Source organism: Tiliqua scincoides, chromosome 4, assembly GCF_035046505.1.
Source record: "Tiliqua scincoides isolate rTilSci1 chromosome 4, rTilSci1.hap2, whole genome shotgun sequence".
Classification (NCBI taxonomy): domain Eukaryota; kingdom Metazoa; phylum Chordata; class Lepidosauria; order Squamata; family Scincidae; genus Tiliqua; species Tiliqua scincoides.
In genome coordinates, this window is record NC_089824.1 from 125,374,729 (window position 1) to 125,518,907 (window position 144,179).

At 41.6% G+C, this 144,179-nt stretch overlaps 1 protein-coding gene across 3 annotated transcripts; it reads left to right on the forward strand.

The window, feature by feature from the left end:
* The first annotated feature begins 13,055 nt into the window (after positions 1-13,055).
* NEK7 (NIMA related kinase 7) lies at positions 13,056-95,110 on the forward strand. Of its 3 annotated transcripts, XM_066624135.1 has the most exons (11): positions 13,056-13,197; positions 14,445-14,555; positions 25,709-25,794; positions 32,017-32,157; positions 47,074-47,136; positions 58,731-58,841; positions 66,839-66,947; positions 68,701-68,808; positions 72,801-72,895; positions 78,490-78,603; positions 91,414-95,110. In XM_066624135.1, exons 3-11 carry the CDS (start codon positions 25,738-25,740, stop codon positions 91,522-91,524), a joined length of 909 nt encoding a protein of 302 aa, XP_066480232.1. In that variant the 5' UTR covers positions 13,056-13,197; positions 14,445-14,555; positions 25,709-25,737; the 3' UTR covers positions 91,525-95,110. The 3 variants fall into 3 exon arrangements, with proteins under 3 accessions (XP_066480232.1, XP_066480233.1, XP_066480234.1); XM_066624136.1 differs by lacking the exon at positions 14,445-14,555; XM_066624137.1 differs by lacking the exons at positions 13,056-13,197; positions 14,445-14,555 and adding an exon at positions 24,060-24,177.
* The last annotated feature ends 49,069 nt before the right edge of the window (positions 95,111-144,179 follow it).

The following is a 144,179-nucleotide window of genomic DNA, read 5'->3' on the forward strand; positions in this document are numbered from 1 at the left end:
AGGCTAAAGTTAAAAAGTAGTGAGAACTTGTACCGAATGCACTTACAGCCTGATCATATTTAACTATGTAAACTGCTTTGTGGACTTTTTCTGGTTGAAAAACATTATATAAGTATTCTTATTAATAATAAATATTAATGTACAGGTTTACTTCAGATATGTAAAATCCTACAAAGCTCTGGATTTACTCTTTATGCAAGCGCTTAGTATTGCAGCCAGGCTCGATGGGACTTACTTCTTGGTAAACATGCATAGAATGAGGATTGTGCTGTTTCAGTATTTCCTAATTTAGATGCAACAACAAACCATCATTTGTGGTTGCATGCATGAGCTGTTGCATGCTTTTTTGTCCTCTCTCTTTCATGTGCAAGAGGAAGAACATTAGAACTTCAGGTCACAGTTTTTGCCAACTATTTCTTTGTCATTATATCTCAATACAATTACAAACTGTGAGCAGAGGGCTTTCAGTCTCATCCCCTTGCCCATGGAAGCAGGAACTCAGAAGCATGAAGCTGGGCATGACTTGGGCACATAATGAAAAGCTACGGTTTGTAATTATCTCCGAACCGCTATGTTTAACCACTGGGAAAAGAGATGACATTTCATTCAACTTGCAGAGTTTTTGGAATCACATCTGTAAGAATTTTGGAATCCACGCTTAAATGCTGTAACCAAAAACAAACAAAAATGAACAGTAGTTATGTGCAGGTCCTTTTAACGCCAGATAAATTGTCTTTCACCTAGTCTCAGTACCTGGGATCCTATGAAGAGTTAGGTGTGCCTAAGGCTGTTTAAATCAATTTTTCTTTTTTGGCCACACCTGACTGCAATGCTCACAACATGAATTGTACCATCTTAGAGATACCAGCATATGTGTGCACTTAAAAATATGGCATTCATTTATTTGGGAGTTTCTTTGAATGCACAACGGAAAGGGGGGGAAAGGGAACCCTTCAAAACAAGAGACTAATGGAAGGCTAAGCTTTGCAGTGCAGTCCCAGGATTCGCCTAATATCCTTAAGACGCTGAATTCCTTATCATGATTTATGTGTTGCCAGCTTTCTATGTGTGACAATAGTGGGATTTTTCATCCAATTAGAACATTCTCATAGTGAAGAAATTTGGTTTTTGACACGATAAATATTTCTCTGTGTGGTTGCTTGAAAAAAGAAGCAAAGAATATTGAAGCACAAGCCCATTAATCATCCTTAATCAGCCCATCATTTATTGCCTCTTCAGAAACCAAAACACTTTTCTTACTAGGGTGGTTTCATTATACTGAGGCTTCTGTTGTCTTAGAAGGTGGTAATGATGGAACGGTAGATACAAATGTGTCTGTTTTTCAGTTTACTTAGTACTGGGGGAATAGGCTGTGTGTGAATTTAACAAATATGTTTATTTGATACGTTCACCGTAGTATGCCTTAATGTCTTCAACGCTTATTTCTTCTAGAAATGGTAGCCATTTATTTAGAGTCATAACTTTCTCACAGTTGAACATATTACCAGATTTTTACTGGTGCTGCAAGGCACCTGAGCCTATTGGTCTGATTGCCATTTAGATGTGGAAGATTTTTCTCAGTCTTCCAAGAGGCTCTTCAGTGTGTTGCATGTTCCAGCTGTATGCTCCAGAAAGTTTTGATGCATGGCAGGAATACAGTTCAATGTGCTTTTAGTTCCATTAATGAGTTTCCTACCTACTGTTACTCCTGTTGTTTATTTTCCACCCCAAGGTCATTTATTCTCTTTAATATCTGTATGGTAACCGAGAAAATGAAAGGTATTTTCTTCTTCTCTGCATTAAGGGCTTTCTTTGCTTACTGTCAGTAACCGCAGCTAGCAGAAAGTTTTTATTTTCAGTTGAAGTTAGGAGATAAACACCAGCATTTCTGTTCTATTAACATGAAAACATTTAAGAACAGAAGCAATTAAACAAGGCACACATGCTTTGTGACCTGCCAACCTGAACATTGCTCATGTACTGCGGTCTACTAGATTTTGTTTTGTTGTCCCAGGCAGATTGCAAAATAAAAAATAAAAAAATTATCAGATCCTTAATGATTCACTTCATATAGCAAGGGGGCCACATTTCTTCATTGTTAGAACATCATCATACTATTATATAACTAAAACAAAAACTACACCAAAATAACATAGATACAGACTTTTAAAAATAAATCCTATTCAACTAATCAAATGCTCAAAGATTAAATAAATCATAAATGATTGTCCAAGATTACACACACTAACACACAGGGAGCAAACCTAACCCCCTTATGTCAGTGCTTTCCAGCTCTAACTTAAGGGCAGTGCAGCTCCGAGGTAAGGCAACAAAACATTCCCTTACTTTGAGGAGGCCTCCATGTGTGACACCCAACTGCAGGATGCAGCACACGTCCCATTGGTGCTGCTATGCCAGTGCTGGAAAGCACTGACCTAAGGGGTTAGGATTGTGCCCACCCGCGCACACACAGAGAGAGAGAGAGAGAGCGCTCATAAGACTGCATTTAGCTCTGTACACATAAATTGTGTGGCCTTGACTTAAAACAATCACCAGGACTGTGAAGATGTTACATATTTGTATTATTTATTTATGCTTTTACTCCATTGAAATGACTGCATGCTAAAACAATAAGCTACATCAAACCAGTATAAAACAAAGAACAAACTGGTATTGCTCCTGTCTGAAAATAAAGCAGTTCCAGAGGAGAAAATAAATTAATAACCGAAGTTCGCCAATGATTACTGCAGTTTTGACATTTCAGCAGCCTTTTAACTACAGATCCCCCCCTCCTACTCTTTCCTGTTCCTTGGGGTAGCTGGGAAACAAGAATTCAAGGGTCTTAAATGCATAACAGTTTTGTGATTCCTGTCCTACATGGAACCAGCATTATTTGAAGCAGGAACTCCTTTTGTGTTATGTCATCCTAGAAAGCATTGTGTATATAACTGAATAATCATTCCCTGAAGCACCTTCAGCTATAAGTATAGGTATAAGTAAATTATTTGACACAGTGAGCATGTTTCGTTCTCACAGGGGCTGAAACTGGCAAACTAAGTTTAAGTACAGTAAACTAAGGGTACAATCCTAACCCCTTATGTTAGTGCTTTCCAGCACTGGCATAGTGGTGCCAATGGGACACGTGCTGCATCCTGCAGTTGGGTGTCACTCATGGAGGCCTCCTCAAAGTAAGGGAATGTTTGTTCCCTTACCTCAGATTTGCATTGCCCTTATGTCAGTGCTGGAAAGCACTGACATAAGGGGTTAGGATTGCGCCCTAAGTAAGTTACAGTAAAGTAGAAGTGGTTCTCACACATTCAGCACTGGGACCCACTTTTTAGAATGAGAATCTTTCAGGACCCACCGGAAGTGATGTCACGACCGGAAGTGACATTATCAAGCAGGAACATTTTTAATAATCCTAGGGTGCAATCCTACCCACACTTACCCAGGAGTAAGTTCCATTTACTATCATTGTCAAAAGAATATACATAGTAGCTTGTTAAAAGTACAGGTCTGTAACATTTTCCCAAATGCAGTCAGATACCATGGTAGCATCAAGTCTAATATATTAAAAATAAAATATTGAAATGAATGGGGACCCACCTGAAATTGACTTGCGACCCACCTAGTGGGTCCCAACCCACAGTTTGAGAAACACTGAAGTAGAGTAAAGCTCCAATAGCCCAGCATTCCCAATAGCTTGGCATCAACATAACAAGAGCCTAGAGCTGGCAAACAATTAGTCACAAAGTAGCCCCTTCATCAGATCAACTAAGCAATACTGGAGTGAGGCCCTCTGCCACTGGAGTTACCAATGACTTTACTTATCAAAATATTAACAGTATCTCCCAACTCCATCTTCGTTCCATGGCTGATGACTCTGAGAATCAACCAGGACTTTATCCTGAATTGGGTGAGGCATGGCTCCCTCTAACCAAGATCATGCCAGTAAAGGGCCATTGATCAGAAGTCAAAGCTGTAGCACTGTGGGGCATCTAGGTGTCCCCTTCTTCTAAGGCAGTGGTTCCCAAACTGGTGAACAAGTGGTTCCCTAAGGCACCACTGGGTTGCTGTGGGATGTGGCCCTTCTTCCCGGCTTGCCAGGCCAAGATAGCATGAAATCTTGAAAGATCTTGTGCTGCTGTGACAGGGCACCATACAAGAATACCATAACTGCAATAAGTTTGGGGACGGCTGCTCTAAGGTCTTTCAAATTCAGGCTCTCCATATGCTTACTTGCAAACATAAGTCTTCCTGCATAATGAATTAAACCTAACTGTTCAGTGGCCAGGCCATCAGGACAGTCTTTCTAGCCCCTTTCTCCAAAATGCCTCTTCCACCAATGGGTGCTGCCCATATCCTGCTATACCTTTTGTTCCTTCAGGAAACCTCTTAGCCTGGGGTGTAATTAAGTCTTTGTGCCCTCCTAGAAGGACACATCTGAACCCAAATCAAACCCAGGAAACTCTTGGCTGCACACTCAGGAGTTCCAAGTACGTACCATTATTTACCCAGGAATGTTTTTTATAGTCTTTGTCCAAAGTCCTGTCACAACCCCTGCTCCGGGAGCAGAATTTTAGCAAGTATCCACTCTGTTTGTGGTCAGGTTTCTCCTATTTGGAGGCTTCCTGCTGTGGTAGCCACACTCAGCTCCAGAAAAGCTCCAGTACTTTTACAGTACAGTACCAAGGGGCATCCTTTTCGCTGAGCTTTTTCTCCCTCCAGATCCAAAGCTGTGTAGCTTGGCCTCACTTTGTAGTCTATCCCATAGATTAAAGATAGATAATTTATCTTCTCTCTCTCTTATCCTCATAACTACTCCACACCTTTTCCCCCAGTGCCTGTTTTAAATCTGCTAAACCTCTTCTTCTCTCCTGTTGGGTCATCCCTGGTGGAGGTAACTCAACTCAAGGTAACTCAACTCTCTCTCCTCTCTTACTTTCATTTTAACTTCTCCCTGTCCAAACAGAGCTAGCTACAATTACTTAAACCTCTGTGTTAAGCGGTCTTGCATACAGTGCCTTTTTTCTTGTTTTTCTACAACTCTTAATAAAATCTACTTCTTTTGGAAATGTCTCATGCTTACTATTAGCCTAATTAGAGGAACTTTGAGGTTGTTTGCTCTGCTAGCCAGTCAACAGTCCTCAAAACAACCGTTCCTGCATTCTGGCCTCTATTATAAAAATAACTTGAAATTGTTTTTCAAAAATTTTGAGAATGCATCATAGAATTGTCAGACCACATCCTCTACCTGGAAGCTAACATTCACCCCATTAAAGCAACCCTGCAGCTTATGTTAATTATATGTATATAGCAGCAATGTGGCTCTGGTTTTATGGTATTCTTTCATTGCTGCCTTTGGGTACAAAAGAACTTGTTCTGAGTTTGTTTACATCGGAGCTGGACAAGTGGAAAACCACTTCCTTTGCAACAAAAGGCAACAAAATCTTCTGTGCTGAGGGCCACATATACAAATATCAAGAGCTAAGGAGCAACTTCAGCTAATTTGTATTCCTTATTTGAGGATAATTAACCTCATTTGCACAACAACGTTCAAGTACTGTACAGGCCAACCTACAATTAGTGGACAAAATTTATTTTACCACATATGTAAAAGCTTCAGCCAGTCCTTGAAAAGTTTGCTATACTAATAAAGAAATCACTTGCGGATCAGTGCTTTTTTCATCTCAATACTTTTTGTCATCACATTTTTCCAAGTTAACATTCATGAGGGCTAGAAACTTGTGCCACATGCCAATATTTCATAACTTGGGTCTTGTGGAATTTCAACAGAGTTGAGTTACAGCTTCAGATTAAAGTACTGCTGAACTGGTTATTTGACTGCCACAGGTTCTGGTGCAGCTAAATGACTGAGTTAATTAAGGGTTAACTGAGTTAACTGAGTTAACCCTTCTAGAAATGGGTTAACTGAGTTAATTAGAATTCTAATTAACTAGAATTAATTAGGAATTAACTGAGAATTAGAATTCTAGAAAAGGGTTAACTGAGTTAATTAAGGGTGCTGACTTAATTAAGGGTGCCGATTAAGGTTATGAATACATTCAGAGTCATGTGCATCATCAACAGAGGCATCAGAGTTTAAAAAGCTTTGAGAGAGCTTGGCATGAGAACTGCTTAAAAGGAAACCTTCATACTGTTTTGCTTTGTGTGTATAAGTAAAAATAAATAGCTGCTGAAAGTGTCAGAGAAAATCAGATGGGTATACAGATGTACATTCTCACAGCTCTGGATCACAGTCTATGTTAGGAGTTCTTCAGTAAAATAAACTTACTGCTATCATGTGCAGCACACAGTGTATGTGCTGTCCAAATACTGACAAGATCAATCTGCCTGGAATCACAGACATGACTAGTACACACCATAGAAAATGTTAAACACATCTTCATTTGCTCCTTTTGCTGCCTTAAGCCAAAAAAATAACTTGTCTCTTCAGCACCAGGAACTGCTGCAGTGAAAACAGTCAACAAGACTCTCATTCAGAGGGAGCACTTCTCCCCCCAAATTTGATAACTTTTGTCAAATTTCAGCAGCATTTAAGCACACAGGATTGTTTGCTGGGTTACAATGTCTGAGGATCTATAGTCAAAACTGGTGATTTGACAGCCACTGGCTTTTACCTTCGTTGTGTAGGCACAGCACTGCTAGAGCAAATAGTGCACACCATGGTTCATAGTGTTATCTATTAAAAACTTTGCTTTTAGAAATGAAATAGTACGGGTACAATAATTTGGCTACATAGTATATTGCCAATGTGGGGAAAAAAATCACTGACATTTTCTAACCGACCTGCCCAATGCCAAGGAACCTTCTCTGTTAGGAAAATAGCTGATGCGAAACAAAGTGTGTAGTTCATAGCTTTGACGCTTGTGAGCGACATAAAATCATTGTTTGTTTACCTCATGAACCAAAGGGAATGTTTTCTCTTGAGATGTACCTGACAGGAAAGAGCAGAACATGAGATACATGTAGGAGGAATGGTTGAATCTTGAAATACTATCTCCGACTTCCGTTTGTAAACTTTTGTTTTGAGAATGGAAAAGTTATCCTTTTGCTTACACCCGTGCAGGTGTCTTGAAGCAAATGGTATTACACCACTCTAATATGCATGCCTAGATTTTTGTTAGTAGTAGAAAAAAGTCAGAGAGAGGCTGATGATGGCCAGTTCTGCTAAGAATAGACCTTCATAACAAATAAAAGAGGCTGCTTTGCTACTACCCTAAAAAAGGGTGGAATTATTGCCACTGATATAAATGTACATACCAGATAGATGATATATAGAAAGAAACCTTTATTGGCATACAAACAGTCATATTAAAGAGACACAGTTAATTAAAATTATCATAATAATGCAGACACTGTGACCCTGTAGATATAAATGTAATCAAAACATCTCCTTTAAAAGGCTCAGTTACACATTTTCTTAGGGTATTGGTTGTATGAAGGACCTAGTTTACTGAAGTTAAGGAGATCTGGGGCTAGTTGGTGCTTGGGTGGAAGGCCACATGGGCTTCTTATGTATACCAGCTGAAGTTCTACAATGAAAAAAAGGCAGGAAAAAGAATTTAATAAGTGCCAAATGTTACTGCAGTTAGCACTGCTTAATGAATATACAGCAATGTAGTAACAGAAAATGGCCTCAAAGAAGGAGCAAGTCAGGAGGTGTTCTCTTTTTATATGCTGTTCCAAAGGGCCGCCAGATCTGTTTATTTCAGCTCCTGTTTGGCTGATTAAGGTTGAATAGATGCATTTTTATTTATTTTTTAAAATGGTCTTGGTTTTATTCTGAATTGGTGTTGATTGAGTTTTGAAAATTCTGTTTGGTAGTTTATACGCTGTTTTGAGCTGTTAGAAATGCTTTCAACTACATTTGGAAGGCAGCTTTTCTGCCATTTCATGTCCTGTAAAGTCTTTTATTGTTTTAATATTATATTCTGGGGTGGCTGAGTTAGTTTCACTTTTAAATGTTTACCATCTTAAAACAAGATTTTAAATATGGATATAAATGTAAACATTACTGAACACATTTGATACATTCATTTCCTTCTTCTCCAGAGAAGGGAATTGTCATATTTTCCTTACTGAACATCCTTGTGTTTGGTTTATGAGCTTGCCCCCATTGTCAAACCAGTTTATAATTACTGACCTGATGGGCAAGCAAAACAAGTTGTTTTAGCCTTCAGTACTAGGATGAACCTTTTCATCAGAAAGGAAGCAACATCCAGTTAGTTAATTGCTGTTTACAAGAAACTTTTTTTTGCTGAGAAATTTGTAAGATCTATGTGACATATTCATTTATATTTATGTGCATGTGAATGAAATTCAACTTTCATAAATCTTTATATAACCAAAACACATTGATGGTTAAGATGTAAACGTGAAAAATGAGTCGGTTTGTACCCAGGAGAGTTGTATTCACTCTTTATCTTAGTTCGCTGTCAGGCCTTGGTCAAATAATAACTTCACCTCAGTTTTCCCATCTGCAAAATTAGAATTATACGGTCTACTACCTCACAATAACTCAGGGACAAACTGTAACTGCTGTAAATCACCTGGCATTTAAAGTACTCTATAAAAGAAAAGAAAACCCACACACACTTGCTGCTGTTCTTATTCCACTTTTGCATAGCAACATCAATAATTCTTCTAGCCAGGTGGAAACTGTTGAAGGAGACTGATTTCCAATCTGATAATTCAATATCCACTCAGAAGCACTGGCTGGCTTCTGGAAATAACTGCTCATGAGAACTACCCCCATGAGCTGTGTAACTTTAGAGACAAAAACACATCTGAGATAGTAGCTACATTTTGTGACATGAAAAACACAAGCAGATTTTTTTTTTTTCCATTTTGCAGGAGTTGCAGTTCTGCCTGTACCTGCAATTCTAGCACTACTCTGGCTATGCAGACAGCCAGGAGGTTGGATTAAGTCTTTGCTCACACTGATAGTCAGAATCAATTCAGAGTGAACCAAATCTATTCCAGTTTAAATTATAACTAGAGGTGTTATTTTTCAGTGATAACAAAATAAAAACACATAACACCACTTTTAGCACTTCTCATTTTTTTTGAAAAATTTTTAAAAAACCCAAAATCTACAAAAAACCCCACAATTTTCTAACACCTAATTGACTACGTAATGACTGTGACTGCATCTGCTGACACTATATCACCTACCTAGTGCACTTTTAAAGTGATTATAATTTATCAAAATTCACCCTTGGAATAAAAATACATAACACTGCTTTCTGTGCTTTTCCTTGGGAGGTGAGTGGGAACTAAACCTTGAAAGAAAAGGTTTAAGAACATCTCTCACTATATTAAAACAAACAAGCCTATACCATGACTTGGTAGATGCTTCCTCTTAAAAAAAAAGAAAAGATGCTTCCTCTTTTATATAACTTTTTAGTCTCATGGCACACTGACAAGATACTAAAATTGTCAAGGCACATCATCCGTTTTTTGACAATTGACAAGGCAATTGACAATTAACCATATTGTTTGTCAACCCAGCTGTCAAATATCCTTCTCTCTCATGCACGTACACATGAGCCAAATGCATCATCTGCCTCCTTCCACTGTAGGAAGCGGGTACATCACGCTGTACAAGAACAAAGGTGACAGGGGTGACTGCAACAACTACCGCGGCATCTCTCTCCTTAGCGTTGTAGGAAAGCTGTTTGCCCGAGTTGTACTAAAGAGGCTCCAGGTACTTGCAGAGAGCGTCTATCCAGAATCGCAGTGTGGATTCCGAGCCAACAGGTCCACCACTGATATGGTATTCTCCCTTAGACAACTGCAGGAGAAATGCAGGGAACAACGACAGCCACTCTTTATAGCCTTCATAGATCTCACAAAGGCTTTCGACCTGGTCAGCAGAGACGGCCTCTTCAAGATTCTCCCCAAGATTGGATGTCCACCCAGGCTCCTCAGCATCATCAGATCCTTCCACAAGGACATGAAGGGCACTGTTGTCTTCGATGGCTCCACATCAGACCCTTTTGACATCCGAAGCGGAGTGAAGCAGGGCTGTGTTCTTGCACCAACCTTGTTTGGGATTTTCTTCGCTGTCCTGCTGAAGCAGGCCTTTGGAACTGCAACAGAAGGCATCTATCTCCGGACCAGATCAGACGGAAAGCTCTTCAACCTCTCCAGACTGAGAGCAAAATCCAAAGTCCAGCTGAAATGTCTGCGTGACTTCCTCTTTGCCGACGATGCAGCTGTCACTACCCACTCTGCCAAAGATCTCCAGCAGCTCATGGATCGTTTTAGCAAGGCCTGCCAAGATTTTGGACTGACAATCAGCCTGAAGAAAACACAGGTCATGGTTCAGGATGTGGACTCACCTCCCTGCATTACAATCTCTGAGCATGAACTGGAGGTTGTCCATGACTTTGTGTACCTTGGCTCAACGATCTCCGACACTCATTCTCTCGATGCCGAGCTAAACAGGCGCATCGGTAAAGCAGCTACCACGTTTTCCAGACTCACAAAGAGAGTCTGGTCCAACAAGAAGCTGACGGAACATACCAAGATCCAGGTCTACAGAGCTTGCGTCCTGAGTACACTTCTGTACTGCAGCGAGTCATGGACTCTTCGCCCACAACAGGAGAGGAAACTGAGCGCTTTCCACATGCGCTGCCTCCGACGCATCCTCGGCATCACCTGGCAGGACAAAGTTCCAAACAACACAGTCCTGGAACGTGCTGGAATCCCTAGCATGTATTCACTGCTGAAACAGAGACGCCTGCGTTGGCTTGGTCATGTCGTGAGAATGGATGATGGCCGGATCCCAAAGGATCTCCTCTATGGAGAACTCGTGCAAGGAAAGCGCCCTACAGGTAGACCACAGCTGCGATACAAGGACATCTGCAAGAGGGATCTGAAGGCCTTAGGGATGGACCTCAACAAGTGGGAAACCCTGGCCTCTGAGCGGCCCGCTTGGAGGCAGGCTGTGCAGCATGGCCTTTCCCAGTTTGAAGAGACACTTGGCCAACAGTCTGAGGCTAAGAGGCAAAGAAGGAAGGCCCATAGCCAGGGAGACAGACCAGGGACAGACTACACTTGCTCCCAGTGTAGAAGGGATTGTCACTCCCGAACTGGCCTTTTCAGCCACACTAGACGCTGTTCCAGAACCACCTTTCAGAGCGCAATACCATAGTCTTTCGAGACTGAAGGTTGCCAATAAAAAAAAAATATTGTTTGTGGGGGGCTCACATTCCTCCAATGGCTCTACTAATAAATGACCCTCCCCCAAACTCTGGCAGCACACCTGCAGACTATTCATGGCACACCGGTGTGCCACAGCACAGTGGTTGAAATGGCCCAAATAAAGGAACTAACAAAAAAGCAGATCCGTTAGGGCCAAATCCTATCCAATTTTCCAGCACTGGTGCAGCCATACCAACAGGGCATATGCTGCATCCTCTGGGGGGCGGGAGTCACAGTGGCCTCCTCAAGGTAAGGGAATGTTAGTTCCTTTCCTCGGGGCTGCGTTGTGGCTGTACAACGCTGTACAACTGGGCTATATTGGATTTCTATCCAATTTTCCAGCTCCTGAGTAGCCACAATGTAGTCCCATGGTAAGGGAACAAATGTTCCCATACCTTAAGAAGGCCTCAGTGACTTCCCTTCCACCACAGGTTGCGGCACACACCCCACTGGCACAACTGCACCAGTGCTGGAAAACTGGATAGGATGGGACCCTGAATCTGTTACTATTTAGTTCCATAGGAAACATAAGAACAGCCCCACTGGATCAGGCCATAGGCCCATCTAGTCCAGCTTTCTGTAACTCACAGCAGCCCCACCAAATGCCCCAGGGAGCACACCTGATAACAAGAGTACTGCATCCTGGTGCCCTCCCTTGCATCTGACATAGCCCATTTCTAAAATCAGGCGGTTGCACATACACATCATGGCTTGTAACCCATAATGGATTTTTCTTCCAGAAACCTGTCCAATCCCCTTTTAAAGGCATCCAGGCCAGATGCCGTCACCACATCCTCTGACAAGGAATTCCACAGACCAACCACACGATGAGTAAAGAAATATTTTCTTTTGTCTGTCCTAACCTTCCCAACACTCAATTTTATTGGATGTCCCCTGGTTCTGGTGTTATGTGAGAGTGTAAAGAGCATCTCTCTATCCACTTTATCCTTCCCATTACTTCCCATTACTAGTTACTGTGGCTGCAATCCTATCCACACTTTATTTATATTTATTTCTACAGGTAAAGTCAGATTTCTTCTCAGACTTTAATCCAAGGCGGTTTACATAGGCAGGCTGTTCTAAACCCCAGTAGGGATTTTTACAATTGAGTAGTTCTAGTCTTTCATAGAACTCCTCATTCCAGTCTGGCCTCCCACGCTCCACTTGGTGGCAACTCCTCTCTGCCACCAAGGGTCAGCTCATCAGTATATCAGCATGTTGGGTACTTCCGGTTGTTTCGAACTGGCAGCCTCAGATCTTCAGGCATATTTGGTGGCAGCTCTAACAACTGAGCCAGACCTCCTGCTCTCCTAAACTTTCCTGGGAGTAAGCCCCATTGACTATCATGGGACTTACTTCTGAGTAGACCTGCATAGGTTTGGGCTCTCTGGCTGCAATCCTATGCACTTTCCTGGGAGTAAGCCCCATTGACTATCATGGGACTTACTTCTGAGTAAGCATGCATAGGATTGGGCTCCCTGGCTGCAATCCTGTCCACACTTTCCTGGGAGTAAGCCCCATTGACTCCAACTTCTTACTTCTGAGTAGACCTGCCTAGGACTTTTACTGTCAGTTTACTGACTCTCAGCGCAATCTACTCAGAGGGAAGTCCCATTGTGTTCAATGGGGCTTACTCCCAGGAAAACGTGCATGGGATGGTGGCCTCTGCCCCCCGTCGGCCAGTGCTCCATGCCGGACGTGCGGGGGCGCTGCTGACCCCCGGGACACCTGCCCCTCCTGCAGAGCTCGCAGCGGGACGCCGCCAGGGCACTGCCTCGCCCGCAGCACGTGACCAGCAGCTGGCCGGCCTGGCGCTCGCGAGAGTACCCACTCAGGAGCGGGCGGGCGGCTGCCTCCCGGCGTCAGGGCCTCGCAGGGCGGGGAGGAAGCTCCTCGCTGCGGCGGCGCTGCAGCCGGAGGAGCCCCGCCGACAAGCCCAGGAGGAGCCCCGCCGCGCGTGGCCGGGTGAGGCTCCGACGCTCCCCCGACCCCCGCCGTTGCCTCAGGGAGAAGCCGCCCCTGGAGGGGAGGAGGCTGCGCTCCGGGGTAGAGCCCCAGAGGAGGCGCAGCAGCCCGGCGTCCGGCCGCTCCCTCACACGCAGGCCGGGGGGGGGACAGGGGTGGTCCGCTCCTGGGCTCTCCTGGCGCTCGTAGAGCCCAAGCCCAGGCTAGTCTACTCAGAAGTAAGCCCCATTAGAGTCAGTGGGGCTTGCTCCCAGGAAAGTGTGCATAGGAGTATAGCCTTAGAGGCCAATCCTGTGCATGTCTACTCAGAGGTAAGTCCCACATCAGCCAATGGGGCTTGCTCCCAGGAAAGTGTGCTTAGGATTGCAGCCTTAGAGGCCAATCCTGTGCATGTCTACTCAGAAGTAAGTCCCACTGTAGTCAACGGGGCTTACTCCTAGGTAAGTGTGGATCGGATTGCATCCTTAGAGCCCAAGCCTCTGCATGTCTACTCGGAAGTAAGTCCCATTAGAGTCAGTGGGGCTTACTCCCAGCAAAGTGTGGATAGGATTGCAGCCAGAGAGCCCAATCCTAGGCATGCCTTCTCAGAAGTAAGTCCCATGAGAGTCAATTGGGCTTACTCCCAGGAAAGTGAGGATAGCACACTTCCTTTGGGAGCAAGCCCCAATGAACATAATGGGATTTATTTCTGAGAAGACCCATTTAGGATTGGGCTGTTCACACACTTGTGTGCAGTGGAAACCCAGCAGAGCTGGGAAAGTGCCAGTTCGTTCTCTTGTTTATATAATTACATGCACATGGAAATAGTCCAGGCTGCAACTCTGGTATGGGAGCTCTGTGGTGTGCACAGTGTAATAGCTAAAGAGTTGAGCTAGGATTAGGGCAGTGGTCCCTGTCTGAGCCATCGCCAAGAACTCACCAGGCAGCCTTAGGCAAGCATTGGACATGCCCTGCCCTTGTCTGCAAGGTGGAGGTGATGATGATGCCAGTCTAGTTTACATGAGTCTTGTAAGGATGACAGCATCCGCCCCATCAGCAAGAAGAAAATGATGATGCTGGCCCACCTTACAAGAATCTTGTGACAGCATCTGCCCCTCTCTGCAATATGGAGTTGATGCTGGCCTACCTTACAAGAGTCTTGTCAGAATGACAGTACTGAAGCAGTTTTACTCCCCCCCCCCCAAAAAAATCTTACTGCCATGAAACATAATGGGTATGACCTAGCTTTTATTTCTCATTTATTGCAGTGACAGGATCAAGCACATAGCAAAATCTCTCCCATTGCAATTTGCAGCACTTCAAGGGACTTATCTTACGCTGGATCGTGGACAATCTTTATTACAATATAAAAATATCTGGTAATGTTACCTAGCATTGTTTGCTTTTAATCATGATAAGGTTATGTCTGTTTGATTTTCACATAAGTTTAGAGGAGGTAAATGCAGTCTCTTTACAGCACAATCCTATGCATTTATTTTCAGAAGTCAGTTTCATTATTCAGTGTGGTTTACACCCAGAAAAGCATGTTTAGGATTGGAGCATGAGTCTTTCATACAGTATTCATTTAGTAGTAATTTGTCATATTAATAAAAGGATGACTTTGCTTTGTGCTGACTATATTAATTTTTTTTGCCATTTGTATTTAACATTTCTGGGGATCTCTTTCAATAATGGAGACCATTTAGAACAGAGGGATGGTATTTGAAAATACTTAATTTGTCTGGAGTATTAATCCAGGCATGCACATGGATTTGAATGATCTGTCTGTGTGCTTGTGTGTTTGTCCTGAAGGTCCCTTCATGCAGTTGTGTAGATAAGTAGATCTCATTTCTTTTTGGAAAAGAAGCTCTTGAAGCACTTCCAAGTGCAGTGAAGTGACTGATTAGTGCTCTTAATCAGAATTTGGACACAGTTTGACACATGCCTACATGTCACTGCCTACAAGAGAAAGTACCTTGCACTGAGAGAGATTCCTCCCATTGCAATACCAAGTTTTGTGTTGCTATTGCAAATAGCTTATAGAAGCATGTACTGGTGGTGGGGAATCTAGGTGGAAAGATACCGGAATACTCTTCTAGTGGAATTGTTAAGGGTGGTGACTCCTTAATTTTGTTGACCTTGTGGAACCTGAGGATAAGAAAGCAATCTTTAAGTGATACAGGTAGTGAGCAGAGTGTAACAAAGCAAAGCAGGAGAACAATCTGTAAGGCAGAGTACTGTTCCTTTTTCTTTTTCCTTAAACTATTTTTGTTTTAGTTGCTTTGGGATAAGAATGAGCTTAGCAAAATGAATTCAAGTTTCTTTAGCTTCAGTTATACAGGAAGAAGCTTGAGTATTTGTTGAAGATTCACTTTGAGAACTAAAAGTTGGATGTAAACATAATAAAGTATTCTAATCTTGGATGGTAGTCTTACATTTAAAAAAACTGAAAAAAGGACAAGCATAAGTTATGGCTATTGCATAACAGTTTTTGTTTTGCTAATGCCTCCAGGACATTCATGTTCTATGTGTGTTTAACACAGCACAGATTTAAAGAAAATGACACTCCCTGCTCCAAGGCGTTTGTAATATAAGATATAAACCCCCCTCCCCAAAATGGGTTAGCACAGTGGTTCCCAAACTGGGTTGGTACCCACCAGTGGGTCGTGATCTGAATTTTGGTGGATCACAGAACTGACAAACTGATAGCTGACAAGAAAAATATATTGAGCCCTATGGAAACCAAAATGGAGCAGCATATTCATATTTACCTGTGAACAGGCAAATGTGCCTCAGTCCAATTTGAAAAGCAGGCAGAGCAAGTGGTCCAAATCCAATGAACACAGGCCCCAACAAACTCTTGAGAAGGAAGTCCTCTCCCCAACGTAAAAGGAAACTATATTGAGCCCAATGGAAAGCAAAACTGAGCTATATATGCACTTTTCCTCATGAGTAGGCCACTGTGCCTTGGCTCTTATTGACAGCCAGGTGATGGGGTATGCAAGGCCACCAGAACGATCCCATTCTGATGAATGTGGAGCTCAAACTTTTCAGGAGGCTCTCTCCTGTCTCATCAGATTGGGACCATTTTCATGGTGTTGCGTTCCTGTCAGCCTGCCCTTTGAAATGTACTGAGGCATGTTCACCTAACTATGAGTGAACATGCAGTATAGCTCAGTTTCACTTTGCATAGGGCTCCATGCATTTTCCTTCTCAGCAATCAGCTTGTCAGTTTCATGACCTATTAACAAGCAGGTTGTGATTTGGGGTGGGTCCTGATCCACAGTTTGGGAAACACTGCTTTAGGGGATTTGGTACATATTCTAAGGCTACAATCCTGTACGTGCTTTCCTAGGAGTAAGTTCCAGGTCATACAATGGTACATACTTCTGAATAGGCATGCATGGAATGCATGTAAAATGTAAAATGCTGTAAAATGGTGATGATCTGTACAATCTCTTTTTTAAAAATTACACCTACATTTCCTAGCCCTGGCTGTATATGGCTTGTTCTGGTTTTGACCTGTTATCCACAGCCTGAGAGTGTGTGAATTATATCAGTTATTTTCAAACTATATTCTTGAAGCCCTGCGGTTCTTTAAAAGCTTAGTATGGTCTTTAAAGATTATACCTGCAAGTATCCCTAAAGACCACTTGTCCCACCACAATGTACAACTTCAGGAGAGTACTGAATATGCTTTAGTTTACCCTCCCAGTTCATGATGGTTGGGGGAGGGGTTGCTCCATAAGTGCACATTCTAGTATGTACCCAGAGTCCTTTGTAATTATGAATGCGTAGGGTGTTTTGGCAGACAAGCTAGAATGGGGAGAGTTCCTGGGAAGGAGGAAGTTTGAGAAACTAATGTGTTAGATAAACAATGAGTAATAGAAATATGTAATAAATATGTGCTGTTATTAAGCAGTGGCAAGCGTAAATGCAAAATGTAGTCCTTCTCACACCTGTTAAAATGACAAAGGAGTTAACAACATGTATCCCTTATTTGCTGTATTAATGTTGCTAAAATGTAACTCTGCAGCATCACAAGGGCATAACTTATTTGTGCAGGTGTTAGTTTAATATGGAAGATAATGGGAAGATATGGTAGTTAAGATGTGCACTTCTGTTAGTTTCAATATAAGTCTTCTTTCACTGAAAATGAAAATCAGCCCCATCTGGTAAATGCTAACAAAACAACTAAATGGGGAGATTGCATTTATTGGCTACTGTATCTGTACAAGGTTTTTTTTGGTTGTGCCTGATCAGAGGTTAAAAAAAGAACTTCGTACACCAGATTTTTTTGGACTGCATTCATGATACTAAGACATATAAACCCTTAGCTATATTGTGTTTGAGGTATAATATTGAAATAATTGAATATTTGTCTTTTTTTTTTTGTTTCATCCTCTCTCCTTGGAGTTTGTATGGAATTTCCTTAGTTTGACCTTATTTTACCCTTGCAACAATTTTGTGAGGTAGGTCAGACTGACTTGTTCAAAGGCCACCCAGTTGGCATTACAGCTAAACAGAAATTTGAACCTATCTAACTACATTTCTGCTTTTAAGGTACAAGATCCAGTTAGAGAAACCTAGATTGTCTTCAAAGACAATCATGACCTTAAATTCCTCTGCGGGCTTATGTGGGCATTTAAAACTGAACCATTTCAAAAATGATTTTTTTCTTTATGGAAGTATTTTTGCAGTGAGACGTCTTTGTATTTGTGAACATTTTATGCAAGACCAGGTTGGGATCTTGCAAGGAATTTCTGCCATTGTGACCTCATCATGCATCCTAAATAACAGGGTGTGTTTTCCAAGTATTGTGGAAAAAGACACTTGCCAGTAATTTTCCAGTATTATCACCACTTTTGTTTTTGTGCTTTATAGCTTTAACTGCATTCTCAGTGTCCCTGTTGATTGGGGATTAAGGGATATTGTGGCACTTCTGAGTTTGTTGATAAACAGTCACAGCTGCTTATATAATTAATCAAAGGATAAGTACCATATTTCTTTCAGGGCACCATTCCTGCCACTCACTCAGGGCATTTTCAGGCAGATTCAAATGATTGCATTGTTCATAGCATGGCAGCAGTTTTGTGGAAGGTGGTGAACTGTGCCTGGGCTGCTCTACTACTGCAGTTGAAGCACTGTGTAATAGTCTGCTCTCCATAGAAAAATTTTTTTGCATGTAGAACACTAGATGTCAGGGAGAAATGTGCTAACCTAGCCCTCTTCCAAACATGCTGGTTTTCTGTGTGGAAGTAATGTTTTGCATGAAGAAGCATTCCATGTTGTAAGTCCCCCACCCTGATCTGAAATGGGACAACCCAATCACATCAATTACCACCTTAGTGAGAACTAAACTCGTCTCTTGATGTTTTCATCACATGATAATTGGCTCATTTTTAACAGTGTTCATTACTGTTAAGCAGCAAGTTACTTCATGATAAAACTATTGATTAAAAATACTCCAATTTTTGGCTCATACCAGGCTGTAATAATATTTTGTATTGGTATAGAGAATGTGCTAAGTGTTGAATGCTCTTATAATGAATCGTTGAGAACACTTTCAGCAACCTGTAAATTAGGCTAATGTTATGCTATACTTCAGCATAGCACTTGTTGAATTGGAAAGTTATTTGTCCCCAAGTTCTTAACTGAGTTGAGATTTAAACCAAGGGCTTCTAGTTCATAACTCAAGTTATTAGGCTGAAGTCCTGTATGTGTCTGCTGGGAAGCAAGTCTACTTAATTCTGTTAATTCAGGTAAGGGAGCCCTAATCTCAGTCCTAATTACTATAGCATGCTGAGCGCCAAACTTCACTGTTAGGTTTACTACTTGATGTGTGGTTAAAATCTTAACTTGCAAGTAGGAGCTGTAGCTTGCATTGAATCTGTGGCATGGAGGGAAAGCGTATTTAAACCTCTTATCTTCACACCATTTTCCTGTTGGAAATTGCACACACAGAGTGATTAAATAACTCTTAAAATGTCATTGTAACAAGTGATACTTTAAGAGTTAAGTAGCTGCCCTGGCCATGTGGGTTTCTTTGCAGGAAAACAGTATTGAGATAAAAAGTTAAGTACACTCTATCTCCATCTCACATGAAAGGGGTTGTTAACAGGCTGCATCAGCCTCCTGAGGCAAAACAATGATGCATCAGCCCTTGTAAGGCAGAGCAATGTTCCTCCCTGTAGTTTGGCAGTTGTCTGTGGATTAAGACATGACAATAAATCATAGGTTTGAAAAGTTTATAAAGTTGCTTCAAACCTTGATTCTAGATCCTACAGACAGACAATGATTTGTGGAGAGGGTTGGGTTCAGACATTAAAATGAAAATGTATCATGTTGCAGCTTATGTTTGAACCTGGCAGAAGAGGTGGGCAAACATACCTAAGTGAGAGAAAATGAAGGATGGAGTCAAAGTGGGCTGTTGTCTTCTTGTTTATCTGCCTTCCTCTTCCTTACCCTTGGTTAGTAACTGAGGGAATTGGGCGGCACAGGACAGATTTGGTGTCTGAAACTTGCATTTCTTGTTGCATTTCCATCCAGATAGATATTATGCAACCAAAAAATAAAATTATTAATCTTGTTTCCATATGTTGACTCCACAAGTGCAGTGTTTTCAGTAATTATTTTGTTGTAGTGTGCCTTCATTTATTAGAGCAATTAATTACTGTTTAGAAGATTCAAAGCAAATGAGGCAGTATAGGTGGCTAGTAACAGCTGAAATGTGTCTAGAAGAGAGTGTTGAAATTACCAGAATTCTGTGCCAGAATTCTTTCAGGCATAGGTGGTCAAAGCAGATCTGAAAAATGCTGTTACTTGTCTATGCCAGTAGTTTGAAAACTTTCTAACTTCCAAGACCTATTTCCACCATTATCTTTGTGTGTGTGTGTGTGCATGTGTGTGGGATTGAAATCAAGCCCCTATATGCCATGGAACCCTGGAAGACTCTGTGGACCCATTGAGCTCTGAGGGATAGGAAAGGGTGCTTGTTTTCTGGAAACACTTACTGGGGTGGGAAAGATTGGCCATATCTTCCAAATGTCTTCCAGACTATTTGTCTACATCTACTTACAGAAATACCTTGACTTTAGTCACTTTCACTGCTTTGTTCTTTCAACCATTTTCAATTATAATCACATTTCAAACTTTGTCTACGACTACTTGCTTTCCTCTTTCATCCAATTTCATCTACTCTTCCATGATGTTCATTTGTGTTCTGATGTTTTTCATTTGTTTATTTACCATGGGTTTCACATGCAATCATGTGAGTTATATAATTATTTATGATTTTTTCCAGTAAAAATAAATTTGCAAGCTAATTAAGGCTATGTTTTGACATTCATCCATTTTTAATTTTCATCCATGCTCTAATCCCTAACCAGATGAACGTGCAAAGTATTGCTGTACTGCTCTTTGAAACACTTCATGAGTTTCCAAGGAATTTCTTTTCCTCAACACTCAGTTTGAAACTAGGATAAAAGTTGAGTGCTTTAAACAAAAAGGAGCAACAAGTTCTAAACACAGCTGAAACAAGATTAAAAATAAAAAAGGATATATAGTATAATGAAACTGGAGTGTGTGTTAAGTTTGGTTTCTGTAAAAACGATTGCCTTAGATTTGCACTATTCATTTTAGCAGTCACTTCCTAACCCCAGTGATAACTGGTTTTAGATGCAAAGTAAAGGGTAATACTTTACTAGAAATAGTATCTGTTATGAAGCAGTTTATTACTATTATTGAAGCGAGGTGCAAAGACCTTAAGAACAGCTCTGTAGAAAAGCTTTGTTTCTGGTTTAAGAATTAAGCAGTAAAAATATCGATGTTGCCATTACTTCTGAATGATTTTAACCACTTAAAAATTCCAGGGAAGGGAGAAAGCATAAAACTGACATTTGAAGAAGTAAGATGATTTACATTTCCCCCCAAAACTTTAGGTTGGAGACAGGTTTAAAAAAAACACAAAAAACTGAGGCCAGGCTATTAGAATTGCTTTCCTTTTGATGACATTTCCCAGTTGGATGGATTCCTACACTGTTTCTAGGTTAGATATATTTGCATTTCTGGCTTGGTTTTAATAAGGAACTGTAGAAAAGCCTTTTTGTTCTTGGGAACTTTTTTTATAATATTGATCAGCATGCATTTGTATTTGATTCTATCTCAGACCTACATGAACTGAAGCAACATTATTGATTGCTGTAATTTTCTCCCAACAATGTGTTGCTTTTTACATGAATCCTGATCTTCACTTGTGTTACATTTGTTTTCTGGGAAATGTAAATCTGACTAAAGGGATTATCAAGGATGTTCTGTATTTAAAAATAAAATACTGTAAATCCTTGTTATCTGCTAATTCTGATCCTGCAGACTTGTTTTCAGCTTCTATAGACGTCTAACCCATTTTGCCATGCACATGATGTCTTTGAACCCATTTGTAGCCATGCATAGTAGCAAAAAAATTCTGAAAGGCTTATCACGCAGCATCAACATGATTTCAACCAAGGGAAACTGCTGTATTCATAAATCTGTGTGAATTTGCTCCAGAAAGTGCTGCACGTATAGGAAAGTGCTGCACGTATAGTATAGGAAGTGTTCTTAATAAGAACAGCACACAAAATGATATGTTTATGGTAATGGGTAGTGAGTGTCAGGTGAAGATGATCCACAAGAACCTAGCCCCATTTTTCCCATAGGATTATTGTTCCAGTAACTGTGGTTTCCATTACTGTGTAGTATTCCAGGAACGGAACCTCCACTGTTAACAAGAATTGACTGTATATAGTGGGGGTCTCCAAAGTGGAGACCACTGCACTCTGGGAATGCCTTCCCTGATGCTGTTGGCACTTACTGTTCCAGCACACCATGGCTATACATGTCCCCTGATTGGGACCATGCAATGGTCTGGGCAGTCACATCTATGATGCAGTGCCCCAGTGGTCATTGTGCCCGGATTTCTGGGCAGACGTGAGTGCCCAGAAAGTCATGTTGCCCTGATCGGAGGACATGGAGAGCCACAGTGCACTGTAACATTAAGCCTCTCATGGGGTGGATGTCTTCTCGTGGGCTAGAGTTTGGAGGGAGCTGGTATATAGTAAACTAGGCCAGTGATTCCCAGACTGGTGGGTCATGACCCACCAGCCAGGAAAGCACTTATCCCTGCCCCTTGTAGGGGTGAGGAGGGGGGAAGGCAGCAACGTGATCCCAGGATCGCCCTGCTGCTAGGGAGGGGAGAGGGGGTATTTACTTACCTTCAACCAGTGTCGGAGTCCTGGGGGGGGTCCAGTGGGAGGTCTGGGGAGACCTCCCAGAGCTCCCAAGCCTCTGTAAGTGTGAAAAAGAAAAAACCGGCACTTCTGGTTTCATGACAAAAACTGGAAGTTTTTTTTTGTTTTTTTTTTTGCACTTACAGAGGCTTGGGGAGCCCTGTGGAGGGGTCCCCAACCTCCCTGGACCACCTAGGACTCTGGTGCAAGCTGAAGACAAGTAAAAAAACTCCCTTCTCATCCCCAGCAGCAGCACAATCCTGGGGATTGTGTCATTGCCATAGCCTGTCTGCCGCACGTACTTACAGTACTCCCAACTCCCTTGTAGGAGTTTGGGAAGCACTGAACTAGACTATTGTTTGGGATATTTGTCACCTTATGCAACACTTGTTTTAAGTGCAACACTTAAATGGAATGCAACACTTCCATTAAGGCCCAAATCCTAACCACCTTTCCTGCACTGACCCATCTGTTGCAAGTGAGGCATGCGTTGCATTCTTCGGTGGGGGTGACAGTCACAGAGGCCTCCTCAGGATAAGGCAGGGGTGCTCAGTAGGTGGATCGCAATCTACCGGTAGATCGCGAGGCAAAATGAGTAGATCGTGGAGCCCTGTCTCTCCAAACTGTTAATATGTCAGTTTCGTCTAGTGACTAGACGAAACTGACATATTTAGCTGACACTAAACTGAAACTGACACTTTAGCTGCTCTTCAGGCATGCAGCAACAAAACTGACGAAACTGACTAGACTCCAGCAGGGACTCCATACATTAAAGGGGGTGTCTGTCAGATGCTTCCTTCCCCCCGGTAGATCGCCGGGCCTTGTTGGGTTTCAAAGTAGCTCTCGAGCCAAAAAAGTGTGAGCACCCCTGGGATAAGGGAATGTTTATTCCCTTGCCTTGAACCTGCATTGTCCTTACCCCAGTGCTGGAAGGTTGATTAGGATTGTGCCTAAGTTTCTTAGACTGCAGCCCTTTGTGTACTAATTTGGTGGGAAGGCCCATTGAATTTAGATTTATCTCTAGGTAAACTTTAATAAACTCAGGTTTCATGGAACTTAATTCAGTGTTGTGGTGAATGGGACCCCTTCACTTTAATTTGAAAGTCTTTGTTTGTATGCAGCATGCACTGACTTGCTTTGGCCCATAACAATCTATTATTAGCTAATACAGTCTGTGACTTGCACGCCCACAAAAGAGGCTTACCCATGGATGTATATTGATAGCGCCAGTGTAGTATATGTCTGGGCAGGAGGAAAACACCAGCACCTGCTATGTTGTGCACATAGTTGTCAATTGTTGAAGTTCATCCACTGAGTCATGTTCAAGAAGAGATCCTGGGTCTGACCTATGGTTTCCTACAGTTAGAGGAGTCAATAAAGAGTAACTCAGCCCCCTGAACCCTATAAAAGGGGGTGGTTGTATTGTGAAGATATGCATTTTGTTCCAGCACTTGCAGACTTAACTGCGCACTGCTTCCAGACTTAGGAGACAAACAGGAATTGCAACTCAGTATGTTAGTCTAACTAGGGAAATTTATAGATTGCTTATGTCAAAATTATTTAAATTCCTCTGATTTCAAATGTCTGCTTTTGCCTAGTTCAGTGTTCTTCAACCTTGTGGTCCCAAGGTTCCAATCTTCTGTGCCCCAGTGGGGTCATGAAGCCTCAATTGTGGGGTCATGACAACTTATGGAACTGAAAAAGTTTGAAGACCACTGGACTAGAGCACCACCAGGTAAAAGGGGAGGCATCTGGTGTACCTCTTCAGGCCCCCAAAGATTGTGTTCCAGTCCTGTGCAGTTTCTTAGCAATTGTGCTAAAATAGCTTTCACTAGTGCCAGGCTTCATGGTAACTTTTTCTGCTCTGTCTAATAAGATTTGTTTATAGTGAACAGTGCTGGGAGGTAAATATGGAGGTGGTGAATGGGCAGTGACAATGATAGTGGTGGACAGAAAGGGTTTTTGAAGGGGGTGGGATTGACAGTGGGGTCCCCAGTCTCATATTTTATTTATGTATGTATATTGAGGTCATGCATGAAGAAGGTTAAAGACCACTGCCGTATTTGAACCTTGCCTGTTTCCCCTTTTTCTCTTTCTACATTATTTATATGTCTGTAAACTCTCTGACCTGTTTCCTTCAGACCAGAGTGGACAGTAACTGTGTAATAGGTAACTTATGGCTAAAGCTACAAAGTCTAGTGTGCCTAGTTGCAGAGGGGTGGCGAGGGCAGTTGTCTCCCTTTATCAGGGAGACACTTAACTGGCAACTGCTTTCCGTGCTGAGGGAACCTTGGTAATTAAGCTTGCTTCCCATAGGAAGAAGGGAATGGTTACATGGTTTCCTTTAAAAAAAATTGTTTTTCCTTCTCTGGTGGCAGCAGCTGTATCACAGAAGCATGTTGGGACATAATATCTGTTCTGCTTCAGTCTCCCCATAAGAAACCTAGGAATTTTAGGAAAGTTAGAGTGCAAGCAATTATGTTCTTCCCCAACACTAAATATTCATGCATAATTGGGAGTAAATGTTGCATAGCATTGAGTACTAAATCTATAATCCTATAGACCAGTGTTTCTCAAACTGTGGGTCAGGAGGATCCACTAGGTTAGTCATGAACCAATTTCAGGTGGATCCCCATTCATTTCAATGTTTTATTTTTAATATATTAGACTTGATGTTACCATGGTACTTGACTATCTGGGAAATGTTACAGCTCTGTACTTTTAACAGGCTACTATGTATATGTTTTTACCAATGGTAGTAAATGGGACTTGCTCCTAGGTAAGTAAATACCTAGGTAAATACCGAGGAGATAGTAAATGCTCCTTGCTCCTGTGGGTAGGATTGCAACCTAGAATTGTTGAAAATTTTCCTGCTTGATGATGTCACTCTGGTCATGAGATTGCATCCTGTGGGTCCTGACAGATTCTCATTCAAAAAAGTGGGTCCCGGTGCTAAAAGTTTGAGAACCACTGCTGAATTGACTAAAGGGTCAATTATTTAATTCTTTAATCATCAGCGACTCCTCACTAAGCCAAAGTATGTATAATGTGTATATGTATAACTGTATAAAAATGTATAATTGAATTTGCTCATTTTTCTTCCTCTTTACCCTGAATACCTTAGTCTCCCTCCTGTGTCAAAAGTTCCTTGCTGCAGGGACCTGTCTTTTGTTTGTTAGGCTGTAAAGCACTGTGTATATTGGTATTTGAGATAAAAATAACTACTGTATACAAAAAAAAATCTTCAATTATATCTTTTTATACAGGTCATTTGAAAGTATTGTAATTTGAAACAATGGATGAGCAATCTCAAGGTGTTCCAGGCCCTCCTGTTCCTCCATTTCAACCACAGGTAGGACATTCCAATAATTGAAATAGGAGAGCAGGGAGTAATTGATGCATTAAGAGCACAATTCAGACTGCATGCTTGATCAGTGCAAGTCACTTGCACTGGCTTAGGTGTGTGACAAACATGCTGTAAAGCATGTTTGTGACTACTCCAGAGGAGGCTGAACCAGGATGTGTCCAGGATGTGTGCCAGCCCACAGAAGCCACATCCAATCTCTGGTGCACCAAAATCAGGTAAGGTTGTGCTGGCCAAGGGCAGCCAGTGCGGGTGGTTGGAGAGGATGGCGGGAGGGTGCAACAGGGATATTTTTGGGTGGGTGGAGGGCAGTCTGGGCCTGGGAGGGAGGTGGGACCAACCTGGGGAACTTAGGCCAGATCTTAACCCACCTCTTGACCAGTCCGGCATTATACATGGCTGCTCAAATTTGTGCAAGCGATTTTGCTGGTGCAGATCCAAGTACCCTGTAGGGGTGGGTGGCACACGACATGGGGTAAGGGGATAAATACCTGTCTGTTCCACTGCAGTTTAGAATTGGGTTGTAAGACACTGTTGAGAAACTAGAAAATATGTATAGTTTTATCTCCATTAGACCCCACTGCAACATTTTCCAAACTTACCAGGCTGGCAACGCCCTGCTCCTGCAGCTGTCAGTTGGTGAACCCAGAAGTAAGTGCCGCTGATGCAGCAACATGCAGTGTGCTGATGTCATCGGCACTTACTTCCAAGTTTGTGCTTGGAAAAAGAGCCTAACATTGCTGTTTGTGAAATCCAGGGAGAGCAAGTGGGCCCAGGCTAAGTGCGTGCAGCCCTTATCTCACGGATGCTCTGCTGTCTGATCTGCAGTGCTCACACTGCTGATCAGTTTGGCCAGTCAGCAGTTTGCGACACCCTGGGAGACTCATCGCAATGCATAGTTCAGGAACCTCTGTCCTACTGGCTCAAAACAATTCTGTGAATTTTATTTCTTCTAATTTTCTTTTGGAACTGGAGTTTCTATCAATTTTGTACTGATCATCAAATGATTCTACAGTATTCTCAAACTAGAGAAAACATGGGACCTGCTGCATGGTATTATGAAGCATGTATGATTCTGCCGCTGGGGGAAAAGGCTAGCAAATACATCATTGCAAGAGTAGAGTGTTGAAGTTTTTTGGTATGGTGTGAAAATGAAAAAGTGTTAAATAGGTCAAACAAAACATTTCCCTGAAATGTAGGGGCTTTGGGATTGGCTTTGCTCAGGTAATTACTTTATTATTTAAGTAGTTTCTTCTGGATATGAATCCTGTGCATAGTCAAAGCCAGTTTGAAAATGGGAAATTGTGTACAGCTCTTCCTGTGTCTCTGGTGGAACTGGCCATGATGAACTGCTTAGTAGAATGGCTTAGTAGATCTTGCTACAGAGCAAAACCTTGTGATGGAGTCAGAGCCAAACTGATGTTGAATGTCATTTTTGGGATAATGTTGTGTAAAGGCACCTCAAATTGTGGAGCATGTAACTTTTTCTCCCTATAATTATATAGGAATGTTGCAACTTTTTTTCTCTTTGTTGACATATTGTGTGCAATGAGTGTGCTTTATTGTCTGGATTGAGCAAGTTCAAAATGATGCAGATATAAACAAATGAAAGAAATGGTTAGCGGGACAAAGTTGTTTCTTGAAGTTCAGCGATTATAACAAGAACGTGCTTCTGATTTTTATGTCTGTGAAGTCTCCAAGGAGCTATGAAGCAGTCATGTACTGACTTTTGAATAGAAAAAAGATCTAATTTTTAAAAGTGGTTTTGTGTCAGTTTGACTGAAGCAAGGGGGTGGAAAGATTAACATGCACAGATCTCTACACAGGTGTTCTTTTGGATTTGGAGCTGATTGGCACTTTATGCAGTAGTTATGTTTTGCTGCCCATTCTTATGAATAGGGTGAATGCCTCCAAACATACCATGGACGTTTGCTGTTTAGCCAGTTGTAGCTCTTGGGTCTACTACATCTTCTGCAGATTTTGGAGATATGTATTGGTGGGGAAGTGCTAAGAAACCTTTAACCTTTGCAAGCCCACTTCAAAGTCTGCTTAAAATAACAGCTTGGGTTAGCATAAGCATTGATGCAGGTTTGTTTAGGCTGACTAGGGAAAATAAGGGGGTGCTTTCATACTGGAAGATGAAGGGAGATGAAGCTGCCTTCTGATCTGCAAACTAGTCTGTGAGGAGCTAGTATTGCATTTGCACTGAATGTGGGAGAGAATTAGGGAGGGTGTTACTTATTTAGATCAGTGTATGGATTATAGAGTAGTAGTTACAAATTGAGATGTATAGGGCCTTCCTATTTTGTTTTAATGTGTTTAAAATGTAGTCTTATCCACACAGGTAATGTGTTTTTTGACCAACTGACACCTCTATTATGTGGAAGCTTATTCCTTTTTCAAATTGCATTGGGGCTGGAAGGGAGACCTGGGTGATCGTTGGAGATGTGCAGCTATGTTGCTTCTCATGTCAGGTCTCCAGGTCTAAATTGTATGACAAGACAAGGGAACAGATGAGACAAGCTGTCAGTCAGCCACACTACCCTTTGAAGAAAGGCCATTGGGGGTGGGGGGAAGGTGCTGCAAATGGGCTGTGAAGTTTACATATACTGCCCACTGTTAAACAGATTACCTCTAATGAAGTGTCTAATGCTCAGGCCATATCAGCCTAATCCTCAGTGGCAGTTCATCCCTCAACTGCCAAAAAAACACCGCCCTCTGGCCCTCTCTCGCCACTCTGGACGCCAAACACAGGGAGGTGCCCAGTCTTAATAAAGCCAGACAGTGTGTGATCTGACATGCAAATGTAGGTCATTGCATATGTAAATGTGTGATTACAAACCTGCATGCCAAAACACATTAGTGAGACTTTGCTCTCAGCATGCGGTTGTCACACTGCCTTAGTAGTTCACGCTAATGTTTGTCAAGTTTCTGCACAGACAGAGGATGCAATTCCCAATTCAAATTTTGAAATATATGCTGTTTTTTTTAATAAAAAACCTTCATAACCCCCTTAGCTTAATGAAGCCACGCTCTGTGTCTCTGTAACATGAGCTTTCTGAATAATAAGAAAAAATTCCCCAAGTTTCTGCGTTTTTACTCCAAATGCTGCCAATAGCCTCATTAATCCTACATAGGCTCCTTTTGAATACACATCCCTGAATTGTTGCAATGCCTTCTCTATCAAAGCAGTTACATATTTGAATGCGAGTACTGCTAATGAATATTCATGTATTTTTATTGTGACCAAGCCTTAAAGCTACCAAAGCCTAGATTCAGTTCAAGTTTCTGTTTCCTTTCAAAGGCAACTAGTTGTATGCTTAAAGTGTTCTGGAATCTTTACTCTTTGTGCTTTTTAAAAATTCTAATGTAAAGCCATTAAATGACAAAGCAGCTACAGTTCTGCAGATCTTTCTTTTGTTATTGGCTATTGGGGAAGTTGCATATAGCAAAGTAAAAAAAGCAACATAAAATGTTCAGGCTGTGAGCAATCTGAATGTATTTAATGAATGTTGGTTATGCCATCTTAAAATGTCTCCAAAATGATGAAGACTGCTGTATATTTTATGTGAGTCAGAGAGTGTAATATATTTAATAATATGAATACAGAAAATGAAGGAAAAAAGGAGAAATTTTTTTCTTACCACTGGGCTTTTCTCCTTTCTGATATGTTGATAAATCCATTAATGGTTGCTTGCTTCTGGTCTGTGTTTGCTCCCTGAAAACATTGCAATTTGCATTTCTTTGTGACTTTGGTGCCAAAAGGACTTGTTCAGATTTTAGTTCACCAATTAGCCTGTGCACCAATTCACTTCAGTGCTGTTCTTCAACTACTGTTGATTGCAGAAGTAATTTTTCCTCCCTCCTCCCAACTCCATGTGTGCACAGGAAAGTATCTTTTAATTCCTGCATGAAAAGTCCTTTTTTATACCATAGTCTTTTGAGACTGAAGGTTGCCAACAACCACATGGTTAAATCAGTCACAGTAAATGCACACACAAGTTTCATATGCACTTCCACAAAAGTGCATGTATGCCTGTCACAGGTAGACCACTGTTAGGGCTAGCAATCTGTCCTTCTCTAGAAAGTTGGTTGCATCAGACCTGAATCCTTAGCAGGAATGCCCTGAGGTATCAGACCAGAGGGGTGCCAGCAAGATGACAAGTTACCACCCTACCAGAAGGTTATTCTACCACAGGCATGGGCAAACCCCAGCCTGGGGTCCCTCAATCTGGCCTGCAAGAAGCCCCCAGTCTCCAATGAATCTCTGGCTCATCAGAGACTATTGGAGCCTGTGCTAGTCCACAACTGCTGGTGTCCATTGCCAGACAAAAGCTACGGGACTGAGTTAGAGCAAGGCTCCATGTATTTTCTGCTTTTTATCCGGGCATTATTTTAACCTCCCCCCCCCCCCAATTGTCTCTGAACAACTTATGTCTCCATGTGCTTCTGGCTTGGTCTATATGTTTTCGCTGTGCAAGAGGTGTGTGGCAAACAGTTCATAGTTCTCATGTGTTTCTACATACCTGTGTTATAGTTCTCATGTGTACTATAAACAAGCGCAGTAAAATTCATTCATATGTTCCATCTAATGTATTCATTTATGTAAATTTATGTATATTTTTTCACATTTGAAATGTAAATTAATTCTTTTTTCCCCACCCCCCAACTCAGTGATAGAGAGATGTGACCCTCCTGCCAAAATGTTTGCACACCCCTGATCTACAGGATGGAAGCCTGTAGGCAGTAAGCTAGGGAATTCATGGCTGTGAGGAGCTTTAGCTCAGAACTCTCTAGAATTAGCAGATAGTGACTACTCAGAACGTGTGAATACAGTAATTCTTGAAGCCTCCCTTACTACTGGTGTGAGGGTTCCTTATTGCTCTGGTTGACTCTGCAGGATAGGCTGTGGGAATAGAGTCAGAATTTGAGAACCAGTTCTCCTGAGACTCCAGAGTTCATGACTTTTTGGTTTACCTTTCTGTTTACATTAACTTGTGTGTTTTGAAGGTACAACTCCCTAGGAATTCATGTCCAATCAAGTGGAAGTGCCCTGAAAGAGATGCCCTGTAGCTGCCCTTCTGCAATGCCCAGTCTTAATAGGAATGTATTTAACAGCTGCTGAGGTGGCTCCTTCTTCTGTGTTCCTGAGGCACTCCAGTCATGAGTTTATGCCCTAGTTAGCTGGAACTAATTAGTCTGTGTTGTGGAAGTATTCACACAGAAATCCACTGCCACATACAAACAAGATCACACCCTCTTACTTTAGAATCATCGTGGGTCCTTGTATTTGCAGTCATTAACACCGTATGGAACAATGCTTGCTACTTCACCTATAACCGTTCATTCAAGGAATGGGAAAAAATTTCACCCTTGTATCTCTCTTTAATGGTTCAGAGGAGCTTGAATTTGTTTGCAGCATGGTGCGGGAGCCTTGTACTTCAGTGGCATTCCTGGGGGTTCCCCGCGCCTGGGGCAACCTCCCTTTTTGTACCCCCACACCCTTTTTTCACCCCCTGCCCTCTTCTCCACCCCCCACACCTAACCCAGAAGTAATTGTGGTGACGTCAGCCGAGGCCCCGATGGAGCCTTCCACGCCGCTTGTAAGCAACACGGAGGTCTCCATTGGAGCGGTTTAGGGCAGCTAGAAGCAACCCCAGACCGCTGCGGTGAAGACCTCCACACTGCTTGTAAGTGGTGCGGAAGGCTCTGTGGGGGCGCTGGGCTTGCACGGCGGTGACAGTGCACAGTGGCATGAAGCCACTGTGCCGAGCCCAGGATTGGGCTCCTAGATATGCTTTGGTGGAACAAACACTTGGTCCAGTGATGGAACCAAGGGGGGGTTAGTTCTGGGTTTTTGGATAGTAGTTAATCATAATTCAGAGTTTGTTTAAAAACTGGACATGTTCAGTTCAGGCTCTCTAGCATAAGGAGAATATTCAGTTCTAAAATAAGCATTTTTAAGCTCAGAAGGATTGCACTTGTACTGTTTTCAAACTCAATGACTGGGCACTGATAGGAACAAAGATTACAAATAATGTTTTCCCTATTCTTACATAGACAAACATGCCTAACTTTGTATGCTTTGTGTGTATCTGTGTTCTGGATTTTAATAGTGTGAACAACTGGTTGCTGGGGGGAAAGGTGGCTGTGCATATGTAATATACACCTTCTTCTGTAACATTGTGTGTTTTGTATCTTTAACTGCAGAAAGCCTTGCGACCTGACATGGGCTACAATACCTTAGCCAACTTTCGTATAGAAAAGAAGATTGGTCGTGGACAGTTCAGTGAAGTTTACAGAGCTACCTGCTTATTGGACGGTGTGCCAGTAGCTTTAAAAAAAGTGCAGGTAAGGACATTTGCACAATATCTCAGATTCAGCTATTTGACTCAGTTGCTTTAATTGTCATTTCTATGTCTTGGATAATAGATAATGGTACCATAAAGCCAATGTTACTGAAGTATCCTTTAGTAAAAATAATGGCACTATTGGTTGATGTTGATTGGTTGATAGTACAGGATAGATTGGTTGATAGTACAGGAACCTGCTATGTTATGGGAAAACAGAAGGAAGCAGCACCAAATCTTACAATGCAGAGATTTTTCAAACCCCTATGTGCTATTTTTCAATCGCGTAAGCAACTGAGAACTTGAAATATTTTTTTTCAAATCTATTTTGGATTAGTATCTAGAAAATCTGACTGGCACATAGTTGGTTCTGCAGTTGGTATCTGGAGCTGGAAACACTCTTTTGACTCTGGATTCAGTGACATTAAGTCTAGGTTTGCCAGGAAGCAACTATTCTGGACCCCAGATTTCAAGGAGGGTGTGTGTGCTAGAGCAGGGGCATCCAAAGTTTTTGGCAGGAGGGCCACTTCATGTCTCTGACACTGTGTTGGGGGCTGGGGGGAAAAAGAATTAATTTACATTTAAAATGTGAATAAATTTACAGAAGTTTACATAAATGAATATATTAAAGATGAACTTATATGAATGAATGAAGGTCTTGCAATAGCTCAAGACTTATAAAAAACCTTGCACAAAGCAAGGCTGGCCTTTCCTTTGCTGCCGCTACTGCATCACAGATGTGAAACAAGAAGCAGTGGAGGGAGCCCTCATCCCACAGCTCACATGAGAGGTCAAACAGTCACACTCATGTTGAAAGCAGTTGCATTGGGCCAGTGTGGGCTCCAACAAATCTCCAGAGGGCCAGAGGCTCATTGGGCTCCCTGAGGGCTGTATATACTTGAGGCTTCGAGGGCTGCAAGTGGCCCCAGGGCCGGCGTTTGGGCACCCCTGTGCTAGAGTAAGGAGAGTAGTTCAGATATCAGTTATTTTTATTACCATGCTGAGCCATGATTTGGCACAACAAGAATAAGCTTCAAGGAAGCTTGCACTCTTGTGTTTTCTCTTCCATGCTCTTCCCTTCTTGCTCAGCATTTGCCTCTCATGTTTGAGGTGAATAATAGTTTGTTGTTTTAGCTGAACTGCCAAGCTCTGGTTTGTAGTAGCTCTGCAAACCACAGTTGGAAGTTGGAAACCAGGCTTAGACCATAGCTGTCAGTTCAGGTTTGCATGGCAAACACAAATCATAGTTTGTTAATTGAAATAAAACGGTAAACTGATTTATCTCAAGCTAGGAAAGTATGGTGGAAGTGCGTCATGTAAATGCAACAGAGAGGGAGAGGAAGGAGAATGTGAACCCAAAGTTTGTTCAAGCTAGGTCTTGTAGCACCAGACCAGGGTTTGCCGTTATGACTGAACCAGATGATTGAGCCTAGAGGCAGAATGCTGTAATCTCTGTATCATTTTTAGAAGAATGAACTTCGATTCAAAGTAAAAATTGTCTAAGGCTGACAATGAATTTCACTACCTGCTAGCACTATAGAAATTGATTAAAAAGAGAACCAAAATAGTTCCTGTTTCCATAGGAATATGTTCTTCTATGATATTGCCCAAATTCCTGCAGGTGGCAACTGCATTTTTCTCTGAATAGGCCTGTGATTCAAAAGAGACACAAGGCAATGGTAGTCAAAGTTTCTTTCTGTAAAGTAAGTGCACTAGCAGGCTGCAGAGAGCAAATTAGACAAGGCTGCCCTGCTGTTCACTGTGTCAAACTGAAGGCTGTCTATAACTGGTCCTCTGTGGCCTCTAGATCCTTAAATAGGGAAGTAGCACTCTAGTCCCTTTCCTTGGATACGTAGTGTTTCCCTTGAGTTCATGCTTCAAGTGTGGACAAGCTCTTTTCTGAACAGCAACAAGGGGACTTTCTCTGTATTTTGTCTCTTTCTGAGACTTCCCTATTCTTTATTGTTAGCAAGAAAAGGAAATAAAAACTATTCAATTTTGGCTGTTATTTACCTAAACTTTTACCTCATATACCTCAACTTCTATATACCTATAGAATATAGGTACCTATATTTCTCAACTTCTTTTCTTTCCAAGTCCCATGTGCTCTGGTGCAATGAGTAATTTTTGAGAAATGCCTCCACTATAGTACAAAAGTCTTTGCAATGTTTGTTAATGAATAATCCTGCCATCCAGTAATGGTGCTGATCCATCTTGCTGCTTGGCAAGGCATCCAAGCTGGCTTGTGATGCTAACAGACAGTGCAGCATCTCATGATGTTCGGGCAGGGCAGCTTTTTCACCCCATTCTAATCATTTTTATAGAACCAGGTGTGATTAGTTGAGGAAAAATCTAGGATTAAATGCTGTCTCTTATTGTAAAGGTTGTTCAGTGGAGTATAATGTGTAACTCTATGTCTATCAGCATGCTCACCTTTCAAAGTGTCCTCCTTTTTAAGTCTGCCAAACAGATTTAAGTACAAGCTCTCTCACTGCAGTATAAATGAGAGGGAGGAGAAAGCAGATTAGCATTAAATCCCAACCTGAAATGTCAAAGGGTACAATTAAATCAAGCCATTCTTTTCTTGATTAAACTAGTTTTTAACTTAAGTATGTACCGTGATTTTGAATTGCCCAGCAAATGTAACTTTCTTTCTTCCTGTGGAAGAATATGTTGAATTCCACATATAGTTCACGATTTCCATCTTCATCTACTCGAGAATTATGTGGGCCGCAAGGAGAAACATTTTGTGCTTTAAGTAGTTCCATGTTTTTTCCCTTTCTTTTTAACACTTAATACCTTGTGTTAGAAGATCTTAAAAGGATTCCTTTTATCTGGCATGAGAATTAATTATTCATTATGCGTTGTCAGTGAATTGCCTCTTGAGGATTAAATTAGAACTAATTAATCTTAAGGAAAAGAGGTCTAGTTTCACACTATATAAAACTATGACTAGTCATTTTGTTGTCTTGGATGTTTGATTGCTTATGTATTGGTAAGTCATTCTGCAGACTGTTCAGTTGTAGATTTATCGTTCTACAGGTTGTGCTATATTGCTTAAATATACTTTGTTAAAAATACTCAATTTTAAGCTGAAAATATAATATTTTTTCAAAGTCACATTGCTCTTCATAGATTCTGAATAAGATGACCTTTGCTCTCTAAGATCAAACATTTGTGATCTTAGAGAAGTGTTAAATTTTGGAAAAGGAACTGAATCGCTTGTAGTTGGTGTGTTCAAAAAGAAATATCCTTTCAAGTTAACTGACTTATTTTACAACACTTCTAAAGCTGAAACTTAAATTAGTTGTTGGATTAGAAGAAATGAATGGTGAATTTGAAAACTATCATTTAATGGGTGTTTCTTTGGTTCTTAAGAGGACTGGTCCCACTTTATATTCCCTCTAGCTTGACTCTGCATCTCAGTCCCTTCTATCTAGAGCACTACCTCTAAGAACCATTTTCCCCATCTCCCTTATGAAAGTTGCTTCTTTCCCATGCTGATTTTTCCATCCCATTTAACTCTTAGAACTGTAAAGTATCAAGAGTTCCTCTTTCATCTTCTTACTCTTTGAGCATCGTTGTTTGTTCCTTCCCTTGTGTGGCTTCTTACTGCTCCCTTTGGCAGGGATGGCAAACTTGAGTCAGGTGACTCGAGTCTGAGTCGCAAAAATGTGTTTCTTTCTGACTTGGGTATGCTCAAGTTGGGTGTATCAGTGATTCCGGCACTGACTCGAGTCTGAGGCCACTGACTCAACATTGATTCCCCATGCATGCAGACCTGAGTCTGTCTGCGCCTGGGTGTGCTGGCTTGCTTTTTTCACAGCATGAAAGACCTTGTGAGGCCATCATTCAGACTGAACGAGCAGCAGGAAAGTTCCAGCAGGAGGCAGGAAAGGGTTAATGTTTTGCTTTTGCATCGAGTTGGGGGAGGCTGGAGCGGGCTCTCTTGTCCATCTCTGAAGGAACCAATGATCATTGTAAGAAAGATGAGTGGTCTGATTTTGTTTCTTTGGATGAGGTAGGGCAGAAGGAGAAACCCAAGGAGGCTCTTGCTTTAGAATTAGCTGGAAAAGTCCAGGGAGGAGAGGAAAGAAGGCGGGGAAGTGGGGGGGAGGCAGTTTGTAGCGATTATGCTTTCTAAACTCAATGGCTTTTGTGAACTCCATTGTTACTTGGGAGGAGAAAGCCTCATTGAAAAACCAGCGCAAATGGAACTACAGGTTGAGTCTCATTATTCGAGAGGGTTCAGTTCCAAGAACTCAGGTGGATGGCAAAAAACGCACTATAGCAAAGTCCCTTCCCTCTGGTGATTTAAAAACAGCCTTGCTAACCTTTTGAAATGCACACAGAGGCCATCAGTCTCTCTCCAGATGCTGAGGCTTCTGTAGTAGGCAGCAATCCCTCCCATCACCAGGAGCCCCATCATCCAGAAGGAGGTGATAATCGCTGCCGTTTAGCCTTCTTTCATGTGCTCAGGGGGAAGAGAGGAGTGAAGCCTGCAGAGAATGATTGATGGATTGTCAGCCAGCTGCCCTCTCTGGCATTATTATACAACTGTTTTCCTTTAATTTAAAACAGGGGTCTCCAAACCCTAGCCTGGGGGGCCAGATGCAGCCCGTTGCCAGCCTCTGTCCAGCCCATGGCCAACCTCTTGTCCCCTGAAAGCCACTGGCCCGCTCAGCCGAACATGATCAGAGCTGTGCTCCAGTTGTGTCTGGAGGGCATTCTGAGGGCCAGAGAGATTGAATGAATGACCCCATTCATTCAATTATTCACTCATCTAACTTCCATCTCTAATTTATTTATTTAAATTTTATATTTAAATTTTTTTTCTGGCCCTCAACACTGTGCCAGATATTTGATGCGTCCCTTTGACCAAAAAGTTTGGAGACCCCTGATTTAAAGGGCCCTTCTTATCAGCTTTGAGACAGAAAAATCTGTGGATAATTAGGTTATACCTGTAATCACTTGCATGACTGTCTCTCTGCAACAGGAAAAAGCAGTTTTTAAAACTGTGATTTTAAAGGGGTGTATTTTTTCCCTTCTCCAGGGATCAGCACATTCCTTCTCATTCGTAGGGGCCATTTGTGTTGAGTCAAATCCGTGTATAACAAGGCTGGACCTGTACTCCTGAGTAGAGTTGCAAAGGATAGGGTCATACTGGTAAGCCTCCCACCTGCTGCACGTGACCCTCCTCTGTCTTGTCCCTTCTGTCTCCATTCTCACACGGTCTGTCTCACCCCCTCATGCCTTGTTTACAGATGGGGTGGGGATAGCAGGGGAGTGTTTAAAGAGAACTCCAACACACATACCTAGCCCTGCAGCAGCTCTTTTTTTTCCACAGAGCAATGCTGGCTTTTTAAAGGAAAAGTGACTAATCTTTTCAAATAGCCAAAACATTCTGGGCAACTTGGAAAGTCTGCCCATTAGCACTTGTTTTCATGTTGAGTTTCGGGGGAGGGCGGAGACTCGTGACTCATCTCAAGTCAAACTGTGCTGGTCTCGCCCATCCCTGCTCTTTGATAACTATTTGCCTTGTCTTTGGGATAGATCTCCTTCACCCTCATGCTATTACCACCAACTCCTTGCCTTTTATTTCTACAGGCAGCAGTGGTAGGATTACCAGTTAATAACTGGTGCTGGCAACAGCATCCACTTGTTGGATAAACCTAATAGATCGTCAATCCTATGTAATGGGCAAGTTGTGAAATGTCCTGAAATGTGGACTCCTGTAGAAGTTCCTGAACTCATTAAGAATATATTGGTGCAATGATTTGCAAAAAATGTGCTTCTGGGTTTGTCAGAAGGTCTGATCTGATCCTTTTCTAGGAGCTCTGTGTGCGTATGGGAGGTGGAGGGTTGAAACGTTCATCAGCCCCTCTCTATGCTGGGCTGTAGCCTTAAGAATCTTCAGCCTTTTCTCACAATAATAAGGAAATGCATTTATTCTGTCACCACTCTGCAGCTGCAATTCAGCATAAGAAAAGTTGGGTTGGACTTTGTACATAGACTGACTTTCTTTATACTGGACTGTTGCTGAGGACTTCAGGTGTTGAGAGCTATGCTTCCTGCCCCACCTCCTATGCACTACCAGTATGTACACTTGTTCTTATTTATTTAGATTTTTTTGCTCAAACACTCATTGTTTCCAAGAAACAAAAAAAGAAGCCAAACCCAATGGTTAATATCAAACTGTTTAGAACCTTTTAGGTTAATACATTAGAAAAGGTTTAAGACTGGAATCAAAATTCCCAGATTCGTCAAACTTGTTTCTGCTCCTCATAGCTACCCTCTCAAATTACCAACATATTTTTCCCCCAGGGACCCATTTTCTCCATGAAATGACTTTTTGTCCAAATAAAACCATCCCTAAGCCTGTCTCTTTCCCCAAAGGAAATACTTAGCCTCCCAACTCCTACTTCATTATTCCACATTTCTACCCGTACTGTATAGCTGTTATGGTTCCCAAACCTTTTAGTGTCATGACCCACCTCTTCCTCCATGGTGAGTCGTGATGCTTCTCCAGAGGACTCCCAAGAGGAATTGTGGCACTACAGGTAGCACAGTGTCGTGGCCCAACACATGGGTTCATGACCCACAGTTTTGAGAAACACTGGCCTAGACTCTATGCGATACTAATATAATTTTCCTCCGTGTTTTGAATGTTCCATGTGCATGTGAAATAATTTTGAAATCTCTTTTAAACATTTTTGAAATACGCTGAGTCTACTTTGCTTTGCAGAGGGGATGGGAGGTTGGTTTCTGGGCTGTTTTGCAAGGTAAGCAGGTAAAGCCCAACGTTTCATACGGCATATGTACCTATATGACCCTCTGCTGTTTAGACTAAATTGTTGCATGTATTTTATTTTCAATTGCTCAGTTTATTTGGGAGTTCACGATTGTTTTCCCTTCAGACTTTACAGCTGAAAGGTCTTGGTATTTTTTTAAACAGTGCAATCCTAGGCATGTGTGTTGAGAAGCAAGTTTCACTGAATTCCGTGGGACTTACTCTCAAGTCTTATGCTGAAGGTTGACACGAACTCGAACTCAGAAAGCAGTTCAGAGGTATTTTCAGCAAACCAGAACCTTAACCTAACTGAATTTTAACCTAAAATCTCCTGATTGCCTTGAACCTGAACTGGCACTGAACCCTAAGTACATGCTAAAAAGAAAGGGGGGCAGTAACTGGTACAAAACTGATCCAATAATAAATAAAATAAAGTACTCAGAAAATTCTTATGAAGAATGGCGAGTGCTCCTTTTTCCAGCTGTATTTGGAGAACAGTCAGTAAAGAAGAGCAGGAAAGATTGGTAGAGAAGACCATGGACTAGTAGTCTCCCTGGTGCTCAGATAAGGCTTTCCAGCAACAAGGCATTGGTGTGTAGGATTCTTGAACCAAGCTGCTGGAAGCATCTTCTGTTTCCGTTTTCATTTCTATTGTTCCCTGCTATCGTTCTTTCACTCATCCTAAGCATTCCAAGTTAGTAGAACTTTTTGAAAGAAAATATAGAACCCTGAGGATCTGAGTCTAGCAGATGGCTAAAAATGGAAGGAAGCATGAAGTGAAATTGCATAGGAAAGGATGCTCAGTTTGAAAGTATATCTGTGTTCTCCTGATTAATAAAATAATTTGTTATTTGCCTGAGGCCTCCCTAGGTAGTTGTGCCTAAAGCTTTTCTCCTCTAGCCACTATTTGGGAGACTTTCCTCCCAGAATGGGATAATTGCATCTTGCTCTTATTATTTTGCTTTCAAAGCAAAAAGTTCACAAAGTAAAAGGAATGAGGACAGGGGGTCTTAGCATTTGCCTGTGGGTGCCATGTGCTATGCATGTTGGCCTTGAGTGTAGGGTAAGGGGAGCATAAAAACAGCAACCTAAATTTTAGGGTTTTATTTTATGGATTTAAAATCAATTCTGAGATTAATACAGTGGTGCTTGAAATGTTCTTAAACTGGATGAAGGTATCTGAAACAGTTAACTGAACCAGTTTTTAAAATTAGTGTCTGAACTGAAGAGCTTAAAAAAATACTGATGATGATGAATTGGAGCTGAATCCAAATTTTTAATGTTTCAACTCTCTGGTCTTGTGGTACCTCAAAGGCTAACACATTTAGGGTGCAATCCTAACCCCTTATGTCAGTGCTTTCCAGCACTGACATAAGGGCAATGCAGCTCTGAGGTAAGGGAACAAACATTCCCTTACTTTGAGGAGGCCTCCGTGAGTGAGGCCTCAGTGACCCAACTGCAGGATGCAGCACATGTCCCATTGGCACTGCTATGCCAATTCTGGAAGGCACTGACAAGGGGTTAGGAGTGCGCCCTTATTGTAGCATAAGCTTTCATGGACAATAGCCCACTTCACAAGAAGTTTATGCCACAATAAGTATGTTCATTGTTCAGATACCATACTGCAGTCTCATTTTCACGGCAGCAGGCTTGGCTTGCAGTCCTGTACCTATTTATCTGGGAGTAAACCCGATTGAAATTGGTGGAGCTTCCAACTAAATATGCATACGATTGCACTGTAACAGCTTACTGCCTCAGGAAGAATTTCTTAAGAGTCTCAGACTTGGAAGTCATTATATTTATGGTTTTTCTGCAATGCACAGATAATGAAAGAAACATTGCTGACTTGTGCATCCGTAGCTTATATCCTGGTAACAAATTGGCTTATGCATAAGAAAATTTTTAAAATCTTCTTGACTTCCTCTCTAAGTACCTGACTCATTGTTTTCAGGAGATGTACATGAGGGTACTGAGTAGAATATGCAAGTTTATTTTAAGGGCGTTTTATTACAAAAGTTATTTTTCAATAAAACAGTATTAGTATTATTTGCTGCTTATGTCTGGTTAATGTCACTTTCAAGTATTGTGTTCTTTGTGGGAAGAGTGATGATTCCTTATAAAATCTCAAATGAACCTTGTAGATGTCAACTAGAAACAACAGTCAAAGTCTTCCTTTAGCATCTCAGCTGATAGCCAAAGAGAATGAATGTATTTTTCACAAAGTTGCTAGGCTGTAGTAGTTAAGAGAAATGTGATTGTTAAGAGACATGGTAACACAACCTTATTATTAGTGTGTTAATGGGTCCTTCATAATAAACCGCAAGCAAAGAGCAACTTCTCCTAAATAGTAATGTGGCCTTTTGGAATTTTTCTAAGGCACTCTGCTTAATCAGTACCAGGTGTTGTGTGCTGTTTGGACAAACTTGAAAGGATGGCCTTTTGAAATTTTTTAAGCGTGTTCTCTTCCCTCCCTTTCCAGTGTGATCGTTTTAATGCAATGCTTTCTCCTGTTGATAGAATATATATCTATATCTTACATGGAAGAGGTTTGATATAGATCACATCTACAACTGAACAGAAATTGGGCCAGACTGTATGAACTTTGATAGGATAAGTCACACATAGTACACTTTAAAGTCAGGGGTGGACTAATTTCAGTCTTTCCTAGTCTATTTCTTTTAAAAACTAGATTCCCATTGTCCACTAATTTGAGCTACATGTACAAAACAAGAGGCCTTATTAGAATCCCTAAATAGTTAAGGCTTACTAACTCTGTGTTGAGCAATCCTGAGCGTGTGTTCTTGCTTAAGAACATAAATATTACCTTGCTGCGTAATACCAAGATTAACCTAATTCTGTACTACTTGCAAGAATCCAGCAACTATCATAGTCATCTACCAGAAATTGGCCAGTGATCCATTGGTGAACTGCAGAGAACCTTCTGCCCACTCTGTAGGCTGTTTCGTACCAGCACTCTGAAAGAGGGAACAAGATTGCTGCAGCTTTGTGAGAGAGTTCCCTTGTCTGCTGAAGCAAGTAGAGAACTTTCAGGTGTGTGGTACTAGAGTCCTTGTCGGGGGCTGGTGACCTGAAGCAGGTGAGGAAGGCAGGAGTGGAGTTGTAGTCCAGATGGGGATCTGATTGAAGGCAAAGCCAGATACAGCTGGCTTGGGTGGTCAGGGGAAAAAAATAGGTGCCAGGTATGTGAGGCATACAGAAAACATTGGAAATGGGGGAAGGAACAATCTGATAATGTTCAAAGCAGTTGATAGCTTATCTTAGTGACACATAGCCAAGTGGACCACAGAATCCATGGGTTAGGAAAAACTTTATTCTGCTCAGTTGAATTCAGGAAGTTTCTGGCAAGTAGCATTGGTGCCTGGTCCTGCAGTGTTTGCAGTTTTTCTTCTGACCAGTGGCCCTATTGGCATATGTAGTGAGGAATTGGCATCTGGCTTAGATCAAGCCATGAAGCACCTGACAAGAAAACAAAGATAATCCAATCCATGAGTTGGCTTGTTGGGTTGCATCCTGGAAATGCCTTTAAAAGTGCTGAGAGAGTGGGACGTTGTGTTTATTCACATTTTCTTCACTGTGGGGCAAAATTGGAGTCACTGCAGGCTGGGGAAGGAGGGAAAATGGCATCTAGACCAGAAGAAAGTATATGCAGCATCTCTGATGTGACCTGGGAACCCTGAATGAAAGGGAGAACTGGAATTTTGTGAATGAATAATTTAATGTTATTTTTTTTTAAATATTTGTAGGCTGCTACTCAATGTTGATAACATTCTCAGTGACAGAACATCATAATACATTAAATATTACGAAACCGTAACAGGAGAATAAAACAGCAAAAAGACCAAATCTTGCAAGGATAGCATTAAAAGCTAACGTTAGATTAAAAGCAGCAGTTTGAAACCATTCAGTATAAAAGGCAACCAGTCACTGTTCAATAAAAACTAGTACTAAAATATCTGGGCAAATGAAAGCATTTTAACTGGCTGCCTAGTATCAGTATAAGCTGTGGCTGCGTTTAGTGTGCTTTGCTTGTCTTTTTTGTGTGATCTTTTAAGGTTTATTCCTTGCTGTAGAATTCCCTTGCTTTAAAAAAAGATATTCTCAGTACCACTGGAGAACATACGTAGTTGCTGATTTTGCTACTAGTGAATTGATTGGAATTGGAACATTAAAGTTGTTGTACTGTGGTTGCAGTTCATTGAAGCATGGAGCAGCTTGTGCACACCTATTGAGAGAGTTTCATTTTTTTTTCTTTAACAGCTGCTCTATGTTATGAACTGCTTTTGAGGCTACCCTGAAGGCACTTTGTGATGTGTCATGAAGGAGCTACTGTGGGGGTGAGGGGAAAGATGGTTTAAAGTCCTGTTCAGTGTGTGGAATTAGCTGTGCTCCTCTCGATTGCAGCCATAGTCTCTTTGAGACAGCTGCCAAGAGGTAGCTTTCTTATGGCATTATGACATTATCAAGGGCACTATTTTATAAATACTAATATCTAGCACTTGTTTAGTATCCATATGTTAGTGGTGAATCATAGAGGGGGCCTAGATGGTCCTGCTGACTTCAGTAAGATTGTGTGTAAGAACTGGAGCTTCCATGCTGAAGGATGCTATCTATGAGAATCTTGCCATAATGGGCTGTGGATTGCACTTTCAGGTCTATGGTGGATACTCTAGTAGATAGGAATGCTCAGGTTAAAAAATGGTGTCCCAGGCACTTCTCCTATTTCAGTAGCAATTGTGTTATGAATTGTTTGTGCACAGTTTAAAAGCTATTGTCATAAATTCTGAAATGACTTGAAGTTACTACTTTTGAACTTTGCAAAGAGAAACTTTAAAATTTGATTCATCTGTCATTCTTATGAAAATGTCAGTGCTGCATAGTATGTAACATATAACATCTATGTATCAAACCAGGAAGTCAAAGGTGATAACCAGTTAGCCAGAATGTCTGTAGTATGAGCATATTGCTTATAATGAATTATGCTTGGGGGGGGGGGGAAATGCTGCTGTATGAAATGCAACGAATTAAAAATTAGTTGGTGACAATACTTAATAGCGAGCATTTTAATGGTACCTCTCAATAGCTTTTTAATTGTGGGTGGTTCTGTTTAGTGATAGTGTGTTTTGTCTCCATACTAGCATTACACTATTTGTGCATTATAGGTCAGGTTACCATTTCTTAGTCACTTTAAGTACTTATAAGATCAATCAGTATTCTTTCCCTATAAGGCTCTTTCCTGCCCTTTTCATTCCTCAACTATCTAAGATACTTTGTCATGCATTTCAGAGGCTATCTTATTTGCTGGAGAAAAATCTCAAGCTGATGTCTTGTGATGGGAGGATCTTGCAGGCCTATCACAGAAAGAGTGACTTCTGATTCAAGCTTCACCACATCTGTTTGAGCATTGTCATTCTCAGATTCCCCCTTCTTCCCAAGAATAGATCAGGGGATTAAGGAAAGAACCTTCAAACAGCTGCAATCAAATGTTAGTTCTCTCATTAGTGGGGGAGGGGGGAGGCAGAGTGCATTGAGACAGGGTTGAGATTTTTCCCTGGTATGTAACTTTTGGTCATGTCCGTTGTGGTTTTTCTCCAAAGGTAATTGGATCCTTGGAAGCTGACTATATGTCCCAAGTCTTGTTATTGTCATGCGAAGGTGACCTAAGCATGAATGGTTTCTTTATTCAGGCTCTGAGACTTGTAACAAGTGTGGCCACATTGTTTCTCTTTTGCCAGGCTTGTTCTAAACCAGGGGTGTCAAACATAAGGCCTGGGGGCCGGATGCGGCCCCTGGAAACTTTTTATCTGACCCTCAGGCTCTCAGTTGCTGAGTAGTGCTGAGGTGTTACTGCTGAATAGCAGCCTACATGAAAATTGGGGACCCCCATATCTTGAAATATGATCAAGATTTGGTATTTTCTCTTCTGTCATTTGCAGTTAATGAGTCTTTTTGTGAGAACAAAGTGCTGATTTCTGGCCATCAGCTGCTTAATGATGTCACTTCCAGCCTTCAGCAGGTGCCCTGAATGCTAACTTCGGCCTTCTGTATAAAATGAGTTTGACACCCCTGTTTCTAAATTGTGAAGTCTTGCTTCTTTGTGCTTTTTCAGCACTGACTAGCTTTTCAGTATTTAGTCACAACTGACTAAAGAGTGTTAGACCTTCCTTTTCCTCTCTGTTAGTCAGATGTTGTTCTTCTTAGTGTTAATGTTCCATTCATGTGACTTGTCTTGCTTTCTTTCTGCTCTGCCACTTGGCCTCCTTCCTGAATCTTTACTTGTAGCTCAGAATATTTGGTTTCTGTCAGTATTTATAATGCATGAAGGTGAGAATTATGGTGTGTGTTCATGTTAAAGTTCTTCTTTTTGCTTTCCTTAACAGATTAAGTGGTTAAAACTTATATCTGGTAATATCTTTCCTATGGGATGTTTCCAAAGCATCCTAATTTTTTCAGTTAACATCTGTTTGCAATGCTGTTTACTTTCTTCTCTGGCTGGTTGTGTTTGTGGGTATCAGTACATGACCAGTATTGAAGGAGTATGAAACAAGGTTTAGTGATGTTTGATTCTATATAAATGGTGCCCTATGCAAAACACCCTTGTCACAATTAAAACTGTCCTGTTTCTGTAGGACAATTTGCTCAGAAGGCCATATAAGATTTCGATGAATAATGGTAGGAAGAATTATTGTCCGTGTCACCTTATGGTTAAAGGGGTCTTCTTTAACAGAGGTGAAAAAATGGAACATTGGACATATATGGCAGGCTGGAATTCTTAGTGCTCTTATTTGCACCTCCAAAAAAGCTTTCTTAAATGCATGTACTGAAATACAGCTTTGATCTTGAATAACTACTGATTACTATTTAAAGATCATAAAGGCTGCATTTGGAAAATCACCAGCATAGTTTTTTATGCTTTTGTTTCTTAAACTTCTATGGCTTCTTAGAAAATAAATAAATAAATAAAAACTGGTATTTATATACTGCCTTTCTGGCCATTGGATTATGGCTTTGGCTTTATTCAAGGTAGTTTACACAGGCAGGCTTTTTCTAAACTCCCGAAGGGATTTTTACAATCACAAATAAGTTCTGTCTTTCAAGAATGATCTGCATTCCAGGTGGATCTCATCATGGTCTGGTAAACGTTCTGGTCGCACACTACCTCCTGCAGCAACAGACAGCTTTCTTTCCCTCTCACAGAAAGAGCTAGAGTTGGCTTCTTTTGGCTCTCACCCAAAAGGGCTCGACTTGTCAGTTCTCCAGATCTCGCAGGCTCACGGAAGCTTCTGGTGGCCTTGCACTGGCAACCTTCAGATATTAAACTTTCAGCCTTAACAGCAGCTCAGCTCTACTCTCTAGACCAGACCTCCTGTTCAAAGTTACAACATACTTATTCTTGAATTAATATTTAGGGTATGCTTCATTCTTATATCCCAAAAAGCTTACTTTATGGAAGTATCTGCCCATGATAGTCTCCCTCCTATGTTTGTTGGTTGAATAGACTATTGCACTAGACTGACCTACTTTGAGAGGTAAAGTAGAAAGATTTGCAATCCAATCCTAACTAGTTTTCCAGCAACAATGCAGCCCTGCAATGTTCCCTTACCTTGAGGAGGCCTCTATGACTGCTTCCCTCCCTCCGAATGCAGTGTGCACCTCATTCGCACAGCTGCATCAATGCTGGAATGTTGGTTAGGATTGGGCTGTTGGGGTTTGTAATGCTGCTACCTCTCTGCATTGGAAGAGGTTAAATGAGCTAATCCCATCCATAGTGGGGAAGTTGCTGAATTATTTGCTGTTCCATGGTGGGTTGTTTGGAAGAAGACTGGATCAATATATCATGCAGAAATGTAACAGGTTGTCTATACTATGGATCAGTATCTTGGGCTCACAGGGGCATTTAATTTAGTTTTTAGTTATATGTTTAATTTAGTTTTTAGTTATGATCATAATATAGAGCTATTAGGAATGTTTCTTAGGACACGCAGTTTAGAAATTATTTCTCCTTTGTTTATTATATCTTTAGGCATACTCAAATAAGAACAAAGACAAAATTTACCCTGTAAACTTATTTCCAGTTTGTAAATACTTTTTTTCCTTCTTTTAAAAAAGATATTTGACTTAATGGATGCCAAGGCTCGTGCTGATTGCATCAAAGAAATAGATCTGCTGAAGGTAAATATTTTGTTGAAGTTTTATGTGAATTAAAATGCAGTTCAGCATTTTCATGTTGATGACAAGTAATGAAATTGATAATAAACTGATAATAAAACTTTTGCATACAGCATTTTAGAATGCAAAATGTTTGTGGTATTTATTTATATCCTTGCCCGCCCTAGTCCTAAAAATATAGGGGAATAGGTAGAGGTAAAATGTGTTCATTGTGGATATGGAACGTGGTATATTATAAGTCTGTACACCTATTTTAAATGCAACCAAAACAAAAAAAAATGTATACGTTAAACTGACTTTTGTAGCAGAAGATACTGCATTTCAAGCCCAGTAGGTATGTAAGTAATTGAAACTGTGGTTTATATTTATATGTATATATCTTTGTGATCCGTATCCTTCTGTATGACTCTGTAGAGTAGTTAGGGCACTTTACAAACAAAAATTACAGAAACTTGGTACAGCTGTAAAATAAATCACAAAAACCGAAATAACAAGAACTGTTTGACTTTAGCCACATTCATTTCACTAAAATAGCAGTAACATTCATCAAAGTAAAACTTTTATCAAATAGCTAGAACAGTGATTTTCAACCTTTTTCATCTCGCGGCACACAGACAAGGCACTAAAATGGTCAAGGCACACCACCAGGTTTTTGACAGTTGACAAGGTACACCATGCTGCCAGTGGGGGCTCACATCTCCCATTGGCCCTGTTAATAAATGACCTTCCCCCAAATTCTTGTGGCATACTTGTGGACCACTCGCAGCACACCAGTGTGCGAAGGCACAGTGGTTGAAAATGGCTGAGCTAGAAGGTCGGTTTCCCTGGTGGAGATGGGGGCATCCCTGACAGATGGGAATGTCCCTCGTCGCATCCTGTAGGCAGGTCAAAACCCAAAAGGTGGAGCTCCCTGTGTGTGGGGACCAGGACCCAGATCGTTCCTACCTCACACACAGGCTGGTTGCCCTTTGGCGCTCTCCTGCGCAGCACACCTTTTTTCTCCTCTCCCGCACCACCTCCTCCCCCTGTTCTCGGGCTCGTTGGCTGGGGTGGCGGGAGGCTTCTCCGGAGGAGGCAGGCACGCTCCACTCAGCAGTGCTTCCAGCCTGTTTCTGTGCCTTGCTGCTCTGAGGTCCCTGAAGCGCGGCAGCGCCATGCCCACCTCCGGGGATGCAACAGCAGCAACCGTTTTGGCGCGCCTGGTCCGTGCCTCTCAGAGGTGGCGGCAGGAAAGGGGGGCTGTGGATTCCCCCCCCCCAGGTCTCACCAGTGCAAACGCAGCATCCTGGGTGAGACCAGGCAGACCCCTTCCACAAATCTTGAGCGCCCAGGTCTGCCCCACGAACCCCAGCTTCAGACGCCTCCATGGAGGCGCGGGCGCCATTTTGTGCTGCCTGCTGGTGCCTGCTGGTGCCTGGTCCTGCCTTTCCCACCAAAACTGTAAGTTTTAACTGTAACCAGCAGGGGCTGGGAAGCCATTTTAGGGACCTTGTTTGTGTCTTGGCTCTGGCTGGTACAATTGTTGTGAGAACTGGGCTGGGTGAATTTTGAAGTGCCCCCTTTTGTGTCTTGGCTTAGGCTGTTAAATTGTTGGGTGTTTTTTGGCCCCTGCCCCCCCCCAATAAATTACTCCCCCCCCCCCAAAAAAAAATTTTTACTATTTTTTTCTGCTGAACTCACCATGTCTTCTGATGCGAGTTCAGAGTCCAGCCTGCCTGACCTGGGCACTTCATGTATACCCAGATTAGCCAAATCTCTGGCATCCACTCACAAGGCACCCAAGACTCCTGCAGCCCCTTCTTCCATAGGGAGCACAGACAGAGAACACATTATGCAATGGCTGGAGGGACTTATAGATGCCAGGTTGGCTGCACACAGCTCTGCCGCTCAACCATCGCAGTCCTCCAATGACAGGGGCAAGGGCAAGGCTAAACATCTCAGAACCCCTCCCTGCCCACCCTTAGCCCCGCAGGGGTCTGATTCTTCCGCTGCCTCAGACTTTGATGCCCTCAGGTGTAAGCAAAGTCTTAAAAGCTCTAAGCCATGGGGAGCCACACATGCTACCAAGTCCAAGAGCTCACCAGTTGCTGCCATGGGACATGGGGGCCTTCCTCAGTTCTTCTGAGGAACACTCCTCTAGAGAAGAAGGAGAATTGTCTGGGGAGGACCAGGGAGGTGCTGACTCTAACGTGAATCGCCTTTTTCCAGCAGAATTCCTACCCAGGGTGTTGGAGAAGGTAATCAGAGCCTTGAACCTCAATGCATCCACAAATGTTGAATCTGGCTTGGCTGCACTGTTCTCCACTTCAGGTCAGCCTCTCTTTCCCCAAGGGCCCCTCCACCAGGCGGAAATCCCTTTCCCTGAGGCCTTCCTTAAAGCGATGGAATCTGCGTGGAAAACACCTTTTGCATGGCAGGAGGGATGCTAGATTAGTCAACAAATTCTACTTCTTCCCCAAAGAGATTCTTGAGAAAATTAGGACACCTTCCGTGGATGCCCCCAGTGGCAGCTTTGGCCACCAATGGTATCACTCCATCCGCAGGGGAGGGAGGACCTCGAGATGAGAGGATCGAGGCCGCTCTTAAAAGAGCCTTCGAAGCTTCCTCCTTTGCCCTGAGAGTGGCAGCGGCCAATTCTATCTTTGCAAGGGCCACTTTTCTTTGAATTGATGAGCTCTCTAACTCCAACCCTTCTCTTCCTAAGTCTGTCAAGGACTCTCTCATAAAGATCTCCCTAGCAGAGCGTAGTGGCTCGACGCAACCTGTGGCTTCGCTCTTGGGACGCAGATCCTGGTTTGCAAAGCAGGCTGGTAGGTACCCCCTTTGTCAGGGGTAAGCTATTCGGTGAGTCTCTTGAACCTGTTCTGGTGGAAAGTAGGGACAAGTGAAAGGTCTTGCCTTCTGCACCCAAAAGTCAGGTAAAATTCAGACCCATCCTGCCTTTTCGCTCCTTTCGTGTCTCAGGCAAATCCAGAGAACAAGCTCGATTCAAACCTAGGTGGCACAAGAGCAGGTTTCCCCAGAAACAGGGAAAATTTCTCCCTTTTCAGGGGGCCAGTTCACATCCCAGGTCCTCCAAGGACAAATCTGCATGACGCCAGACCTCATTCCCCCTCAGTTCCAGTTGGTGCCCGGCTTCTGCAGTTTGCCCCTCTTTGGCATCAAATCACTTCGGATGCCTTGGTTCTGGAAACCATCTCCAGAAGTTACTCTCTAGAATTTCTCAGGAAACCTCAAGATAGGTTCTGGCAGGTCCCCCCTTCCAGGGTTCCTGCAAAGCACTCTGCCATGCTAGAAGCCATCAACCACCTCCTCACCATAGGGGCAATAGAGGAGGTTCCCACACTGGAAAGGATCTCGGGGGTCTATTCAGTCTTTTTTCTAGCGCCAAAATGAAATTGTGGGGGATCCTAGTTCTGAAATGGCTGAATTTGTTTCTTTGAATTTTCTGTTGAATTTGTTGCCAGGCTTCAGGGGATGCTGATCTCATGCCTCCAACTAGTCAGCTGGGCATGCTTTCACACCTGGAAACTGCAGCAGTTCTGTCCCCTTATGCAAAGCTAATAGAGAGACGGTCCCAGATCAGGCTTCAGGTCCCCTTGCCTCTGAAGAGGGACCTGCAACAGTGGATGACCGACAACCGGTTAACCCGAGGGGTCAGTCTCCACATCCATCCCAAACTAGTTCTTACCACAGATGCCAGTCTATTAGGATGGGGAGCCCATCTGAATGGAAGACTGGTTCAGGGGTGCTGGTCCTCTCAGGAAGCATCCCTCAGCATCAATCTAATTGAGAGCGATCTGGCTAGCTCTTGCCCATTTCGAGCCTCTTGTTCTTCAGGAACACGTCATGGTCAGAACTGACAATGTGTTGGCCAAAGCCTTACTTATGAGGCTTACTTACAAGGCAACTTATGAGGGAGGCAAGACTGATTCTTCAGTGGGCAGAAAGAAATCTTCTATCTCTAAGCACCCAACACCTGGCAGGAAAATCAAATGTAGAGGCGGATTGGCTAAGTTGGAGAAGGCTTGCGGAGGCAGAATGAGGTCTGCATCCTCAGACCTTCTCAGAAATCACAACCTGCTTCAGCCTCCCAGTCCTGGACCTGTTTGCCACAAGCGAAAACGCCCAACTGGAAAGATTCTTTTCCAGGACAGAGGATCCGAGGGCGGAGGCAATCACCGCACTGTCAACCCCTTGGCCCAAGGGTGGTCTTTACGCTTTCCCCCCGGTTCCTCTTCTGGCACAGGTGCTCAGACTAATAAGGCTATGCAGGGCATCACTGGTCCTAGTCACCCCAAACTGGCCAAGGCGACCCTGGTTTCGTTCACGGTGCAGAGAAAAGGATCTTGATCCCATTTCCCCATCAGTTTCTGTTATTCTTGACTTCCTACAGGATGGGTTGGAGAAGGGCCTCAAGACTTCCACCTTGCAGCGCCAGGTGGCAGCAGTTCAAGGCACTCTGGGAGCAGGAGGCTATCTGTCTCTACTGATGCATCCCCATGTTAAGCGTTTTTTAAAGGGGGTGGCTCTTCTTAACCCTCCCCCCATTCACAGGGTACCAACCTGGGACCTTTTCAAAGTTCTTACAGCTCTGTCTAGTGCCCCCTTTGAGCCTCTGGCTTCAATTCCTTTAAAAATGATCTCCATAAAGACTGCCTTCCTTGTGGCTATCACCTCTGCATGTAAATTCTCAGAACTGGGAGCCCTGTCTATTCGACCCAAACTCTGTGTCTTTCATAAGGACAGCGTGGTTCTCCAGACCGACCCATCCTTCTTACCCAAAGTCAATTCGATTTTCCACTGGCAACAAGAGCTTGTCCTACCGTCTTTTTGTCTGAATCCCAATCATCCAAGAGAGATGTCCTGGCACATGCTAGATGTACGTAGGGCTATCAGATTCTACACAAAGCACAGTAAATCTTTTAGAAAGACTGATGCTCTATTCATAGCCCACAAGGGTAGGACACTAGGGAGGAAAGTCTCTCCCGTGACTCTGGCTAGGTGGTTGAGAACATGCATTTCTGTGGCCTATGAAGCCTTGGGACTCCAACCTCCTAAAGGGATCCTAGCCCATTCGCTGAGGGAGGCAGCCACTTCGGCCGCCTTCGATGGCATTGCCGCCTTGTCTGAGATCTGTAGAGCAGCCACTTGGTCATTGCCTCATACCTTTCTGAAGCACTATAAAGTTAGCTCTCATGCCTCTGTGGATACTGCCTTTGGACGTAAAGTCCTCCAAAAGGTGCTTAAGGTTTAAGGTGTTCTGTTTCTGACCCAACTCAGGGATTACTGCTCAGGGAGATCTCATTTGTCAGGAATGCCCCCGTCTCCACCAGGGAAATCAGGAGTTTATGGCTTACCTTGGTAAGTCCTGTTCCTGGTGGAGACAGGGGGCATTCTGCCCTCCTGTTTTTCTATTCTCGTTGGACTCAACACCTTTCTGGTTCAGTTTGAGGTTTGAACACACAATGAGGGGTTAGTTTTTTGCTTGTTTGGGGTCTAATACACTCTTCTATCCTGGGTGTCTCCTCACCTTTTTTCTATGAAGTTAACCTTTTTCACGTTATAAAGTATTTTTTCTGAGGACTGTGGCTTGGCTATTAGTCTGGGTCCTGGTCCCCACACACAGGGAGCTCCACCCTATGGGTTTTGACCTGCCTACAAGATGCGACGAGGGACATTCCCATCTGTCAGGAATGCCCCCTGTCTCCTCCAGGAACAGGACTTACCAAGGTAAGCCATAAACTCCTGATTTTTGCAACATTAAAAACTCTCTTAATCATAAACCCCTGCTGAAATAAGTAACAGTTACACACACAAGACTTGAGGATAGACTTGGTCTGACAAACTTCTCTGCAGAGTGCGTTCCAAAATTCGAATTTGGAATATGCGAAACAAAAAGTGTATTGCCAACAAGAAGTGTACTATCCTTTCTTGCTGATTTTAGTACTCTATATGGGGAGGCTTCTGTGGAAGAAGGCTCTCCTGAAAGTGTATGTATTGATATGCAGATATCTAGGAAGGATATCGTTTATATCACTGGGCACCTGCCTTTTCTGAATTTTAGAACACCAGACTGCATTTTTTTTAAGTTAAACTGAGCCTAAGGTTGAATGAGGTTTGCAGTGTAGCAAACGTAGCAAAGTTGCTGCTCTTGGAACACAAAGCAAAAGTCTATTGAGAGGTGTGGTAACTAGTTGCATGTTTCTTTGAATCTTGGCCAAATGTTTTAAAGAGAGTTTGCAGTGAACAAGAGCAGAAGCCTGTGTTTTCACAAACCTTCACACACCTAAAATGTCACACTGAATACCAGCCATAAAAGCACATATATACACAGATATTTATTTGAGTATGTACAAGTAACTTGAAATGTAAACACTAAGGCTTTCACGGCCAGCGTCTGTAGCAAAATTAACACTATTCAGGCTGAAAGGCCATGATCAGAGATTCAATTCTATTTTCCCTTCATGTTTATAGATGAGCATATGGTGAACTCCAGTCTGAAATCTGCCCTGTCAGATTCAAACCCAGGAACCCATAGTCCACAGTACCTGATTGGGCAGGGTGAACCTGTTATGAGAGTGGTTAGCAAAACAAAATTGGATAAGAGGGCAGAGGCTAGGGAGAAACCTGTGCACCACATCATAGCTTGAATAAGTAAGCATTTCCTTGTCTTGTGGTCAATGTCGGAGTGCTGAAGAAATAATGATCAAATATATGCTCTTAAGGAAAACTATAGTTTTAAAAACATTGGTGAAATTAAGTTATTGTAAGAAGTTTTTTTTGTTGCTCAAGCTGAGTGAACTCCAGGTGGTTTTTATAGTGATTCATTCTAGGATGTTTAGCTTGCAAAGTGATATTTTTACATGCTCGTAGGTCTGCCAAAAATTGATTGCTCAGTTTTTCCATACTACTTGTTTGTCTCACATGAATTTTGGAGACTTAGCTTTTCTTAAAAAATAAAAATAAAAAATGATTATTTGAGAGAGATGTTAATGGTGTCTTAGTATATAAAGTTCTCAAGTTATCAAGATAACAGGAAGAGAGAAATGATCCTGGTTTGAAAGAAGTGCCCTTTATGCAAATCCTCTCACTACCCGGAGAAGCATTAAAGTATGTGTACTCGTCATTAGAAAGTATTTGAAAATTAGACTGTAGACTAGTTTCCTGTGAGTAAAGAACTGGGTGCAGTGCAGCTCATGAAGTTCCAGTTACTTTTATGATAACCCATGGTTTTAAATATATGAATGAAACCGAACTGAACAGGAAGTTCCAATTTAATTTTTTCTGTACTACCTGGCTATCTTGCACTGGGAGCATTGCCATGTTGCTGACATGTCTTCATTCGTTGTTGGTTTTGAACCAAAATCATCTTGCACCTCATATTAAACTGTTGAGGAACTGTCTTCTCTTCCAGATCTTTGTGCTGTCACCAGGAGCAGAATTGTACATGAGAGATGGGCAAGACCTGGTGACTGAATAGTTTGCTATGATACATAGAGAGTCAAGGCATTGTACTTGAAATGTGCTTGCCAAGTCAGAGGTAGACAAAGTGAAGTTATAAACTGAAGCCTTTTGAACGACTGCTCAGCAAGACAAAAGCCAGACATTCACAATTGCACTACAAAAAGCATGTTTTACTATGGTAATTAGGGCAGTGAACCAAAGTCTTAAAAAAATTCTTGAATTAATCATTGGTATGTTAACAGTTTGGTTAGATTTTATGTGTTTCTGTGTATTCCCAAAATCTAAGCACAATTTATTCTTTGAGATGGCTTGTGATTTAAGGAGTTAAATTCAACTCTCATGGTTACATGAAAAGGCCATTTTTAATATTTTTCATTCATTATGGTAGTCTACCAGAACCAAAATACTCTTGGAAATAAAACAATTGTGGCATTAACTTTTTGCCTTACTGTTTAAAATGGTGCCTCATTGATTAATCAACTGAAACTTTAGTTGGTTAATCTAAATTGGTTAAAGGTTGCAGCCACCCCCCCATAAAATGAAAAATCAAATATTGCACTAAGTGCCCAGGTCCTTAAATTCAAATTTGAATAAAGTTGCAGTAGTTGGATTGCATAAACAATGCAACAACTAGTTTAAATATTTGACCTTTGGATTGCAGTTGTAATTACCCATATTACAAACCTGATTTGTACATGCTGAAGGAAACTAGATTATACTCTTTGTCTGATAGATGGAGTCAGACCTGTGATTGGTCTATTCAAGCACTGTCAACCTTGTGCAAATCAGTTCTTCAGGTTGTCAGGAAAAGTGTGTGCGTGTGGTGTGTTCAAGCCTTGCTATATGACTGATATTTTCTGGGTTTGAATCTGAGGCTTGTGCTGCTCTTCTTCTAAGCCAGTGTTTTTCAACCACTTTGCCATGTCACACTAGTGTGCCCCGAGGCTGCCTCAGGTGTGCCGTGAGATCAGAGCAGACAGGCAGCAGCCACGCACGCGGCGGAAGCGGCTACTTTGAGCCTTACGTGCAGCAGAAGAAAAAGGAGCAGGCAGCCAGCCAGCGAAGGGGCTGGTCGGGGCTGCTTTGCACCTCCTGCTGTTGCTCCTGAGCTAGACGAAGGCTGCAACCCGATCCTGATTTACCTGGGAGTAAGCCCCATTGACTATTATGGGGCTTACTTCTGAGTAGACACACCTAGAATTGGGCATTAAGTCCTTGCCTCCTCTGCGTGCTGATTGAGTGACCAGAGAAGCTTGGAGGAGGTCCCAGCGGGTGGAGTGAGTGAGAATGTGGGAGTCAGGAGCAGGCAAGCAGGTATGAAGCGAGTGAGTCTTCTGAGGCCACCAGCCTAAGAACTGGCTGGCTAAAAGGGTCCTGGAAAGTCCCTTTTCCTTGCCACAGTTTGCCTGCAACTCCCCAAAGCGACCCTTCCTGCATTGCCTTTTGCCTTTTAGGGGAAGGGCATTGGGCCCCAATCCTCTCCATACTTACCTGGGAGTAAGCCCCATTGACTATAATGGGGCTTACTTCTGAGTAGACATGCCTAGGATTGGGCTTTTGGTCACACTTTTTTTTTCTTAAATACAGGAGCAGGCAATTGGTACTTCTCCCCACCCCACTCCCTCCCACAGGCACATTGCCCCCCAAATCTCATAATTGCAGTCAGCACCTTTCTTACTGTCCCTTCTTTCACTCCTCCGCACCTTCCAAAGGTTCAGAATACTTGCTTCAAGTTCTCTCTTCCCCCCACTCCAGCTGAATCCTGTAGTTGTTTCACTCATGTCTCTTCATTGCCCCTCACCCCACAGCTCCCCTATGTGCTCAATCTGACCCCTTTTTGCCAGCACTTTCTCACATAACACTTTAATAACATTTTTCATCCTTTTCACAATCACATATCCTTTCCTCTCCGAGCTTCTTGTGAGTATCTTTGTTATGTAATAATATAATTGTATTAATTATATTAACAATTAATTGTAATGTAGTGATTTAATGTAGGTAAAAAACTGGTAGTGTGCCTTGACAATTTTAGTGCCTTGTCGCTGTGCCGTGAGCTGAAAATGGTTGAAAATGGCTGTTCTAAGCCTTGGGCCTTTTTATAGCTGTTGTTCGAAAGCTAAAGTTGTCAATTAATAGGTTCATTTGTTGGGATTAGATTCAATTCTGTTAGATACACCTTCAAGGTTAGAATTGTAGTTAAGAGTTAATCTTGGACTTTAAATATTCATCTGTTTTTCTCTTAACAGTCATTTTTGTAACATACTTCCTACATTCTATAATCCTATATAATATTTTCCATGTTTATTATTATTATTTATTAAGGGTATTTATATACCACTTTTCAACAAAAAAGTTCCCAAAATGGTTTACAGAGAAAATCATATAACTAAATGACTCCTTGCTCCCAAAGATCTCACAATCTATGTACTGAATTCAGGTTTTGTTAATCTCCAGGTATATCCAAGGCTGTTTCAGAGTGTTTGGGGGGGGGGGCAGCAGGGGGAATGGAAAAGAGATCCTCAATAAGTCCCCTTAACCACCAAGAATTTAAGTATGCAAATGGAAAACCCTGGATTCAACTGCCCAGATGATTCATTTAATAAAACCAAGCCACATGCCAATTTAAAAAAAACAAAAAAAAAAAACCCAAAACCTTCGTCTTCCAGCTGTCTATGGAATAATTACATTCATATATGTGAGGTGCTTTGTATGCTCAAGAAGTGTTATACAAATGCTAAGTATTGGGGGACCCAAATAGCTGCTTCATTCTGCCCAATTGACTTTTTTCTTTGGAGAAGAATCTCCTTCTACCACATGATGAACTGCTTTTCAAACTTTCTTCAGTTTGGCATGAGGATCTTCCTCTCTAAAGATTCCTCTGGGCATGCCAAAACCTTGTGCTTGTCTTAGCAGCTCTTTATTTTCAGATCTACGAGTATTAAAAATTAAGCATCATCTTTCTCAATTCCATTTCCTGTTCAACGCTGTCAACATGACAAATGAAATCTCTAGGTTTGCAGGCAGTATGTATCTGTGTACAGATACTGAGGGCAAAACAACAAGCGGGTTGGCTATCACCATCATGTAACGAGATTTCAAAAGTCTCTGGGTGACTGCTGTTGGGAACTGAATGTTTGACATACCTTGCTCTTGTTTTCCTCTTTTTAATTGAGGTCCAAACTGGATATGACAAAATGTAAGTGCATCTAGCTCTGTACTCTTGTGGTGTCTTCTGTGTATGTTCCTGTGATGTGACATGAGAGGTCTGCATTCCACATTTCTACAGAGATCAACAGCGAGCAGTATTGAAGCATAATAGTCACCACAAGGATGGCTATTGCTAGATGTTACAGAGTGGGATGGGCATGGGCAGGAATTAAAAATGCATGTCCTGTGTTTGACAGTAGGTGGCATGTGTTATATCACGTCTGGTTTGAGGCTGAGAGGAGGCTCATTGACTAAAGTATCCAGGTTGGACTTAGTCTTTTGTGTGCTTTACTTTGATCAAGTGTCTCTTGCTGCTTAAAAATCTCATTCTCTCAGGAGTAGCTCAATTACATCATCTGTTACACCTTGTTCACAATTTGCAATAATCCAAATTAGTCTTTTTGGTCTAGCTTTTTCTTTAAGACAGTTGTTTAGGATCAGAGTAAATGCAGGATAACTGCCAATGCCATAACTCTGTCCCTACCCTTACGTTCATGGCTTCCTGGAAAAAATGTTCTCTTTGTATCTTTAGGGTTAGAGACACTGAAGCCTTCCCTCATCACTCACAAAAGTGCTTCTGATTAAGCACTTATTTTTACTGTATTGTGTGCTTAAGGGTTCAGTTTTTTCAGCTGCTATTCTAGTTCACTGGGAAAAAGCCCCAAACCTCTCAGAACTAGTTTTTAGGTCAAATTCTGCTGCTGGGTCCTTACATTTAAGGCTTATTTTTAAATGTGTTTCATTAAAACTGATGATCTAGATCTGTTGTTTGTGCAAATAATAAATACTGTATATCAATTTAGTTTTTGTACTGTTTTCTGTTCTCTTATGGAGGTTTAATCTTCAGTGAGGAAGGACACAGTTGAAATTATTGATAAGAGTTCATGAATGTTTCATTCTAAACTTTTTTTTTAACTTTCTAGCAACTCAATCATCCAAATGTGATTAAATACTATGCCTCATTTATTGAAGATAATGAACTAAATATAGTGCTGGAACTAGCAGATGCTGGAGACCTCTCTAGAATGATCAAGGTGGGTTTCTCTCTCGAATAGAGTTTTATAAGTTGTTCTTTGGAGTTTTTTTCAATACTTTATTTTACTTTGGTTTTCATTACCCAGTCTTTATTTCAAGTCTGAATAATTGGGTATCCTAAATTGCAAGTAAGGGCTGCAGTTCTATTCCAGGTTACAGAGGTGAAATCTTGTTGAGGCAATTGAAGTTTGCATATGTGGCTGCCAGCACTTGTATGGTATTTGCAAATGCAATATATAATTGCACAAAAGAAGCAGATCACCATTGCACTATCAATTTGGCATTGAGCCACTGCAGTATCTTATGTTTCATTACGAATTCTTCCCGTCAAGAGTTTAACTATTATAATTCAGTTGTAAAATCTAGCTGTAGATTAAAAATTTGGCAACGGCAGATTGGACTCAAAGAACATGTTAACAGACAATCAGACCCTGGGGTCTTGGAAGGCTACTTCCTGTGTTTATGATTTTTTTGCTAAAAGAATGATTCTGCAGGTCATTTCTGTGACAGCAGTGATAACATGGAAAGCTGTAGACCAGCATCTTCTCACAAGTCAGATACTGGAATACTTTGGTTGTTGCTTGCAGTGTTGGTTACATGATTTAGCATCAAACAGGAAATGCCAAGATAGAAGTACAAGCTTGTGTAAACTTTGGCAACACAGTTGCTCTGTAATCTACCATTTGGAGTGTTTCCCCTTTCATTAACTCCTCTCTTTCCACTTTCTGCTGTTTGTGGTAGCAGGAATCATCATGGGGCTACTTGCAAGCCCCTTGTGGCTTGTGAGTTTTGTGTGCACTGAATCAGTATTTATAACCAGCATTAACCACCTGGCCTATCCTGTGACATAATCTCCTTGTCCATGCTCCCTTTTCTTCTCTTTTCTCTCCTGTATTGTTATATAATTATAAAGGGAACTGTATTCAAATACTCATTTTGATTCCCATTCTTAATCTTCTTATGCTTTGGGGAACATAATTGAGGACTAAGGGCCCAATCCTTTGCAGTGCGTGCTGGCTCACCGCCGGCGTGCAGTGTTGGAAATGTGCCATAAGGCACATTTGCGGTCTTCAGTGGCAGTGGAGCACTGCTTCTCAGCGGTCGCGTGGACCAGCAGGTAGCGGAGAGGTAAGTGGGGGCATGGGGGTAGTCTCCGCCCAACACGGAGGCTCTTAATTCTACGCCAACCCTTGGGTCACTGTAGAATCTAGTAGCCCCATAGCATGGCAACTTGCCCTATCCAGGGTAAGGGGATGAAAGTCCCCTTCTCCTGAGGAGTTGCAAGCACTGCCTGCTGAGCGCACAGGATGCAGCAGCAGCCATTTTTGGCAACACTTCAGCCCTGGGTGCTGGACAGCTCAGGATTGGGCCTGTAAGTTGCTTGTTTTGCATTCAGTGCCAAAAGCTAACATGCATATTAAGATTCTTTAACTTGGTTAGCTCATGCTGTGGCAGTGCAAAGTTTTTGATGTTCATCAACTTTTTTATTTCCGCTTTTATTCTCCAAACCAACTTATTTTTGTTTTTAACTGGATTGTAAATGTCTCAAGTTTGTTGACAATATATACAAAACTTGTTTCCCTTTTGAGTCTTCAACATCAACATTATTTTTGTGGTTCTTAGAAGGCATATTAATTTTTCTGTATCGCAGAGAGTATTAGCTATCTTTGTGCTTTGAAGAATATTCCTTGCGAAGATGACAGTTTAAAGCTATGACACTGAAAAATGTGGTGCTACACAGATTGACAATGTCCTGTTAATATTTATAACCAAATTGTATATATTTTGCTTATGAATTAATAATTCTGTAGGTTTACACTTCCTACAACATAAAGGTTTTGTTTTTTCTTTTGAATATTCTGATTTGACATAACACATTAATATGAGGTCTGTCTTTCTCCCTCCCTGTGGCGGATTTCATCATGGCCTAGTGATGCCTTTATTTTACTTGGGGCTGTCAAACCATTAACTTTTAGCCAGTTTAACTGTCTTGCTTTTAACTTTATGTATTCTAGTATTTCAACAATACTGATGGTACTGTTAGAGAATTCTAGATATTCATTAGAGAATTTCTAATGAAGGCAGCAGTTTATCTTGAAGAGTAAAATGTAGGTATATACACCATAATTTTGAAAACTGTACCATACCATTTTATCATTCACAGACGGACAAATAAAATTTACAACAATGTCATTAGCCCTTCAGTATTTATACAGGTGTTCTTTGGTTATAAGATATATAAAAAATAACCCACAGTTTAAATCTCAGATGAATGAATTCATCAGTTAATCTATTGGTGAATCCAACAACTTTCTCTACTGAATTTAATTCAGGGTTGCCTCTTGTTGACCTCATTGTCATTTGGCCCTGTTATACTTTCTGGACATTCTTTCCCATCCCATTTGTGAGGGTAGTTTATGATGTCCTCTTAACGCAGGCATCATGTTTAATGTAGTGAACTTGGATTGCTGTTTGAAGTTAATGACAGCCTATCAGGCTATGATTAAATATGTATAAGGTGTCACAGTGTACTCACGTTTTCATAGTTCTTGTAGGTGGATCAGCATGAATTTATTTTAGGTGTATAAGAGTAGAAGGGAGGAAGTGTAATGAATGCTTTCCCTTCCACCTCCCCCGCCCCTCTTTAATGATATTTTGAAGAGAAGATATATGTAATACAACAGAAAACCAAAAACACCTCTCCTGGTGTTTGAGTTTGTTTTGTTTGTCATACGAGCAGGGGGAAAAATACTGTGCATATTTCTGAACTAATTACTGTGTCTTGGAATCCAGTAATGATGATGGTGGGTTGCTGTTCCTTTTTTGTTTTGTTAGAATGCATGGATTAGTCTTCAGCTGTTTTTTTTGTTTGTTTGTTTTGGTTTTGTTTTTTTTGGAGTGCCTTGCCCTAATGAGCAAAAAGGAATTTGATTTATGAAAGTTTAACTGGAAGTTAGTGAGATGGCATTACCTGCTTGACAGTTTTACAAATTAACCCATTTGTATAGGTCTGTGGTGTGCTAATTTTTCTTCTTTCAGAGAGCACTTTTTGTATCATGTGAGAAACATCCTCAGTGGATTAAGGGTCTGTATTTGTGGGTACTTTCTCAGTTCACATGGGGCATCCCTTAAGACTTCTTGAGCCTAACCCCATCACCTCCAGAATGAAAGTGTATTTTAAAATGCATCAAACACTTTCTCAGATGCATTGGAAGGCAAACCCTACAGATTGTAAGCAAGCTGTCTGTTTGAGATACACGCTTTCCATTTACTGAAGTTCTGATTGAGGGACCCCTGATAATCTGAGGATTCCAAGGGTACTTAAGAACGCAAAACCACTAATACAGAACTAAGTTTGTTTTTTCACTCCCTTTGTTGGGCTGGGAGGGGTGGACATTTGACCAGTTTTAAGCTATCTGCCCCCAAGAACACATGTACGCACTCAGGCTCACTTTGTATTCTTGCATACAACTGTATCAAGTGCAAGATAGGGGCTCAAAGTGCCTCAACCAGAGGAAAGGGGAAACTCTTCTTCTTACCCCCCGGGTAAACCACCACAGCCCCAATGGGTCTCCTTGAACTTACGCCGCCTTAGGAGGTGAAATACGTCTGAGGAGAGCAGAGTGGCTTTGAGCCGCTCCGAGCTGCTCGGGGAATGGGGTTGGGATCTGGCGTAACAACCAGGTCCCTGCCCAGCCTCCAGCTTCCTGCCTACCCCCATGGATGCCACAGCACAACTGTTAACGTTATCTTTTTCTTTTTTTTTTAAGAATATTTTGGGATTGGTAAGGTATAGAATATATAGGTATAAAAAATCATTGAGTAAGGACTGTATGTTAGGAGGTAAAGTTTGTTTAAATATGCATTGTTAAAATCTCAGGGTTCATTTTTAAAACCAGGACTGTGCTTTTATGTATTCTTGAAGTTGTGTATTTGTTTTTAAATAAAATAAACCTGGACTTTCTTTTCTTGTTGGCATCAGACACTTCTCTGATATGCAAATCCTAGCTATAGGGAGAGCAGATACAGAGTTTATTTGGATTCAGTCCAGATCTGAATATAGCATTTTAAGAAACTGGCTTCCAAGCATTGCCTCATTTAAGCTTTTAAAAAGGACTATGTGCAAATGATGTGATGGTCACATAATAAGCCAGTACCTTCCCCTCCATTGGTTACAAACTAGAACGCAGCACCTATACTCGCTTTGAACTAGTAATGATTTTAGTGACCTTTATACAGAATTTTACATCAGTATGAGCACTTTCAAAACATTTTCACCTAAAATAAATACCCTAAACATGTGGTTCCCAAAATTTTTAACACTGGACTCATTTTTTTTAAAATGATAGTCTGTCAGGACCCACCTAGCTTTACAAGACTAAAAAAAAGTTTCACTTTACCTCAAGCTTATGTTACCTCACGCTTATGTTTTTTTTTTCCTTTTTACTATTGGGGGAACTGCCTTTTGGAGCATTTGTTGAGCATTTGTGATCATCAGATCAGGATCATTTTGGTGGCCTTGCCTTCCCTTTCACGTAGCCTCGATAAGAGCCGAAGCATGTTTACTCATGCGTAAATGCATATGTGTGGCTCCGTTTCACTTTCCATAGGGCTCAATACATTTTTTCTTGTCAGCTCCAAGAGGGGGTCTTCCTTCTTGAGTTTTTTGAGGCTTGTGTTCATTGGTTCAGGACCATTCTGGTGTTTCGTCCCTCTAGGCCTACCCTTCGAAATGTGTTGAGGTATGTTCACCTAGTCACAAGTAAATGTCACATGTGGCTCAGTTTCACTTTCCAAGGGGCTTAATGCATTTTCCTTGTCAGCTATCAGCTTGTCAGTTTCACAACCCACCTACAATCTGGTTGCTACCTACTGGTGAATCCTATCCTAAAGTTTTGGAAACACTGTCCTAAACAATTTTACTAATAGTAATTCTAATAGTTTGGCAAAAAGCACTCTGTGCATGCCCAGGGTCCTTTCACACCACATTGTTCCAAACAAACGTATTTGAACTCTATCCTGAAGAAAAACCACCTCCTTATATTTATTACAGTATTATGTTAATACTGTATATATTAATTAACAAAATTAATCCTTGTTTCTCTTCTATCCATTTTAAGAGCTTTGAGGGTGAGTGGAGGATAAAAGAAGAGCATGGAGGCATGGCGACAAACTGTTGTACATAAAGGGCTTGAGTATGGAGAATATTAAAGGCAGGGAAATTTATTTGCAGGAAGATTTATTCAGAGGTTCTCTCTTATAATATATAGGTTAGAGCCAAAGATTCACTTTTGCCTTCTTCTGATAAAAAATCCTTTTGCGTTCAATTCCGCATATATTCTGCCAAGTAGAAGGGTGTATGAATGCATAAATCACTGAAAATGAATGAATGGTAAAAGGGCTGGGCACATTAAAAAACTTAGCTTTACCTATAATTAAGGGGAAAGGAATGAGTTTTTGGGTGGTGGAGAGAAAATACAGTTGTATGGCAGACACTATTCTTTATGGGACAGGTAAGAGATTCAGTTACATATAAAGCATCTCTTACAACACAATTTATCAAATGCTGCATTGCATAGTCAAGCCAAGATGTTGAGACCTGGGTTCAAGTTTCACTTTTGCAATGGACTCTTTGTATGTCCCTGGACAGACTGCTGTTTTTCAGTTCCAGTTGTCTACCTTTAAAATGGAAGTAGTTAGTGACTCACCTTGTTTTGTAGCATATTTTCAAAGAGCAAATACGGTGAAGATGGTGCCATACTTTGGAGATCAAAAGAAGTCATGAATTTTTACTGGTAGCTTCATTTCAGAATGCATTTTGTGATGCAAGGATGCATGTTTCTTTGCTGTACCACCTCAGATGTCAAAAGGTAGCATATCAGAGCAAGACTAGAATTCTTATTTCTTTTGGGCTAGCTTTTTGTAGCTAATTTTTGATGTAATGGAACATTAATGTACACTACATCATATGCTTTTTCTGAGTGTTTGAATTTGTTCCTAGATCAATGGAAATCAACATGGCAACCAAATAAATGTGTTTTGATTCAGCAAGTCGTACAGTAACCTATGCAGAATCAGCTGCATAGGTGAGTAGGCAAACAAAAATATCAGTATGATGGCAGGCAAGGTTGGGGTACCCCAAGAACATGTGTTGCCCCTGTAGATGTTTGTTTCAAATACTGGTTGTTTCAAGTAATGCACAGCTGTTGGCTTCCTTTTAAAAACTATTTTCTTTTCCCTGCTTAACCCTCTCTTGTCAAATAGAGGAAGGTATCCCATAAATAGGAAAGGTTTTTGGCAGACTTCTGGGCAGCAGTTTTTGTCTGTTTGAACGTCTCTGAAAGCAACCTTGCACCTGCCAAGTTGGTAGATTTTTAGAGCTGGCTCTTGGCCTACAATGAAAGAGAACCTGCAGCTTTGTTACTTTCAAATTACAATATATGAAATAAATCTCTTATAGAACCATATGTCTCTATCTGCCAGTCTAGATGTAGACTCTGTGGCACAGTGCATAGAGCTATATATGAACCAGGGAAAGACAGATTCAAATCTCTACTCAGCCATGAAGCTAAATAGGTGACCTCTCAGCTTAAGCTTTTTCACAGGGCTGTTGTGACAATAATATGGTGGATGGAAATCTGGGGTTGGATTCGGAAAGCTAGGAGCAGTGGTATGCTCATGGAATGGGTGGTCTCTCTGTCCATCCTCGCTCTGTACCCCCCCCAAGCTGATATTGAGGCTCAGAGGTGGGGCTGCTGGTGGTGAGAGGAGGCAGAAGAATGAGCATACACAACCATGCCACTTGCAGTAAGGGGTGGTGCCTTTGTGCACTTGCAAGGCACCTCTGGATTCATGTGTGCTTGGAGAAAAGACAAGAGAGAAATGAAATCACTGGGCAGCATTTTATGCATCTGTTTAATAGTATCAAAATTTAAGGCAAGTCTCCTTCAGTGTCACTGTAATTTGGAACACTTTTTGATGTATAGCATTAGTCTGTTAGGATAGGGAGATAATCATCACACAAAACCAGTTCTGAAATGCTGTGTTTCAGACTTGACCCTGGCTTACCAACTTTTCCTTTCAAGGCTAAGGTGGATTGCCATATTTCCTTTAGACCAGTGGAGACCGGTAGATCACAATCCACCAGTTTGTGTAACACTTCCACCATCCCTTTAAGGGGTGGAGGAAGAGGATAGGCAGGGAAGTGATCCCCAGGATCGCATCCCTAAGGGGGACGAAGGGGGGTTGCTTTCACTTACTTGGACTCAGTGAGGGCTGCAGGAGGTGTGGGCAGCCTAGCACAGCCTTCTGGAGTGCTCCCCAAGGCTTGGAATCTTGAAACGGAGAGATTGCAATGCATCTCCTGCAAACAGGAAGTGCTTTGCAATCACTCTGTTTCAAATTTCCAAGTCTCGGGTAGCCCTGCGGAGGGCTGCATTGGGCTCCCTGCACCTCCTGCAGCCTCCAGCAGCTCTCACTGAGTCCAAGTAAGTGAAAGCATCCCCACTTCGCCCCCTTTAGGGATGTGATCCTGTGGATCGATTCCCTGCCCTCCCCTCCCCCACAAAGACTGAGGGAGTAAAGCTCCCTCAAAGTTTGAGAATCAATCCTTTAGAGTTTAGACCCATTCATTTTCATGGTCCTGAATTTGAACTGATTTGGTTGTATGCGTCCCCTTGATAGTGTTGCTTTTTATGCTGATGGTGGCTGTTTTTTCTATTCTTGTTGCTATTTTATACCATAGTTTTACCTTATTGTTAAATGGTTTTTCAGTAGGTCTGTATTTATTGACCTGGCATTGTGTATGTGTAAGAACAGTAAAGATGTGGGTTATGAAAAGTAAATTCTTCAATTTTTTAAAAGAACTTCTTCTGCATGGTTCCAGACCCTTGCCATTGTTCTTGTTACAAGTGTTACAAGCTTTATCACTTAATTTTTTAGTTGTCAATTCTTTTGCAATACAGTATCCACAAACCAAGATTTTTTTTTTTTTAAGCATTTTAAAAAACAGAAGAGGCTGATTCCTGAAAGGACTGTTTGGAAGTACTTTGTTCAGCTGTGCAGTGCCTTGGAACATATGCATTCGCGGCGTGTCATGCATCGAGGTAACTTTCTTGCACTTAATTAAGTTCATGCAGTACAGATAGAGAAAGGGGGGAGTGTGTGTGAGAGAGAGAATATGCTTTTTAAATTTGGATAACTAGTGTTGGTGTAATAGGCCTGGTTAGTACTTGGATGGGAGACTGTCTGGGAATACCGGGTGCTGTAGGCTTATACCATAATCTTTCGAGACTGAAGGTTGCCAACCAATAGCTTATACCATTCTTTATTTCAAGGATAAGTAGACAATATGTATGATGAGTACAGTAACCTTGCTTCTATATTTGCTGGAAAGATGTGTATGATACAAAATTATGATTGAAATTAACAATCTATATTCACTTATTTGTGGTTGATTCTTAGCGGGTTTTCCACTAATTTCTTACACATAAGATGTGATGATGGAAGACACACACTTGCCATTTCTCAACAGAAGACAGAGTAGTGCCTCAACATTCTGTTCTAGCTGTTAGACCAGGACTGATCAGCCTTTTTGGGATAGTTTTGCTGCCATTACAGAAGGGTTTTAAAAAAATTTTTAAATTAAAGGTTCTTTTCCTGCTTTTGCTCCTGTGGAGTTAGCCTAGGCAGCCCTCAGCATGGAAGTCAGTTGCTATGTTGTAGTTTGCTTTGTAAAGATAAGGCATTTACACCTCTAGTGTTTAAATTAGCCTTAAGCTACTCAGGAAACCCAAAGTGTGACACACACATTGATGAGTAAATGCCTGCTTACTGTGAGTATAGTTTAGACAATTTATACCACAAACTCAAGAAACATTTCCAAGGAACTACCAGTGCTTCTATTACTCTTGCGGCATGAAACAAGTAGCGACTATAACAGAGGGAATGCAAGATACACAAAGATGCTTGTTTGAAGACTATAGAATTAATATAGTGTGTCACCAGGAGATGAAAGTTATACTCAAGATTTTGCAATGAGGCACAGAAATCTCTATCTACCCTATTTTGCGTTCACACTCTTATATTGTGTTTTCTCATTAATGTCCAAAATAACCTTTTGGACCTTTCAACATTGTTTCAACCTTTCAACATTGTTTTCTGAGTCTTAACTCAAAAGTAATATTTACACCCTTTCCTTTGATTTATAAGGAAACAAATCCATTAACTGTTTTCATGTACAAGTATTCCACTCATTGACTTCAAACAAAACTTTTTGTCCTTGATTATAGGAAACAGATAACTGACCATCCTTCTGGCTTAATCCCACCTAAGATAGGGGAACAAATAAACAGTTTTTCCAGAAGGGGCAGCAAATGAGGCAAGTGGCTTCTAGTGGTAAAATCGTCAGGATCGCCACGGATGATGGTGGTGGCATCAAATTTCATTACAGAGTAGGTCTTCAAGTGGTCTGAAGTTGTTGTTTGGTCAAATTCACTTTGTGTTTTTCACCAATGCCTCATAAGCATCATCACTGCTGTTGCTCCAAAGTCTCTGGAACACCAGAGAAAGGTAGGGCTCTAATCTAATTCAAGCTGTTATGTCAACCATCCTAGAACTCACAAATAAACGTATTGCTCAGTTCTGTTTTTATGGAAATATATGTATTTTTGGAGTTCTTAATGCTTGAAGACTTTTGTCCAAGGTGGTAATTGATAATGTTTTAATTATCTAAACTTAGAAATAGATTCAATGTTAATCAAAGTTAGATCATTGGTCACACTTATTGCTACTGTTCCAGATGGTAGATTTTCTTCTTACCTATGGAAAATATATTTCTCTCTCTCTCTCTCTCTACAGACATCAAGCCAGCAAATGTATTCATTACAGCTACAGGAGTAGTAAAGCTTGGAGACCTTGGATTGGGAAGATTTTTTAGCTCCAAAACCACAGCCGCACATTCTTTAGGTCAGAGATATTTCTTTGATTGTATAATAATGCTTGGAAATTAACCCATTTCTGCTCAGCCCACAGGTGTACACATTTGATCCCTGTTGTGTATATGCAGCATTGGGCAGAAATAGCTTAATAACATGAATACCAAGTGGATGCAAGCAAATCTTCTTGTTTTTTCTTCAGGAGACTGCCAGCACCAAGTTGAATCCTCTTAGTAATCTATCAGCATGGAGTAAAGAATCTGTTTCATCATTAAAATTTGTCTGTTTAAGTGAAAATGCTAATTCCTTTTGTGGCTGAACTTGTTGACTTTCTTTCTCTGTAAGTTATGTGTTCTCTCTCTCTCTCTCTCTCTCTCTCTCTCTCTCTCTCTCTCACTCACAATTGTTAGAAGATTAAATATCTTTTTCTTCCATAGGGTTATTGCTCTCTTCATAGCTGGTAACTGAGTGTTTTTGTGATGCTTCATATTGTACGAACTCGTAGAACTCAACTCTCTGCAGTTGTCCTTAGTAGATCCTGACCAGTCTCGTGAATACTTTGCTGCAACATGCCAGAGTCTAATATAATCTCTCTGCATGTTAGGGCTTAAAGGTCCCTCGACTGCCTAGTTCACACCAAAAATATGGCCCTCCAAGCCCACTTTGTGATTTTTAAATTATGCAAAATGGGTTAGGAGGTCCATATTTTTGGTCCTCTGAATATTTCTGTGCATGGGGGTGTTAAGAGGGAGCACCAACACTAGCAGGTGATGAAGGCCACAGCAAGGAATGAAACCCTGCAACCTGTTGTGCAAGTGAGGATAATAGGAGATCATGTTTTCATAGCTTTTGGCGAAAGGCCACTGCAATTGCTGAACTGGTGGTTCTCATAGGAACTGGTTCATATAAATAGCGCCTGTTTCTGGGCTGCCCCAGCTCTGACTAGTGTGAATTGGCTCCATGAGGAGGAAAAATATAAATTTTAGATTGCATAGTAGTTTATTACAGAATTGTCAGAACTGTGAATACTGTGTGGTGCTTTTGCATTGCACGTTACCCTGTTTTTGTCTCAAGCTGTGTTCCCTCTTTGCTTACAATGGCTTTGTATAATGCTCTCCTACACAAGTGTTCAGAAAGTGTTCCTCTTGGGAGCTGTAGAGCATGGAAGACTTGCAGTGGACTTCTATAGACCATAGGTAGAGGTGTTTGATAATGGTGTAATTTACCTTACTCAAAAGTAAGCCATTGTGTTCAGTAAGACTTAGGCTGTAATCCTATCTTACTCATCGGAAACAAACACTTCCAGCTGTGGGGCTGCCAATTCACATTAGATTCATGTTACTTTTGCCACAAAATTGGTCTTCACCCTTCGTAATATCTGTTGTAAACAGCTAAAAACGACCACTGTTTGGGGTTATTCTCTGTCTAGTCTTGCTGCTTCATTTTCTACAGTGGTCAACCAGAAGCTTTTTAGGAAGATCACAGTCAGGGAAAGATTGTGAAAGTTGTCCCGCTCTTAGTTATCAACATCTAGAAGGTATGCTGCCCACACACAGGTTTCATTTTTAGCCATCATTCTTAATAGGTGTTGATAGAGACATCCCAGTGAATTTATTGAACTCCTTTAGACTAGCAAAAAAAAAGACGTTTTGCTAGTGGCCATCACAAGATCCTGTAGTAAGGAACTCTATGGTTAATTATGCATTGAATGAAAAAGTACTTGCTTTTATCCATCATGTACCTATTGCCAATCAGTTTTGTTCCATGACCCCCATGTTCTAGTCTTGAGAACAGTGAAAGACTGAGCCTTTGAAAAGGCTCAGTTTTGTTCTTCGTTAAACTGATCTTAGTTGGATGTAGCAGTTCTTGCTTTGCTTTGTTTGTGTGAAATCAGAAAGCAGTTTTTAAAAGCTTCAGTTTGTGTAATGGTTAAGGTGTTAGACTAGGCTAAACTCTGCAAAATGCAAGCATTTATTCTTTTTTCTTATCATCGATCTTTCATACTCATCTCAACCCCCTAATGTAACAGCAGGTTTCCAAGAACTATTGGTTAAAGGTACTCTTGCTTTTAGTAAACTACAAGTCTTCAAACCATAGCATTTTCAACTGCCCCCTGCAGATTCTGCAAAGTCTTTCTCCATAAGTTCTTCACTCTGTGTGTTAGACCTGCAAAAGCTGTAGATCTGTAACCTGCTGCAAGCCATATTAATATTGAGTTTTTTCTATTACGAAGCAATCACCAGATATTGTATCTGAACACAGCAACATCCTTTTGGATTTTAGCAGCTGAAAAATACTGGGTGGCCTTTTTTTGCTCGAATCTTTGTCAAAAAGATAATTTTAAAGTGCTTTAGTTTACCAATCTAAATTGCAATATAATCCTGGCATTCTTGACCAACCAAAGAATTAAAACCTTTTGGAATATGAACTATGTAACATCCTCTGGGCCTCTAGGCCTGTCTACTAATTATATTTTAAAATTACTCCATGTGGCCGCTCTTGGCATCTGATGAAATGTTTGGCTTATCACATGGATCCATTTTTAGTGGCCTTCATCAGACATTTTAAATAGGGAGCTGCTACACAGCACCAGTGGAGTGATTTAAAGGGGGCTCCACATTTATGTCCTAAAATGTACAATGGCCCAAGATATCAATATAATTTTGTCCAGTTTTGGATAGTGTCAAAATACCCTTTAGGCAAAAGAAGACATTCTAGACTAGAGCTTTAATTTTTTACATATTTAATATATAAATTTTAAAATTGGTTATAAAACTAGGGTCCACATCTAAGAAATGGATTTTGAATTTTATTGACCTCTGTTGCAACTTAACAGCCTGAACATATGTACTTGGAAGCAAATTCTATCAATTCCAATTTCTCAGTTTTGGAATGCATTTTTCTTAGCAAGTCTCCTTTCATAAGTAGTATTTTTTCCTACTCATTCATATCTATGTTAGGAAAACAAATATGTATGCTATCACTTCTGTTTTATGATAAGTATAAGTGTTTGGACCAGGATCTGAAATATTTATTGCTTCAGTTGAGATAGTGTACATGTTATAGGAAAATTGTCACATATGACACCCCTCCAACAGGTGATGGTATAGCCTGAGGTATAGTGAGGCTTCATTTAAGAAAAAAAAACAACAGGGAAAAATGAACTTATTTTATATTTCTCTCCAAATATCCATTCCATTGCAATTGTTGAATTTTATCTGAATTTTGGAGAAATGTCCCATGTCTGGAAAGTAGATCTGTTTGAAAAATACTTATTTCAAAGGGGCAAAAGGATTGTGCTTGGATGGAGTTTTTTTTTTTCATTGTTAATAAAAATAATGCCCAGTCCTATTCAATTGACCAGCGCTGATGCAGCCATGCCAATGGAGTGCACACTGTATCCTGTGGTGGTGGTGGGGTTCTGGAGACCTCCTCACGGTAAGGGAATAAATGTTTCCTTATCTTGGGGCTGCATTGCAGCTGCATGAGCACGGGAAAGTTGGTTGTGATTGGGACGTTAAGGTGTTTAAAACGGGGGGGAGGGAATCTTAAGAGTTCAACAATGGTCCATGTAACATTTTTTGCTTATTTTAAATATTTTGCAGAAGTGATTGTTTATTCTTAGACAGGATTTAGTAACGATGTTTTTGGGGTGGGGTAAGTGATAGGCTTTACTTACTACAGATACAAACCTGTTCAGTCTTATTGAAGAAGATAAAAAATATGAATATGAGTTGTACATGATTTATTCGTTTTGATGTATTAAACTTGTGAAGCTATACTGATTCCATTAGTTTTATAAATTGAAAAATTTGTTTGATAATTGCTAAATTGAAGATGGAACTAAATGAATTTGTCAAGTCTTTCTATTTTTGTCTAAATAACTTATCATAAAAGTTTGTATTCATTCAGACTAGCCATCTTTATATTATCAATGTACATTGAAAAATGTATTGCTTGGAAAATTTATTACAACAGCGTTTAGTATTTGATTATTTATTAAGTATATTTGTATATTTGTAGTGGGAACACCTTATTACATGTCTCCTGAGAGAATCCATGAAAATGGATACAACTTCAAATCGGATATCTGGTCTCTAGGATGTCTGTTGTATGAGGTAATATTGACAACTTTAATCTAGAAACCAACAATATATTATAGGATCAGAAACACTTTCTTAAGATCCTGCCATACAATTTTACTTCTGTTGTTTACTTGGTAGTTAATAAGGTTTAAGCAAAATGGAAGGAACCTGGTCTTTTGCAGTCAAGCAGGACCAAACTTAAAATATGTCAGTCTCCCACAAATAGAGTATGATTCAGCTCTTCTAAAATCAGTGAGAATATTTTGTTTACTTTATTTCACAATGGATCATATCACTTAGTATGAAATGGTTGCATTCTTAGGACCTCTTTTTAATACGTTCATTTCCAAGATAATAGTTCTAAATAGAATCTTTCTCCTCACATCCATTGAACACACCAAGCTTGTCGAACTAACAATAGTTATGGCACATGACCTTTTATTGACTTGAAAAACTCTGCCGGGGAACAGACCCTTAAAAATATTGTGTTCATGCACTTTGTAGAGCATTCCTGGTTAAAATTGGTTTGTGGATCCAGAGTTGGGACCTTTCTGTCTTTAGAGTTGCACAGAAGGGAACGGTCACAGTGTTTAACTCTTAGAGGCACAAGATCATGTTTTGTTTAATATCAGGCAATACTTCCTCCTGAAAGATCTCTTGAAAATAACATTTGATGCAGGTATTGTGCCTGCTCTTATACATACTAATTAGATGCTTACCTTTCCTGTGGCTTAATGTTCATTACACAGAAATCAACAAGATAGCCAGCTAAATCCTTCAGGACATGCACAGCTACCCCTAAGGTTTGCACCACTAAACTAAGCACCTCCTACCAAAATGATCTTTAGAGAGGCCCCCCAGCTTAAAGGCATCAGGTGAGGTAACAAACCACCTGCCCCCATGATTCAGCAGAACTCATTAAAGCTCTCCATCAGGATAAACACCTGCTAATGCAAAATTAGGATTTTGTGAACTGTTCTATTTCATAACAAACATTTTTCCTTTTTAAAATTGATTCAGTACCATAATGAAACTGCTTTGGTGCAAGTTTGAATGTGTTGATGTATTATAATTGTTCAAATGATTGATGTCTTTCCTCCTTTTTAAGTTTTGAATTCTGTACACCAGGGTTTGGGTTTTGTTTGTTTTAGAGGATTAACCACTGCTCTTCATCAGGATCTGTTTAATACAGATTCTAGCAGCCATGGAGAGCTCCACAGGAGTCATATGGATACTCAAGATGTTGAAACTGTCCTTGTTGTGAGCCTCTTGACTCACTTTGGCTCTTTTAAAATAATCAGTAGAAGAAATATTATGAAACTTTCTGGTTCCTGAAATATTTATGATTTAATTACTGATCCAGAATAGACCTAAACTAGTCAAAAGAAAATAGTAAGAATTTTGAATTCATAAGCATAAAAATATCCATATAATTATGTAGAGATTTTGTTTGACTTAATATGAGCTGTGTCCACCAGTGAGATTTGGTAAACGGGTTTAGGCTATTATCTAAAACATTAAAGGGTCTTGGTGAAAATGAAATATAGTGATTCCACCCTTTTTCCTTTATAAGCATCCCCCTTCTGCTACATTATACCCCAGTTTTTAAACTCTGACACTGCAATGTTATGCACATTTACTCAGAAGTAAGTTCTATTGTGTTCGGTGGGGCTTACTCTCAGGAAAGTGGGTTTATAATTGCAGTCTAAGTTTTCGGAAGCATGCGACTGTCCCAAGAGAAGAAATGTCCTTTCATTCACAGATATGCCTACCCTTTAAACCTAATGTCCATTTCAATATATTTATCAGCATACCTCATATAATAAGTGGCAGAATTCCTTTTCAGTCCAGTTTAGGGTTCTGTAACCTGTGTTTTCTGTGGTGCATCTGCTTAACATCTATGAAATTAGCAATTATGTTTTATATTAATAATTTCTCTTTTTTTAGTTTTAATTACAGTGTTTTACAGGTCTTTGCGTATAATTGGAGTTTATCTCATGAAAACATGTAATAAAGTACTTTTAATGTTATTTTCTTATTGTCATTAGTAAGTTTTCCTTAGTCATTAGTAAGTGTCAAGTTTTCAGTTTTTATTGAATTGCCCTTCAGATTTGCTGATTTAACCAATGTATCAAAGATAGGACATATTTATTACTTGAGAAATAGTAGAAAAGCCACAAAACATGATGATGTCATATGATCTTGTACCAAAGTTGATAGTTATAAAAGATATTTCATCCCATTAAAATTAGTGCACATCCAATTTGTTTAGTCAATCACCTGGTTTTACTTGCTTAAAATCCATTCCATTGTTTCTGTCAAGCAGAATAATCTGGTGGATCCCATTATTTGTGTCAAAAAGGTATTTGTAAAGTTGAACCATAGATTTGCCCACAAAACAGTTAATCCAGAGAAGTTGTATTTTCAGTCTCATTGATTTTAATCGAACTTATCTGACGAAGATTCAAGTGTTTCAGTTTAAAAATCTAAACAAAACTTAGTTAAGTTTTCTTGATTTGCCCTACATGTTAATATTAAATACATTTAAAGTGGTTTTTATTAATGTTACATTAGTTCTCTTTGTGCACATTCTCTTCAAATTAACAGTAGAAAAACTTGGAACATGTTCATGAGATCTCCATAAAGGGCCAAGTAACCTTCCCAGCGAATCCTCCCTCAATTAATGTTGTAATCTGACATTAATTTCTGGCAGTTGGATTGGATTTTTGACTAAATTTGGTGTTTTTTGTTCCTTGCTATGTGTAGTATACCATTTACAGTTTACTAACAATTATTGTCTCTCCTTACTATTGATTTTTTTTAAAAATTTCATTTTTATACTCAGAGAATTAGACTTTCAAATTTTCTGCCTTATTTAAAAAATACACTCTCTAATCACTGTGGTTTTAATTGATATGCAACAAAGTAGACTTTACTAATTAAAATCAAGATGCCATGCTTTCGTTACATGGACCTTTACAAGGAAAAGTAGGTTTTACACATTTCCTTTATTGTTCAGTGCTGCAATTGCATCCTTACAGGGTCGTAGGTTGGTGGCTTACAGTTCCTCCCCCCAAAAAAAGAGAGAGGGAGAGAGCGTTGCCACCAGCCCTGAAGACAGACAGTGGGCTTTCGTCCCTCAGACACCCCCAGAATACTAATCAGGAAAGTCAGACCCTGGAGGTCAGGGAGCAAGTCAATCATTCTAGCGATCGTCTCAGTGTGGAGGATCAAATTAGCCTGAAAAATTCAGCTGCTGGGAGGAGAGGGTGAGCAGCTGTCAGGGGCAGCAGCGAGATGCACTAATGAACCAGATGAATAGTGCAAAAGCTTGAAAATAAAAACAGGACAGTTGACATTTTTCATCTGTCAAAGCAGGAGATGCATGAAAATATAGTATTCCTGTTTTAACTCCTTAGGGGACATTCAGCTTTCTTTTCTTTAACACTCTGCAGCATTCAAACAAAAGTACTTTTTAATGAACACCTTGTGTACCAACAGTGACTATCTGTGCATTTATTTTGGATTTTCTGCATACAGCTTCTGTTGTTGGAATTTCTGTCTTTCGATTATTTTCAATCTTAAAGAAAAAATATGGCATGAATTATGTTCTTTCTAGATGTAATATTATGGGGGCAATACTATTTGAAATCTGCTATGCTTCAGAGCCTTAATCCCTTGCTCTGGAGGGTAGTGTTTAAAACAGAATAGAGCCTTTATAATGTCTGATTAATGTACACAGCTATGATGAGTTTTACTAGTCTTGATATAACGTGGTTACATGTATTTCTTTTGGAATTTCCCTTTTATCAATATACTGAGGCTGAAACAGTAGCTTTTGGCCATGAAGGAGTTAATGTTCTATCTGGAAGACCACAAGACAGATGAGAGCCATTTTCAGCTTGTCCTGTCCCTGCTGAAGCTCACTGAGTAGCACAGCATGGACTAGCGTGTTTCACACACACTCTGCCTGTCTGGGGAATGTACACATTGTCCTTCCAAAATCAAACTTATTAGCACATGTAGAAAAGGGTGACTGACTTTGGGGCAGCGCTGCACTCCGAGCAGTGCTCATGCTGCTGCGGTTCAGAGATTTAAATGGTTTGGAAGGCAATATGAACATTTTTCTACAAATCCTTTTAAAGTTAGCAGTCTCATCACAGCATTTGTTTGTCTTTGAAATGGCAGATCCTAACATTGTCTTGAAATAAGCATCAGATGCACTAACAATATTTTAAAATTGTTCTTAAAAAAAATGCCTTACCAGAAACATGCTATTTCTTAGCTATAAGTTGAACCAAAATAATGCTTGTAAAGGGGGATGTCCAGGAAGGTTTGGATTCTTTTTTAAAGAAAATATTCTTGCATAGCTATATGTATGTTTACAAGACGTATTTTATGCTTGATTTTAATGGGATATAATGTGTGCAATTGGGCATAGAATTGCTGCTTCTATCACTTAAGCATGTCAACATGTTTTTTAAATGGAAAAACACTCTTTGCCTTAAATTTAGACTTTTTCATATTACCCTAAAAAGATACTGACATAATAAAATAGTCATATTTTAAAAGCCATATGGTTAACAGCGAGTGCCCAAGGTAGTATGGATAAAAACCTTCACGATAAAACATTTCTGAAATCAACCCAAAAATTAGACATAGCAAAGAGAATGCTACAGTCCATCTACCAAAGAATGTATGAAATTCATGGGGTATTCAGCACTTAGGTTCTAGAAAAGCAATCCAGTTAGTCTTGTGACTAAAGAAAATATGACACTAAAAATATTTGTGTGCACGCTAGATGTTTTTGTCAATTTTGGTGATGTCATTTTAAAACTAGAACCTGCTCTGAATCTGGGAATGTGCTAGGCTATGGGAGAAAATAGTTTACAGAAACCTTCTTTTATGAGCGGGGCATATAGTAATATTTCATTGTGAAATTTTCTGCCAGTTCTTGGAATATTTATCCCAAATTATCATCTCTGCTTCAGAGAGCTCGTTTAGACCTGTCCATGGGCACGTGCATACCCAGTGTAGTAATTTTTGATACTGTTCTTTAAACAGCAGGCCACCATACCATATCACAAATTGCTTTTGAAACTCTGCTAACAAGGTGATTTGTGTTGCAGTGTGAGTGTGTACCCATGCTGGGTGCTGTCTGAGAAGCACAGGCTTTGAGCCCTCTTTTGATAGTGGCATTAGTTGCATAGATTTTTAGACCCCAGCCACAATTTCCATTTTATACCATCTTATAAATTAATACCTTTAAATCTGATTTTTGTATGTATGGAAACTGCTGCCAAAATATGTGCAAATACTATAATTCCAGAATGAAATTTCACATATAAGAGTATAAACCTATTGTAACATTACAGAAACTATCTTAACTGGTGTTCACCACACACTGGACAAAATGACTTTAGAAGGAAAATTGTTCTAAAACAGCTGTGATGGCATTAAAATCAGAAATAATAAATTGATGTAACACATTTCTGGTTTAGGTTTCAGCAGAATTTGCCTGAACAAATTGTAATTATTCAAAAATGTACAAAGTTACTTGAAATTATGTCTGTTCTCTTTCCCATCTACCATATATAAAAATAACTCTTTTTGTTTGTTTCATACAGATGGCTGCACTGCAGAGTCCATTCTATGGTGACAAAATGAACTTGTATTCCCTATGTAAAAAGATAGAACAATGTGACTATCCACCCCTTCCATCAGATCACTATTCGGAAGAAGTAAGTATCTTCCTTGTACTGTTTGAGAGTAGAAGCGTAAGAGCACAGGCTGGGTAGTAGAGGGTTTTTTTTTTTCAATTTAGAAAAAAGTTTCCAATTTGTACTGGGATCTGGGGGCACAGCCTGCCATGCAGGAGTGTTCCTTTTACAGTTCAAATTCATTTCAGTGAGGTATGTACAAAAGAATTTTCCCATGGTGTCTTCATTTATGTGGGCTGAGCATTGCTTAAGTGTGTACTGATCCTGAATTTACTTGAAAAGTGGTGTCCTGTCAACATAGTTTTCAGATTTAAAACTTTTATTTTCTTATGTAGAAGTGTTGAAGGAAACAGCTGTGATGTGGTATGTAATGCTAAGTCTGCCTCTGTCGTCTTTTGATATTGTATCCTCATTCAAGATATTAAAACTTAAACTGCAATGTGAAGAAGAGATTGCTTGAGATGGATGCAGTTGTCTTGATACCATTAGCATGGTCAGTGGTCTCACAGTTTTATTCATACTTTTTATGGGAATGTGGTCACTATCCTTTGCTACTACGTGTCTTCTGTTCCTGTGGTGCTCTCCCAATAATTAATAATCCTTCTGATAATTAGTTAGAAATTATAGAACTGGTGACCCTCCAGCAGTTCACATTCTTTAACTTAGTAGTAGTGAGAGGATAGCTGCAGATTGACAAGGAGTAACCAAATCTGTCATTTTATATGTATCCTTTTAAGGTTTACAAGGCATGTAAATCTGAATTTTCTGGCTTATGTTGCATTGTACGTGTGTTTTTTATCGTGAAAATGCTGAGGACATGAACTTTCTCTGCATAGGGGCAGTGCCCAAGCATGGAGGAATTCCTACAAGGCAGAACAAAGCCCTGTTTTCTCCTTTCTTATGTCAGTGTACACACACACAAGCACTGATTCAGGCTGGTACAAAGAATAGGGGATGTTTTCCTTCCATACCTTGTTAGTTCTCTTGCAGTTGCTCAAGGAAAGCTTGTCTGGGACTTGCACTCCTTGACGTAGCAAGGTGGAGAGGACATAGATGGGAAGATGAATGTAGACCTCCCATTTCCTTTCACAGCCTGGAACACCATGTGTTTGTGCATGCACTGTGAGAGTGAAGGGGGAAAGGGGTCTGTTATATTAAGAGATCTCACTGAATCAGCATACTGTCCCTGTATGCAGAAGGATCAGGCTCCGAGAGGCGCAGATGAAGAATGTGTAGCTGTACCCTCTGTGGCAAACTTGTGCTAATGATTACAGACTTTGCTTTAAATGATGCAGATTATGCAAAAGGCGTTAACACCTTCTTAAATAACGAAGGAGCAAAATACATAATTCTTAATGAATGCAAGCCAACATAAGATAAACATATACATGCCTCTCTCCTATATGAGAGAATGGTCAGGTATGTTCTTGTCTTCCTATGTAACATATCAAAATATTCTCTCTGAACAAGGTAAAATAATGGCAGCTGCAAGCCAACAAAGAGGCTATTGCAGCTTCTTCTAGTTCAATGTACATGAATTAAAGATTATATTGAAATGCACATAAACGTCCTCTCTGAAAAATGTTTTGTAAGTATTAAAGCTTTGCACGGCTTGGCTTACAGAATGGGGAGTAACTTGTAATTCTGAACCTTGAATCACTTGCTTTTCAAGGTTTCAGTGATTAATAAAAGATTGCAGTCCAGGAATTTTTGGTCTCTTTTTTTTCTATGCCATATTTATTGTGACAATTCTTACAATTTTATTATAGGGACTATCCAAATATGGATTTGTTTAGAATGGCATTATGAGGGAGAAGTGATCGTGTCCATTAGACAGTGCATGCAACATAGCATTAATGTAGTTTCCCAATTAACTGTTTTTCAGTGGCCGTTTTTAATTATTACTTTTTTGCGGAATATAAATATGGCACTTCATATAGGCAACTTCAAAACCAGAGGCCTAGAAATACAGTAGGGTGTGAACAATAATGCAAAATGATAGCGAGAATGTCAGGGGCCGTTCTTTGTTGTGTCATTCATGCTGTCTTCCTTTTTCCACGAAGCGCATGAATATTTCACGTATCTGCATCCTCATCCTCTATTCTTCTTGACTAATTTTCAGACTGTCTGAATTTGCATTTCACATGGTAGCTGATTAGGAGATGCCGAGTGCAGCAGTGAAGCCTCAGCAGGCGGTTGCCATGGTGACCTTCAGCAGGATTTTAATGATGATACCACTAGTGGTTCGTTGAAGTCGGCCTGCCTGCAGGGCTACTTCACTGCAGCTAAGTGTGAAGTTGGATATATGGATTCTCAGCCAAGGGGCAAATATCAAAGTCCAGCCCTGATAGAAGGTCTTGGTGCTGGGAAAGGGAAACATCTTCCACCATTTATTTATTTTTTAGTCTTCATAGTTTCCAGGTTTTCTGGGGGGTGGGGGTCGCAAAACAAACCATGTTGCTGTTTTTTTTCCCATTCAGAAAGAGGAAGCTTGAATGTCCCTTATCCTTAAAATCATTTTGCCTTACAAGAACACACTAGGAAGTGAAAAAGTATTACTATAAGTCTAGGAATATTTTTTAACACATAAAGTAAAATATTTAAGTGGCATCAGCAGAGAAGTTATTACTTTGATCATTTTGTCACCCCAAAATCATCCCTGGTATGAATCTTTAAAAAAAATGGAAATGTATTTAAAGATCATTTCTCTGTCTTTAATATTGTTTTAATTTTGAAGACTTGTACAGACATGGAATGGCATAAGATGAATAGGCTAAAGTGTATCTGTCAGATTGTAGCAGCGTCCTAAAGACTTCTAGAAAATTTAAACTTCAGTCTATTATCCAAGTTGAAAAGTGCACTCAGTTGAGCAGTTCAGGGATCACTGAACAACAAAATCCACTTGAATTTTTATGTGAATAAATTTAATGAAGGAATAAAAATGCTTTGCTTCAGGTTTTGATCTGTTTCATACAAGACTGTATACGTTTTAGACTTTGTCACAAACTATTAGTCTAAGATCAGTTTTCATATATTTCTGCAGCATTTGCTTTTTGTTAATTTCACTATAAATTGATTTTGTTTGACCTGTTGGCAAATGTTTGACTTAATTTATAGGGACTGTTTGAACCAGATCAGTTGTTATTAACAATTCCTCATTGCAGAACTTGCACACTTTTCTTCACACTATCGCACACTCCATTCTCATTTGCAAACTATTCACACACTAGCAGTCATATAGCATTGTGATAATGCTGCCTCATCCCTTCTCTGCATCCCTTCCAGCCAACATTTTCATTTGTTCCTAAGGCATAGTACGCTGACAGCTTTTTAAAAACTTCTGAGTGGTTGGAATGTTCCTAAACGTTCCATAATACCTCAACAGCTGAACTGAATTGATAGCAAGATTTCATTTCCGTATATTCACACTGTCCAATAACTGCCAAGCTTTCAAAAATGACAGCCTGCATTTATTGCAGGTTGGGATTTGCTTATGTTAAGTATACTTGATTTAGGGGACTCACCAGTGTGTTTCTTTAATTCTCTTTGTTCTGTTCATTAATTTGATGTTACTACAAGCCTACTAAGTGCCCTAACACAGTGGTTCTCACACATTTAGTACCGGGACCCACTTTTTAGAATGAGAATCTGTTGGGGCCCACTGGAAGTGATGTTATGACCGGAAGTGCCATCATTAAGCAGGAACATTTTTAACAATCCTAGGCTGCAATCCTACCCACACTTACCCAGCAGTAAGTCTCATTGACTATCATCGTTAAAAGAATACACATAGTAGCTTGTTAAAAGAACAGATCTATAACATTTCCCCAAATGCAGTCACATACCATGGTAGCATCAAATCTAATATATTAAAAATAAAATATCAAAATGAATGGGGACCCACCTGAAATTGACTCACGACCCAACTAGTGGGTCCCGACCCACAGTTTGAGAAACACTGCCCTAACATCCAAAGCTTGTGGAGACTTTGCAAAGAGATACTATACAAATGTGCTATAAGGCTATATGCTGGGCCTCAAGATCAACTCAGAAATGTTGCTCTGCTTCCATGGTTGTAGAAGAGTCTTCCATGGTTGCCTTTGGGTCCCCTTTTCTTTTTAACTTCTCCATTAAACATGTGGAAGAATTTATTGGTAATGAGTTTTGTTTCTCAAAAAATTTGTGTCTTCCTATTTCTGTTTTGCTCTTCTCATACTGTGTGTTTTGGCTGCCAAAAGTTGGTTATTAAAGCACAGGCACTGTACCTCAGTAGTAAATGCCTCCTTTGTATGCAGAAGGTCCCAGGTTCAATACCTTGCATCTCCAGGTAGGGCAGAGAAAAATTCCTGTTGGAAACCCTGAAGAGTTGCTGCCAGTCAGTGTTGTCAGAACTGAGCTAGTTAAACTGACTTGGTATAAAGCCGTTTCCTATGTAAATAAGGGCTGCTTAACACATGCACAGTGCAATCTTAACTTGTCCCAGAGCAGGCAGGCAGGTGGGTGGGCCTACGCTGTATCCAGTGCAAGTTTTGGGCTGGCTGAGGTTCAGCCCGAGGCAAAAGGAAACATTTTCCCTTACCCCAGGGAGAGCCGCAGCACCCCAGTGGGTCTACTCAAATCTGCACCACCGGAAGATGCCTATGGCCTGATCCAGTGGGGCTGTTCTTATGTTCTTAAGAACTGAGCTTGCACATGTAAATAAACTATTACAGTTTAATGACCTCACATAGGATTTAATATCACTCTGTGCATACTCAAAGCACTATATGTTTCAGTGCAAATCTTTTCCACATGCTAATGAAAGCCATTAAATGTTCAGTAGTCATGGAGAGTTGGATGGAGTGGTCCAATTTTGAATGAAACAAATTTAATTTTCTCAGTACTTGAGAATTGTGTTTTATTTCGGCTCAATGTGGTGCAAACCTTTGGCAATTAGGGGTGGGAGGGTTAACTAGGTCAGCTGATTAAATGTCTAGGCCCATCTGGCTGGATTACCCACTGACTGCTAAGTACCAATGGCAGTGCTCAATGTGCCATCATGGAGTGGGTGGTGGCTGAATATCCTCCACAACCTCCAGCGATCTAATGCCAGATGAAATGCTAAACACTGTATTTAGGTTGTCTGGATGGTGCACACATGTGTTGTTATTCTTTCTGAAATGCAAGAATTGCTCAATCTCCCATCTGTATGACTGGGAATACAGAATTTATATAAAATATTATTTGTATGTTGCGAATAGGGATGTTGGACTGGGGACAGACCTCACTCTGCCATTTGAGGGTCATTTGAATTTGCCGTTTGCTGACTCTGAACCACTGGGCTGTCTTTTTAAAGAAAGAAAAAAACATGTGGTGTGTGTGGAGCAGAATCCTGCTTATGATAGCTGCCTTTATTTTGAAGCTATTCAAAACAAGTTCCTCTGAGCCCTTGAATATGATCTGCCATCCTGGAAGGTTGTATGGTTGAGAGCAAAAGTAGATGAAGTGTCTTTTCTCTCTGAGGCACAGGAATATCCCATTTTCATACTGGCTCAAACTTCAGTATAGTGGTCCCAATAGGTTTAGAGAGGCACTTGGCTCATTTGTAGATCATGTTCTTTAGATGCAGGAAGTTTTGGATTCAATCCCTGGTATCTCTAGGTAGGACTGGGAAAGACCTGAGATCTTGGAAAGCCACTGCCTGTAAGAGTGGACAGAACTGACCCAAGTAGACCTCACCCCAGCAGTGTCTTTTCTAGTGGCTGTCTGCTGGTGTTCTTTTTGCATCTTTTTAGATTGTGTGCCCTTTTGGGACAGGGAGCCATTTAGTTATTTGATTTTTCTCTGTAAACCGCTTTGTGAACTTTTAGTTGAAAAGCGGTATATAAATACTATTAATAATAGTAATAGACCAATCGTCTGCCTTGATATAAGACTGCTTCATAGATTTAGAGATGTCCATACAACATGCTTTCAAACAGAACACAGACTTCCCTTGTCCTAGGTAAAGCTGACTTGCGCAAAGTCGTCTTTACACGACCAGCAAACAAACAAAAGCAGCAGAGTAAATGGTGCAGGGGATTCTACCTGCCATTCCACTTACTAAATGAGCTTGAGATCAAAGAATGAAGCTGCTGATCCCACCTGTCGCTCATAAACTTTAAAGACACAGTACACATTTTCTGGACATCAGGCATTTTCAAGGTAATTTTATGTATATGTGATTTTAGCTTCACATGCTGACTCTGGAATGTAACCCTTGCGTAAGTGTAGGGCTGACTATACTGCTGATTTTCTTAGGAACTTGCGTGTTAGCATCCTGCCTACTGATTTTCATCTTATCTGCAGTGCTAGCATCCAAAGGACCTCTTACATATGTTATTTCTAATTCTAACTAGACATCACAATATTTCAAAGGATGCATTGAACTATTTTCTTTTGCTAGACCATGGCAAATTTTGGCGGGAGTATTAAAGGTTCTTGTAAATGGGAAAGGGATTTGATTTATGGTACCCTCAAATCAGCATTTACTGCATGAAGATTTCAAGTGATGATGTCAAAGGAATTTTGGGGGTCCTACCATAAAACCATAGATGAGGTATGCTCTTGTTTTTGTGGAGTTACTGAACCTTTGGCTGCATTAATGAGTAGTAATGCAACAAAAGGTTCAATGACCTACTCATCCTTTCAATAATTGTATGGTGGACAAGGTTAACTGTCAGGGCTATGCAGCATGCACAACCCGTAGATATAGTGCAGCAGACTGCTGGCACTGACAGTGATCCAAGATAGTTCAAAGAAAAAAAGAAAACACAAGCAAGGCAGATGTCCACCACCAAGCTGTATTTACAAATTTTATAGATAGCTAGTCTCACCGGCAGCAAAACAGCAAGCACAGTCCTCCAACACCAATACATGCTCTTCCAACTCCTCACAATGACTGTGGCAACCTCCTTTTTATATTTCCCCTGACCAATCAAGTAGGGGATGACCTCACCCCAATTACCTTATCTCCCTGTGACACTATTGCATCAGCCTCCCAGGATGCACCTGTTCCTTTTCCATAGACATACATTGAGGCTGCATGGTTATAGTGACTCAGCATATTTACACAGTCAGGATTGATCAGCTCAGGGTCATATGGTACACATACAGGTTGCCTTACTTTGGCCATGAGCTTGCTCACATACACACACAGGCCCAGGCTTTCAGGCCTTGCCATGTTCAGACAGCAAATTTCCTACAGGATGGGTCAAATTATCCTGACATTAACATCAAGTAGGAATCTGTACATAATAGAAACCACTGAAGTGTGCAGTGCTTCTCTCTATGTCCTGCACACATTGCATCGCCTGTAGTATTGCTGTGAGAACTCTGTTATCGAGTTAGATGTGCCTAGAACAAATTGTGTGACAGGAGCAACCAGAGCCCCATTTTAGATTGGTGAGGGAGAAAGGCCACTCCATAAGTCATCTCTTGAGAGGAGTGACAATTCCTAAGGTACTCATCCTGTAGCCAAACTTTAAGTTTTTGAACATGAAATAACTCAGGTTTATCATTGCTTCAGTCATCTCAGGTTTATCATTGCTTCTACTTCTCCCCCTGTCAATCTTAGATTGTGCGTCTTCTGGGACAGAGACCTATCTTATTACTAGTACAGTGTAATATGTATGAATTGTGTGTGAACCTATATAAATATATTATCCCTGTCAGTAGAGACTGGCCTACCTAATGTAAGGACTAAAATGACAAGTCTTGCCCTCACTGCAGCAGTTCCCTAAGTGCAGTGGTTTTATTTCACTTAGTGAATAGCTTCTATTTATGTAGGAGAAAGAAAAAGGTAAACTCAAGGATGCCTCTGAAAGAGAGACTAAGGGCCCAATCGTATCCAACTTTCCAGTGCTGATGCAACCATGTCAATAGGGAATGTGCTGCATCCTTCATTGGGGGCAATAATGGAGGCTTCTTCAAGGTAAGGGAATGTTTGTCCGCTTACCTTGGGGCTGCATCAGCGCTGGGAAGTTGTATAGGATTGGACCCTAAATCTGTTCCTTGACTGGAACAGGGGCAGGTTTGGTTCTGTCTGAAATATACAAACCATTTACTTTGTCCCCATTACAGTGAAGGGAGCCACTGAAATTGAGTCTGTTTCAACCAGCATTTGCTCAGCCTCTTAGGGGAAAGTATTGGTGACATCTTGTTCTTTGGACTGGTGATGTAGAAATAAATGTCATACATAAATATATGAATGGTATTCCTTTTAGGCCGGAGCCTCATCTCATTGGTAAAATACATTCTTTGTGTATAAAATGTTCTCAGTTCTGGCATTTCATGTTAAAAAGGCTCTTGGGCTCTGCCTTGGACTATGGATGCTGCCACTTGGAGGAACTAGAACTGAGGCAGACTAGTCAAGAATCTGATTCAGTGTAAGGCAGCTTCAGATCTGAATAGGCTTAAAAGAAATAGCATCAGATCTTTTCTAACTGGTTTTTAATAAGTTATTTATTTGTATATTTATACATTACTTTTAAACCAAGAGTTCTCAAAATGCATGTGTGCAAAAGAAAGGAATGATAGAGTTCCCTATCCCAAAGGGCTCTCAATCTAAAACAGAAGGTGAGGGGGTCGGGGACATGAAAGATTGGGATATGGAAGCAAGGATAAATGGGGAAGAATACATGTTCATGCAGCCACACAGCTTAACTGAAAATGAGGGGAAAGCGGGGTAGCCCTTGCCATCATTCCTCCCCCCAGTAGCAAACAATTGTTATAAACTAAATAAAATTATACATTGGATGCAGTCAGTGCCTCTTGCTCTGAATGTACAATATTTATTTGTGTTAAATCTGGCTTCCTCACTGCCACATTGGCTTGGGTGTGTCTCGCGTTTTTCTCACGTTTTGGTCCCTTTTTATGACTTGAGGGACACTTTTTTCCCCCTTGTGTGGAGACTGACAAACTTGTTTAAGTGAAAAGAAATGTGTCCCGCTGTTCCCTGCTACCAGGCTAAGCTCCAGGCAAAATACTGTCATTGTGCTAAGTTCACAGAGAAGGTTAAGGAGGATGCTGTTCAGGGATGCAACAGGAGCCCTCCCCAGCCTAGGTACGGTTCCACTCTCTCTTCAGTAGAGTGATGCTGGTCATCTCATACCTGACTAGAATATATTGCTGTGCTGCCATTTCAGCTCAGCCTACTTCGCATTAGCATTCTTGAGGTCAGCCAAATGCTACATGCTTACAGAAGGGCTTTCTGACTTTGTGGAAATAGATATTCTTGGCAATAAGCAAAGAAATGGTAAGCCTGTAATGCAGTGGTTCTCGAACTTTTCCGGCTCGCACCTCCCCTGATCCTTGTGGCCATTGCCCACGGCTCCCCATTACAACACCTCACCTCAGTTACCCCCCAAATGGGGATGAAGGTGTCCTAATTATACACTAGAAACAATAAAACAGCTGCCAGCACTCTGAGGCTGCAATCCTAACCACACTTACCTGACAGTAAGCCCCATTGAACAAAATAGGACTTACTTCTGAGTAGACCTGGTTAGGATTGTGCCCTGAGTTTGTTAGCAGTACACCTGGAGGGTTTGGGAAAGGGAGGGGGGAAGTGATGAATTTGCTCTGGGAGGGGAAGACTTTGTTTTGTGTGTATCTACTAATTGCAAACTGAGACCTAGAGTCTGTTTGGCTGCAATCCTAAACTCACTTTCCTGGGAGTAAGTCCCATTGAACACAATAGGACTTACTTCTGAGTAGACCTAACTAGGATTGTGCCTTTTGTCTTCCAATAGCAGCCAACAGTACCCCTCCCCCCCCCAAAAGGAGGCAGGAGGAAAAAGGGGAATGGCTAAAAAGGAATGGAGATTTTAATTTTTAATCAATTTTTGGAGATAAAGCCATCAAGTATGGCTTTTTTTCTTTTTTGAAGGGGGAGGAAAAAGAGAAAGGTGAGGATCCTTGGTTAAGCTGACACAGACCTCAAGCCCATGTAGGTCTACTCAGACGTAAGTCCCATTTGAGTCAATACTTCAGACGTAAGTCCCATTTGAGTCAATGGGGCTTATTCCCAGGACAGTGTGGAAAGGATTGCAGCCACACAGAGCAAGATTACAACTCACCCCAAAGTAGATGGGGCCTGCTCACACACATATACCCAACATGCAGATGCCACCCCCTTTCCCCCCAGGCAAGATGGAGGAATGCAGGCTGGGGCATTTGGACACCCCCGACTAAGAGCAGGCTGGCTCCCTCCTTCACTGAGCTTACTCTTCCCTCACAGTTTGAAGCCTGTCAGGGGTGCACCCTGTGCTGATGAGATGCAGCACCTCCACACTCCTCTCCTCCAGCCTTGACCAATCCCAGGACGCCCAGGGTGAGGGACACACTGGGAAATGTAGTCACTGGGGCGAGGTTGCACATGGAGAGAGCTCCATGATGAGATGTGGCACCTCTGCCGATGCTCAGCCAGCCTTCTCTCCCACCTCCCCCCACCATGTTTCACACGCCCTCCCAGCCTCACGCTGTCCCACCCACCTCTTTCACAGCTGAAGAAAAGCAGCAAGTAAGCAGGCAGCAGGTGCAGCCGAGCAGAGCTCTGCAGAATCAGCTGCAGTCCCACATGCCTCACGAGGCCCCAATCAGCTAGCCACGCCTCCCGAGGGAGGCGGGACGCACAGATTGAATACCTCAGCTATACTGGATTGCTCAAAAAGAGCTAATTTTGTTTCCACACTTCTTCAAAAAGAGCACCTTGCTGTTCCTAGTTTGGGGCTTTAAGAAAAGATGGTTCAGGGTCATAGTGGCCATTTGGGCAATAGGATGGGCCTCATTTCCTCATCTTTGGCAAATGCTGCTGCAACAGTATCTTGCAAAATTTAAAATGTCTGCATTCACCGCTTTTCTCCCCATGACAGTTCACGACATCTATCCTAAAGTCTCTTTTAGTTTCTTAGAAACAATTCAGCCATGAGCTTATTCTCTCCCTCCCCCTCCAGCCCAAGCTACTTATTCACAGCAGGAGCAAAAGCAGTTACTTATTTCTCATCTTTCTTTTCTCTATACCGCTTATTCAGTATAGACTGGCCATCTTGGTGAGGATCAAAACAGATTTTTTTTTCCTCTTGCAGACATAAGATTGCAGGGAAATACTGCTGATTAGATCTTGAAAAAAGCATACTTTTCCATTTTACTTATGCATCTATTTCCCTCCTCTTTGTTGTCACACCGGTGGTGGTGTTCTAGATTGTGAGCCCCTTGAAGCAGGGCCCTGTCACCCTGTTCTTTGTAGAATGTCATGTGCATGGGTGGCACTATACAAATACTTCTGATTTTTGGAAAGGATTTCTGGACACTTCCCAGTATGTGCCATAAAATACATGAAAAGGGATGTTTTTGCTGATCCTTTTTCAGTGTGACAGCCTGAGGATGGTACCACATCTCTCTGCCTCCTCTGTACCCCATTTTTACAAGAAAAGCAATATTCCAGCAATATTTCATGTTTGCCACAGGTACCAAGTAGATACCTGTGACAGACATGAGATGTTACTGACTTCCTTGGGTGAGACTTCCAGAGCTGCCCAAAAGGGTTCTCTTTGTGGAGCTGAATCCTTTTATTTCTCAGAAATCTGCTTCCCACTTGCTTGCTTCCCACTTAAGCAGACTGCAAAGTGTTCAGCCATTGAGTGCCTCTCGGCTAAGCTTAATAATGCACCACACTTGTCACCTGCGATATATGATGTCCTTGCATCTTTCTGGAGCAGATCAGATAGATTTTCTTTTGCATCCCAGGTCATCCCCTTCTAGATTTGTGTACTCTGAAGTTAAGTCTTGCTTAAACTGAGTGTGTACCCTAACAATGAGGAGCGACATACTTCCAGATAAGGCAATTTGTTGTAAAATACATAGGCAACAATAAGGAGGAAAAATTAGACTCCTCAGAAGTATATGTAAAATAAACGTGGTCAGCATTAGACTTTTTCATCATTTTGTGTGGAGTCTCACAACTCTGACTGCCAGTTCTTCCCCCACCCCTACCGACTCCATGGACAGGTTCAGGGCCCAGGAAATTTGGAATCCAAATTTCGAGCACCAATGCATCTGCAATGCAGCCTTAAGGTCAGGGAACAAACCTTGCCGTGAGGAGGCCTCTGTTACTACCCCCACAGAGCAGGATGCAGCTCACACCCCATTGGCATCAGTGCCAGAAAGTTGGATAGGATGGGCCCTAAGACAAGTTTAGAAGCAAGTTTAAGACATCTGTGCTGCACTCAACCTGCGGCATCTTTAAAAGCCATGGGCATGTTTCATCCCAAGGCATGCATGACTTGGTTTGCATAGAATTTGCCCATGTGAATCCCTCTGTTTGTTCCTTGCACGTTGCCCATCGTTGAAACCATTGTTAGTCCTTTTAACGTTAACCCAGTTATATTTTAATCTCTCAAAAGGAACTGAAAAGCAAATCCATCTCATGGAAATATAAAAACTATTGTCCACCCAGTGAAAACAATAGCAGTAACCATGCCTAACCTTTTTTATGGGGGCTTGTGGCCATTATGTGTGAAATTTGCATTCAGATAGCTACCATAAAAACTAAAATCCAGTGAGACAGTTTTTTAAAGGCAGCCATATGCAAACTAATAGGACTATGGTAGAAGGTATGTAGCAAATATGAATGTCTGAAAGGTTTCTATGAGTATGTGTCTTTTAAAAGTTGCCATGTTGTAGTTTTCCAGTGTTATTAATTAAAGAACTGGGAGAAAGGGGTGCCTAATGCAGTAATTGCCTCACTAGATCTATAATTGCCACCAAGTGTTTTTTGTGCTTGTTTCTTTACATACTGTTTTTCTTTTCTAGCTGCGACAATTAGTTAATATGTGCATCAACCCAGATCCGGAGAAGCGACCAGACATAACCTATGTTTATGATGTAGCGCAACGTATGCACGCACACACTGCAAGCAGCTAAGAGACTCCGTGACTTATGAAGAGAAAAAACAACCTGGAAAAGTTCAAGTATTGTTGTGGAAACATCCTGCTACTTTCATTTATCTGTGGTCTAAAGTTTAGTTATTTGCAATTACTGTGTGTAACAATTTTGTCACAGAGTTTATAATTTAAATATATATTTGTGTGTGTTTAAAAATGGTTATATTAAAATATGAAACTGTTCTAAAAAATGGGCAGAGAGTCAGCAGTCCATGCTGACTAAGCAATTTCCCAGACATTATTATATGAATGGGAACATTTTACGTGGATCTGATATTTAGTTCTACATATCAGATGGGTAGTTTTGCCTGTGTTGTGACTGTCAGGCCCCTACAAGCACAGCTATTGAATCTGTTCCTCAGTTGTTTTTAATCATTTATCGAAGTAATGAGTCAGCACAATTTGTGAATTTATTGTTCATTAGTGAATTTATTGTTGCCTTTCCCTTCTCCCCCAGAGGCAATTAATTAATAGGTTTTTTTTAAAAAAAAGAGTTATATAGTTTACAGTTTTGCTTGTCAAGATAAATGTAGGTAGAAACAATGTTATTGGCTATTGAGCTTTTAACACAGCCTCTGCATATGAAAGAATGACTTTTGGAGAAATTGTCCAACACTGAAAAAAAAAATCCTTATGATCTGCCTATTCCTTACCCTTGTACAGTATCCCCACCCCCAAAAATTAACTTCAGCAATGTGTAGTATGTCCTGCCTTGTTCCTGCAACCTGCTGGGTGAGTAGGGAGAGTAGTGTGTGTTACAGTGCCTAGAACTCCATTTAGTTCATTCACAGAATCTGTAGTTCTCAAAGCTGAGCTTCACAAAATGAAGCATTTCCAAACTGCTTTGATTTCAGGGGGAGGTAGCTAAGCACGGACAATGGATGGGTCTGGCAAATGCATAATGGGGTTTGAATTGTGTACTTCTGTTGGGTAAATACTATGCTTGCATAAGGTCATATTTCTCCAGTTAAGCCCATCTGTAATAGATGTGGACTTAAAAGTAATTTGCTTTTTTGTGTTACACTTTGTGCATTTTATATACATATATGAAAGTTCATGCTGTATGTTGACTTGATGGTAGAGTCAAGTTTTCACCCACTCTTGTATAAGGCACACTTAATATGAACTGGCTGCCATGAAGAAACCCTTGACAGTTGCTCCATGTGGTGAGCTATTTGTATGCTGTATGCATACAAGGGTCTAATGAGTTTCTCTGCACTGTTGCACACCAAAGGAATATTGTGTTAGCTGCACAGAGCTAAACCCTCTTATCAACAGACAATCCATATGGCAGCTAAAAATCAATATGAATTGTCTGTTACAGTGAAGGCATCTACTTCCTGAATCATTTGTGTTTTGTACCTATCTGACCTTTAAAAAAAAATACAGTATTTGTTTCCTTAAAAAGTTGCCTTGTTTGAGGTTTAAAAAGAGAGCTTCCTATTTTATCCTTCTCCATTAACTTTTCAAATGAAGTAAAACTAATATTTTACATAAAATTCAAAGTGAAATTCATAATTGGTTGGTTTAACATTTATGGACCTGAATGACTATTTGTTATGGAGCAAAAGAACATTATGTTTTAATTGCAGATGTTGGTGTACATAGAAGTCAAGTCTTTGGAGATCATACAATCTGTAAATGCAGGAAGTGTCAAAATGGTTCTATGATTTGCAATGAGAATTTTATTGATAGTGTGACATGGTAGCCTGCAGCCCATTACTTACAAAAAGGTAGTAAACAAGAAACTGCTGTTTTTGTAAATATTAAACCGCAGATCTCTCACTAATTCACCATGCAGTCTATAGTCTTACCTGGTTTTTTGTGATTGTACTATACCATTAAAGCATGCATAATAAGTAAAATATATATCAATGCCTTATGCTGTACTGATGTTCCCTGTACAGGTTACAGCGGAACCGTATGTTGGCATCCATAGCACTGTTCTGTTTACAAAAAGCAATGCCAGAAAATGCTTTTCATGCAGCTGATTCACTCATCTAGCCTTGGAACCAGTTATTTTTTTAACTCTGAGGGAGAAAGCAAGTGCCACAGGTGCTGCTTCTGTAGCTCCCTCCAGTATACAGAGATAGTTGTGCTGTGCCTGGCTTCTGCAGCCTAAGCTAACAAGCAAAACCAAAGATTACCAAGTCTCTAGTGAGTCACCATACATGGATGGTGTCATACATCTGGCAGAAGTTGTTCCTGGATTAGCATTCAGAATTTGAACATGATATGGTAATTTTCATTAAAATTACTATATGTTTCACTAGGTTGGTTGAGGGTTTTTCTCCTCTATGAATTGGTCTAAAATTGTATTTGGTATAGAATAGGACAATAATTGCCTGGCTTCATTGGCAGGTTTTACCATCTCAGCCATTCTTTAAATCTATTTTGTTTTTCCTTTCGGGCATTTTAAAAGAGTGGGGGACCGAAGCCACTGCATGAAACACAGCAATATGATTTTTGTCTGATACTCCTACAGTCCAGCCCTATCAGTCCTTGTTTCTCATGAAATAAACCCTTGTGGAATTCTGTGAGGATTGCTTCCAAACAAGTGTGCATAGGATTGCAGCTTAAATTTGCTTTATTTCAGAGGTATACCCTATTGGAAACTGCACACTTTCTCTCCAGGCGAAATTTCTTCTAAAAGGAGACCATGTTGCAAAAAGGTTGGCGCTAATTATGAAGTATGTTAAGTTAATTTACCTGCAAAGCAGTGACGCTTTTATAATGGAACAACTTTTCCATTATTGATAGTATATTACGTTGAACAACCAAATTGACTTTGCAAGCTAGAACAAAGAATGGTTCATACAGATGGTTTCCAAATGCTGGGTAAACCCCCTCCTCTCTCCTAAACATCCCTGAGCCCCCCTACAAGCCATTGGTGAAAGTCAGGGAATCTTCAGTGACAGCATGAAATGTGGCATGGGGGGGGGGAAGTACTATGAGAGGGTAGGTTTACCTGGGAACTGTGAGAAGAGCCAGTAGTGGGACACTGCTCCACTTGCAGCTTCACGATATTCTTCCTCACCTGCAGGTTGGGGGTGAAATATTTTCACTTGGATTTAATTCAACTTTGATTTCTGTCCTAATAAAAAAAAATCAGACTGCATTTTGTATGCTTCTTGCTAAGAGTCAGTGTACTTGACTGTTATGTTTATCTAAGGCTAAAATTTCCAACCATGTATACCTATGTATAAGTATTACAGTTTATTGAAATATTTGAATGCCTTAACTTCAGCACTAGTGGAGAATACAACTCTAGACACCACATATGAGTAGATACTGATGATCACATTTACTGTATTAGTTTTAACCAAACAGTTTGCATTAAGAATGCTTATTATTTGACATGAATATACTACTTAATAGCCAAAACAGGTATAATTCTCTTCTGCCTTTCAGTAGTACTGTAATATAATATTCCTGACTGGGACATATTTTTATTGTGCTTTCAACACCCACACTACACAAGGATTGTACTCTTTGTTTGACAATCTGTTGTATGATATCTTAATAGAAAGGATACAAACAAAAATTAAATATATTATAAATTAAAACTATTGTGATGATTTATTTTTTCTCAAGAATTGCTTACTACGATGTACACTGTGGATACATGCTAACTGAAAGAGGAGCAACTTATGTGGTGTTAATAGGAAACACATCTGCCTCATTAAAGAAGCCAGTCTTATATTCCTGTGCTTTAAAAAATCTATTCCTGTAATCTCCTTAAGATGACTTCCACACATGACAAGAAAGTAGTCAGTGTTCTACCCCAGTATAGTGACTTCTCAATACAGTACTGTATGTATTGAAAGAGAATGAAATGCAAAAACTGCAATAGCACCAGCTACTAAGTAGCAGAAGCACTTCATGGCTGCTTACATTAAACCCTAGTTCCCTGCCATTTCCCTTCTCCCACCCAAAACCAAGACCAGAAAGCTCTGATGTTCAATAGTGATTATTTCTGTTGCTGCTTATTTGTTTTAAGATTTTAAACTATGTTTTGAAAAACATAATTATAATTTTGTAGTACCGTATATCTCCCTAAGCTACTGGTCAATAAATGTCAGACTAATAAGTACATGTGGTCATTTCACATGCTGCTCTGAAAGCTAAGGAAGGCTTGGCCACTGGAAAGCCCATTCTCTCTCATCTGCTCACAGGTATGATGGCAGAGTGGCATAAGTCTGCACTATGTGTTTGATGTATGACCTATATTCTGCTGCTACAGTTTATAGATGCTTGTGATTTATAGATGCTATAAATGTATATCTATAGTTTATAGATCTATAAACTATAGTAAGTATCTATAAGTATATCTATAAGGCAGGAGGTCTGGTCTAGCGGGTAGATCCTCCGTTTGCCTGAAGATAACATGTGAAGGTCGCCAGTTCGAGGCCACCAGTACCATGAATGGCGAGACCTTGAAAGCAGCTGACAAACCTAGCCGAGTTATGCTGAGTCATTCCACCTGCTCTTTGGCCGCTGTCAGCCTGTGTGGGAGGAAATGGAGGCCAGAATGTGATACCAGATCATAAAAGATCCATCTGAAATGTTGTGGTTCTTGAAAGACAGAACCTTCTTCAATTGTAAAAAATCCCTATTGGGATTTAGTATTGCCTGCCTATGTAAACTGCCTTGAATTAAAATCTGAGAAGAAATCTGACGACCAAGAAAGGCGGTATATAAATACCTGTATTGTTATTATTATTATTTATTAATGTGACTAGCTGACTAAGTAATTTGATTGGTCAAGTAATGACAGAGAACTGATTGATTCATTGAGTGATTGGTCCTTTACTATAGCCAAAAAAATCCTACATGTCAAGAAACCTCTGACAAAACAGCAGCCTGCATCTCTGAATTGCATCTTGGTCTTACGTATCATGTGCATAGCGTTAAGTTCTGTTCCCCGCTCCAACAACCAGTGAGTACAGAAGTTGGTTCTGTACATCTTTATCACCATTTTGAACAAGCACACTCCTCTGTAGTCTGGGCAGAGGCTGAAGAGGGAAAGCATGCAGGTATCATGAGTTTTCCCATATGATTCTACCTGTTCCCCATGGTTCCTCTTTCCCTAAATTCCCCCCCCCATATGTATATCAAAAAATATGAGTGCCTTGTATTTGAGGGGAGAAGTGAGATATAAATCTGATAAATACGTTTGTGGAGAAGTGTGGGAAGAAAGCACAGGCTCTCAACATGATCTTTCCCAAACCTCTTCCCCATCCTGCAACTTGATGGCCTTTCTACCTTTCAATATGTGACAATTCTTGTTTGCCTGCTTTTCAAATGTTACTTCCCTTTATTATTAATTAGTTAATTTTGGTAACATTTGTTAACTTATTTTTCCTGCTCTAATAAGACTTCAGTCCCTGGGTGATTCAGATCACCAGTTTCCACAATGTGCATTTTTTTTAGTTCATGGTGGGATTAGAATATGAATATAAGACTAGCCTAAAAAATTATCTCCCAATGGGACTTAAAATTCAATCTACATAATTAAAATGTAATAATGTTGTGGGGGGGTTCATAAATGAAATTAAGAGACAGGTCCTACCCTCAGGCTTGTCAAAAAGGCAAGATACACTAGGGAAGAGGCATGGAACGGGGAAAGCAGAGGCGGAAGAAAGCTTTACAGTGTTAGATCAAATAAATGAATTGATAACAGGCATTTACCTCCAATTGGGGACAGGATCATCTTCCCTTGCTCAACTAGATGTGGTGCAGCTACCTAATTCTCTTGCTGAAAGGCTTATTTGAGGGAGCAGTTGCCCTGGTCTTCATACATAGAGGGAGATCACATCAACATTGATAATACAGTACTAGCTGAGGAAGAAAGGGGATGTTGAATGTTCAGCCCCTGTGCCTCTTAGAATCTTTAAAAGTTTCTGGACCAGAGTGTCCTTGCTCTTATCTCTGCAGTCAAGGGTAACTGACTATTGGAACAGAGGGGCAGCAGCAAGCATCCTGTGGCTCCTTAATCTCCAGCCAGTGTCTTGCATTGTTGATCTTTTTGCAGTGGTGATCTCCCTGGGGGAGAGGAGATATAACTCCTTAGTGCCCCTTACTCTTGAGATTTATGTCCCACGATTGTTCCAAAGTTCCAAGATCTTATTTTTCTTTACTGGAAGATGTTTTATTTTGACTAATACTCTAATCCAGTGGTTCTCGAACTTTTCCAGACCGCAGCTCCCCTGATCCTTGTGGCCATTGGCCGTGGCTCCCCATTACAACACCTCACCTCAGTTACCCCCAAAATGGGGATGAAGGTGTCTATACACTAGAATAAAAATAAAAAAACAGCTGCCAGCACTCTGAGGCTGCAATTCTAACCACACTTACCAGAGAGTAAGCCCCATTGAACAAACTAGGACTTCTGAGTAGACCTGGTTAGGATTGTGCCCTGAATTTGTTAGCACACCTGAAGGGTTTTGGAAAGGGAGGGGGGAAGTGATGAATCTGCTGGGGGAGGGGAAGACTTTGTTTTGTGTGTATCTGCTAATTGCAAACTGATGCAAACTGAGACCCAGAGGCTGTTTGGCTGCAATCCTAACCTCCCTTTCCTGGGAGTAAGTCCCATTGAACACAATAGGACTTACTTCAGAGTCGACCTAGCTAGGATTGTGCCTTTTGTCTTCCAATAGCAGCTAACATTTAGCAGCCAACAGTTAACCCCTGCTAACTGGTAAGAGGCACTTTTTCAAGTGGGTGCTCCTCTTTTATTTAGCAGGAGGAGAGTAACTGGCCCACCTCCCCCCAGCAGTGTCTTTTCTAGTGGCTGTCTGCTGGTGTTGCATCTTTTTAGGTTGTGAGCCTTTTTGGGACAGGGAGCCATTAGTTATTTGGTTTTTTTTCTGTAAACTGCTTTGGGAACTTTTTGTTGAAAAGCAGTATATAAATTACTGTTAACAATGACAATAACAACATGGGAAGTACCCCCCCCCCCCAGGAGGCAGGAGGAAAAAGGGGGGTGGCTGAAAAGGAATGGGTGTTTTTATTTTTTAATCAATTTATGGAGACAAAGCCATCAAGAGTGGCTTTTTTTCTTTTTTGAAGGGGAGGAAGAAGAAAGGTGAAGATCCTTGGTTAAACTGACACAGACCCCAAGCCTAGGTAAGTCTACTCAGAAGTAAGTCCCATTTGAGACAATGGGGCTTACTCCCAGGAAAGTGTGCAAGGATTGCAGCCACACAGAGCAAGATTACAACTCACCCCAAAGTAGATGGGGGCTGCTCACACACATACACCCCAACATGCAGATGCCACCCCTATTCCCCCCAGGCAAGACGGAGGAATGCAGGTTGGGTCATTTGGACACGCATACCCCCCAAGACCAGACAGGGCTCCCTCCTTCCCAAGCGGAGGAAAGCGCTGCTTGTACTTCACTCTTCCCTCCCAGTTTGAAGCCTGCCAGGAGCACCCCTGTGCTGATGAGATGCGACCCCTCTGCAGCTGCCCAGCCAGCATTCTCTCCCACCTCTCCCCACCATGTTTCACACGCCCCACCCACCTCATTCACAACCGAAGAAAAGCAGCAAGTAGAAAGGGGCAGGTGCAGCTTAGCTGAACAGAGCAGTGCAGCTACTCTACTACTACTACGATTAGGTCCTGCAGCCATGGCCACCTCTCTTCTGGAGATGCCTCAGGATGCCCCTGGCAGCTAGCCATGCCTCCCTAGGGAACCGGGACAGACAGATTGAATACATCAGCTCTAATCCCTGGGGTAGATTCAGAACCCCCGTTTCAAAACCGTCTTTTTGGGGGGGAAGGGGATTCAAAATAACATTAAGACCAGTCTGTGCATGATTATTTCAAAGATCCATCTTGTCCAGTGATTCCCAAATGTTTAGAGGCCCTAGAGGCTGCTGCCTGATTTATAAAAGCCAAGGGATGTAGCCATAGTGGTGATTGGACAGCAGTGCTCCTCCCTTAGTAGCAGCTTGTTTAAACTTTGATACTCATAGCCTAATCTGCCCTGTTAGTTTCACGAACCACCAAAAATTGGGTTGCAACCCCCTGGTCTGTCCTGGACCCATAGTTTGGAACCGCTGATCTAGTCCACAGACTTGTCTCTAATATTGACCAACCAGATGTCCCTAGGGAGCTCATAAGCAGAACAAGAGATAGAGGATGACTGTCTGCATTCAAGGAACTGCTGACTGAGGAATTTCAACATGTGCTGAGTTCCGTCAGGTTTGAGTATTTTAAAGTGTGGTAATTGTGCCATCACTATAACAGATGACCTGTTCCCACAAGGATCCACCTTCTAGTTTTTGGAAAACAATCCTCTGCTGTCCTGTATTTTTGGTTGGTTGGGTGTTTCAGAAAAGCATATTCTTCTCCAGCTCACCATTCATTTGTATGTATAGCCCTTTTTGCTGAAAGTCTTCTATTTCCCTGTTTTCAACTCAACTGCCGGTTTATCTTGAATGACTGTTTTAGTGAATGCACCAATCCAGTAGCTTCCCTTTTCAGCTCTTGTCATCCTTGACAACTTGCTATTGTTTTCTTCTTCCAGGAGCTTCAGTCTCAGCATGGTCTTTTGATTCCTCCTTCTTCTGGAATCAAGTGTCAGGAGTAATGCTCCAGACAATTGTACTTTCCTTTTAGTCCAAATACTCCCCATTGCAATATCTTGCTCTTATCTCTTATATATATAATTTCTAATAGTTTATGCATTTTCTTGTTCCTTTTTTCATTTAGACTCTTCACATTAAGACTACAAGAAGCTAGTAGGTAGAGGTACAGGTGTGATGGTTTTGGAGCCTTAAACACACAGAGAATGGGCGGCTGATGTGGAAAATACAAACCACTGCTGTAGAAGAGCCTGAACCAAATCTGGTCAGAGATAGAATTAGGTTGCAAGCTGACAGTAAGGAGACCCTATAGCTGCCACCAAACGCAGTAGCATTGCTTGTCCTCTCTTCCTGCAACATCTAGCATATATAACAAAGAGCTGGTAAGACTGCAATCCTGTCCTGGTTGGGATTTGATTACAAGGTTAGAGGTCAGACTGACAACTGAAATCAAACTGCATGCCTTAGCTGCCAAAGGCCTTTTCTGTACAGGAAAATCTTGATATTGGACTAGATACAAATATCCACACACACACACACACACACCCCACGCAGACACACACTCACATACCCTGGACTACTATCTCTTAGCCCAGTGGTTTTCAAACTCTGCTCCAGGCAAATCTTGGAATTCCTTAAAAACCTATCAGGGGTTCTTCAATTAGAAGTTTCTCAGACCAGTGACCACTGCTCCTGATCAGAGTCCAGCTATGAAATGCTCTTGGGTGAGTTCTAGATCACACCTAGTTGATGAGAATGATTCCCATGAATCAGTTGGCATAATGCCTTAATCTTCCTTACCTACGTTGACATTTACATAATCTTTTTCTATTCACCCTATCGCCACCTCTCTTCCCTTTCTCTGCTGTCTCCTTTGTGTCTGTTTCTACCCTGTGATTCCCTCAAGGCAGGAACCTGTTCTCTGATCTGTTGTAAAGCACCATATACATTGACAGTCCTATGCATAATTATAATATTACTACTAACCATAATGGCAATAAACGATGTTCTGAAATTGTTGCATTTATAAAGAAAACTAAACTTGTCAAGCACTATGAAAATTTGATGACCTCGATCCAATGGTTGCAATTCAAAGGCTCCCTGCAACTGAGGGAATTTGCTCCGTTTCTTTATGAGAGATTTATTTGAGAGAGTTCTCTTTCTAGAGAATTATACATTCACTGTGTATAACAGGAAATTTCTGTTTGGAAGCTTTCTTGTCAGAAACCAAAAATGGGGGGGGGGGGGTTTGAAGAATCCCTTGTGTGTGAAAATGTGAATTGTGTTCAAGGAGTTTTATTAATATTCCTTATTTTTACAGCATCTTGATCACAAAATATTGATTATCTGGATGGTGAAGAAAAGTTACCGATCTAAACCACATACGCCATTGTCTGGTTGCTGTATTTCACTCTCTTCCTTATGACCTGAATATTTCTCCCTTAAGTTTCAAGAGTTTGACAGCTGGTGGTCTTTTGCACATGTTCCAATATGTTCATAAATCTCTTTTTAGAAAGAAAAAAAAAATGAAGCAATTACTTGGACTTGCAGGCCATTTCTATTGGTATCAGTGTTAACTTGCAGCTGTTAGCAGGCCTATGACACCAGTTCAGGCTTCATTAAATAGAGCCCTGCTGATAGGGGCTATTGATCCAACCGCTAGCCCAGGTGTACTAAGCCACAATATGTCCTCCTACCCTACACTTTACCTCTCTCCCGGGATCACCAATCGGAAGAATTGACCCACTTGCCTGGAGTGTTGAGAAACCTGCCTGCAGTTTGATTTCAATTGTCAGTCTGACCGCTAACCTTGTAAATCAAATCCCAGCCATGATGCGATTGCAGCCTTACCAGCTCTTTGTTATTTATGCCTAATATTAAGACCAATATAATTAGTGATACTGGATCTGTTGGTGTGAAATAGACTTGCTGATTCCTCTATTCATGCCCTCTTGTGTGTCCTTTGTACCATAAGAATAAGAAAAGCAATATATTCCCTTGCTTAATATCTTGATTTGAAGTAATCAATTGCATAAATATCTTAGTTTGTATTTTAAATTAAGGTGTGTGTGTGTGAATTTCTTATTAAAATAATTAGAAGTGTTTTTCAAGTTTCTAGTGTTTTTTTTAAAGTCAATTGCTTATCCTGATCACATATATGCCTTGCAGGATCAAAGTCCATTAGAACACAATCCTATGCATGTTTACTTAGAAGTAAGTCCCATTGTGTATAATGGGGCTTACTCCCAGGAATGTATGTATCTACAATTGTATCCTTATTGTCCAACATTCTGTGCCAGCTCAGACATTACTCTAACATGGGGCTAACTCCCAGGAAAGTGTATATGTAAAATTGTGTCCTTGTACAACATTCTGTGCCAGCTCAGACATTACTCTAACGTGGGGTTAACTCCCAGGAAAGTGTATATGTAAAATTGTAGCAGCATTTGGTGTGCTACCTCAGGTGCTGTGAAGATTTGGACCAACACTGTGTGTGGAGGAGGTTGTGATGGGACAAATTCAAAACCAGGGGAGTTTGAAAATTCATGCCCCGTTACAAGCCAGGCCCAAGTCCCTCCCAGATTTGGCTCAGCTCATAACAAAGGTTCTCCTGCTGCTCTACTGACCTAGATACCCCTGAGCGTGCTTGGGGCCACCACTGCCTTCATTGCAATATGAAATTAATACTATAACTGCTGTGAGATATTAAAGTGCAATGCTAAGGGTACAGTCCAATACCCACTTTAATGGATGCAGGTCTCCTTAAATTCAATAACTTTTAGGTTTGGTTTTTAAAAAACACTGAAAAAGGCAGATTGTTATCCAAAAGATCAGAACAAAGAATGAAGTGAGAGAGATCTAATTTGCTCTGTAAACCACTCTGTTGAACTACTTCTTGTTGAGAAGTGGTATGTGAATATTCTGATAATATTAGCACAGAACAGAATGAAAGCTAGCTGTACAGAACAGAGATAGCTGATACATTATCAGATTCATTTCATACAAAGAGAACCACTTTCTGTTTGTATTTAGATATCATAAAACAGAACAAAAGGTTGTTCCAAGAGTTCTTTTTTCATGCTTAGTACTATAACACCATATTGTTAAACTGGATCAAACTGAGATGTGTTTGCCATTGTTTTGTTGCTTGGGAACATAGAACACCAATATTTTAAAAAGTGCACTTTAATATTAAAAAAAAAATACTCAACAACATGGTTGATATGCATTGTTATTGTGTGCTCCAAGTAACAATTAAGCTAAGATTCCCAGGCAAGTATTTGTCCCCCTCTGGTCTGAAACACAGCAGGGTTCTGGGTGATTGTCCTACAGACATTGTAGGTGACTTTTAAGCTCCAAACCTACCTTCCTGAATTGCCTCTTTTTGTGCCAAAAGTGCAATTGCACCATTAATTTGAAATGATTTCAACATGCTCATATTTTTTATTTGAATTCTGAAATGCCCGATGGAAACTATCAATTTAAAATGCCTAGGCATTTTGAGAAGGCAGTAAAATTAATTGCATTTTTCAGAGATCACGATTATTGTCTTTTATATTCACTATTATTTAATGTCTTACCAAAGTCAAAATACCATATTTCATCCTCGACACTTAATCCATGAAAGAGTCCTTGGAGATCCATTATTCTCTTAAAACAATTTATGTCCATAGTAGAATGAGCTTCCCTTGCAGAAGGCAGACTGGGACCATTTTTTCCCACACTCTACAACAGGATTTAAAAAGGAGACACACAGTTGTCTTACTGTAAAGCATTCTTGAAATAATTGTCCTTGGTAGAAGAAGAAAACCATGCGACTAGGTAAATGGCTGGACTCTACGGAGGTATGTGTGCAGACCTAAGCGTTTGGATCCAAACATAGAGGCAAGCTGATTTTCCTTTCTAGCCGGAGCACCTTATGCTGTGTTGGATACTGCTCCAGAGAGTTCTGAGTTCAGGGCAACTCTTTATGGTGTGGGGGGGGGGGAATTGTCCTTTCAAAACCATGGCATGCATCGTGCCCAATTATTTGCCCAGGGCTACATGTTTATTTCTTGGGGGCTGCGTCCTGTTTTATCCTACAGACTCAGAGCTGATAACAATGCACTGTATAGTTTTAACAGATGATCATATTTTTGTGCCATTGAGTAATTACATTCGTACTTATATGTGGGGCTTTGCACATTACAGTGTCAACAGTAATGAGCTAGTTGAACCTCTGGACTGACTTGGTAGAAGACCTGTTTGTAGCAATGGAAATGATTGGTTCTGCCACTGCCTCGCAAGTCAGTGCTCAGTTTCCAGGCAAAGAGGCAGCCGGGCTCCATTTGTCTGGAATCACTGACCTTCCTGCTGGAGCAGCTCTCTAATCCTGGACATACTTTTTCCTTTGCACTGGACACATGGAGTGAGAAGAGATACACCTGCTGGCCCCACCCCCAAAATCCATATTAGCTTGCGCTGTCTCCCCCAACTCCTTACATTTGTCTGAAGGGGCATGAACTAAGCAAGTGTGCCTGTATACATGCAGGGGTTGTGCTACATAGACAGCCTACATCATAAGGGTAGAAAACCTACACATGTTCGGCTACATATGCGGAGACCAGTGTTCAGACCTTTTGCCAAGGCACAGGAATGATGGGCATGCTGATATTGCAATAGCAGCCTCACTCTACCTTCTCAGCATTCATTCTCCATGCAGGTGGTAAAGTGTGAACAGGGCATAGTTATTCAGCAGTGAGGAAAGAGCATGCTGCACTTGCACAGAGACCTACAGTCCTTTTCTTTCGTAAGTTCCGGTTTCAAGGATGGAGTCCTGCCATAGAACACAGATCAGTGCATGGATCAGGCAACTCACCTGCTGACTAGAACAGCCCAATACAGCATGAAATCACCAGACAGGGCATTTGCTGTAACAGTACAATCCTATGCATGCCTACTCAGAAGTAAGCCCAAGGGACTGATTCCCGGGCTAATGCATATAGGATTACAGCCCAAGCCTCATCCTTCCCATTTGCAATGTAGGAGAAAGAATCCTGACCTACCTTACAAGATTGATGCAAGGATTGCTGAGATAAAGCGAATGTATGAATGAATAAATGAAAAGCACGCCTAGCAAAAGATGCAAACAGTCATCATATTTCTTTTCCTTTCTTTCCGAAAGGGGCTCCACTTGCCAGCCAGTTTGCTCTACAGCAGCCTTTGTACTCCCATCCTCCAGCCTGGAAATACTGTTGACATAATGAAAAATATCTGATAACTTGAATAAACAAAAGCAACCACTATCACAATTAGAAAAGACCTCTGAATAGCATTTTCCCAATCAATGTGTCACACCAGAAGCAAAAATGTCTCACATTTCCATGCCAGATCAAAGCTGTTCCTGCTGAATGTCTGTTTGTCAGGCAGCTCTTAAAGAAAGTTGGTGACCCTATGATCGCTGTGCCCACTGATCAGTTTTTCACATGAGCACTGAGGCTAATACTTGCTTTCTCTGTGTGTCTCTAAAAAGTCAGTAAGGAAACAAAACCCCACAAATGATTTATTTTCCAAGATCTGTGGAATACTATTTATAGCATTCCATGGATCAGTTGCTACCCTGATGCACCTTTTTGATTATTACCTTTCCAGTAGAAACTCACCTTGATTTTATACCTGTTTTAACTTTCATGTCAAAGAATTCCATAATTTGGTGATGGCAAAGAAATTACTTAAAACTCTTTGCCTCTGATGTGTTCTGTCCTGAAAAATCTAGTTACCTTTTGACTCTTACTACACAAGGCATAGAAATGAAACTTAGGTTTATCTTAAACAGGGCATAAGGTTTGGCTTTTTTAAAAAACACCTTTGTGAGTTTCCATGTGAACAGCATTTTGTTTAAACCAGATTGCTGGCACCTGCTTTAAATGACTTATATATCCCAAGATATTGCTGTATAAGGGACACATGGGGGATACATTTTCCAAAAGTTGAGCACTGCATGAAACAGCACTATTGGAGACACTGTCAACCTAATAGGCATGAAATGGGTACTGATTGGCTGATGGGTGCTAATGGAAGGTATGACTTCAAACCCCTAAGAGGCACTCAGAGCAGCTTACAATTTCTCCCCAAATGTCCAGTATATTAATGCTGTGCACATGAATGCAATTGCCTGCGCGGAACCTGGCATAGGGAATAATTGTGACCTGCCTGATGTCACCTCTCAGTTAGGCCTCAAAGCTTACCAAATGAAGTGGTACAATAATGGCCGTGTCCCCATGTTGACTGGGGTGCAGCCAACTTAGGGGCCCAGTACGTAATCCAGCTGGTTCAAATTAATGTTTTTATGTCCACCACTTTGAATTGATCCATACTGCTTTCCTCCTGCCTTGACTATTATGCTAGTCAACCATTCATTTGGCTTTTAAGGACCATTTTCTTCTAATTATATCTATCCTAAATAATTATGTCACTTGCAAATTGTTCACCCTCTGTTTCCACATCATTAATGAGTATATTAAACAACACCATCTGTTCAGATTGTCCTTTTCCTAATTATAACTTTAAGTACAGGATTAAGGAATCCCCTACATGGCCAATAGCAGTAAAGACTCCCTTAGCACATTCTTATTTCCTGTGGCAGCCTACTAAGAGGTTGAATGGCTGTACCAGACCAGTGAACTTTTGATTTCTCAAGACTTGTTTCTATTTAGGAAAGTCTTTTTTTTTTGAAAGAAAAAAATGTCAGCAGCAGTAAAACTAAATGGATTACAGATCTAATTTAGACAGCAGTAGTCCCATGTCCAGACAGCTTTAAGAGGTGAGAATTACTTGAGCTGGTCCATAATGAATCTGCAAGATCTAGCTTTGATCTAATGACTCTGCTTCTATGGACCATATAATGTTTTGTAGTGCCATAAGCTTACAATATATAGTTTACTGCACTGATCAAAAGCATCAGCTTCCTTTCTGCTAAACGCTGTCTGGCATTCAGTCTTATTTATTTAAAGGACTATTCACTTCCCAGTAAGTGTGTTTCAGACACACAGCCTAGACTAGAGCTGCCAACAGTTTTTCTGACAGGCCTCCTGTGCCTTTAACATATGAAACTGGCCATACTGGGTCAGACCATTGTTTCATCTAACCCAGAACGGTCTACTCTGATTTGGCTGTGATTTTTTTAGTCTATGTAATAATAATAATACAGGTATTTATCTACCGCCTTTCTTGGTCTTTATTCAAGACTTTATTCAAGGCGGTTTACATAGGCAGGCTTATTTAAATCCCCATAGGGATTTTTACAATTGAAAGAAGGTTCTTTCTTTCAAGAACCACAACATTCAGGTGTTTCATTCTGATCTGGTTTCACATTCTGGCCTCCATCCTCCCATGCTCAGAGCAGATGGAATAGCTCGGCTTCAGCTTGTCAGCTGCTTCAAGGTCGCACGGTGCCGGTGGCCTCGAACTAGCAACCTGTGGATGTTATCTTCAGGCAAATGGAGGCTCTACCCTCTAGACCAGACCTCCTACCCTTGGTCTTTGACATTCAGGTGGCAGTGATTGAAATTAGGGTTTATGCATGTGCTCCACTACTGAACTATAACCTCTCCCCCAAGTTGGGTTCATGTGAATTAAGGCTAAGCTAAAAGTACTTAATGGTCTCATGCGTTCTGCTTCTCTGCATATTACCCAGGACAGAGTAGATGTGGCTTCCTGGTTCTTTCCTTGTATTGTCTAGCTAAGGCCTTTGGCATGTGCTGAAACTCAATCTTTTCAGAATTCAGACAGCACAAAATTATCAGGTAAGTAGGGGTCTGAGAAGACTCCTTAGAAGACTGCACAATTTGTGACCCACCAAACTGGATGTCTCCAACCAGCCATCTATGGCAACTCACCAAGAGCTCACCAAAACATGTGCTTTGCCTGAAATTGTTAAATCATAGGGTGGGTCAGATACCTTTTAGGCCACATTGATGGCTTAGGGATGGCAACTGATGAGGAAAAACCCTGGCATTTCTTGCACCTCTAAAAGGAGCTTGATGTGCAGAAATCAGCAGGTGATGCTTCTGACAGCATGGAGAGAAGCATTTCAGCTCCTAATATCTGCACATCAACCATAAGATACAGCTACGGTGGCTAGCTGAAAAATGAGCTACCCTAGTTCAGCTGTACTTGGCTTGTTGGGCCACAAGTTGTGCAGTCCCAGCTAAACTTACAGTTACATAACTAAACTACATTATTCAAACTGGACAGACTGTTGGCATTCAGTGTAAGAAAACAGTAGATTTTCTAAGGGGCATACAAAAAGAGATTCTTTTTGTTTTTATTCTTATAGAAATCTGTTCTTATAGAAATCAGTGGCAATAATGGAACAAGATTCAAGCCTCTCTCTCACTGTCTCTGTATGTAAATCACATGCACACTTCTACTGTAGATACTCAGGTATAGTTGAAATTCTTGCCAAGTAATCAAGCTCCAATTCTCACTTGATTACTTGATTGGCCTGATCTCCAGGTCAATCAGAGGGCAGAGCCTTTCAACTCTGAACAGTTTGTTTCTCAGCTGAGCTGTTGCTCAGCTCAGGCAGGAACCTCCTTAGTTGCTATAATTACTTTCCAGGGACATTCCAGCCAAAGTTAACCTTTTCTTCTTCTTTCTGCTGCAGCCTGGTTCTGCTTGGCAAATGCTTGCAAAGCAGGTCTGTTTTTTGAAACACCAGGATGGGACCCTCCTTCCCAGGCTACAGTTCAGTGCACCCTTACTTAAGAATAACACCCATGGAAAGCAGTGGGTCTACATCTGAGTAAAAAGGGTTGCAAATATCTCATCTCTCTGCTGTAAATTGAATTGAATTGAACCGAATTGCACACTCTCAGTTATGTGTTATGGGTTGTATGTTGTATGTAGAGTTTCTGACTTAACACACCAGACACCTTAAAGGTGTCTTTGATTCATGGTTCCCCTCATGTCCACCTTAAAGGTGGATTTGATTCATGGATCTCCTGCAGTGGTTCCCAACCTTTTTCACTTGCATATCCCTTGGCAATAATAAATTGTACCCTTCATATTAGCAAAATGTTTGTAATAATACAAGCCCTCATCTCCTCTCTGTGAAAGCCCAGACTTCATGCATTCATCACAGTGTTTTCTCTTTTTATCTGTTTGAGGAACAGAAGACTCTGCCTTTGCACTGTTTCGCACCAGAAGTGTGCTGAGAAAATGTGGGTGACTGATCACTTTCCATATTATGTTTCAGCTTTTTGACTGTGCTGGTTTTCAATCACTGGTTCATAGATGACTTGATAACCAAAAACTAGCTATTGGTGGGGCTTTCACAGCCAACTAGCTACCTCCCTTCCTGCCTTGCTGGTCCTTGCAAGGCATTCTGGAGCACGGCCTGCCTTTTTCTGCCATTCTGCCATTCTTTTTCAAGTACCCCTAAAGGTCCTGTTGAGTATCCCTGGGAGTACATGAATACCAGGTTGGGAACCACTGTTTTACTGGCATATAGTTTACAGTGCACTGACTCTGATAGTGTTTACAAAAAGGTAGTGAAGACCAGAATTTAAAAAAGAATAAAAATGTATCTTATGATCTTTTACTATGTTTTTAATAAATTAGAGACTACATTTCTTAGGTAACAATTAGTGGTAGGTTATTTTTCAGGATCTGGCCTCAGGTAAAATCAGACAAAACTATAGTCAGACACCCCCCCCCCCCAAGTTTAACCCTGACTTATCTGAGGGTCATAGAAAATTCCATGATCGTTGGCTCAAAACCTGCCCTGAACTTATCTGTGGATTCGACTTATAGGCAAGTATCTGCAGTAATTAAATCAGGAGAAAATGAACATCTCAAATATTCTAGTCCCAAAGCAGCTGAAGTCCTGTGCAGCTTGTGATCCTGGATGGGAATGAATAACCCCATCACCATCAAAAGAGACAGCTAGCCAGTTCAGTAGAATTCAGGTGAGTATCTGGATGCAAATGGGGACCCTGTGCATTGATTGCCCTTGGATTGGTGTGTATGTATGTTATGGGGATTATAGGTGGAGGTAGTCCAATAGGGCCTATGATGAGGATTATTAAAAAAAAGACACCCCACTGGTATAATTAAAGCTGGCTTTGTTAGGCCTTTTAATACAGATAAGAGCTCTGAACTCAGTTATTTTCTTTTTTTACAAGGTTGCAAGGGAGAAAAGTGGTTAGGAGATGCTGAATTCAAGTAGCACATTAACAGCTTGCTGTTGGGGGGTGGGAGGGGTAGATGCAGCCCCACCATTTGAACACAGCCTTCTTCTTTCCTTCCCACCCACCCCCATTCATCCCCCATTCATCTCCCAAGGAAATTCTATTTTAAAAACTGCCCTCTTAACTTGTACAAGGCTGGGAGTATAACAAGCTTCTAGGATGGGAATCTGCAAATCACACAATGCATGCTAATTAAGGAAATGCCCCGAAGGGTCGTCTGCGTCCTTTGGAGAAAGCTTCGCATTACCAGTATTTAGCTATGACAAACACGTGCAAGTTGTCAGAACAGAAGTCTCCAATAACTGGCTTTGACATACTGAGATTCTGTTAATAGCAAACCTTTCCAAGTGCCCCTATCAGACAATCTCATCTTGGCCATTGTTATTACACTTCTGTTATTTTACCCCGACTCTTCTTTCAAGCTCTGACGTGGTTCAGCTTGAATCTCAGATAGGAATTCAAAGCACACAGAAGGTCGTCTCCTTCCGTGCCTTGCTAATCAGCTCTGGCACTTTTGCACACGGCAAGAACTTGGCGACACTTGTCGGATTAGTAGTCCGGTAGGCCCAACAGAAAACAGAAACTGAAGAATGGAAGCTGTGAGTTCCTGCGTCAGGGAAGCACGAACATTTTTATGTCTCTTCCCTTTTTCCAAAATTGATTGCATCGGATACTTCTGGCCAACATGCACGCTGCATTTTTCATCTGTATCCCAGAAGGACTGTTCCAGAGACTCACCTTAGATTCCACACAGAATAAGTCTTTGATACTGTAATAGCTTTCGAAAAAAAGCCCTCCTTTGATGTCAGGGGCTGTGTGGAACCTATTCTTTTGATTAAGAAACACTTATGCAGTTGAGAGAGAAAAAAAATTCCTAACAATGGATAAAAAGAGAGGAAAATGATTGTCAATTGTGCTTTGCTAGACAAGACCAGCATAAGAGGCGCAGCATGTGTGCCTCTGTACTTTATTTCTGTCTATCGGAAATATAGAAAACAGCACCCAATGCATTTGCATCTGAATTGGCATATTTTGTGGCATGGTTCCTCTTGTTGTGTTACTTCTTCTCATGAAGATGTTTTGACAAACAGTGTATACTGATCTCTTCCTTTGAAAATAGTTTGAATTTGAAAGCTGTTGTCTTCATCATTCATGGGCCTAGCTCCCACCAAGATACAGGGCAGGTGTAAAACAACTGGCCTTGCAGGGCAGCTGCCAAGGGCCTACAGTCCTCTGAAAGGTCTGTGGCTGGTTCCTGGGATTGCCTGTGAGCCCACCTTCATGGTGTTGTAGTGTGAAGCCTACCCAGTTAAATGGGACCCTTGGAGGGTAGCTGCTGAAGGTTTTCTGAAACCTGGAGCCAGCACTTGAGGAGCTAGCTAGACTGACAGAGGGATTGATTGAAAGGACGGTTATCCTGCTTTTTGGTCATAATGTGACGGCTGCAATACTATCACTTTCTGCTCACACAGATTATTTCTTTGTTCTAATGCTTTATATCCCACCCTTTCCTGTTGAAAACACCACCACCATAGGCAGAAGGCAGCATGCAATATGAAGTAATGAAAACAAATGAAGTATAACGTACAATACCAGTAAAACAAGAAAAAAGCACCAGTCTATTTTAGACCATAACCCCCCCAAACCCCCCCCCCATAAAAGCAGCATCCTGGAAGCTGATTAAAACTTCACTGACTTAATAAGTCAAGAATTGATTTATTACTCGAAACTTATTGATTTATTGATTTATTACTACTTGAAACCTCTCACAGAAAATCCTTTCACATAGAAAACTACTATGCCAGAGAAAAAGTAAGGCTAGACCTCCTCCTTGACATCTAGTTTTCTGTGTAGAAGAATTTTATTTTTTTTTGGGGGGGGGGGGGAGGTTATGGAGGAGAAGTATGTGAGTTCCTACCTGCTGCTAAAGTGGTACAGCCCAGATACAGGCTTATCTCCTCATCCAAAGAATTAGTCCTTAGGGTGGAGGCCAATATTCCCTCTAAGGCAGCAGTTTTCAACTCCCGGGGAGGCGGAGGCAAGGGGGGGAGAGGCAGGGGGGCAGGGGGAAGGTCCAGGGGCTGCAGGGCCTTGGGTACACTTACCCAAGCCTCCTGCAGCCTCCTTGGGGTGTGGGGAGCCTTTCAGAAGTGAAAGAAGGTCGCACAGGGCTCCCCGCACCGCTGGGAGACTGCAGGAGGCTTGGGTAAGTTTCCAAGCCCCTGCAGCCCCCCTGAGCAGCGCGATCCTGGGGATCGTGCTGCTGTCTCCCCCCTGCCTCCAGGCTGCCCCCACCCCTGAAAGCGAAAGTGGCCAGGGCCCACAGGCTGGGGCGTCGCAATGCCCCAGTCTAAAAAAGCCCTGCTCTAAGGGATTCATACTACTGTACACACACACACACCCTCACCATGCAAACTGCTGTGCAGCAGCCTGGCAGCATTTCCAGATGCATGGCAATGACATCATCTGCTGAACTTCCAGGAACTTCGAGCTCTGAGCTGCATGCAGTTTGGCTTCCCAGGGTTCAGGCTGCACAGTTGTTTAGCCACACAGCTTTGGGAGCAGCAGTCAGCCAGACGTAGTGTTGAAGCGTAATTGGTCAATGGGTACAATCCTATCCACACTCCCTGAGAACACAGTGGAACTTGCTTCTGCATAAACAGGATACTTCTGAGTATGTAGGTTTGTGCTGTAAGTTCTTTCCCCACAGAGTGAGCCTGCCTAATTTCTAACGTTGCAACCTACTAACTGAGTCAAGAAGCACCTTTTGAAGTGGTAGTTCTCTTATAAATACAATAAATAAGCTAAATAATCTCTCTGAGTAAGCAGGGAGAGAGCAACTATCCCTATTCACTCCAGCATACCATCTTTTCCAAAGGCTGTTTGCTGGTGTCTGGTGTGATTTTTTAAGATTGTGAACCCTTTTGAGACGGAACCATTTTTTCATTCATTTTGCTACTTAAAACACTTTGTGAACTTTTTGTTGAGAAGCAATAAATAATTTTTAGGAATAATCATGATCATCAGTGCTGGCAGTGTTGCCAGAGACCTGGGCCAGAGCCATGCACATGGCTCTCCCCACCTGATGGCTCATTGGGTACTTCCTTTGCTATTGAGGGTTCAAGGGTCAGACTGCCAGCTAGGCCCTGCATGGGCCCACCTGGTTAGACCCCTGACACTGCCCACGATAATAACGACCTGCATTTGAGCTATGTATTGCAAAAGGCAGGTGCTGAATCAGCCTGTGTCTTATTCCTTCCTGTGTGAATCATATAAACTCTCTACCTTTTCCTGTTTTAATTTATGCATCCATCCTTCAACTTACCACACACACACACACACACACACACACACAAATAGATTAGATTGAGTACTAAAGAAGAACTGCAATGTGTAAGTGTAAATGGCACAGCCAAAAATAGAAACAAACTGGTGAAATTTTCCTTCTGCTCTTCCAAGTCACAAAACTAATATTGTTTCTCTTTGCACACGGAAATCTTTTTCAAGTGTTCAAAACCTTTGGATAACGAATTTGCATTTTGGAGGGGGGAGAGTGTCAGATTACATAAGAACAGCCCCACTGGATCAGGCCATAGGCCCATCTAGTCCAGCTTCCTGTAATTCACAGTGGCCCACCAAATGCCCCAGGAAGCACACCAGATAACAAGAGACCTGCATCCTGGTGCCCTCCCTTGCATCTGACATAGCCCATTTCTAAAATCAGGAGGTTGCACATACACAACATGGCTTGTAACCCGTAAAGGATTATTCCTCCAGAAACCTGTCCAATCCCCTTTTAAAGGCATCCAGGCCAGATGCTGTCACCACATCCTTTGGCAAGGAGTTCCACAGACCAACCAAACGCTGAGTAAAGGAATATTTACTTTTAATATTTACACATTAGTCTATATGTGAAGTTTTGATTTTTTACCCCAGTGTGCATGACTTTACACTTACTGACACACTGAAACGCATCTGCCATTTTGCTGCCCATTCTGCCAGTTTGGAGAGATCCTCTGGAGCTCCTCACAATCACTTCTGGTCTTCACCACTCGGAAAAGTTTGGCGTCGTCTGCAGACTTAGCCACCTCACTGCTCAACCATGTCCCCAGGTCATTTATGAAGAGGTTGAAGAGCACCGGTCCCAGGACAGATCCTTGGGGCACACCGCTTTTCACCTCTCTCCATTGTGAAAATTGCCCATTGACACCCACTCTCTGTTTCCTGGTCTTCAACCACTTCTCAATCAATGTCCTCTAATTCCCTGACTGTGGAGTTTTTTCAGTAGCCTTTGGTGAGGGACCGTGTCAAACGCCTTCTGAAAGTCCAGATATATAATGTCCACGGGTTCTCCCACATCCACATGCCTGTTGACCTTTTCAAATAATTCTAAAAGGTTTGTGAGGCAAGACTTACCCTTACAGAAGCCATGCTGATTCTCCCTCAGCAAGGCCTGTTCGTCTATGTGGTTTGAGATTCTATCTTTGATGAGGCATTCCACCATCTTACCTGGTATAGATGTTAGGCTGACCGGCCTATAGTTTCCCGGGTCCCCCCTCTTTCCCTTTTTAAAGATCAGCATGACATTTGCTATCCTCCAATCTTCTGGCACTGTGGCCATTTTGAGGGACAAGTTGCATACATTAGTCAAGAGATCAGCAACTTCATTCTTCAATTCCTTAATAACTCTTGGGTGGATGCCATCAGGGCCGGGTGACTTATTGATCTTTAATTTATCAATGAGGTCTGAAACATCTTCTCTTTTAACCTCTATCTGACTTAATTCCTTGGTCAGGAGGGGCCGTTTGGGCAGTGGTATCTGCCCGAGGTCGTCTGTCGTGAAGACAGATGCAAAGAACTCATTCAATTTCTCTGCCATCTCTAAGTCTCCTTTCATTTCCCCTTTCTCTCCCTCACCATCCAGAGGGCCAACTGCTTCTCTGGCGGGTTTCCTGCTTCTAACATATTTGAAGAAACTTTTATTATTCCCCTTAATGCTGCTGGCCATGTGTTCCTCATAGTCTCTCTTGGCCTCCCGTATCACATTTCTTTTGCCACAGTTTATGTTCCTTTTTATTCTTCTCATTAGGGCAAGACTTCCATTTATGGAAGGAAGCTTCCTTGCCCTTTATGGCCTCTCTAACTTGGCTGGTTAGCCATGCGGGCACCCTCCTGGACTTAGTTGAGCCCTTCTTCCTTTGCGGTATACACTTCCGCTAGGCCTCTATTACTGTTGATTTGAGCAACCTCCATGCTCTCTGTAGAGACTGGACTCTTTTTACCTTCCCTTTCAACCTCCTTCTAACCAGCCTCCTCATTTGAGGGAAGTCCGCTTGTCGGAAGGGTTTTTTTTGAGAGATTTACCTGGTATTCTTCCCCCAACGTGCATGTTGAAACGGATCGCAGCATGATCACTGTTCCCCAATGGCTCAGTAACATTTACATCTCTAACCAGGTCCTGAGTACCGCACAATATTAAATCCAGAGTTACCTGTCCTCTGGTGGGCTCCATGACTAGCTGCTCTAAGGAACAGTCATTTAGCCTGACAAGGAATCCGGTCTCCTTTTCGTGACCAGAACACAAATTGACCCAGTCAATATGAGGATAATTTAAGTCCCATTAAGATAATGTAAGTGATTACAACCCTGTCCCTCCTTGTCACCTCCCTGATCTGTTTCCTCATTTCAAGGTCCCCTTCAGGTTTCTGGTCTGGAGGACGATAGTACGCCCCTAGTATTACATCACTCCTCAGGCCTGGTAATTTAACCCATAGAGATTCTATGGAGTCAGACCCACCTTCAATCCCTACTTTGCTGGATTCTATCCCTTCCTTAATGCAAACAGCAACCCCACCTCCAACCCGCCCCTCCCTGTCCCTCCTGTAGAGTTTATAGCCTGGGATTGCTGTATCCTACTGATTCTCCGCATTCCACCAGGTTTCCGTTATGCCCACTATGTCCATGTTTTCCCTAGTCACCAGACATTCCAGTTCTCCCATCTTTGCTCGGAGACTTCGGGCATTTGCATAAAAGCATTATGGTTATTCTCAAAAGGTTATTCTCCCAATCTATATGCATTCATTAGGATATTTGTAGAAGGCCCTATGCATGCAAGGCTATGCACAGAGTTCTCTACACAGGATCAGTTTGAATTAATTACTGGGCAGTGGGGGGGGGGGGTCTGCAGACGTTTTAATGAATACATGGAGGTTGGGGATGGAGCCTCCATTCACATTCATTATCCACCAATTTTAAATGCCCGGAATAGGCTAATGTGTGTCTCTGTAGTCACTTTGCAATGGAGATTCAAGTGGAATGCTGTCTCACTTATGGATTTAACACAGGTTCTGTTGCCTGTTCACTGTTGTTTATTGACTTGCTCTCTTTTCAAATTGCGATCAATGCGTTTGCATTCAATTAGAACCAACACCAAGGTTGTATATCAAGTCAGTGTATTCCTGTTCTTACTCCACAATTTTCTTCTTATTTATTTTAATTCTCAAAGGTTTATATCATCCACTTTATCCTCAAGGTGATTCAAGGAGGCAAATGTAATTATGTCGTTTTCACTGATTTACATGTTCAAAGTGATTTGTTACGCATTTCCAAGACCTAAGTAAAAACATATGTTGTGCTTTTCAGATCTGCAGCATGTTTATATATATATGCAGCAAAGTTCACTTTTCCTAATTTACAAACAGTACATGAGTTTGTTTTGCCACTGAGGTGTTCTCCTGTTTAACACATGAAACTGGGTTTTCTGAACAAAGAATTACTGGAACATCAGTGATAGAAACAATTTATTTTTCATCTATTGGTCTATTGCTGGTATACAAGCAGAAATATCCACAATTCAAAGGAAGATGATCTTTGCAAATATTCTAAGTAACAAAGTATCAAAGAGCAAGCTTTTGAGTAATACAGAACTCTTCATCAAGCAGATGGGTACCAAAAGCATAGGAGAATGAGCAATATTGGAGGAAAGTGTGGGGAGAAGGGAGATAGAGGGCAGCACTGCAAGGAATGCGGCTGAGAAGAGAGGGAAGGGGAGAAGAAGTATGGCAAAGCTGGGGAGAAATGGGGCTGAGAAGAGGGAATGGGGGAAACAGAGTTTTGGCCCACCTCATCAGCCAGCTGGCCCTGTGTATTTCAAGGAAGCAGACTACGGATTTGTGGATGGATGGATTGTGACTATCACAGCTACTACCAGCTATCAGGACATTGATATAATCTATTGGCCCTTTTCTGAAGCCTGAGTGTCTCAATTTTTTTATATTAAAACATGGCTGTGCAGCTAGTCCTCATGGCTGCAGAGAAAAGCATGAAAAGGTTAGACTGGGCAGATTAAAAGACTGAAAAGAAGTATCTGAATTGTATTGTTCTTTAGCTCCCATGTTTGGAAAAATTAGTGGGACAACTACTGATGTGACCTACCATTTATGTTAGGGGCAGATGGGGGGAAGGGGGTGTCAGATTCATGTTGCCCAATGCCCATATATGCTGCAGCCACCTCCTTACAGCATTGTCATGAGCCCTGCCTCTGTACTGTGCTCCTCACATGGTTTCTGCAGACCCGGACAGAAGTACAGTCCAGTTTTATTTACAGGGACCATGTGAATGAAGGAGCTCCTTCATTTATGTGCTCATAAGAACATAAGAACAGCCCTGCTGGATCAGGCCAAAGACCCATCTAGTCCAGCTTCCTGTATCTCACAGCAGCCCACCAAGTGACTCAGGGAACACACCAGAACAAGAGACCTGCATCCTGGTGCCCTCCCTTGCATCTGGCATTCTGACATAACCCATTTCTAAAATCAGCAGGTTGCACATACACATCATGTCTTGTAACCCATAATGGATTTTTTCTCCAGAAATTTGTCAAATCCCCTTTTAAAGGCACCCAGACCCAATGCCATCACCACATCCTGTGGCAAAGAGTTCCACAGATTAACTACACGCTGAGTAAAGAAATATTTTCTTTTGTCTGTCCTAACTCTCCCAACACTCAATTTTAGTGGGTGTCTCCTGGTTCTGGTGTTGTGTGAGAGGGAAAAGAGCATCTCTCTATCCACTCTATCCTTCCCGTGCATAATTCCTTTTGAATAAAACCAGAAGTGCAGGATTTCCGGGTTTGTGAAGACTGTGCAACACAGTATGGTGCTTTTTCTTTCCTAGCACGCCACAGCAGAGGCAGTGGGGTGGGTGGCAACCCAGGCCATGCCACCCCTGAGGGGAATTTATCATTGCTTCTTCACTCGGTGGTCTACTGCTGTGCACAGTGAGTGAGGAGAATCCAAGCCCCAATTTATCTCCCCTGTTGCCCACACGTATACATGAATCTGTACACATGCATGACCACACTCTGGGGGCAATCTGTGAGGGTGAAGAAAGTAAAGGACATAAAGAAGACTTAGCAACAAGAAGGATAGGCTGTGCCAAGCAGTGGCAAAGCAAAGCAAGCGTTTGGCAGACCGGGTATTTGTTCAGTAAGCCATTGGCCTGTGTTAACTATGCTGCATGCAGACATCATATCAACACAAGAGCACCATCAACCCAATCCTGCATTGTATGTGCCAGAGGAATGCTAATGAGAATTCATGTATATTCCCTACTCCTCCAGCCTTAGTGAGGACTGAAGATCCAGCCTGTCTTCTGCACTACTTAGTGAAGTCATGCGATTGTAATGAATTCCTGTGTGGTGGTACATTTTAATCACTTGGCTGTTAGGAGCCAGGCCATTAAAATATATAATCTCTCTGACATTCATTACCAGGGAGCACCAGAGATTTGGAGCTAATATTTTTTTCTTTTGGGGTGAGTGGACGTGGGAGGAGAATGGGAAAGAGAGCGCTTTTCTTCCCCCCCCCCATCCAAACATTTCCTGTATTGATAATCAGCTGCCCCAAATGCCCAGTGAGACAACATTGAATGGTGCAGAATCAGATTATGGACCGTGGGGATTGGAACTAATGAGAGCCGGGCCTCACCAGAAATCCTACTGTCTGACTGGAATAAAAGCGTGCGCCTAAATGCTTGCTGCGAAAACTGGAGGTTTTAAGGTAGGAATTTTGTGATGACTCAACTTCAGGGCCTTTTGCAGGAAGACAATTTGTATCTCGACCAAAAGAACAGCACTGCCAACACCAGACCATTAGCAAACAACGCTCCCCCCGCCCATTCTCATTATGGCACCTTCACATCAACATCCTCACTTTATTTTGGGTTCTTCTGGCTACGTCCAAGAGGCCTTTTTGTTCCATTTTCATCCCATGTGCTGACGCAGCTTTCTTTCCCTTTCTCCTCTTCTCCGTTGTTCAAGCACGCTGTAAACTTATTCATTCCCTGAAGGCAAAAGCAGCTATCTGAGCAACACTTTGTCAGCATAATACATTTACAGAATGCATATTTATGAACCTTTGAGCTTTTATTGTTCCAAAGGGCAAATAAAAAACATGAAAAGTAGCAATATAGACTTTCAAAGGTCCCTCAAGGAAAACAAAAGTAGCTGGAAATAAATCCCAGTTTTTTTTAGGGAGGGAAAAAGTTGTCCTCCTGTAGAAAGACCCTTGAATTAGAATATGCAAAAAACTCTTTTTTTCTTTCTTATATTTTCAGCCCTGTCAGAATCCCCAAATCCCAAACATTAAATCTACGTATTTGGAAACGTTGAACTTTTTAATGATTTTCATTTCTAAGTGAAGGTATTGAGGAATGTTGGACTTGAGCTATAAAGAGGATTAATAAAGAAAAAAAATTCCTTACATAATCTCAATCTCCATTTATACTGGCTCGGATAGTGCTGCAATAGTGCAGCTGCACCATACTCCAGTATGGCTAGTCAATCCATCTTGTCTAAACCATAGATTTCAGCTTCATAAGATGCATCCTATGCATGCTTAGAAATAATTCTGATGGAGACATTCTAGCCTACCACTCTCCTTCATACCTCCTCCTCTGCTGTTTCCCCTCTCCCTTTTTTAATTTAGGAAATGGGAGAAAGAGGAGGAGTTATGGGGTTGAGCATGTCCCCAATCCATCACCTGAGGTGACCTTATGGATGAACCAGTCCTTTTAATAGGCTTTCCAGTGGCGGTCCTAGGGTGGGGTGGGGGGCAAAAGCCCCAGGTGCCATACCTGTGGGCCCTGTGGGGGGGGGGTCCCTCCGCTGCCACCTATGCCAACCCTCTGGAGCCAATCCATGGGCCAACAGAACCCCGTGCTGCATTCCTGGGTGTTCTGAAAGCCTTCTGAGTCCTCTGGAGCACCTTTAAATAGTACTTCTGATTTTTGATGGAAACCCGGAAGCACTGTGTAATGGCACTCAGGAGGCCTCAGAAGGCTTTCAGAATGCCCAGGAATGCAGCATGTGGTTCTGTTGGCCCATGGATTGGCTCCAGAGGGTGGGTGGAGGTGGCAGCGGAGGGACCACCCCCACAGGGCCCACAGGCATGGCCCTCAGGAACATTGCACAAAGCTCCATATGGCTGGGTAATCTCCTGGGGGGGGGGCAGCATGTTGTGGTCCTGTGCCCTGGGGTGGCAAAGGGGCCAGGTCCGCAACTGAGGCTTGCCACTTTTGTAAACATGTTGCACAGAACAGCTGCATGTGAATACAATTCTTATTTTAGTAAGAGTGTTTATCCATATTGTACCATCAATGTACAATACATTATGCACCACACAAATGCCATACACAAATGATTGATCCACGTCTCAAGAAGCTTATTCCTCCAGTAAGATATCTACCCTTCAAGACTTAGCTTGTTATTTCAAATGAATGTGAAAACTTAAACTTTCTTCACCTCTGTACCTACTGATCACATGCACTCGCCTCCTGTTTGCTCAGTTTATCTCCCAGGCTTTTATCCCCACGGAGACACTGTGTAGGCAGTACATGATCATTTGCTGAATGCACATAGACAAGGCGTAGTTGTTAGAATTTTGATGCAATGCGACCTGCAGGACTCTGGAGGGCAGTGTACTGTCTAGAGTCATTGAGAACTCTTGACCTGACCTCTGTGGTCTTTGCAGGAGGTGTGGTCTTCAGTTTCTATTTCCCCCTTCCTTTCCCCATGCACTCTCTCTTCCTCCCAGACCACCAAAGGAGCAGAATGTGTGGACTGTGCTCTGTCTCCACAATAGCCCCACTTCCACACAAGGAGGACAGCTTCTAGAGTTCTCTCTTCCAAAGCAGTAGGAGCCTCTGACCAATCAGAAGATGCAGGTAAGCAACTGTGAACTGTGAGTAAAATATTTCTTATAAAATCTTAACCAGCCTTTGCTCCTATATTTATTGACAGCAACTAGCAGGGTGGTGAAACTTACCTTTCGTTGACTGCTCCGCTTCCCCCTTTCTCAACAGCAGTATCATGCTTGCTGGTCCCTCCTCTGCCATGCATTCAGCATAAATCCCCAGATTGCCTACTCATGACAAAATGTTCTTGCTTAGAGTCTGTACACACCATGACATGGTGCTTGATTCACCAATGGCAGCAAATGGCAGATCTGAATAGTTTAGCCAAGGCAAACTGCTTTCACCTAGCCTCCTCTCATTACCAAGGACTTCACCACGATAGCATCAGAACTTACTTGATGCATTATAATTTATATTTAGACTTGGTGGGGGGAATGGAACAGAGATGATGTTTTGAGGCTCCCCCATATTTTTAAACATATCACATAATGCTATATAAATAAATACTGTAGATACTCACCTACAGGGTGAGAAATCTTTGCCAATAATTCAAGCTTAGATAATCACTTCACCTTATCTCTGAGGTCACTCAGGGGGCAGAGCTTTTCAACTCAACTTCAAGAAGTTACTTTTCAACCAGCATTGCTTTTCAAGTGGAACAGCAATTTGGAGATAATTAGAGGGCCATTAGTCTCCAAGGCAACCCCTGGAAAGCTGCAGCCAAAGTTAAATCTTTTTACCTCTCCTGAGACTTCCATTGAATTGAAGCAAGCTTCCTTCTCTAAGTTTAGCAGAGCCTGCTGCAGCCTCATTCTGTTTTGCAAATCAGAGGTCTGTTTTTTTAAATACCAGGATGTAATCCTTGTTTCCATTTGAAACAAAGTCCCAGGCTACAGTTCAGTGCACCATTACTTAAGAAGAACACTCATGGAAAGCAATGGGTCTGTTTCTGAGTAAATAGGGTTGCAACTATGTGCAGCAGCACTTACTTGTTGCTTGTCTCTCTGCTGTGAATTGAATTGCACACTCCCAGTTATGTGTTATAAGTTGTATATGATATACGTATATAGAACCTCTGGCTTACCACACCAGGCACCTTAAGAAGGATTTGATTAATGGTTCTCCTGCAGTGGTTCCCACTTGCATACCCTTTGGCAGCCCATTTCATAAACTGTATTAGCTAAATCTTTGTAATTAATATTAATATAAGCCCTCGTTTCCTCCATATGAAAACCCATACTTCATATATTAATCACAGTATTTTCTCTTTTTGTTTGTTTGAAGAACAGAAGTCTGTTCCTTTTCACTGTTTTGCACCAGAAGTGTCCTGAGAAATTCTTGGTTATTGATCACTTTCCATATTATGTTTCAGCTTTTTTACTGTGCTGGTTTTCAGTCACTGATTCATACATGAATTAATCACTAAGAACTAGGTGGGGCTTTCACAGCTAACTAGTTACCTCCCTTCCTGCCTTGCTGGACCTGCAAGACATTCTGGAGCACTACTTGCCTTTTTCTACCATTATTCAATTTTTTTTCAAGCACCCCCTAAAAGTCCTGTTGAGTGCCCTTGGGGTACATGTACCCCAGGTTGGGAACCACTGTTCTACTGGGCTGTTGTTTACACTGCACTTACTCTGACAGTGTTTACAAAAAGGTTGTGAAGACCAGAATTTAAAAAGTTAAAGAATAAAAACATATCTTTTGATCTTTTACTAAACTTTTAATAAATTAGAGACTATACAGCTCTTACGTAACAATTACTGGTAGGTTATTTTTCAGAATCTGGACACAGGTAAAATCAGGTAAAACTATAGTCAGACACCCCCTAAGTTTAACCCCCAACTTATCAAAGGGTCATAGAAAATTCCATGATTTTGGCTCAAAAACCTGCCGGACTTATCTGTGAGATCCACTTATAGGCAGGTGTCTGCGATAAATCTACAGACAAGTTATAGATATGAAATCTTATGGATCACACCACTTCTATGTTATTTTTGCAACATGGGAGAGTCTTGTAGACAAACAAAGCCACCTACCATTTTGTACATACAATAATAGCAAAAATGATTTGGATGGGCATATCCATTGGGCTTGTGTTTTTCCCCAAAGCAGCTGAACATTTCTCCCAAAACAGGACAAGTGTATGGACACTTATCTGCTTATGAAGTGCAGAGTTCCCAAAACATTGACACTCCTAAAAGTTGTGAGCAGTTTGCACTTGCTCATGTTTTGAAATGGGAGATTTCATCTGGAAAGGATTACTTGAGGCTTATATCCTTACTCCATGACAACCTGTTTTGATGTCCATTTCATATTGCATTTATTTATTTACCGTCCTTCATGCAGGGATCATATATTATAAATCACAGGGATGGTGAGCTGCATGCTCTCTCATGCATATCTTTTCTTTGATCAAATGACTCCAACCAAACGAGGATTGTGCATGGCAAAGTTAATGACAAGTACGCCAAAGTGAGGAGCAGTTCAAAAAAAAAAAATCTATGGGTGGCATCACTATTGTACTTTGCCTATTCCCTGTTGAGCAGATGCGACAGTCATTTCTTGGAAACCTCTTGGTTCCTCATCTTGCTGATAAGCACAGTAAGAACGAAATAGAGATACAGATTATTTTGTGCAGCCAAATTAAAACAAAATCCAAAAAAGAACAATTAGACCAGCCTCCTCAGTTAAGCCTAGGGAATGATGTCTTGGGATGATTATGTATATATATAACCATATATAATGGTCTTCAGTACTTAGCAATAATAAAAGTGAGAGATACGGAATTGAAAACTGTTTTAATTAATGAGAGAAGAAAGTCCCAGCAGCAATAGAAGTGTTTGTTTCTAGTGATTAAGGGCCCAGTCCTATCCAATTTTCCAGGGCCAGTGCAGCCATGCCAGTGGGGTGTGTGCTGCATCCTTTGGTAGGGAGGCAGTCACAGAGGCCTCCTCAATGTTGGGGAACATTTACCTCTGGGCTGCGCTGGTGCTAGAAAGTTGGATAGGATTGAGCCCTAAGATAGGATGACAACCGAAAGCTGCAATCTTATATACATTGTCCTGGGAGTAAGCCCTGTTGGGCATAATGGGACTTACTTCTGAGTAGACATGCATAGGATTGTGTTTTAATCAGTGTTTCTCAAGATTTGTCCTTCAGAGTACCACATGGTTCACCTATTTGAAGTGCCAACAGAAGTAACTGGTGATGACATCATCGCCAGTTACTTCTGAGTTGGGAGGCCAGATGTGATGTGACAAACACCAGTAAGTCAGTGTGGATGGGAGGGCTTTTTCAAGCATGGAAAAGTATGCTTTGGAGCTCTGCCCACTGAGCTGAGCCTCCTACCACTGTTTGTGGCATCACATTCCTGGTCTTGCTGCTGGGCTGCACGTGTCCAGGGGTCCTGCAAGTAGCACCTGACACCACCTCAAGTATCACTGGTGGTGCCCATACCACTGGTTGAGAAGCACCGCTCTAAGTCTTACTGAATACAGTGGGCTTACTTCTGAGTTAAATAAATAACACAATTTTCAAACACCTCTAGCAAAAATAAAGTTGGCCAGTTTAGTACATTTCAGCACAGAATGTGCTCAGAACACATCCATAGTTGCGTCACTGTGTGAGTTTCATTAAGATATTTGAAAAGAAGTATAATACATTACCAAATTGTTAGCAGTGAATTTTCACACTTGATGGGTCACGAGACAATCTGGGTGCATCATGACATTCCAGGGTCGGCATCTCCCTCTGTTCGACGCATCACACCGCTTGCTATATATATGTCAGGCTGCCTGGTTGAGGAGGCAAGTTGAAACATTCACATAGAGAGGTGGCTTTGTGAGGCAACAAAATCCATTGCTGCGTTAACACTGCTTAGTCTCTTTGCTGTTTGTAGCTTGGGTGTGATGGCAGAGCAAGGAAGCAGGCCTTCCCCTGCTGTAGCCCCACCCATAAATGTTGGCTGGGAACTCTGTGCAAGCTCTGAAGCAGGCTAAGTGGAAGAGCAGCAGCATCGTTCCCCTGTTGTTGTCATCCTCCTTGAATAGGAAGGTGATCAGTGTCCCAGCCTAAATGAGCCACCTCTGATCCTCCACCTGTTGAGTGTCCCTTGATTTTCAAAGCAAGTGGATGGGCAGATGGAAGTATTGTTCTCTCTCTCTCTCTCTCTCCCTCTCCACAGTGTTGCTTTCACTCTTCTTCCTCCTTCCCATCTTCTTAGCCTCATCCTTCCATATCCCTTCTCCCCACAGTTTTCTCCTGCATTGCCCATTCTCTCTATGCTCGTTTGCTCTAGTTTTGCCTTCTCCCTACAATTGCCCCAGTTTTGCCCTCTCCCCACCCTTGCCCCAAATTGTTCTAGCTTTGGTTGTTTTCCTGATCTTTGCATTGGAAAGAACGTGTGCTTCAGTCTTGGACTGGATCCTAGACTGCCAGTGCAATCCTACGCATGCCTACTCAGAAGTATGTATCATGAAGTTGAAAGGGATTTACCTTCAGTGTAAATATGTATAGGATTGAAGCCTGAGTTCACTTGGACTTCATATTTCCAGACTATATTTTCATTTGTGGTTTCCTTTCTTTGTCTAAGCAACTCTGTGTATTAAACACATCTGTGTTTATTAAAACCATCTCATACTATTCAAGGCTGATCCAAGTTGGCAACTAAAGTACTACTTTCTAATTGCAAACTGTAGGGGCCCTTACAACATGCACTCCCAGTCCCTTTGCTACCTGTCTGCTTGATGAAGAGTTCTGTAGAACTCAAAAGCTTGTTCTTTGATACTGTGTTACTTAGAACAAACTAAAAGTATCAGCCTCCTTTGAATTGTGGATATTTCATCTTGTCATCTGTAAGTTGTCTTTCATCTTGTCATCTGCAGACTGCACAGACTGCACTTGCTCCCAGTGTGGAAGGGATTGTCACTCCCGAATCGGCCTTTTCACCCACACTAGACGCTGTTCCGGAACCACCATTCAGAGCACGATACCATAGTCTTTCGAGACTGAAGGTTGCCAACTACCATCTATAAGGCAGTCATCAACAGTTTTATGTTATTTGGGGCGGGGAGTGAAGGGAGGCACTTTCTCATCCTTCAGGCAGCAGAATGTCCTCAAGTAGTCCTGCCCTATGTCATGACATTCCTATTACACTAACAGCAGCTAATGTGTGGAACAGGAGTGGGGGAATGCACAACCTCACGACAAATGGTACCTGATGATAAGAAAGGGGAAAACTCAATATAAGGTTGCCATTTTCAGTGGCAGCCCTGTGACTCCCATAACACAAAGATCTACCTCAAATACACACATACTCAGATTCCTCAGGGAAGCAACTTTTTGATCTCGCTAAGAAATATGTATTTAAATAAAGGAAATCAATACAGTCAAAAACTATAATACCTGTTTTGGTGGTTAGAAGTGAAAAAAGTGAGTTCTGTACAGCTGAAAGATTTTTTTAACAAAAAAAAAACTTCATGGTTTCAAATATTTGGGGAAAAGGGGCTAAGGTCAAAAATAAATGAAAACTTCCTAACAATTTTGCTTGAAAAATTTTCAAGTGGCATCAACAACAGAAAAAATACAGTAGAGTTCCTAGCAGAAAGCGATAATGATGTTGAACACTTTTTATGACTGGCTAGGCGACGCACTCTCCCAGCTCCCAGGGGATAAAACTAGGACATTTGAAAAGAAATAATAGATTATATCTTTATAGTAGAACTCCTATGGTGAAGTTCTTTTTGTTACAATTATTGCAGCCATATGTTTTTATCCTAAGATCCAGCTATAGAAAGGAACTATCCCAGAGAGCTTTTTGGTACCCTAAACACTCATTTTAAATCTAAGAATTATTATTATGGCATAATATGTCTTTAAAATTATAGATATATCATAGATATATCTATCTTGGACAGACTTCATATGCAGCAGAGTTTCATATTAATTGCAGCAACCGTTGGTAGGCTATTTCCAGTGGTTCCCAAACTTTTTAGCACTGAGACCCTCTCTTTGAATGAGAATCTGTCAGGGCCCACCAGAAGTGATGTCATGACTGGAAGTGACATTATCAAGCAGGAAAGTTTTTAACAATCCTATGCTGCAATCCTACCCACACGTACCTAGGAGTAAATCCCATTTACTGTTGTTGGCATCCTTCAGTCTCAGAAGACTATGGTATCGCACTCTGAATAGTGGTTCTGGAACAGAGTTTCCTCTCCAGTGCACAACGCCTGGGTAAAGTAGATATGGATAGACTGTAACCCATGCAGTAAATCCCCCCTCTCCACGTCGCTGAAATGGTCCAATGGAAAAGCAGAGGCCAATACAGTTGGTTCCAGCGGCATCGCAGAAGTTGCCAGAACGTGACTGTGTTCAGCCATGAACTGCCTCAGGGACTCCGGCTCCGGATTTTGCCTCGAGGTTGACTCCTGAAGCCTTTTCCATAACTGGGTGTAGCCACAAGGCAGTGGAGGTTTGGGATCAGAGTTGTCCAACTCTTAGATGAGCTGCCTTCCCAGGCTAATGAGTCCCATCTACCCGGTGGCTGTTTAGTCGCCTCTTACGACAAGTACAGCCAAACTGAGGCTGATGATCCCATTTACTATCATTGGTAAAAGCATATACATAGTAGCTTGTTAAATGTACAGGTCTGTAACATTTCCCCAGATGCAGTCACATACCATGGTAGCATGAAATCTAATATATTAAAAATAAAGTATTGAAAGGAATGGGGAACCACCTGAAATTGGCTAGTGGGTCCTGACCTACAGTTTGATGCTGCATCTAACAAAGAGCTATGATTACAGGTTTTGGGAGCAGTGGGGTGCATAGTTTGTGCATGTTGGGAGAAGAGTGCCAAGCAAATCTGACACAAAAATCCTTGACTTCCAAAGGGCAGACTTCCCCCAAATGAGGAGACTAGTTAGAAAGAAGTTGAAAGGGAAGGTAAAAACAGTCCAGTCTCTTCAGAGTGCATGGTAATGGAGGCCCAGGGGAAGTGTATATTGCAAAGGAAGAAGGGCTCAACTAAGTCCAGGAGGGTAATGGCTAACAAGGAAAGTCAGAGAGGCTGTGAAGGGCAAGGAAGCTTCCTTCCGTAAATGGAAATCTTATCCTAATGAGGAGAATAAAAAGGAACATAAATTGTGGCAAAAGAAATGTAAGAAGTTGATATGGGAGGCCAAGAGAGACTATGAGGAACACATGGCCAGCAACATTAAGGGGAATAATAAAAACTTCTTCAAATATGCCACAAGCAGGGAACCTGTCAGAGAAGCGGTTGGCCTACTGGACAGTGAGGGAGGGAAAGGGGAGATTAAAGGACATTTGGAGATTGCAGAGAAATTATCTTTGCATCTGGCTTTATGGCAGAAGATCTCAGGCAGATACTACTGCCCAAACAGTCCCTCCTGACTGATGAATTAAGGTTGCAACACAATGGAATTTAATTCTGAGTTGACATGCATAGGATTGTGTCCTTAGTCACATAGAGGTTCAAAGACAAGACATTTCAGACCTAATTGACAAATTAAAGATCAGTAAGTCACTGGGCCCAGAAGGCATCCACCCAAGAGTTACAGCCCAATCCTGAGCTGCCTGGAGCTCCCAGGCTCAGCGGATCCGTGCAGGGCTCCCACTGGATCCTGCACCTCCCGCACTACCGCGGAAGGCACCTCAGGAGAAGGGGATGTTTGTCCCGTTCCCCCCCAAGTAAGGGAAGCAGCCCCACAATGAGACTACTCTCTTTAGCGCCAACCAAAAGGTCGGCACTAAAGTAGAGGTGCTTGTGTAGGGTGCGCAGCCCTGCACGAGTGTCTGAAATCCCGTGGAGCTCAGCTCCGCGAATCGCTTCCCTGACACGCCTCCCGCCCACCCCCTAGCATGCCTCCTGCGGCCTCCCCTCTCCCTGGAATGCCTCCCTTATGCCCCCCGCCACGCCCCCACCTCCTGTTCTGCAGGCCGGTGGTCCAGGCAACCACTGAGCTGCAGAACCCGGGCCACTGCCATGCGCTAGCTCAGCTCCGGCCAGCGCTGGGTTAGCTCTGGCGGGAGCCCGGCGGTGAGCCCTGCTAACATGCCTTACGGCACATTTGCGACTGTGGTTCACAGCGTGGAGCCGTGCCAGGGACCTCAGGATTGGGAGTTATTAAGGAACTGAAGAATGAAGTTGCTGGTCTCTTGGAGGATTGGAGGATAGCAAACATCACGCTGATCTTTAAAAAAGGAAGGAGAGGGGACCCGGGAAACCATAGGCCAATCAGCATAACATCTATTCCAGGTAAGATAGTGGAATGCCTCATCAAAGATAAAATCTTAAAACACATAGATGAACAAGCCTCGCTGAGGGAGAACTAGCATGGCTTTTGTAAGGGCAAGTTGTGCCTCACAAACCTTTTAGAATTCTTTGAAAAGGTAAACAGGCATGTGAATGCAGGAGAACCTGTGGATATTATATATCCTGGATTTTCAGAAGGTGTTTGACATGAACCCTCAGCAAAGGCTACTGAGAAAACTCCACAGTCAAGGAATAAGAGGGTAAGTCCTCTCATGGATTAGGACCAGGAAACAGAGAATGGGTGTCAATGCGCAATTTTCAGAGTGAAGAGAGATGAAAAGCAATGTGCCTCAAGAATCCGTTCTGGGACTGGTGCTTTTCATTTACTTGTTCATAAATGACCTGAAGACAGGGTTAAGCAGCGAGATGGAAAAGTTTGCAGGTGACACAAAACTTTTCTGAGTGGTGAAGAGATTGTGAAGAGCTCCAGAAGGATCTCTCCAAACTGAGAGAATGGGCAGCAAAATGACAGATGCGTTTCAATATAAGTAAGTGTAAAATAATGCACATGGGGCATAAAATCAAAACTTCATTTATAGGCTAATGGGTTCTGAGCTGTCTTTGATAGATCAGGAGACTGACCTTGGAGTGCTGGTGGATAACTCAATGAAAGTGTTGATTCAATTTGCGGTGGCAGTGGGCTAATTCCATGCTTGGAATCATTAGAAAAGGTATGGAGAATAAAACGGCTAATATTATAATGCCATTCCACAAATCGATGATAAGGCCACACCTGGGGAGTATTGCGTCCAGTTCTGGTCACGTCATCTCTAAAAGGATATAGTGGAAATGGAAAAGATGCAGAAGAGAGCAACCAAAATGATTACTGGACTGGGGCACCTCCCTTATGAGGAAAGGCTACAGCGTTTGGGGCTCTTCAGTCTAGGAAAAATGTGCCTAAGGGGACAGGATTGAGACATACAAAATTATGCAGGGGATGGACAAAGTGGAAAGGGGGATGTTCTTTTCCCTCTCACACAATACCAGAACATTCACTAAAATTGAGTGTTGGGAGAGTTAGGACAGACAAAAGAAAATCTTCACCCAGCATGTAATTAATCTATGGAATGCCTTGCCAGAGGATGTGGTGATGGCATCTGGCCTGGATACCTTTAAAAGGGGATTGGAAAATTTCTGGAGTAGAAATCCTTCACAGGTTACAAGCTGTGATGGGTATGTGCAACTTCTTGATTTTAGAAGTAGGCTACCTCAGAATGCCAGATGCAAGGGAGGGCACCAAGATGCAGGTATCGTGTTGTCTTGTGTGCTCCCTAAGGCATTTGGTGGGCTGCTGTGAGATACAGGAAGCTGGACTAGATGGGCCTTTGGCCTAATCCAGCAGGGCTGTATTTTGTTCTTATGCCAGTCAACACTCCCAGGGTTGTGCGTATAGGATTGCAAGCTTAGAAAAGATGCTGTGACTGTGATCCTTGAGCTGCTAGTTCAAGCATTCTATTCTGAATGTGAGGGGATGATTCCTATGAGTGAAGAACATGGGTCAAGATGATGTGTGAACAGGCAAAGGCAGAGGTATTTAGTTTATTGGTGTAAGATAGATATTTTAGCCTCTGCTGTATTAGTTCAGCATTTCCTACAAATTGGAAAAGCCAAAAGTACCCTGAACCTGTTAAATGTTTAAAAAAAAAAAACAAAGCAAGGGTCTCAGTTTTGTAGTTGGCTCTGAATTGTAAGGCACACTGCCTGTGAAATTGTTAGCCCAGAAATTTGCTCCTTCCTTGTAATACAGAATTTCCCCAGTTCTATTAACAGCGCAGCATGGCATAGCACCTCATTCATTATTCATAATCATCCAGTCAGAGGGCACCTAGACCAGATAAATTCTCACCTAAATGACAACAGCTGACAGAGCCTAGGGTTTTATAGCCCTTCTCCTGCCATAGCAAGGTGCTGTGGGCAAAGGTCCAGAATGATCTTCCACTAATGACCAATGTGATATACGAGCGGCTGCTGATTGCCTGACACAGAGTCTATGCTGCGGAGTACCCAGCCTAGTCTGTGTGCGCAACAGAGGGAAATTTGACAGGCAGCCTTCTCTTTGCAGCAGGGAGTGAATGGGTTAAGTCCAAGCTGGACAATTGACAACAGCAACAATAAAATCCCAGGAGTGCAGAGAAAATATCTCCGCAGAAATCTGTTAATCCTAACCATGCTGATGGGCAAATCTGTGTGTTGTGTTCTCTCTTGTGAAACATTGCTGCATTTTTGTCACCCAGAAGATTACATATTAGTGGCCGCAGAAGTCCGTAACTGCTTTATTAAAAAAAGAAAAAATCAATTGCTAGGAGCTGAAGTGCATTAATTGTCCCTTTTCCCCAAAGGGAAGTGCTGTTCTTCAAAATATATGGGGCAAAGTGTGGGTGGAATGGAGTGACAATGGGGGTGGGGAGGACAGCTTATCAGGTCCAGGAAGGGGCTGGGAGCAGCGGCCACCAAATTCTGACTTCCTTCTAGGGTCCTGGATTCACCTTCATGGGTCAACGCAGGCTTGCACCAGCACTATAGTTGGTGCAGGTCCACATTGTCCCACTGGGCCTGTAGGGTCAATGTTTTTTTTTCTCGGCTAAAATGTTCCAAACACCATGTTATTTTTCAAAGGGATGCTTTCTGCTTCTTATCTTTTGGTTGTCTTTTTTCTCACCGTATACTTTTCCACAACATCCTTCTAGAGATGGGATAATTAGATCTGTATGCATTTCTCCAAATGCAGCCGCATCATACATTTATATAACGATATTGAAACACTGGTCTAGCCGTGTTGCTTTCAAGCTGTTTTCTAATAATCTCTCATATGGGGAGTGCCTTTGTCACTATCACTGCAAACTGGGTCGATGTTTTCATTGAGCTATTTATCATAAACCCAACATCTCTTCCCTGGTTGGTCGCAGCCAGTTCAGAGCCCATAACTATAAGTGAAATTCAGAATGCATTCAGAGTAAATGATGTAACTCAATACAATGTGTGTAAATCTACCTACGTAATATTAACTTGCTAAGCCTACATGTTGAAGTCTGAATCCAATATCTGAGTTTTTCCAAATGAGTACAATGGTGATGCAGGAGGAAAGACATGGGGATGCATGTAGGCAGTTAATATGAGAGACCAAGCGGGAAAATAATATAACCCACTGGTGTCTGGTCCTTTCCAGAAAGGACCTATAGGTTTTCAGTCATATGCCCATGAGGCCTAGCAACTTACCTAGCAACTTTAAATGAAGTCATCTCACACAATTATTTCAAGTTATAGCAAATATCACTTCCCAGCATGCCTCTTAACACCCATCTGAGGTGACAAGAGAAGTTTCATGCTTGGAGTCAATCAAGTTGTAACTGAAATTATCACGTGATAACTGTAACTTGCCAACTCTTCCCAAGAGTTTCAGGAAATAGATTATAGTGTGATGGTATATTTTAGCCCACCTTTCCCATAACTGCACAGAGAGGGGAAATACATTCAGTTGGTTACATTTTATTTTCGCCACACAGTTTTTGCCGCCTTATTGAGGATGCTTTGATGAAGGATTTCAAGCACTAATGTTAATTCATAATACTGCAGTTACCCATAGGAAAAAAAGAAAACAAAAGAGGCAGCACATAAAATGAAAATGATGGTTCGGTGCTTAATATTCTATAGCCAGGGCCATGACTTCTGTCAAATGGTGCAGGAGATATGCAGCCCGGAGTACTGGATATAATGTACCATACATCCAATATTTTTCAATTTCATAAAGTATTATGAGCACTGAGAGTCCCTCTGGAAACTCCCCTTTCCCTCTGCAATTTCCTCAGATAAACCGGGTCGTTTCTTTTGATATGGGGACTTGCATTTCCCTCACATGGGGCCCAGAATCAACTGCACTTGGGGACTGAAGTTTTTTTCAGCAGGTTTCACGGCCTGACTCCAGGGCTTTGCCACAAGGCATTTCAGGTTGTCTTTCCCTATGAGTGGGAGTCAAGAAACATCTTGTTTCTGTAGAAAACATGCTCCACCTCAGATTACCACAGGAAAAAAATATCCGCATCCCAATACTAGCAAATGCTGTTTGCATTCTTCAACTATAGATGTGCATTCCTGATTGTTACCAGAAATCCCCTCAAGGCTTTTTCAAAAGGGTGAAGAAGCAACAGAACTCCCACAGGCCAAGGTTCGGTCCCATACATGGCTGTGTGTGCTCCATGCTGGAGTGCTGCCATCTACTGTGAGAGAATCTTCATGTCACAAGTTTAGACTATTGGTTGCACAAGACAAACATTGTCTCATAAGTGGAATATCTTAGGCTGTAAGACAAATGTCCCCTATCTAGGTGATGTAGAAGGACCTTGTCATTTGATAATACACTTCATGCTCCCTGTTTTCAGACACATGTCATGTCAACTAACATCCTTCTTTTAATTTCGTTGTTGTAAACCCACTGTTTTCTTGTACTATGTGTAAAATACATTTAATATGAAAGTTCCTTCCTGACACTCCCATGAATGACTAAAGTGCAACCCTAGGCATATCTACTCAGAAGTAAGTCCTATTCAATGGGGCTTACTTCCAGGAATGTGTGTATAGGAGTGCCGCCTGAGTTGTTGATATGTATATGCATGAGTACATGCACATTCATAAACACATGTGCAAAATGTAACAGATTTTATTTGTAGCTGTTGTCAGGTCATATACAGTAAAAAGAATGAGGAAAAGTTTGTAACGCTTGCAATTCACCGTCCTGGGAATCTGGTTTCATTATTTCAAAAGCAAGCTTCTAACCCAAGGGAGTCAAACATAAGACCCAGGGGCTGCATTCGGCCCGCGGAAGCTCTTTATTCACCCCTCGGGCTCTCCCAGCACTATCATCAGCTGCTCTCAGCTGCTGAGCTGAGCTCAGTTGTCACTGCTGACAGAGTGGCCCGCATGATAATTCGGGTCTCCCATATCTTGAAAGTATGGTCAAGATTTGCATATTTTCTCTTCTGTCATTTTTAGTTGATGAGTTCCTAAGTGAAAAAAAGTGTTTATTTCTGGTCATGACTTGCTTAATGATGTCATTTCCTGCTTAATGACATCACTCCCAGCCCTCAACAGTTATCATGAATGCTATTTTGGCCCACTGTATGAAATATGTTTGACATCCCTGTTCTAGCCCATTAGACCTAGACAATCTAGAAAATCTGACAATATTTGATATACAAAACTCAGTGTATGGGTTTGAAAGTGTCATGTACAGGTTTGAAAGTGTCTAACAATGTGTAGTGAAATCTGAAAAGCCAAAAGGTGGGGAGCACTTACTGTAAACAAGATAGTGTTACTCTGTACCTTGTGGCAGATAGAGGAGAGGAATAGTTATCCCATCACAGTCCACTGTTCAGTCCTGTTTAAAATCAGGCTCTAGTGTGTTCTTCCAGCATCACATAATGGTTGTGTGCATTCCTACTTTTTAGTCTCAGTTCTACCTCCTCCCCTGCTGGTACAGCTGCACAAAAAGGAGCACACTGTATCCAGCAGTGGTGAAAATCAGGAGGCTTTGGAAGGGGAAGAGTTACACTTACTCTTACCCCTCTGTAAGCCTCCCACATTGCAGTGGGTCTCCTCATACCTGTGCCAGCTCATTAACACAAGCATGATGGGTACTTCTTTATGTGTCATTAATTGTTGTACAGATTTAGGGCCCAATCCATAGCATGTCTAGTCAGAAGTAGGTACTGCTATAGTCAATGGGGCTTACTCCCAGGTAAGTGAGGATAGGATTGCAGCCCTTGTGAGATTCATGCCACAGCATGAATCACTGAAGATAGCACTTGATCCAAGCAAATTTCACTACACTTAAGGCTCTCAAAGGTATGGTGTCTCCATCCCCTCCAGTTCCTTTGAGTGTGTGGATTCCACTTCCCTGGACAAAGTGGGAAAAAAGATGCCATGTCAACAGCATTCCACCAGGGCCCATTGTGAACCCCCATTGAAAAATAAAAAAGAAGTATTTGCAAGTATTGTGGTGATAAGATTTCCCCCCCCCCCTTTTTTCTTCCTCGGTATTTTGTTCAGCCCCGCAACATCTCTCCAGACACATTCAGTGCTGATGCTCCCTCTTAACAACATTAAGACAGCAGTCATCTTGAACTGAAATCCAGACTGCAATTCCTTGAACAACAAGCCACAACGACGCTTGTTGTTTTGCTTGTTCTCACTTTTCCTGGCTTCAGTCACACTGTGAAGTCTCAGTTCCCCAGCCCTCTGCCTTGGGCTAATAGTTTGTAATAAAGCTCAGTCTCAAAAACGACAAATATAAATGGAGAAAGGAGCATCATAAAAGAGAAAGATGAAAACGTTTGCCCCCCCGGATTCCACACTCTTGAGTCTCTCGAGGGTCTGCGGATTTATCAAGCAGCCAGCAAGGCGTGCAATGCTACCATCTCAATGTTGTTCTACTCTACCTACCATTTACTCTTTCCAGCACTACTGAGGCACCATTTATCAAAAGGGGCTGGCTTCAGAACAATGCCCTGTCGAGCTGGTAATCAATCCAAGAAAACAAGTCACTTCACAGAGCATTGCCAAGGGCCCACTCACCTCTGTAACGAACAGGGGGGGGGGAACTCTGTGTAGTAATGGGTTTGGAAGTGTTTTTTGTTCCTGCTGTTAGAAGACAAGGAGAGTTTGAACAACCGAGTGGGTTGAAGGAAGGGGTTGACTTCTCCACTCTAAGCGAGGTGAAGACCTGAAGTGAATTTGCTCTCCAAACTTTTCCTTGAAACTCTCCTTGAAGAATGTACACCACACAGTCACTGAATACTTGAATATTTGGGAAATAGTTCCCAAATATTCGATATAACTCAATTTGATACATTTTTTAGATTTTAAGATGCCGCAGAACTCTTGGCTATAGCAGATTTCTTTTACTACAGCAGGTTAATACAGTCGCTCCTCTTGAATTCATCAAACATTTCTGAATTTAACATTTGATTGTATTAGTTGTTGTTGGACAGTTATTTGATATTATAATAGTATTGAAATATTTTGTAGCTGACACCCAACAGTAATTAATTATTATTTTAAAGGCAGCAATGGTAGGTTGTATGCAGTGGCTGACATGCAAGGGTAATTAAAATCTGACAGTATTTGATTGATGAACTCAATGGCATTTTCTCTATCACAGGATTTTCATAGTTGACGTATCCCGAAGTCCAAGTAATCAAGAAAGGCCACTGAGTCTCAGCGGTTTGGTTTCCAGGTTCTGCTCATAGTTTTTGAGCTTTTAGCCTTAAAAGAATGTACACCACTAACAACTTGTCAGCTGCATGTGGCTTGCTAGGCCATGAGTTGTTCAGATGTGTGATCTGGTCTACTGCATGAGGAGCCAAGCAGCAGTACAGCACTGGAGAGAGAGGCATCACCCTCACTCTGTTCTAACGGGCAAGAGGAGTGCCACCAACTATTTCTGCCTGTGTCGCTTTGGGCTGCCATGCTACAGATTAGCCATTCATGGCTGACAGATGCCATCTCTCCCAGACATCTGCTTCAGTTCTGGTAAGGAGATACATGTGTGGAAGTTGGCCTCCACATGCATGTTGCTTGCTAGATCATTTTACTTGCTAGTTAATGTGACATGCATTTGAACATATATCTGAAGGTGGATGCCATCTGCTGTATTGCTTTACTTTTGTTTGGATGCATGATCTTATGTTTTGATGCGCCTAAACCTTTTCCCTGTAGAGAATGGTGTAGGGAAGCAGTGCTGGTGCCAGATTTCTGGGGGCCTTGAGGCAAAGCTGTGCTCTCCATGGTGCCTTCGGTGCTACCAAGGCTACCAATACAAAGCGTTCAGGGGTTTTGTGACAGTGGAAAGTGATTAGCACTGCCAGAATGCTAGTTCCAGGAGTGCTAGGCACCTTTAGGACTGCACGCTTAATCTGTTGCAGCAAAACAACCAAGAGTCTTGTAGCACCTTAAAGACTAATCCATTTATTTCATCATAAAATGAAGATACTGAAGCAGACTGCAGCTCACGCATCTGATGAAGTGAACTTCTGTTCCTGAAAGCTTCTACTGAAATAAGTTGGTGAGCCTTTAAGATGCTACAAGACTATTGGTTTTCTGTCCGCCCTGTCCCTGCAAGGCTGACCCACTCTTTTCTTGTAAGCTACCTGAATGGGAACCATACGTAAGTCACTCCGAGCTCTTTATAGAAAGATCTAGTGCAAAGGTCTCACATTGCAGCAAAGCATTCTGGGACAAAGAAGCAATGGCCAGCTTCCCTTTGAAGAAATAGAAACTAGCAGTTATCAGAATGTGTTGCCAGCACCAATCAGAATCCATAGGTTCCATTTGGAGCACATAGCAAATGTAAAGAATAGTGTGGTAGTCCTTCTGTTAGTGGAACTGGAGATTAATGTAAAATAATGAACATTTTTTAAAATGTAGTTTTTTTTTTTTATTCAAGCAAGGAGGAAGGGAAGACTTCTCCAGGTCACTATTCAAATGGATGCTGAGGATAGGGTTTGTCACTTGGTCACTTGTCTCAAAAGATTTAACAGTCCAGATGGATGGAGTATGGCATGCTGGGAGCCAGTTTGGAGAGGGGAGGGCCTAAAGTTTATCCATAGGAGCGCATCAGGACTTAGGCAGTAAGTGATGTACTCTTGTCATAAATTCTTGGCTGCATCAACACAGGCTGCTACTAGGATTTTTTTTGTGTTTTGCAGTACATTTTCTGTTTTCGCTAGAGGCCTTGAAAAATCCTAGATAATGAAAATCTCTATTCAGTACTGCCTGCTGGGCATTTAACAAGGGTTCTTGTAAGCGGACCCAGTACAAGTACGTACATGAATGAAAAGTGCAGGGGCCAACACAGCATCACAGGCTGCGAGGTAGCCAACTGAAGGTAGCCGGAGACAAACAGGAACAAGTAGACAATGACTCCTGGTGCCTCAAGGCATTGCTTCAAAAGGTGTCAACACCAATTAAATTGTAAAGGCTCTGTCAGCTTCAGAAAAGTTACCCAGACAGGGACAAGACAGGACAGAATCAAAGCAGGATTTTGTGTATTTCATAGTACATGAATGTCTTTGTGATCCAGATAGATCCTCTAAAATCCGTGCTTTGATGTGAAAGAGAACCTCATCTCAGCAGTGAGGAGAGATTCTCCAAATGAAAACTTGGGTGAACTTTTCTTGGAAATTAGCAATCCAACATATATGTCATAGTGAACACCCAAATTGTGGTGAGTGTCAGCATGTGTGTGTGAGGGTATGGCAAACGATCCCAGGCAAATTTTGCAAATATCCCAAAACTCCAGAGATATACTGCAGAATGTCAACAGGCACCTGATGTAATTGTCAGCATTCGCAAGTGTATTTTTGAATGCACTTGGGAAAAATGCTTCTATTTTCAGGCATTCATAGACTTCACCTGGGATTGTTTAGCATTCACATGTGTGACTGGGAACATTTACCAAAATGTGGACATTCATTCACACTAGTTGTAACTCACCACTTTAACATCCTTGAGAAACAGACAGGAATTGTCCCTCCCTGTCCTCTTCAAAACATACCAAGAATGGAACTCATAGGAAAAATGTCTTCTAGAGGAGTAGCTGCATTTGTCTCTTGCAGCAAAATCTCCAAAAGAATCATAGAGCACTGCAGTCCATGGAAGCTTCTGATGAAACAAATTAGTCTTGAATTTGCTACACAACTCTATAGGAAAAATAGCATCTGCATGTTTTCTCACTTTAGGGGTCCTGCTGTTCCTTGAGTGGAGACCAGATATGTTTAAGTAGTGAATCGCTGTCTGACTGGTTCTTCAACAGAAGAAAGCCAAGTTGCGGATCTGCCATAAGGTTTGATGGGGCAAAAACCCCAGGCATGAGCCGCTAGGACCTCGCAGAAGCCTCTCTGAGCCTTCTGACGGGGGGGGGGGGGAAACTATGCTTCTTGTTTTCCGGAAGCAGTTTAAAGTGTCGGGCAACCCCAGAGAGACTTCCCCGATGTGAGTGGAGGTCATGCAAGGTTCTGTGAGCCTCAGGTGAGGGGAGGGCAGCTTTCTGTGTGGGAGGGGCAACCTGCAGGGGGTGCCATCGCAGACCTTTGCCCTGGGCTCAGGGCTGGGGAGTTCCGCCACTGATGTTATTGATAGATTATTCCCAATGACTTGTCCATGTGGGGCAATAGCACAGAATCCCATCTTTTAGTCTATTCTATCCAAAACAGATTTTATTTCCTGGAGACAAGCAGGGGATACAAATCATGCCCTCTACCACGATTGGGATGAAGAGCTGGTACCGCTGCTGATCCTGAAGACCACTTTTACACCCCTTACCTTTATGCATTAATGGCAAAGCACAGGGATGAGTGACTCAACTTGTAAGACTCAAACTCAAGTCACCAAACACGTGTTCTCCTGGACTTGTGCGGACTTGAGTTACACATGTTTTGAAACTGGAAGGGACTTGGGACTCAGGAGTTTCTCTCAGGAACAAGTCAAGACTCAGAGACTTGGGTTCATAAGGAACCGCCTGGCACTTTCTGTACTGCTTCACTCACTTGAAGAACAGCAGAGCTTTTGTTTACGAATGGGATGGGGACATCAGGGGAGTGTTAAATGAGAACTCTGACACACACACCATCACCTCCACTAGTAACAGCTTCTCTTTTTTTGCAGAGCCATACCTGACTTGTTTATTAAAAAGACTCTGACTTGAGTCAGAGACTCACAAAAGCTCTAGCAGAATCTTGAAGGCCACCCATTAAGACTTGTGCATGAGTCAAGTCAAAGGGGGTGGGAACTCAGAACTTGACTCAAGTTTTGCTGTAGTGGATCGGCACATCCCTGGCAAAGCAACTCTCTAGGCCTCCTTTCTTCCATTTCACCCTCCAAGGTAAGCCCCACAAGCTGGAAAGCAGTTTGTTGAGGGCCACTTGGAATGGACCACTTGGAGCTGAACCAACAAAACACAATTGCTGTTTGACTCTGCGTTTCAAAGGTCCAGGATTCAACTCCTGGTACCTCCAGTTCAAATACCACGGCTAGCAGAGATCTTGGTCTGATTCCTTAGAAAGCTGTAGCCTGTGCAAACAGACAATAGCAGGACATACAGCATAAAGTGGCTTCCTGTGCACTTGCTTTAAGTAAGATGTTGTCAACAACACAATCATTGAGTTCAGTGGGACTCACTCCTGTGTAAGTGTGTATGGAATGGCAGACAAAAAATTTATACTTCATATTTATAGTGGCGTAATACTTTATAGTATTTCAACCATATCATTGCTTACCTTTAGAGTTTTTCAGCAGACCCATGCTAACTGAGCAAAGAGACACCTTTTAAACTACAGGCAACTCTCATTTTACGTGGGTTTGATTTATATGGTTTTGAAATAATGAACTTTCAAAATTTATACCAAAACCTAATTTACGCAGGCTAATTTTCAAAATCATGTGGTAAATTCCTTATGCTCTTGTATATTCAGCTGGTTCTCTATGTGTTGCTTTTGATTTTTAATTTACACATTTTTGAAATTCATGCTGATTTTCACTAACGTAACCCCCCCCCCCCCATGTAAAACAATAGGTCCTTATAGTGGTTCTCCTATATTTAGCAGTTGGAGAGCAACTGCCGTCATTCAGCCCAGAATAACATCATTTACAGTGGCTGTTTGCTGGTGCTTCTTTTGCATCTTTCTTAGATTGTGAGCCTTTTTGGGACCAGAAACCATATATCTTGCAATATAAACTGCTTTATAGACTTTTCTGTTAAAAAGTGGTTGATAAATGTTTATAATAACAATAATTATTATTATTTTCTGTAATCATTAGGACAACATTGCTAGGTAGGTCAGTGTTATGACTCCTTTAAATAAAATGCTTCTCTAATTTTACATTTTATAGGGAACTATCAAAGCTCAAGATTGTATCTTAGTTAGAATCCTTGAGGCATTACTATAATGTGAATTAATAATATATGTACCAGTTTCTTCCGTGCTTAATAACAAGCAAGACTCTCAAAGCCATTCATCATTGCATTAGGGGTTCTCAGTTGGCGGAAAGCTTTGTTGCCTAAGTTTGTTTTACTCTGTTAATGACTCTTCATAAATCTGAACGTATAACATCTGTATCTGAAAGTCACTCTCCTGCCTGCTAGAGTTATGACAATGTTACAAAAATATTTTTCCCCCCTGATTTTCTTTTAGGAGAATTGGAGAGTTGAATTCAAAAACATACAAGATTCTCCAGGATGCAGTAGTTTTATACTCTGGTGGTAAATGAAATTTGCAGAATGCAGACATAGGTACATGTTCTGTGTTACAGGTTAGTTGTGCCTGAAAATGTCCCTTCTGCCAAATCCAAGCCTGAAGGTGCAACAGTTCTTAGTCCCAAATCCCAAACAGTCCCACAGTCCTTAGATTGGTGAACAAGGCTTCTCCAATTTACCCTGAAAATTAGGGTTGCCCCTCTGCAAAACTGATGGAGGCACTTGCTTCAGATTGATTGGTGCTCCTCCTCCTGCTTTCATATTTTAAAGAGGAAGAGTGGAAGAGAAGACAGCAGTGATGTTTAGGCTATTCCATCACTCTCCTGCTCTTTAAATCTAGGGAGTGGAAGGAAGAGCAGTGACTGTCACTCCATTGGATAAGGGTGAAACAGCATTTGGTGCATGGCCTCAGATGCCAGGATGTCTTATATACACATGTGTACATGCACCCATGTGCATACATGCAGGCTGACTGAAGCAGCCAGTTCTCCTGAGCACTGGCTCCAGGGCACAGTTCTCCTTCCTTTCTCTGGCACTTGTAAAGTGGTGGGGTGGGGAGGAACAGGATTCTCCTGACTTGGTACTTCACATGAAACCATGAAGGCGGTGAGTGCTGCTAGTGGTATACACGTGCGTTTCCTAGCGTGGTAGGGGTTCTGGTCCTGCCATGCAGGTATGTGTGTGCTTGCAAGAGCTGGAGTGAAGGGCAACAGAATTTGGGGGTGTGGTAGATCAGCCGCTACAGCAGGGGTGATGGTGACGGTGGTGGATCAACTTGAGTTGCCCCTGCAAGTTCGCACATATATGTGCATGCACAGATGCGCAGACTGGTAAAATCTTTCCTGAACACCACAATGATTTCTAGTCACAGAAACAATATTGTTCTGGGGAAACAATAAGTTTGAAAAATAAAACCATTTTTTAAAAAAGCCAATGGAAAAGTATTCATTTGAGGGCAAAAGAGCATCTATGGGTAAAACTTTGAGCATGAACCATTACTACAAGGGCATTTAAGACCTGATGTAAATACCATTGAGACGATCTTTAATGTAGGCCATTCAACTGACTTTTTGAAGCAAGGCTGATCACCATCACAGTCCTCATGATAAAAACAAAAGCAAGAAGTACCAAAGGCCTAACAAAGTGCACTATGTGTTGTTGGGGGAACTTACTGAGAGTCAGATTGTATAAAATCAAGCAGTTGCTGAAAAGTCACTGGTTGCCTCAGAGGCTTGGCAAATTCTATTTAAAGAGCAACATTTTTTGTAAAAAGGCTTTATTGAAAGTGAAACACAAAAGATGACTTTGAAAAATCCTTCCATGTATCTCTGATGACTTCTGGAGGACGCTAATCACATTTTACTGGTGCATCTGTCTATATTTTACTTGTGTGCGTGTGGTTTCTTTTTTAAACCCAACCTATTCGGAAAGATCAGCTTATGACATATTTAACATAAACATCTGAAAATAGACAGTCTCTTAATTTCCAAGAAGATGAAAATAATCTTTGAAATCCTGCCCTGCTGATTAATTTCAGAAAAACAGAAGGGCTGGTGTTTGCAACCTCCAGCACTGCACAGCCAAAAATCAGGACATTCTTGTGATGTCATCCTCTTGCATGCAGGAGAGGAGGCTGCTCTCTACATGGTCCCTAAGTGTGTGCATGCTTGCATTACATGCAGTAGAGACAAGATATACTTACCCAGAATCAAATGACTTGTGCTAAATGACATGGGAGGCAGATGGCAGGGGAGTTGCCAGGACGGAGGTGCAGCTGGACTCCCTGTATGCCTGGAGATTTTTAAGACTGACACTGGTGTCTTGTAAGGATACAGTGCCACACCCTGCATACATGTGTACAGGTGTGCATCACTTAACAACAGGTATACACTCTCTGATCCTTTGTAGTGCCTTTGTTGTGTAAACAGACACTCCCTGCCAGACACTAGCTGGCTACACAGGCTACTGGAGATGGATTGCCCCTTCTTTGCATTAAGAGCCTCTTTCTTGTGTAAACAAACACTGACTGCCTCATTA

Excerpts from the sequence above, each read along its gene's own strand:
- NEK7 (XM_066624135.1), top strand. The coding sequence starts at position 25,738 with ATGGATGAGCAATCTCAAGGTGTTCCAGGCCCTCCTGTTCCTCCATTT. Across the intron at positions 32,158-47,073 it reads TAGCTTTAAAAAAAGTGCAG|ATATTTGACTTAATGGATGC; the intron begins GTAAGGACATTT and ends CTTTTAAAAAAG. Across the intron at positions 66,948-68,700 it reads GCGGCGTGTCATGCATCGAG|ACATCAAGCCAGCAAATGTA; the intron begins GTAACTTTCTTG and ends CTCTCTCTACAG.